Genomic DNA, 141809 nt, shown 5'->3' with positions numbered 1-141809 from the left:
GAACTGGGACTGTACTCAAGACCCCTCAGGGTCCTATCCTATTATCTGGAGACAGGCTATAAAATCACAGAGTTTGATGGGGCCTCTGACATCATCTAGTCCTGTCCTGAACACAGTTCCTGATGGCACTCATACAGAGACACAAAAGTCATCCTCCCTAGAAGGTGGGCCACACTGCTACATCTCTGCATTGGGAGTGACTGTACTACCTAAGGCAGAGATGGGGCCAGAGCAGTGACTCATACAGGGATGCAGCGGAGAGACTTTGTTTGGGGTCTGTTCTTTGGACTCACTGCCACTTTCATTTGTTTCATCCGTTTTTTTCTGGCAGCACAGAAGCGGCCATAGGCCGTCCATTTGGGAATTGCTGCTCTCCATGAAATAAACTCCCTCCTGGCCGTGACGTAGTTTGTAAGCCATCTTGGGGCAGCGAGAGCGTATCACTTGGAGACACACCATTAGCGGTGCAAGATTGTGAGTCTGTGAACAGGTCCCCCCCCTCTTTCTCACTGTGTCTTTTTCTCCCTCTTTTAATCTGTGTTCAGCACTGAGTGGGTGTCTTTTTTTTTAAGCTGAAAAAATAATAAATATTGTTAGTAGTAATAAAAGGCATTTCTGCAGCAGTGTAGAACTCCACATAACAGTAAGCAGATGGCACTTAGTGAAATAAAACAACACAGACGTTGACATGCGTTAATATCTGTTTCGCAGCTCTCTGAAATATAAACTCTGGCAGAAACTCAAGAACGACAAGGGAGGTGTGTTTGCTCAACAACCAAGAACAGGGCTAAGTGTATCAAAGGCTTCTCTTGGACAAAGCGGGTGTTTAATGGAGCTGTCGACGGATTCAATATTTGTGCTGACCCATCGTCTGTTCTTAACCGATGAATCCAATAGACTTTGCATATTGCCAGATACATTGCATTTTTGGAGACATTGATGATCTGAGATAAATTTACAGTTTTATAAGTGGACGCTGCTGCTCATAGTGGAAAGAAAAAGGATTTTTTAAAATATGTTCTCTTTTTGTTTGTTTCCAATTACAGTAACACACTAGACACAAAATAGCTTTTTGACATAAGCAAACGGAATCAACTCCTCTGAATCAAATCTGCCCTCATCTAATCTCACCTGTCCAAGGATTTGAGGGACTCCCAGAGAATTTTATTTATTTATTTATTTATTTATTACATTTCTATACCGCCCAATAGCCGAAGCTCTCTGGGCGGTTCACAAAAATTAAAAGCAACAAAGAGCAAGAACTGGTATAGCTACTCCACGGAGACTGGAAAAGACCAGGAAAGAACCTCAGAGTTACACACACAAATGTTAGTGTGACAGAAATAAATAATTTATAAAACATAGCTAAAAATTCACAACAGGTGGTGCAAGCAAAAGCCATTAAGGTTCAATCCTATGCATGCTTAGCTGGGGAAAAAATCCTACGACTCCTAGTCCTACAAAAGTAGGGCTTCCTTCTTTTTAAACATGCATAGGGTTGCACCCTCAGTGAACAAAAAATGGTTCAACTTCAAAATTCACAGAACTCTACGAAAGGTGTTGAAGGGCTGATGAAACACATCACAGCAACCCCATTACAAATGTCGCTGCCTCAGATTTCAAGGGCAAACTGTTAGAGGAAACGTTGGCAAAGAAGAACCTTCATTTTGAGGTTGGGTAATTTTTTTGTTCACTGGCTGACATTGGCTTGTCCCTTCTGCTGCGAATCTTTAGTTGCGCTCGATCAATTATTTGTAGTTGTTGTTGTTGTTATTAAAGCGCTGATATTTTTCAAGTAAAAGGAGTGCCGTCCTTTCCTGATCTCTTACTTCTCTTTGGCTTCAACTGCTCAAGACAGGATCTCGCTGGCTTGACCACAGATACTCCATCAATCCACTGGCATGCGCCAGGCACATGGGACTCAGCTCCCATAATCTACAGCTACCACGGCCTTGTAATCTGAGGCTGTAATGTTTGTAACAGGGTTGTTGTGGTATCTTTTATCTGTCCCTCAGTACCTTTTGTGAATTTTGCAAATTTTGAAGTTGTTCCTCAATCCCCCCTCAAGTTGGAGAGCAAGCTGACACTCTTCTTGTTTGAAAACTTTTTTGTTTTTAAAAAATGAACGGCAAAGTGAGAGCTTATTATTTCTCCTAGCTTTATCCTCCCCCCCCCAGGTCCCCCCCTTTCATTACCTCTTCCCCTTCTTCTTCTCCTGCGCACATCCTGGCCGAGGCTGACGTGGACGAGCTGCACAGCCCAAACACGGAGTGTGAAAGACACATTTTGTCATGCAATTATACTTTCGGCGTAAGAGATGTCACATCTCCTGGAGTTTGTTGCTCAGTGCATAATTACTTTATGAGGTGATAAAAATATATTGCGTTACAGAGCCATGCTCAAATAATTTACAGCACAAACTATGGTGTGTGTGTGTGTGTGCGTGCGTGTGTGCTGTGGGGGGGGGACGGGAGAGTCGAGGGGGGGATAATAACCCCCCCCCCCCGAGAAAAGCAATGGCTAGATTCAATGCAGTTGTTCGGTGCCTCCGGATAACTATCTTGTAACGTGTGATACTCAAGCCTATGCGGCAGGGTCTTGCTATTTACTGTGTATAATCTGTACAGCACCATGTACATTGATGGTGCTATATAAATAAATAAATAATAATAATAATAATAATAACAGGCGCTGGTTGGCCGAGCTGTGCCCCTTCTGCTCTCCAGCCGCAGGGCGACCCAGAAACAGGCACAGAGCCCCTTATTTTGCACACACCTTCCATGGCACGAAATCCCTGGCCTGAAATAATATGGGAAACAATTACTCTGGCTAAATGTGCATCTACTCCTAAATGACTGCCTGCAAATTTTACGCAAATTGCCTTTTGTATTCTTTCTTGTGTGATGTGTATCCTATTTTGGGTTTTTTTTTTCTTTGTTAGTAGTCATCTATTCAAAACACAAATGAACAGGCCCTTCTCAAGAGGCTCATGATCCAATTTGCACAATGAAGGGTGAGAAAGCCATTGACCACTAAAATGCAGTAAAGAATCAGCAAGCAAGAATGTAAGAACATAAGGAGAGCCGTGCTGGATCAGACCAAGGGTCCGTCTCGTCCACCACCACCACCGCTGTCCCTTCCAACTGCAAACAGGTGAATTGGGTGCCAGAGAGATGCAAGGCCGTAAATCTCTGACCATCTCTTCCCCTCTATCTTGAGCAGCTAAAACAAAACTTGTCTCTTCGGGCGACCCAGGACAGCTCCTTCCTCTCGTCTGATTGACCCCAGTCCTAATGGGCATCCTTGGGTCTGGTCCAAAGGCACTCAGCAGCATTGGGCCCCCACAGATGCATCTTCAACAAAGAGACTCATAAATGCGGCCCGGGACTGAAAATCAATCCTTGGAAGTGGAAATCAATAGCTATAACTAATATTAATAGTGATTATGCTGTCTCTATTGCACTTTGCCGTTGGAAATGAATTGTTTTTAAGGATTTACTGGCCGCTGAACTTTGCAACGCAAGGCACGGCTGGAGATTTACTACGGAGGACGTTCGGCTTAAGGCAGAAAGGACACGCTCGTCACTGCTGCCGGCGGGATCCCGCTTGTGAAGAAGGTTCAGCAACAGCCGGCTACCACGTCCAAGGAGGTTCCCCCGGCAGACGTGGTGGAAGAACGTGGGTGCAGAGGGATGAAACATCAGAAAAGGAACAAGGCAGCAGGCATCCATGCCAGCAAATTGGATGCTGCCGCAGCGCCAGCCTTCCCTGCCCCCAACACCATGTTTCGTGTGGGGCAGCCCCCCATGAACTGGGGAAGGGGGAGAAATTTGCCCAGTCTGGATTTTAAGAGCAACATCCCCAATCTCATACTCTTGTATTAATATTTCTCCTCCCGTGCTTTAGACGCTGCCGGCAGCACTTCCACCTGAAGCCAATGATCGGCGTTCCTAGGGAACCGACTTCTTCGGGTTGCCCCCTCCGCTGAATCTTACTTCAACGGTGGTGTCAGAGCAGCCTCCTCCGCTGCACCGGAAGGTGGCCAGCTGGCTTAGTGGCCACAGGCCATGCTGTGCAGCCATAGCTCGGTTGGCAAAGCTGCTGATTCACAGGCTGCCAGTCAGTGTCAACAATACTGGCCTACCTGTAGCGAGGGCCTGACTTGTGGATGGACTATAATAATCATATAATAATAGTTATAATAATTCTTCTTAAAAGGAGACCTCATCGTTGAAGGGGACCTGAGCCAAGATCCTGCCAGGCGTCACTTTGTGGCTGTGTTGTAAATTCTCTTTTATGGCCCTTTCAGTCTAATTGGTAATGGAGATTTACATCGCGGGGGAGGGAGGCTTTGCGCTCCCCGTCTAATTGGGGCTATTTTTAGCCTCAGTCATTACGGCGGAGTTATTCCTGCACTGCGTCAGGGGCTTCTTCAGCCCGTTGCTGTGCCTTTGCCATTGCGGATGGGCAAACTTATCCAGGGGCAAATCTACACACAGTCTTCGGGGCGCCTGGAGTGCGCCTGCAGTGCGCCCCGAAATCGATGCTGTAGACAGTACCTTAAGCGTTCCAAGAAGAGGCGGAGGAGGAGGAGGAGGAGGAGGCGGCCCCGCATCGCCCCTCGTGGGGACGGGGTGAAGAGTTGCCGGGCCCGGCGGCTTCGCCGGGGAATCGGCTGCGTCCTTGGCACCGCCCACCTGCCCGCCGGCCTCCTGTTGCCGGCGAAAGAGCCACCCGAGCCCACCCGGGTCGGAGAGCTCAGCAGAAGAAGCCGCCGCCGGCTTCTTCCGCCGAGCTCTATGACCCGGGTGGCTCTTTATGCCCTCTCCTGAGGGGCTGCAGGCCAGCTGATGCTCTTCGAAAGGTGTGGGCCCCGGACTCTCCTCCCTGAAACCTTCTCTCCACCTCCAGGAGATCAAGAATTGTCTGGCGATCCAAGAGCAAAGCCGAGCATTCTGTACAAATCATATTACCCAGGCAGCCACGCCGCGGGTTCAAGAGGTGAGGAAGTCAAAAGGTGACGCCGGCGTCCTCTGGGTGACTCAGCCCGGCTGACGGCAAACACGCTTGGCGTGACGGTTTGCCCCGCCGTGTTTCTCGGTCAGCGATGGCGTGGCGGGAGGGCGGCTTTTTGGAGACGTCACCTCTTCTGCACGTTCAGCCGCACTTGGCTATGCAGGACATGTTCAGAGGCGCTTGGGAAGAATGGGCTGGCATCGGATTCGCCAGGTGCCTCCACCACTGACCCCGGCGTGAAACGGCAGCTCAACGCGACACCGACGGCACACTCAACCTGGCCAGGGCCTTCCTCCCACTCACGGTCCATCTCCAAGGACCAGCAGGGGTGGAACGGGACGCGTCCTCCCCTGCAGTGAAGCCTGACCTCACAGTAGCCCATGTGGCACTGGAGGGGGGGGGGGATGAAGTAAGTTTTTTTTTAATAAGTGGCTTTTTATCTTCTGTCCCTTGGGGAGCCTGAGCTCAGGAACCAATGAAATTATATCTGTTGTTTTAAGCGGCAAGGAAAACTTCCCCTGGTCTTTATTGAGATTTATGGCTTCCCTTGAGCTTAATTGTCTTTGGGAGCCTTGGACGTCCTTCACCGTCCGCGTAAGTGGTGCTCAGAGGGATGGAAATGGCTCCAGGAGCCTGGCCTCCTCCCTCCGCCCCCCGCCCCGCTCTTGTTTCCTTCAAGAGCCAGGGCTGAGGCAGGATGAAGCCTCCTTTCCAGGGCTCAGCTCCTCAGAATAAACACAAGGAGGTGGGTTTGTGAACGCCTCTCCGAAACAACGTGGGATTGTTTTCTCTGCATGGCCAGGAGAAGCAGAATGCATGAGCGAGCACAGAGCACCTCTGGCCACGTGCAAAGCACTTTCCCTTAGCCAGCCTTGGTGAGTTGTGTGGAAGGAGGAAGGTGAAGGGAGGGAGGCTGCTTGTGCAACGTTCTGAGGGATGCGCTTCTCGAGCGGATTGTGCCGGAATCTCACTCTGGTTATGAATCCACAGGGGTGGCCCCATGCAAACGCCCACAGCTACAGTAGGGGAGTGGCCATGATAGCGCTGCCTTACCTTACAGGGTTGTTGTCATAAAGATTGCTGGGGGGGGGGCTGTCGATGATGACAAGCCCTTGGACAATGCCAAAGAAATCTACAAATCATCATCATCTGGATTATTCGTTGGGGCTTTAAGCCAGAGGTATGGAGTTTCTTTCAGCCCAAATTCCATCTCCTTGGGGGGAGGGGCATGTCCCATTGGTGGGCGGGGCTGAAGGCAAAAGGAGGCAGGGCCAAAATTAAGCTGCAGTTGGTTCAGCGGTTGCAGCCCCAAATGTCCATTTTTGAGACAGCGTCGGTGCTGGTGGGATCTTCCAGGAGGAGGAGGAGGAGGAGGAGGAGGAGGAGCAAGCAAACGTGGCCTTTCCTTCTAGGAATGAGCAGCAGCTTTTATTGATTAAACGGCCTTCCTTTCACACTTACTTCAAGCTCTCCAAAAGGCACGGAGGTTTTTTGGTAATATGCAAAGTGGTGAAAAGGCTGGCGATGAATCAGCTTTCGCAGCCTGTCATCAGTTCGCAGTCCCAGTCAGAACCAGTATCCTCACACACACACACACACACACACACACACACACACACACACACACACGGCAATCTTTTGGAGAATCCACAGCTAGGAACAACCTGGCCAGGAGTAATTAGCGATGGAATTTTCTGGCAACACTTTTGGCTTTAAATAGCTGCCCGGTCGTGGTGAAAGTAGTGGCGACAGCGCTCTCTCTCCACACACACCATGGTTATAAAAACCAGGCTTAGTCACGTGTAGAGCAGACCCATTGAAATCAATGGGGCATCAGTGGACTTCATTTGGATCTATTGGTTGCAGGTATCTAGCCATACTTGGAGTAGACGCAGCACTCTGTGCATGTTCAAAATCACCACACATTTCACTGCATCACATCTTCAGGGGCTGTGACATCCCTGTGATCTTTCCCTGCTCTAGTTGGGGCTCAGTACGTCTTTTCTGTGGGACTTTTCCAACCCGTCTTTTTTTATTTATTTCCCGCCTTTCTACCAAAAACAGCCCTGACAGCAGCTCACGCTCACCGGGCAAAGACCTTTCTCCTCCCCGCTGGGCGAGCCCTTCCTGCGCTCACCTGGCGCCATGTGGCCTTCAGGCACCGTTTGGGGTTTTGTTTTTTCTCCAAATTGGCGTCTGCAAGAGGCAAGGCGAGAACCCACATCCCCAAACCTGTCGCATCTTAGAACCCGAAGGAAAACGATGCGGCAGCCGGAATCTGCTTCCGTGGGCTGCTGCAAGACGCAGTTAAGAGGCTCGTGGGCGCTAATTCAATTCCGTTTAATGGTGGTGATGAGAAGATGTTTCTCCAGGCTGTTTTGTCCAGCGGACTCTGAGTCATTCAGCCAGGCGTTGAATCAGGTGGAAAGAAAGCTCCAGCCTCTGCTTCCTCTTCAGCACTGTGAGGGCCGAGGCGTTTTGAGCTCTGGAGAACTGGATCGAGGGACACCTACTTTTGTTCTCTCCTGCGAGGTGGGAAACGCGAAATCTAGATGGCAGGAGGAGGAAGCGAAGGCCGCCTGGGGGACGTCCCGTTTGTGAAGCCCACCCTCTGCCCAATGCCCTGCATTGGGAAGTGCCCCAGTAATGCCCCAAACCGAAGCCACCACTGACAGACAGGACAAACAACGTGGTGGCTTCAGAGCAAACAGAAAAGGAGACCACGGGAAAGCGCAGTTTTGAAGGCAAAACCCTGATGAGGCTGCAAGTTGTCGGCTGCATCCTATAAACAACGCAGCGCCATGTAAACAATGCAGTGCCACTTCACAGCCACTGTGGGGTATATGAGGCATATTGTTTTTGGCAATACCTGATTTCTGGATCTGGAGAAACTGAGCAGTTCCTGGGTCTGAATCCTATAAAGACCTGTTGGATGAAATCCAGGGCTCTCTGCGCTTGCTCAGAACAGATGCGGACAGGCACCACATTCCTTGCAAAGGCAGAAGGCCCTTTGGGGTGAAACACTCTGGGCATTTTGAAGCCATGTTGCCGGTGGTCCTGGTGGCCATGGCCATGAAGAGAGACCAAAAATGCAGTCATCATCATCAATCCTTTGTAAAGCAAATGCGTCTTAATTATGCACCCCAAAACAAGCCACACTTTGCATGACAGCAGGGATAGCTCACAAAGGGATATTGTTGCTGGGGAAATCCCCCCACCCCGCCCTCCTGAGATTGCATCTAAGTTCTGAGGGAACAGGGAAGTCTGGGGCAGGGGGAGGTGGCAGATGACGTCAGCGCTCCAGTTACTAACAAAGTCCCTGGGCCTCATGAGCCCTGTGGCTACTACACCACCCCATGCTGCACTCAGATCCTGCTGAATCGGATGCGAGGTGGGAATTTCGCCTGGAGCCTCTGTGATGGCATGAGGGATTGGGAGCACCCTCACTTCCTGTGGCCTCGTTCCTTGAGAGCCTTGTCGGCCATGCTCCCACCCCTGGGACGGCGACAGGGCGCATGGGGTTCAGGATGCCCCAGGTCTCCAAAGCTTGGGGCGCACGCCGGCGCCAGACCCTTCCCTTCCGAGGAACGGTGCTTTTCTCACACCGAGCACTGTCAAGTCTCTGCCACCAGAGCTTGTGGGAATTTCCCCTTTGTGCCAAGTGCGAAGAGTTATCAAGCGAACATGCCGGCGTGAGGCAACATGTCCCCGTAATTAACAAGCCTCCTGCTTTGGCACCGGACCCATCTTGCAGCCGCACCTGGGAGCGTGTTTTCCGAGCCTCCTTCGACAGGACATGTGTGTGTGTGTGTGTGTGTGTGTGTGACCTGCCCTTGGCATCATCCCAAGAGGCCACGGAAGCACTCCTCAAGGACTGAGAGGAGGCCAGGTGTGCCGAGGAAAGGGAAGGCCATGAGGGCTTCGTAATTAAACAGGGGCCCAGGTCTGCCGGCGGCGCCATCTGGAAGTGGCAGTTTTGCCGAGCGAGAGTTTGGCTCCAGTGAGGCAGCGAAGGAATCTTAGACACGGGGGCTTTGTGGTCTTCTGGGGGTGCCTGTTTGACAGCTGGGCTTGTGACACCCTGGACTTCTGAAGCACCCAGCTGACGTTTCTTCCCCCGCCCGCCAGCCCACCCACTCAATGCTGTTCCGTACTGTACAATTGCTTCTACGTTCCTCTAAGTTTGAACGTTTGCGAATCGGGGTGGTGCAGGAATCTCCTTGGGGGACTTTGGGCCAGTCCCTGACTCCCAGCCTAACCCCACCTCACAGGGTTGTTATGAGGACAGAAACAGAGAGCAGGAGCATGTACGCTGCCTCAGGATTCAAGCAAGAGGGAAATAAGACAAGATATGCATGTTATAAACAACCCCCTTTTTTAAAAAAATCAATCAATCAATCACAGCACCACCTTTCCTACAGGAATAAAAGGACACCTGCTTCTGCTGCCTTGCTGCCCTCACCGTCACCTGGCACCCTTGCAGGGGGTATTCCCCCCCCCACTTGGCGGGCCTCTGAAGTCTGGGCCATCTGCACCACTGGAGGGTTTGCATCCAGACAGGGCTGAGCTTCCAGGGGAGAGGGCACAGCTGTAGCACCCGTGAGTAAACCGTCTCCCATTCAGTTTATCACAGATGCCACCCAATCACCAACCGCCCAGAATAACATATCTGTTGGAGGATGGTGCTCAAGGATGGCATCAGTATGTTCAATCTCTCTACCCAAATCCCTCCTCCCCGTAAAGAAAAGTGAGCACCATCTGGCAGCCCAGGAGGTATTTAACCTTAACTCCCGTTTAATGTCACATTGGGGTATCTTGATTCTCCTCCGCCTGCACTCACCTGCCCAGAAGGAAGGCTTTGTTTCTGAGAGTCAACCAACTGATCTGACATTAGACCTTTAAGCAGGCAGGAAAAGAGGGGGAGGAAAACGATTCGATCCAACCCGGAATCTTTATCTCACATATGTACTCTGATGGCACCGTGTTCTGATGCCAGGGTGAAGCATTCTTTTGCTAAAGACCAGGCATCCAACCTCCGTCATAGGGACAGCCGAGTCCTCACCCGTCTTTCCGTTTGGCTGGTTTTACCCCTAGAAGTCCGTGTAAGAGGAGGACACTTTGCACATCAGAGAGGACTGTCCTCAAATTGAAGCCCTCTCAGAGGGCCACCCTCAACTGATGGTGTCCCCTCAATTCATTTTAAAAGATAAACAATGACCAGAACTCCGGTCCAATCCCAGAGAGCACCTGGGTAGCTGACCGAACAGGCAGGCGCACAGGTGGGCGGTCACATTCCGTGGTGGGATTTACTGCATTTCTGTTTACGTTCTAATAATTATTTCTAGATTTGCATCGTGACACAGAAATGAGCGTATGCAAATTTGTGTCGTCTTCTTCTTTTTTGGTCTTGGTGATGCATCGCCTCTTTTGGGGGCAATTCGTATGTGCCCCTCCCCTGCAAAGATACTTTGCACATGCCTACTGCTAAGGGACGGAGGAAAATGCATGGACCAAGGCGTGAGTGTGGGAGTTAAGCCGAACTCTAGTAAGGTGGTTTTTGGGACTGTTTTGCTCTGGGATAATTTCCCGATCATTTTGGAAAGTGTCTTATGCAGTTGTACAGCAGCAACCACAGGGGGAAGGCAAAAGAGGCCACTTTACGGCCCTCATCTGACTGGTTTCTCTCCTCTATTCCCCCCCCATTTCTTTGCCTTCTTTCGGCAATGTTTCCCCTTATATTGAACCTCTGGCTCCCAGGAAGAGAGCTGTCCAACCAAGTTGCGAACCGAAACTCAACTATCCAAAATTCGCATTCCTCCAAATTTTGCAGCAAAGTTCTCCAATAATAGATAGATAGATAGATAGATAGATAGATAGATAGATAGATAGATAGATAGATATTATAAAAGCGTACAAAATGCATACATTAGTGAAAATAACATTAAAAAATTACTTATGTTAGGCAAATTGCTTGCAGAAAAAAAATGTGTATAGCAGGCAAAATTACGTGCAACATTTGTGTGCCTTAGGAGTGTTTCGTGCAAACTTGCAAACAGAGAAAGTTCACATTTGAGAGGGACCAAATTTAGGATTGGAGGGACAGAAAATGGAGAGGAGGCAAAACTGGCACATTTCTCCATCCTTCGTCCTCTGGAGTGAGAGAGAGAAGTCTCCCCTCCTCTCTCTCTCTCTCTCTCTCTCTCTCTCTCTCTCTCTCTCTCTCTCTCTCTCTCTCTCTCCGTCGCACCAGGTACAATTCCGTGCGATGCTTCTCCTCTTAGCGGACCCTTTTCTTCCCCCTTTCTTCCTATGCTCCAACCCGACCTGCCTCCCCTCCCCTCCCCTCCCCTCCCCTTCCCTCCCCTCCCCTCCCCTTCTCTCAGAGTTTCCACCGGTCACGCTGGCTGCCCTTTCCTGCACCTTCCACAGCCCCGCGGTCTCCTCCAGCAGATCTCTGCCAGACCGTCCCCGTGACCCCTGCCCTCCCGCTTTCTCTGCAGGCCGGCGTGTGCCTCTCCCGAGTGCCGTGGGCCACCCGGCCCCGCCTCTAGCTCGAGAAGCCCCACCCTCCCTTACGTCACGACTCTGGCAAAGCAAGGAGGCCTGACATTCACCTAACCTGCTGCCGCTTGCCTTGACGAGGCTGACAGCCGTACAAAGCGTTTCCTTTGTTGATGCTGTTATTGTTGTTGCTGCTACTGTTACGATTATGATTATTCAGTTGGAATGCAGAGGGCCGGCTGCAGACTGTGCAAAGCAGGCGAGGCGGACCAGAGGAAACCAGGGCGCCCTGGGTGGGCGGAGTCTTACCAGTCCCACCTGAGTAGACGGGGTTGGTGCAATAAGCCACAACCCGCCTAGTCAGGTGCGACTGATGAAATCAGGGCTGTAGAACGTCAGCCGCAGGGGCCCCATCCGGCCTGCCTAGGGTCCCGATCTGGCGCTCCAGGATTCCCAGCATGGCCACGCCCCTTTCCCTCAACCACTGATCTCTTGGTGGCTCCCCAGTGTTTGTGCCACTTTCTCCTTTTCTTAGAAAGGTTGAAATGCCTCTCCTGAGTCTGCAGCATCCTGGACAGGGAGCCACCTGGCCCCTGCTAAAATATGAACTCCATAGGCTGGTGCCCCAGGCTACCAGCCTATTTAGCTTAAATCTCTTCCTGCCAGTAAGTGTGTATGTTTTAGAGAAAAAGGAACGGAGAGGTTTTCAGATACCTCCATGTTACAGGCTCTGAATCACGACTGCCAGCCCTTCTGTGGTCCTTGCCATGAGATAAAACATCTCTTGAGAAAGCTGTTAGTCTGGTGCTTTAAGAAAAGAAAAGAAAAGCCAAGTTCCTTCATTTACTTCTTATTACTGCTTCTTTGCAGTTCACCCTGGACACACACACCTCTTCCTTCCTTCCTTCCTTCCTTCCTTCCTTCCTTCCTTCCTTCCTTCCTTCCTTCCATCAACCCCTGACTTTGACGGGCCATCCTCCTGTAGGGCAGCAGAGGAGGGAGACGGTGTCACGTAAACCTTGGGAAAATGGAAGCAGCAGAAGCAGCCGTTCATGTGGGAGGCCTCCGAAGAAAGAAGGAAAGAAAGAGGAGACGAGTTGATGTGGTGAGAACCGGTGGTAGAACCAGAGGTGCCACAAGGCCAGACCACGGGGTGCAGTTCCAGGCTCCTCAGTCTGGGAAGGGCCCCAAATGGAGCTCACGAACGGAGCAGCCGCACAAACGTCCACTCCTGGTTGACCTGAAACATTTCAGCAGTCTAATTCTGCTCTGGCCATTCAGTGGCATTGGGCTCGGTTCAGAAGTCTCCATCCTGATAGCTGCATCCCCCAAAAGAGCCCCCAAATGCAGGCAGCCAGGTTGATCCATATCAAGAAACCAGGTCTAAACTTTTCTTTTCACTTTTGGGGAGGATTTGCACTGATTCGCATTAGCACTGATGCCCCTTGTGCAAACGCGCTAATCTGCAGGAGTCAATGTGCTTTCGGGCATTTGTGTGAGTGATGATGCAAATCAACACGAAGTACAACAAAATTCTGGTAAAGACATTCTGATTCTCCCCATGAGTGGACCATGGCATGAAAGACTGCGACAGACGCTCAGACAGAACGGAGGTCACACAATCGGTGCGTCCCTTGCTGGGAATGGCTCTTCCCCAGGAATGTGCAGCCTCTGGGAATTGCAGCTGGGGAGTGTGGATCGTCCTGCCTTTCGGGGAGTTGCTGGTTCAGCCACGACCCCCCCCCCCGGCTCTGCCTGGCACACAGCAGCCTCCGCGCTCTCCCAAGATGGAGGTGGCACGGTGGGCAAGGGATCGCCAAGGAGCCGGCCCCTGGAAGCTCTCAGCCTCCCTTTCTCCTCTTTCCAGCTTGAGGAGGATCCAATGAGGCAGGAGGAAAGAGGAAGCCCGCCTCCACCGCAGCGCTTGGGAACCTCACGAGGTCCCTGAAGAATTTGCTTTCCTGAGCATCAAGTGCCCAGTTCCTCCCTGGCGGCTGGCGGCTTATGGAACGGCCTCTGCAAAATCCTGCCCATAACATCCTGGCAGGTGTCTGTGCCCTGTCCTGTAGTGCAAACCTTCGCCATTCTGCGCCAGGGAGAGCAGGATGAGGCCGTGCGCCCCAGAAGCACGTCGGCGTAATCCTAGGGATGTGTGAGAATTTGGTTCCCGTTCAAACATCTTGCAAACGAGTCCCACCCACAGCCCAGGATGCGAATGTGAGCAGCAGCGAGATTTTGGGGGGGGGGGGAGATGCCGCTCAAACACTCCCCAACCCATCTTTTCATGCTGTAGCCCATGGGGGGAAGGTGCACGGTTTTCCCCAACAGAAAATGCGCATTTTCCCAATCAGAAAGAGGAGGACGTTTGTGCGAACGAGGCTCCGAGGACGAATTCGGAGTGCCTCAATGAGCTCCGGATGTTGCGTCCTTGACAATCCCTGTGTAAGCCATCACCGTTTATTCGCTTCCTGCTAGTCATGGGACGGAGTGAGACCGGTGAGGATTTACGTTCAGTTTGTTTTTGAGAAGTGCTTTTTAAAATCTACAAATTTCTTCATACTTGAGGGGAAAAACTTCAGTGGTGTTTATTTTATTTTTTTAAAAAAAAATTGATTAAATATAAATATTATTTACTAAGGGAAAACAACCGTGTTTGCAGAGGCTCCTGTTGAGCCGAGACAGAGCCCAGGGGGGCTCCCAAGGCTTTCTTTCCGGAGAGGAGCGCCATCCCTGGGGGTGGGGGGCTGTGGCACAGTGCTCACTCCCCACAAGGGATCTAGGGATCAGGCCTGGCGCTGCCTCTCTCTCTCTATTTTTGGGTTAAATTTTAACTCCTTTCCCATGGCTGCCATGAACTTTGCCTGACATCCTGAGGCAGGCAGCGCTGTGTCATCAGGCTGCACGCCTGATCTCTGCAAACACAATCACTGCATTCGCCGGCGTCTAGCAATCGCCTCGGCTGCAGAGATCTCATGAAGCCGGCATTTTGCGGACTTCGCCGGCTGGCGCTATTTAAATTGAGAGCACCGCCAGTGTGTTCAACACACCCTCAAGGTTTCCTGTAAAGAGTGTATAAGAGTAAGAAGAACGACCCCGGATTCTGTCCCTCCCTGTTGTGTCTCTATACGAGTCAGTGTTCTGGGCATGCCTCCCGCTTGGAAGGAGGTGAGCCCTGAGCAGCGACTCGTGCAGAGTTTCAGCCGCCCTAATGCACTGAGAGCGACGGCATCCGTCCATGGTTGGGGCCTACCAGGTTGTAGCAGGACTACCACCCTCCAGCAGCAGCTGTTTGGACACAGGTCGGAGCAGCGATTCACACCCCAGCAAAACAGGCAGCCTCGCTGTTGGGGGCGGAGACGCTGGGCTCGTGGGAGCCTCACATGCTTGGCTTGATTCATGCATCGGCCACAGTGTTTGTGAGTGGCTGCAGCGAGGGAACATCTGAACTGCAGGGCTGGTGCAGAGGTTAGCAGCTGCCGAGGGGCCCCGCCCCACCCGAGTCCCAAGACAAGCGTCCCCTGGCATTGCCCCTCTTCTCCCCCATGGCCACCTGCTTGCTCGCCTGCCTCCCGCTCTGGCCCAGGCAACGGAAGTGGTGAGGAGGAGGAGGAGCAGGAGACGTCGAGGCCTCCTGGCTCCCTGACTCTCTGGGAGCAGCTGGTGGCCCTTGGGGTGAGAAGAGAGATGCGCTGAAGGAGGAGGCCCATGGGGGCGGTTGCCCAAGCCCCTCCCCCCCCAAAAAACCTGGACCCTGTCCTGCCCCTGAGGCACTGACAGGTCCTTAGACTACAACCCTGCATACGGGCCCTAGCTCTTGCTGGCCACTGGTCCGGAAAGTGTCCTTGAGATCTCCTGGTCTTGGGGATCAGAGTTGCCTTTGTCCCCCAGGACAGTCGCAGCTCCTGCAGTGTCAAGCAGGAACTCTTCCCTGCACATCCAAATGCAGAAAACTTCAGGGGGAGAAGAGAGTGCTCCCCCCTCTTCCCTCCTCATCCCTGTTTCCTTTCATGTCATGTCATTCTAGATTGCAAGCTTCTGGCCAGGGACGGCCTCTAAAGTGCTCAGGGATCTTTCTAGCGGGATAAAAATGCTTTAAACAAATAGACAAGCAGACGGCGATGGATTCCAAAGCACAGGTGTAAAGAGAGACTCTGTTTTCCTAGTCAAAAGCAGAACTCCAGTTTTGATTTCAAGGTGGAAATTAGTTATTCTTAAGAGCTTTCTTCTTCCCTTTCAAAACTCCTAGCTTGCAGTAAATATCTAGGTGACCTAGACTTTTTTTAAAACACACACACACACACAATAAAATGAAAATGGCCTCTCTCTCTCTCTCTCTCTCTCTTTCTTTCTTTCTTTCTTTCTTTCTTTCTTTCTTTCTTTCTTTCTGGTTTGGGATTCTAAGCACCACAGGTCTAATTAGGGAGTTTCAAATAATGCCTGTGAGCCTTTGATGCATTAATCCTGTCAGATGGTGCTTAACACACCAGGCCCTCCGTGATAATTACTCGATGTAATTATCCCTTGGGAATGCAAGAACAATGTTTGCCAACCTCGCGGTGTGTTATTGCAAAAAGACACTTGCGGGGCCCAATCCACCAAGCAGGCTGATGCTGCAGGAGCCCTGCCTTGCAGCGCGCAAGAGCCGAGCAAGACCCTCATGGGCAGACGTTTCCTTATTTCTGTAAGCCGCCGTGAGTGGTGTTCTTTGGTAGAAAGGGAGGGCACAATTAAACATGAACGAATGAATGAGACGTTTCCGCTCTAACGAGTTTCTCCAGAAAACGAGCCCTACAGTTCTGGGACTGCTCCTAGCTGTGCCTCCGGATATGCACGGCTTTGCTGTCCCATCTCGGAGGCTGTGTACTGGGGCTACAGTGGACGGGGAGGAGCCCTTTTTGCTCTATTGGGCTCCACATTGCCTAAGCAGCCCCTTGATTCGGACTAGTGCTGCATTCAATATTCACTCATTTCGAGGTTTTGGGAGGTTCATTTATTTATAGCTTTATAATATGAAATTATATTCTCCCCACCACACACACGCATGCACACCACAGCTCACCCCATTCAGCAGTGTCTCCTGACAGCCTGCGGAGCAGTTTCAGGGGGTTGTGGGGGTCTCAGGGGTGGAGCCCCTGCTTTGCTCTGCAGGCAGAAGGTCCCCGGTTCGACCCCCAGCAGCACCTCCAGGTAGGGTTGCCTGAACCCTTGGAGATGTGTTGCTGCCAGTCAGTGCCAGCCATACTGGGTCAGATGGACTGGGGGTCTGGCGCAGGTGGAGGAGGAGGCGGCTGCTTCCGAGGTTCTTTGGAGGGTGGGCCAGGGGACGGATGGGCGGGGTGGGGGAGTCCACTTCCGGGTCCAAGTCTTGTTGGCCACCGTGGCTTTCTTGGTGGTGGTTTCTACCTCCTTCCTAGGTTGGCCGCGTTCCTCGCTGCCTAAGAGCCGTGTGGGTGGTCCTACCCTATCAGGGATCCCAGAGCAAACGGGGCAATGCCCCTGGGTGACAACTGCCCCAGCCGTACGGCACAGGGCACCAACAAATGAAATTATGCGCAAGGACAGCATTCGACAAGGTCGGGGGTGGGAGCAATTGAGAGCGATAGGAACAGGCCGGGGGTGGGGGGAAGATTACACACCCTGGGGGGTCATCTAGAACCTAGGGACCGTTCACAGTGATCCCTGGCCTGCCACCCTCCTGCTGGGGGGGGGGGAGAGCGGCTGGGGGGAGGGGGCGTGACCGCAGGCTGGCCAGCGGCACCGAAACCCCGGAACAGATGCAACTCATCACACTAACGAGCTTTCCCTTCTCGGAGACGTTGCCCTATTGAGAGCACGGGGGGCTCATTTTGGTCTCATGGCAACCCTGGAATGGTGGAATAGAGGAGAGGGTAGCCGGGGGGGGGGTTGTGTGGGTGGGGTGGGGTGGGATGGGGTGTTGGCAGCACAGCTTTTATTTAATTTTTCTCCCAGTCTTTCACAGGCATCCCAAGCAAACAAAAGCCCCCCGGGAGAAAGGTTGCTCCTTTTTCATCCTCCTCCACTCCCTAACTCCTTTTCTTTCCCATTTTTTTTTAACACGAAGGAGGGGTGGTGGAATGGAATAGGGTTAGAGCAAGATGGATGATCCATCAGGCCAGCGGAAGAAGCGTCTCAGCCGCTCCCTTCATCCCGCGAAGGGGGACCGATGACGGATGATGGTGGCTGTGCACGGCCAGGGCCTGCAGCCGCGCGGCGGTTTTAGGGCTTTTGTCTCACTACCTGCAGCCTGAGGGGACCTCTGGATCTTGGGGTCCCTGGTGCTCCCCGGCCCTGAACCTGGTTCTTCTGATCGGGTTTCTCAAGGGTGACCCTGGTTGTCCTTGGGATGGGGGAGCCTTTCTGACCTTGATGTCAAGCAGCTGAGAGGCCTTTGAAGGTTTGCAGCCTCAGCTCAACATCAAAAGAACGTGGCCACACAGGGACACTCTCGTGCACGCACACCCACACGGACACCCTGAGAAACACATGGAGATAGACACACACACAGAGAGAAACAAAAGGAAACACACAAACAGACACAGAGAAACACACCCACGGAAACACACATACAGATACACACACACACAGAGTTAAAGAAACGTACAGGCACTGGGAAACACACCCACACCCACACTGAACTGGGGTTCATCTTTTCTTTTTTTTTAACTTCATTTTACAACACCTAAGATTGACGTCATGACATCCAGAAGCATGGGGAGGGTCTGGCCAACCCCCCCCTCGCCCAAATCGGCCACCCAAACAGATTCGCCCACGTTGCTCTGGAGCCCGCGAGCGGTCCCTGCTTCGCCGTCTGCCTCCGAGTGTAGCAGGTGACCCCCAGCTCAGGGACTCAAGAGCGCCCCCCCGTTCCAATGAGCTCTCTGATGATGAGCTGGGGAGGGAGGGGAGCGTTGGGACTTGGGTTCCACTGACACCCCCCCCAGCTCCTCAGCCTGCTGACCTGCCTTTGACCTGTGCCTGTCCACGTTGCCACTGAGGCCTCTCCGTGAAATGGCAGCGGTAGTAAGGAAGAAACGTGGCCGGGGGGGAGGGAGGAGTGAAAACTGAAGCTAGGGGAGGGAGCGTCTGAGATGCAGGGTGGGGGGACACACACGCTTGGGCCAGACCCACCACACGACTGCGGTGTGCCGTGGCGGGCGCTCCAACCCTCACCTCCGCGTGGATGGAGGCCCCCTTTCCAGCTCCTACAGGGATGCCTTCCGTCATTTCTTTTCAGCTTCAATCCTTTAAATCCCGTCCATCGTGACGTTCGTTTCAGCGATGATTTCTTTTAAAAAAGGCTGATATGGGATAAGCAGTCTGTCGCCGCAAACATTCTGCACCACGCTGTATGGGGGGTGAGACGCCGAAGGGCCAAGAATCCAAAGGCGGAGAGCGATTTGTAGGGGACCGGTTTGAGGAAAGCCGCCGTCAGTCATTGTGCCGACAATCTTATACCATCCCAGCTTCTGTGTGTAAGAACCACTCGGAATACTTGAGCATCATCACATGGGGGTGGGTGGGTCGTGTTTGCTCACCGTCGCTTCTCCGCCCGCATGTTTGTCCACGTGCACGTGGCCCATTCAGTGGACCATTTTGATCGTGCTGCTTCTCCTGCACACAGCAGGAGAGAGCGGGAACGTCTGTCTTTGAAAATAAGTCAGACTTACTGGGGTGGGTTTTTTTTTTTTTTGTGGCGTGAAGAATGCTAGAAGGGGCGGGAGGCGCGCGGGAGACCCACGGCGTCCTGAGGAGGCCCCATGAAGGTCCGTGAGTGACCAGCAACGTGCGTGCAACAAAATGCATGTCTGACGGAGCTCCTTGTCTTCAGCCCGTTTCACATGGGAGGAAAACCCAGAGAGGCTCGATGTGCGAAGAGGAGAACCAGGGCTGGGGAGAACCAGGGGTGCAAGGAGAACGTGGTCATGAAACGGCCCCTTCCTGACGTTTGATGCTCCAAACCATTTCGGAGATGCTTCTGCAAACATCGACTCGTCCCACTGACCTCTGTGCACCTTCCTTCTGGCGAGGCACCTGCGCAATGGTCTCATCTTGGGTTCTGCCCCGAACGGCATGCTGTTGGAGGTGCTGGAAGAGGTCAATTGTTTATTTACTTGTTCAATTAGTATCCCAGTTCCCCCCCTCTAAGGAACCCAACGCGGTTTATCCATCCCTCCTTCCACCTTCCCATGTCATCTGGGTCTTGGAACTGGGTTTGGGCTGGCGTGCCCATCCCAGGGAGGGCGCCTCCCGATAGAGGCCCGTCCTCTACGAAGGCCGGCACATGGCTGCTTTGGTGGCCCACCTCGCTGGACTGGGATGTGAGGGGCCCTGCATTTGGCTCCCCTGCTGCTCTGTGGACTGGGCACATCTCCCCCCCCCATCCCCGTGACCCCCAACTCCTTGGCTGGCTTTGTGAAACGAGGCCGCGGTTTCAGATGTCTGGTTGCTGAGGCGGCACTTTCACGAGAGGCCTGCGTTGCGTGCGTTTCCAGTGTCAATTTTACAAGGCGATCCAAGATCAACATTACAAAAGGGACGGCGAGGTGTGGGGGCGTTGGAAATGCAGGAAAGAAACACTGAGGGGGCAGGGCGGGGGGCGTTCCTGCTCTCTCTGCCATGGGTGTGCAATGCAGTTAAGCCTGGCCTACACACACACACACACACACTAGTGTTGTAGAAGTAGCCCCATTGAACTCACAGGACTTAGTTCCAAGTAAACATGCACAGGGTGAGGCGGGACCCATGTCCCTGCCTCTCTGCCATGCGCTGCCTGTCTCTACTGCACACGGCAACGCTTCACTGCCAGAACGGCAAGGCAATCTTGGAGCATACTGTAAAGACCGTGTGCCGATTCGGAGTATCGCTTCGTCTGGCTCTGTACAGCCTGCACTGACTGGCAGCCACTTTCCAGGGCTGCAGCGGCTGGTGCCCATTGGGCCAGGTGGGGTGGAGGGCCGGGCAGCTCACGGTAAGGGAAGCCACTGTTGTCCACGGCAGCAGCCCATTGTCCAGGAAAGGGAAACTGAGGCAAACTTGGGAGGGGCACGGAGAGCCATACAGCAACACTCCTCTGGACCCACATTTTTCTGTCCCAGCAGAACCCTCCACTACAGAGAAGAAAAACTATGGGAACATCAGTTGTGCAAAGGAGAGGCCGTGGGACCTCTCTTTGCATGCAGATGCACACGCGCACAATGTTACCCTCTCTCTCGCTCCGTGTTTTACTTCAAGCGCATGGGGCCCAATCCAGGTTGATGCTGCCCCACCTGCACATTGCAATGAGTGTCCGTCCTCCCCCACACACACACTCCAGGGACTCAGGCAGAGATGGGCCCTTCCCAGCTGCACCTGGACATGCCCGGGACCCGTGTTAGTGACGGGGAAGAAATTCGTTCATTTCATCTTTCATGCGAATGTACCTCATTTTGCACTTTCGATCTAATACACAAACCAAAACTCAGTTATCATTCAAAATCCACTTCTCTGGATTTTGCGGTATTCCTCAAACAAAAAATGACCACAAAAAACTGTAAATTAGAGAGAAGTGCGCACAAACTTTTGTATCTTGGTGAAAGTAATGTTCAAAAGTGCATTATATTAGGGAAATTGCTTGCAAAAATGTGTATATTGAGCAAAATGAGAGACAGTGTGGTGTAGTGGTTAGAGGGTTGGATTGTGAGTCAGGAGATTCGGGTTCTAGTCCTCACTTGGCCATGGAAACCCTCTGGGTGACTCTGGGCCAGTTCCTGACTCTGAGCCCAACTTGACCTCGCAGGGTTGTTGTGAGGATGAAATGGAGAGGAGGAGGAGGAGGAGGAGGAGGAGGAGGAGGAGGAGGAGGAGGAGGAGGAGGAGGAGGAGGAGGAGGACCACGGGAGCCGCCTCGGGCCCCTTGCAGGAGGTTAAAAGGTGGGAGATAAATGGAATAACTAAACTTAAATTGCATACAAAACATGCATGTATTAGGAGAACATTTTCATGTGAACTTAAAAGTATATATATATCTCAAAGTTCAGAACAAACTGAAATTAAGATTGGAAAAAGAAATTGGGAGCAGCTAAAATGGTCAGAGTCCGCCATCCCTGGACTGACCCGGGGACCGAACAATTCAGCTGGGCTGAGGGAGGATTTGATCCTGGTTCTTCCTGATTCTAATCCAACACTCCAACCACTCCAACATGGCAACTCTCCAAAATTTATATGATAAAACCAATAAATACGTCTTTTTCAGGCTACAGAAAGGATGCAAGGATGGCGAAAACTTCTATGGAAAGAGGGGAAAACCAAGAGGATCAACTGGGATTGGGCCAGTCTGATCCGAAGGAAAAACAGGGAGCACTGGGACAAGAAACCTTCCTCGGTAGCCTACAAACAATCAGACTAAATGGGTTTCAGGCAAGGACTGTGGGAGGCTGAGAAGCAAGTGTTTTCAGCTCGCCACATAATTCAATTCCGTTTGTACTTATGTGGCAGCTTCCCCTAGGAAGCGTCTCCTGGCTGCTTTGCGAGAGGGCGGGCAGATGGGCGATGCTGTTCCATCAGCAGCCCAGAGGGAGAACGGGGGGGGGGGGGCGCCCAGAGAAGGAAATGGGCCACGGGTGGAACTAGAAACTGCGTGGTGGTGGTGGGAGGGCAGCACGGGACAACGTGAAAGAGCACCTTTGCTATATTTCATGTTGTTCTATTGTTTTGATTCAGCTCCATCAATGGATGGCACTCCTTAGAGATTCCTAAGCAAAAGGAGGGCCTCTGCCCACATTGAGCCTACAATCTACATTTGGATTGTGGGGAAGAATACAGAAGGAAGGTGGAGAAAAGAGGGAGAGAGATGTGAATGAACTGAAATTATATTTTGCATGTGACTGTATTTTTTAAGGGTTTTTCATCTTTTTGAGCCACGCAGAGACCTTTGGCTATTGCGTAGGGCAGAAATGTAAGGGATGAAACAAAATGAAATAGCCAGGGAGGCCCTGAGGGCAGAGCGCAGCGACACGTGCTGACGCTGAAGCCCACTGGGAGTAAGGAAGAAAGGGGTTAAGCACTGGCAGACGGGCTGAGAGGTTGCGCTCATCACCAGACAGGATTGGTGGGAGAAGGAAGTCAGTAAAAAAAACCCAATGTGCATACATGTGCAACCAAAATGAATGAATGCATGACTGCAGCGGGCGTTCCCATTGCTGTGCATGCATGGGACACAGAAAAATAAGCTCGGCTGCTTTCCTTTTTGGGGTGGGCTGGGCTTCAAACCTTGTGGTGCCTGCAGAGGTGTGCCAAGGGGGTTGACGCCCTCCCCACTCCAAAACCGTGATATTATCTGCAAACATCATTGCTGAAGTTGCAATGGGAAGCCTTCCTCGGCAGCAGTTCCATGGGGCCATTCCACCAGCCCTACTTAATTTCCCCCCCCTCTTCCCTCCCCACCCCCTTTTCCTTGTGTGCCGTGCCTTTTTTGATTGCCAGCCTGCAGGGGCAGGGACCGTCTTCTTTTACCAATTTCCTATAAGACACCCAAATAGTGCATGATGGTAAACGCTGTCCTATAACAACCGCCAAATAGTTCTCAAAACGTTTTTCCTCCCGAGGGATTGACATGGCCGGGGACCATTGCTTTTCCTTCCAAGGATGCGCTCCCAAAAGTTGCAAAGGTTCATCTCAAACCCAGGAGAGAGAGTGCGGAGGGGACGGAGGCAGGAGCGGCAGAGCTGCTCTCCGGAATTCCCTCTTTCTTGCAACGCCTTGCAGGGAAGGCCATTAGGCAAAGGAGCAACTCATCCGTCACATTCGTCGGCACAAAACCCGCATGTGCTTTATGAGCGTGATCCATAACGGCGATCATATCTGTAATGCTGCCGTTTGCTCCATCTATAATATTTAAATTGCATTTCCTTCTGGCACCGGCCTCTGTGTTGCTTAAGTCTCCATCAGGGCCATTACGGCTGGTGTCTTGCCTGCCCTATCAAAGTTATGAATCTTTCCTGCTATCTTTATGGGGCCCCTCTGCTGACAGCCTCGGCGATGGGTGCAACGGCTTCCGCCCAATCCATCCTGCTCACTTTTATGTCTATCAATGTCTATTAATAAGCAAGTGCGACGCAGGGAGAGGAGGACGCGCCCCTTGCCAGTTGGGGATCTGCCCCCGATGAAGGGGATCGTCTTCACACTTAATTCACAAGCGGCTCAGTACACCAGGAAGCTGACATGATGCCTCTATAGGAGAACATCCCCAGGCATTGTGCTCAAAGGATTTGGCCTGTGTGTGGAGGGGGGAGTAAGACCACCAGAAGAACCCTGAGACTAGGTCAGACCAAGGGTCCATCTAGTCCAGCACTCTGTTCACACAGGGGCCAACCAGTTGTTGGCCTGGGACCAACAAAGCAGGACATGGGGCAACAGCACCCTCCCACCCATGTTCCCCAGCAACTGGTACACACAGGCTTACTGCCTCTGATACGGGAGGGAGCATATAACCATCCGGCCTAGTAGCCATGGATAGCCTCCTCCTCCTCCTCCTCCTCCTCCTCCTCCTCCAGGGATTTATCCAACACACTTTTAAAGCCACCCACATTCATGGTCGTCACTACAACTTGTGGCAGTGAGTTCCATAATTTAACTCTCTGCTGTGTGAAGAAGTCCTTCCTTCTATCGGTCCTGAATCTCCCACCAATCAGGTTCATGGGATAATGACCCCATTGGGTTGTAGTATTTTGAGAGAGGGAGAAATATGTCTCCCTGTCCACCTTCTCCACATCAGGCATAATTTTGTACACTTCTATCACGTCTCCCCTCAGCCTCATTTTTTCTAAGCGAAACAATCCCAGTTGTTGTAACCTTCCCCTTAATCATTTTAGTTGAAAGGGATATGCCCTAACCATTAGGAAATTCTTCCCCAACCTGCTGTCCATCAGATGTGCTGGTCTGCATCTTCCATGATTTCCAGCCATCACTAGCAGTAAGAGCTTTAGACTAAAAAAGGGTGGTGGTGGTGGTGTCCCCCCCCCCTTCTGTTCATTTCGGCCCCGTCCCTTTTGCCTTCAGCAGATTAATCCAATGATTCATCGATTAAAAGTCATCCTACAGCTGATTGATTCAGGGTGGTTTTTAAGGTGAGGCTTTCCTTGTGCCGCCATGGCATTTTGCCGGGGGTCCAGATATCACTGTCTTCCGGTTTGAAAGCCTCCCGTTCTTCCCTTCCTTATCATTTTTTTTCCTAGAGAAAATCTATGAAGGAAGGAAAGATGGAATCGTTGCACAATGCTTTTTGATGGACCCTGCTAAAGCATGCTGGAAGCATCCTGTTTTTAATCAGACGAAGGCCTCGTCAAAACGTTTTTGGCCTGCCCTGAAAGCAGAAGGGAAGGAAATGCTTCAGTGAAATGGACCAGAATAAATGAACCCAGATTTCTGGCTTCCTTTCTCTGTGTCTTTCATGCCGTGGTAGGGCTGGTCTTTGGGCCCATCTTCTTTTATCCCTGTTGTGTCTAGGGATGACTGAATCGGCCCGTTTCAGGTTCTCTCTGGTTCTTATTTTTCCAAGCTTACATTCAGCTTGTCTCAAACTTTGAGAATTTCTTGGTTCATCCCGAACTCTGAGATTTTTTTATTCCCTTTATCTTCTTAAAGTCTGCAGGAACATGTCATTATCATTTCATTTATTATGGTCACCGACCATCAATGAACATATATTTATCAGTTATGGTCTTGTGATGAACGGTTTTAATTTTTTTTATAAATGTTTTATTTTAACGTATTTTAGGATGCAATCCTATGCATGTTTCAACAGAAAAATGTCCTAAAACTCCCAACGTTCCCCAGCGTAGAGAGTTCTGGGACTTTTTTCTGTCAAAACGTGCATCAGATTGTGCCCTTAATGTATTTTCTTTGTAATCTGCTTAGAGATTTTTAATAATAATAATAATAATAATAATAATAATAATAATAATAAGGTAAGCGATATCTAAATCTATTAAATACACCTAAATAAATAACCCACAAACCTTCTTGTACACATTTCTCCTAATACACCCATTTTTGCACACAGTTTTTGATTTGGAAAAGTGCAAATTCTGAAGGAGAACAGAGTTTCGCCTTTGTGGTTTGAAAGAGCAAAATTAGGTGAGTTTGCAATCAAGCGTGAATAACAACAACAACAACAACAACCCGCAGGTAGCCTGGACCCGAACCATGTAGGGCTTCAAAGGTGATAACCAACACTTTAGACTTTGCCCGGAAACTAACTGGCAGCCAGTGGAGAGATTTTAAGACTGGTGTGAACTGAACAAATCCCTCCCCAGTGCCAAATTGTTCCTCACCTGCCCACTTTCTCGGCCCTGGAAAGCAGGAGGGCAGTTTCCAAGGAGGCACCAGCCACAATTCCTATTACAAAGAGGTCAAGGTCAACCCAAGTTTGCTTTGACAGTTTGCTGAAAACATTCGTGATCAGCAAAACTGTTGATGAGGTCAAGTGGCCTGTTGGGCAGGTAATTTTTAGCAAAAAGAAGAGAAAGTGAGTGGGGGGGGGAGAGAGAGAAAGCTATGTGCACACACATCACCGTTTTGCTAATTTTAGAAAACGTGAATTAAGGAAATTAAGATTTCGGTTCTACATCCTCATCTTGAAATTCCTGCCAAGCGTTTGCCGCTGATATTGTGGCACGGTCCAGAAAATGCAAGCACAACCAGACAAGGCTGGTTTCCACATTCAGATTATCTTCTTGAACATAGGCTCACAGCCAACGCAATCCCACTATCTGTGAGACGGCGGTTCTTTAAGGCTCCATCCAGGTGGAAGGCTTTGTTGTTCCGCCACGTTCCCCGTTGTTCATCTTGCCCCTTCTGCTTAGCTTGCCGACAAAACAGAAGCAGAAACCACGCAAGGCCTCAAGGCTCGGACGCCCTCCCATCAGACCTACATGCCAGGAGTTTCTGTCTTCCTTCTTGACACCTGAGTTCTGGAGGCATCTCTTAACTAGATTGGATGGGAGCCCAATTTCCCCAGACCTGATTTGTTATAGAGTCACACGTTTTGGTGTCCGCAACTTATCTTAATGGCTGATAGCCTTGTTTGGGAGATACGGCATAGCTCAGATTAGCGTGTGGGAGGGCGGAAGGAAATGCGATTAACTGTCATGGCTTCCTGCAAAGAGCTCTTGGAAATCGGAGAACCAGTGGTCGGTTAGAGCATCAAACTAGGGCTAGGAAGACCTGGGTTCAAATCCCCACCTGGCCATGAAACTCTGCCTATGTGCTCTTGACCCAGTCACTCTTTCTCAACCAAATCTACCTCACAGGGTTGTTCTTGCAAAGGTAAAATGGGGGATTTGATTGTGCATGGTGGTGCCACCCTAAGGTCATTTGAGGAGCAGAGGGATTAAAAGGAGAGGCATAACAATGCATCAGGTTCTGCCAGAGGGACACGCTGCCGTGCACTGTGGTCCGGCCACATGCGTGACTAACCTCAAGGTTAGATCACTGCAATGGGCTCTACGTGGGGCTTCCCGAGAGGTCTTCGTAGGCTACCTTAATGGTTCTTTTAATGCATTTTGTGATTTGATAATGAAGGGTGGCATATAAATAGCCAGTGTAGTGTAGCTTAGTGGTTAGAGCATTGGACTAGGACTCGGGAGATCTGGGTTTCAGTCCTCACTCAGCTACGGAGCTCACCGGATGACTTTGGGCCAGTCACTGACTCTCAGCCTAGCCCACCTCACAGGGCTGTTGTGAGGATACAATGGAGAGGAGGACAATGACCAAGTCAGCCACCTGGAGTTCCTTGCAAGAGGAAAGAAGGTGGAATATAAATGTAATAATAATGTAAATACATATCTTAAATAAATTTATGAATAAATATCTGTGCCTTTACCAAACTGAAATGTCCAGGGTTCCTTCAGAGGAAGCCATGAGTTTTAAACCGGATTGAGAACACAGAATCATGGAACCACAAGGATCATCTGGCTCAACCCTCTGCAATGTGCAAGAAAACCAATTCAGCCATCCGTGGGAGGTGGCCGTCCAGCCTCTTCTGAAAGACCTGCAGAAAATGGAGAACCCACAACCTCCGTTGGTAGACTGCCCCACTCTTCCACAGATCATAGAATCATAGAATAGCAGAGTTGGAAGGGGCCTACAAGGCCATCGAGTCCAACCCCCTGCTCAGTGCAGGAATCCACCCTAAAGCATCCCTGACAGATGCTTGTCCAGCTGCCTCTTGAAGGCCTCTAGTGTGGGAGAGACCACAACCTCCCTAGGTCACTGGTTCCATTGTCGCACTGCTCTAACAGTCAGGAAGTTTTTCCTGATGTCCAGCTGGAATCTGGCTTCCTTTAACTTGAGCCCGTTATTCCGTGTCCTGCATTCTGGGAGGATCGAGAAAAGATCCTGGCCTTTACTGTCTTACTGTCAGGAAGTTTTTCCTTATATTTAATCAAAATTCAGGTAAACTGTACCTTAGACCCATTATTTCGGGTCCTAACTTCTGTGGCAATTTGTAGCGTAGATGTAGCCTCGAGGAAAAGGGGTTTTCAGCTCATGTGTGTGTCTACGTGTGTGTGGCTATTTCTAAGTTGTTGTTGTGTTTTGGTTCCCCCCCCTCCCAAATATAGTGATTAAGCGATAGGAAGGTTATCTGAGGAGCCTTGAGTCACAAATCTTTCTGGTGCATGAGTCAGGAAATGTGTGATTTTTAGAGTGGCACCAATCAGTTGCCAACGGTTCCAGGGGAAATTCATCTTCTCTGTTTATTGGAAGGCAGACGGTGCTGGACAACCAGCACAGATGCATGTAGACGGGCTCACAAAGAATGTCCTGGATTCAACCCTCTCAGATCATGGCGAGAAAAGTGTGTGTGTGGGGGTTGATTTTGGAGCTTAAAGGTTTCAAGGGTTCAGGACCCAATTCGAAGTGCCGTCTATGACCTATAAAGCCCCCCCCCCGCATGGCTTGGGAACAGTCTGCCACCTTCTCCCTTATGAGGAGACGCTTAGCCTGACCTACCTCACAGGGTTGTTGTGAGGGTGCAATGGAGAGGAGGAGGAGGGGGCACATAAGCCCCCTGTGGCTCCTTGCAAGAGGAAAAAGGGTGGGAGATAAACAGAATAAGGAGCTTGCAGAGACCCTGTGGTGAATAACGTAAAACAGGGCTGTCGGTGTTTCTGTTGTTCTAGCAGTCTTACCTGGTATTTATAAACTAAAATGCTTGTTACTAAAAAATAAAAATAAATAAAAACTGTTGCTATGATTTACATGAATTTAAAATGCGAAGCGCTCAGAGTAGTTTCTTTTAAAATCAGGGGGTGGAAACTGTGTTGCTGTTGTTGTGACATATCAAGATTGTGGAAGCCGGGAAAATAGCAATTGCCGTGGGGGGTGGGGGGAGAGAAATGCTGGTTGTGGGCTTCAGAACTGAAGAACTGCATGCAGGCATTCCGGGGGGGGGGGGATTTATTTTATTATTACATTTAAAACCCACCATTTTTCCTCTAGGAAAGAGCCCAAGACAGTCCACTGATGCTCCTCCTCCCCATTTTCATCCTCACAACAACAACCCTGTGAGGTAGGCTAGGCTGCAAGTCAGTGACCGGCCCAAAGTCACCCAGAAGGCGGAGTGGGGCCTAGAAGCAGGTGCGCCCCTGTCCCAGTCCGACCCCCCCCCCCCGACCCCTGCCCACTGGCAACTCCCTCTCTGCTGCTCCTTTCATCGGTTCTCTTCAGGCAGGCTGGGAAGGTGAGCTGATCTGCTACTGACACAGGTTCTAATGGGTTAGGCAGGGTGGGTGATGTTGTTGTTGATGTTGTTGTTACATTTCTATCGCCCAAAGGTGTCTTACAGGGTCCTCCTCCTCTTCACCTCGGGAAGCCTGCAGTCTTGGAAAGTATCTACGAAATGCTATGTTGTTGTTAACAGTCATATCCCACCTTTCCCTCAGAGATCACATGGACCTCCTCCTCCTCCTCCTCCCCATTTCATCCTCACAATAACCCTGTGAGGTAGGCTAGGCTGAGAGTCCATGACTGGCCCAGAGCCACCCACTGGGCTTCATGGCGGGGCGGAGGCTGGAACCCGGGTCTCCTGAGTCCCCGTCCAACGCCCCAACCCCCAGACCCCCACTGTCTCTCCTCAGACCATGAAGTCCAGCGTGCAGAACCACCTCGCTGCTCCCGAGGCCCCTGAGAGGCCCCTGCGCCCTTGAAAGAGGGTCGGCTGTCGGGATCCCCCTTGGCTGGCACCCCTTTTGCAATTGCAGCTCCAGTGGCGGAGAGAGAGCGAGAGAGGGAGAGAGAGAGGCGCGCGCGCGCGCACACACACACACGCGAACACGCGCGCGCGTACACACGCACACGCACACACACAAGTACTTTAGTTACATTGTTGGGTGAGTTTGTAACAACTCCCTTCGCCTCGGCCTCCTCGCGCGCACCCCGGGGACTGGATCTGCCTTACCGCGAGCGGCGTTTCGATCCCTTTTCACATCTCTATGCATTTCCCCCCCACGGAGAGGGAGGACCAAGCGGAGGAGGAGGAGTGACGGGGGGGGGGCGGTCTAAGCCCCCCAAACAGCCGACCAAGGCGAAAAAGCAGAGGGAAATCACGTCCGTTCTCCGCCCCCCCCCGCCGCCCCCGGCGCTCCTCTGCTTTTGTCCCCTTCCGCTCCCGGCTTTGGTTTTTATTTTATTTTATTTAAATACTGTGTCCAGCGCGTGTGGATTTTTTTTTCTTTCTCTTTTCTTTTTCCTCCTCCCGGTCTGCTCCCCCCCCTTTCCCCCCCCTTTTTCTTCTTCTTCTTCTTCTTCTTTTTCGCCGCCGATCTCCATCACAAAACCTCTCTGGCATGAGTTAAACAGCAGAAATGGACACCAAACATTTTCTTCCGCTGGGTGAGTTTCTTTGGCGGATTTTCTTTCTTTCCAAGAAAGCGGGAGAGGAGGGGAGGGGAGGGGAGGGGAGGGGGCTTTAAAGAAAGGGGAAAGGGCGACGCGAAGCGAAGCGAGGCGGGTATCTTTCTACGGGATGTCTCTAAATGTGCAGGATATTTATGTATACAGGAGATCACTGAATATATATATATATCTTTATATTTTGGCGAGCGGGGAGGCGGCGGAGGCGAAGAAGGAGCCAGAAGGAGCGATCTGGGAAAGGCGGGCGGGAGGGAGAGAAAGAGAAAATGGGGGTGGGGGTGCGTGGGGTGGGGGGGAGAGTGTCTTAATTACACGGACGGTCTTTTGATCGCAGAGGGAAGAAAGCTGGAGGCGATTGCCCATTTCTTGTCAATTTCACCAGGCTCGGTTGTTTATCTCGTTGTAATTGACGAATCCAGCCGGGCGACGGTGCGGCTGTTTGTTTGTTGTGGTGGGTTTTTTGTTTGTTTTGTTTTAAAAGATGCATTAAAAAAAAAGAGAGAGAGAGAGAGAGAGAGAGAGAGAGAGAGATTATTCTGAATGCATTCGAAGTTTCCAAGGAGAGGTGCCGTCAGTTTGAAGGAGCGAATAATGTAGATTGAGAAAGCACTGTCAAGATGAGAGAGAGAGAGAGAGAGAGGGAAGGGGTTGGGGGATCGGGTCTCTCCCTCCACTTCCTCTGGTGTTTTGGAAGTTGGCATTGGGCTGCGGGGGTGGGCGGGGACCCCGAGGGGCTTCCCAGGCGCCTCTGAAAAGAAATCGATGGAGAAACACACACTCACTCACTCTCACACACAGAGGCCTAAGAGCCTTGCCAAAGTCCAGCGGGGTTCCCGCCGCGTAGGAAAGTGCAAACAAGTGACCCCCAGTTTCCCCCAAGCAGGGTCCAAGTTTCCGCCGACGTTCTTGCTCTGAATGGAGTTTCAAGAGCAGCTCCCAGGAGGGTGTTTTTGGGGGGCGGGGATGCTTCTGGCAAGAGCAGTTTTAGCCCGAGCACCGCGATGGGGCCCCTGACAGAGCCTTGTTTTATCAGAATCCGAATTAGTTTCCTCCTGCCCCATGCTTGGGGAAAGAAAGAGCGCTGTGCCTTGGGCGTTGTGCCTTCGTTCTGGAACTGCATGTTTAAAAAGGGTCGCCTCCCCACTGAGGTTTCCACGCCCCCCTTCAAAGCCTCTCTGAAGACATCTCCGCCACCTCTCCAAAAAAGATCCGCCTAGCAGAAAGACGTGTCACGGCCCTGGTTGAAGGGTCCGGCCATGGTCAAGTCGTGGCCCCCGGAGGCTGTCTCTGCGGCTCTTGTCAGAATACTCCGGGCTGGCTGGAGAGCAGCCCTTCTTTCCCCATGAATTTCCACCTGCGATCCCCCCTCCCCCTCCCCTCCCCTCCCCTCCGTTCTTCCTGCCAGCCTTCTGAGTCATGTTCTGGCTTGCGGGCCATCCATGCCTGCTTCTGTTCTTTTAGTTGTTTGTAATTTTGGGGGTGGGGTTCGGCTGGTGTTCGTGGTTTGAGCTTGACTTTGATTAAAAAAAAAACTTCTGAGACACTCACATGGCTTCTTCTTGCTTGCTTTCCAATCGCAAAGCCCTTCAGATGCTGGTTTTTTGTTGTGGTTCGTTTGGTTTTGTACCCAGTGTTGATTTATTTATTTTTTGGGGCGGGGGGAGGTCACCAGAAATCGTTCTCCCAAAATGGCTGAAAAAAGAGGAAAGGCGTGAGCCAAAAATATATTTGCATAGCTGATATTTGTATGTTTTATTATTATGTTCTATCCATCCCGCCGTGTTTCCCTTTGCAAGGAGCCCACGCCGTCCTCTTCCTCCTCTCCATTTCATCTTTACAACAACCCTGTGAGGTAGGTTACACTGAGTGCCCGTGACTGGTTCACATTCATCCACTGAGCTTCACAGCCAAAGACAGGAACTCGAAACTGGGTCCTGTCCCCCCCAGCCCAGCCCTTTCACCACTGTGCTACTCTGGCTCCCAATAAATGCCAACATACAACGTTAATGCAAATAGATGTGCAAAACATCTCACCCTAAGGCTTAAGGCTGTGGCCGGGCTGGCTGCTCCATTTGCACTGCTGGCCAACTTCATGGGCTCCTGGTCTCTCTTCATAGGATTCTTTTATTTTAAACCAGACGTGGTCAACACATCAATCTCTGGTTTTGCTTGTTTGCTTTTCCTCTTCTGGATTTTATTGAATGTATTTTGATTGATTTTTCTTGTATCTGCTTTGTGGGGTTTTAATTTTGTATGACCCTTCAAGAAGGGGGCAGGCCCCTTAAAGGCAGCCCAGAAATAATTTTAGATAGATAGATAGATCTAACAGAGGACATCTTCGAATACTGAAGACCTGCACTCTGACAGGTCTTCAAATATTTGTTTATTTATTTAAGGTATTTTTATCTTGGATGTTCAGCCAAAAAAGAAAAAGAGCGAGCTCTGTGTGGATAGTATATAGTCAGGAAAACAACAGAATTCCTGCCTGCAGTCTTGCGGTCGGACACCCAAGGAAAAAGGGGCAGGGAGGGAAGAGGAAAATAAGTAAGCCTTTCAGGTGGGCTTGTGGAATGGCCCTGTGCCCTACCCCTCGTCTCCCTCAGCTCAGCCTGCTGCTGGAACGGCTGCTGGTGGTGACAGTTAAAAACAGAGGTGGTGAAATAGAGGACCATCCATGTTAAAGGAGAACACTGGTCCACCCTGTGAAATGCATGACTCAGAGGAGCTGCAATGGTGGCCTTGGGCCCAAACGCCTTGTGTGAATGCTGCAAATCAAACAGAGTGCATCCTCAGAAGTCCATCCATCCATCCACCCACCCACCCCCTGTTTCCTTTAAAGCCCTTTGCCATAACTCCTCCTTCATGGGGGCCCCAGAGTCCCCGTGTCGTTGGTGCAGCCCCCCCCCCTGGCTCAGACCTGACCCTCACAATCCCTGCCTCTCCCTCGTTCCCTTCCTTTCTCCCTCCCTTCGTGTCTGCATGCTCCTTGGGGCAAAGACCTGACTCCTTTTTCTGCTTATGAGCCTCTGTCCAGCACATGGATGGCACTGCATTCATTCAAGGGGCGAGTGCTGGCAATAATTATAATAATAATAAAAACAAAAACAAGAGGTTTCTGCAGAGAGAACACAGAACTCAAAGGCATTCTATTCAGCAGGGTGCTGTTTATTTCTTTTATTGTTGAGTTTTTAACTGTGCTTTTGATCAATTTGTTATCATGATTGTTCGGATCACTTTTGGGTTTTTTTGCCTCTCAGCCGAATCCTTGTCCGTCGCCTCGAGTGCCATGTTTTGTTTTTGGGTGAAAAGGTGGGAAATACATCAAATAGATAAAGCAAATAAATAAACAGCCCGCAGGCAGATCGCCACTGTGATTGGGCAGCTGTGGACCTTCTGAAGGGTCTTCTTAGGATCGCGACCAAAAGGCCTCTCCTTACGAAGGGTTGTGTTGTGTCTGTGTCTGCATGGAAGGCGTGTATGGGGCTCTGCGGAGTCTGTCAGGACCAGGGGCAAGGAGCCCTCCGTCCGTGTGCCTTCGCCTGACTGCTCAAACAGCCTGCTGCAACCATTCACTTCTGTGGGAGAAAGTAAATGCACTGGGCAACACCATAGGAGCAGAGTAAATTGAGACTCTGCACTTGAGAATCCAGCACGGCCGGTTTTCCTAACATTGCAATGAATGCCTCAAAGGTGGAAGCCCATAGCATCCCCACCCACCCCATAGGACTGAATGGCAGCCATTCTCTTCAATGGGAGAAAGTAAACAGTTGCAAAGACACATCTTTTTTATATAGCCTTTTAAATTATGTAGTTTTAATGTTGTGCTGGTTTTAATGGTCTTTTTTTTATTATTGTGTTACAATTTTATTTTAAATTGCTGCATGCCGCCTTGATGGCTTTTGGTATAGAAAAGTTAATCATGAATAAAAGTAACTGAAATAGTTCCTAGTGAGCACAGAATCAAGCCTGCTTCTATCTGCATAGCCCCACCCCTTCCTCTGCATAGCCCCGCCCTTCCTCTGCATAGCCCCACCCTTCCTCTGCATAGCCCCACCCCTTCCTCTGCATAGCCCCACCCTTCCTCTGCATGGCCCCACCCCTTCCTCTGCATAGCCCCGCCCTTCCTCTGCATAGCCCCGCCCTTCCTCTGCATAGCCCCGCCTTGCTTCTTGGTCACACCAGCATGTGAAGAGACGATGGCAACTGTCTTTTTTTATATCTGTCTCGATTATTTTTAGAATGGGTGTAAAATATGATATAACATTCAGAGATACAAACTAAGAGCAGAGGGCAGAGATTGGACTTTCTCCATTGCCGAGGCAATAAAGGAATAATATTCATTCCTAGGTGATATGGGATGAAGCCCCAATTTCGATAGAATGTGGCCACGTAACAACGGGGCCTTCTCAGTGGTGGCAGCCTCTGGAACTCTCTCCTGGGCGTGGTTCGGGGTGGGCGGGCCCCACGGCCCTCTTTTTCCCTTTTCTTTTTTTACTGTTGCTTTTGTGGTCATTTTTTTTTTAAAAAAACTATTATTTTATATTGTTTTATTTATTTATTTATTAAATTTATATACCGCCCCATAGCTGAAGCTCTCTGGGCGGTTTACAAAAGTTAAAAAACAGTGGACATCTCCCTCAAGCTGCCCCACTTGCAGTTCCAGGACAGCGTTTGCCATGAAACCCTCCAATGTAGTTTTAAGTCAGGAGACGTGCCCTTGGGTGAATTTGTCAGAAACAGGCGATTGCTAAGAAAGAAAGGATTGCTCCCCCTCCTTTACAGCTGAACATCTGTGTGGGTTAAGCGTGTTTGTGCGTGTTTGCCTTCCTCTCCGAAACCAGACAGAGCTCACTCCCTGAGAGAGCGGGCCTCCAATATCTCAGTGGCCACCTTTTGTGCCTTTGCACACGTGATATCCCGTTGGCTGCTCCTTCTCTCCTTGCACGCACGCACGCACAATCATATTCAAGGGGTCCAGGATTTGCTGCCCCCTGCCCCAGCTCAAACATTTACGCAATATCCTCTCGGCCCATATCTGCACTTTCTCCCAGGGCACTTTCTCGATTCATCACGGACACAGGTTGGAAGTGGGCACTTTCAGCCCGGTTTCACACAGTGCCCAGGAACACATCTGGGTGGGCCACTGTGGGTACATTCTGCCAGACTTTTGACAATGCGCGACGTGCTCGTCTTCAAACCTCTGTTCATTGCATCCCCATTTGTTGGTGTTAATCTCCAGTTTTCATACCTGTGTGAGGACTAGAAACTTGCTTACTGCAAATGGCAGGCGGGATTTGCAGGGTTCCGTCGGGATCGAACTGGTCAAAAATTCTGTGCATCTCTTGCCACCAGAGCCCAGCATAACCAGGGCTTTATTATTTTGTTAGCTGTCTTTTACTGGGAGGTGAGAGATTCCAGAATGTTAGTTATCCATTACAGATGTTGTTCTTGGCGTTCCAAAGGGAGCAAGAAAACCCGGATCAAGGCAGAATCAGCACATCTTCATGGAGAGGGAGCCCTTGGCTCGGTTACTGCCAAGCTGTAACAGATATTGGACTCCACTTCCCCTCGTACCTTTAAAAAACAACGCTTTTTATCGGAGATTTTTTGGGGAAAGGAAATTCACTGTTCTGGATTTTTCACAGAGAAAAGAAAAATCAAACCAACCAGGAAGCAAATGGCGTCGAGCACTTTTTAGAGCCGGTGTGACGGACGGCAGGACTCTCTCTGTCCAGCACACGGAAGCATAAAACTTGCGCCGTTTCCGTGGCCCCTGACTGCTCGACGCAGGGCTGGGGCGGTATGTGGCCCCGCCAGACGTTGAGTGAAAACTCCCATCCTCCCTTATCCTTGGTCAGGCTGGCTGGGGCTGATGGGACTTGGAGTCTGAGAGAACATCTCGAGGGTTACTGCCTGGCCTTGTTGGAAATGGAAAATTTGCGACATTTGCAACAGAACAGGGCTGCGGGTGGGGTGAATATAACAGACAAATGATCGTTAAACCTTGGAGGAGAGGTCAAATTGCTCGAAACTCTTTCCTTCTTCCATGCGGTCGTGCTCTGCGCTCTCCTCCCCCTGATTACGTTTTGGCAGCCCGTTGCAGCCTGTAGCTGTGGTTGTGCCAGAGGCTTCGTCTTATGCTGCTGCTAGTGGTTTTTCGGGGGAAATAGTTCCTTTTCTTTTTATTATCGCACTGGGTGTTACTGAATGGATTTTCTTGTGGGTCCCACCACCTTGGGAGGGGCAGGAAGATTTTAACTAACACAAACTAATTAATTGATGAAGATAACTCCGTCACGTAGGTTTGGTTTATCGGGGCTTTTTTGTTTCCTTTTGGATTTGCCTGTATAAATAAAAGTTGAGTCATTCTCTCCGGGCCCATCTGCCTTGGCAACTCTTTTTCCAGAGAAGTTGGAGGATCCTTGGAAGTGCATTTGGGGGCGCGGGGGGGGGGGGGGGGCGGAGGAGGAGGAGAAGCGGCTAGCAGTGTAGGGCCTCTCCTTCCTCCTCCTCCTCCTCCTCCCTGGGCTGGACCCTGGGTGGTCTCTCTCAGGGGGTGGCACTGGTAGTGCCGGTGGGGACACTGAGAATCCGCCTTCCCCACAGAGTCAGGGGCAGCTGCAAAACAGGCTCCGCTGACCTTGTGTGTGCAATCCACCCCCAGCTCCTTCTCTCTGCCCTGCAGTGCACTGGGGGTGTTCCCGGCCAGAGGTGGGCTGAAGGGAGACCTCTAGCTGTTCTGGACTTCAGTTCCCAGCAGCCCCTGCCAGCCAGGAATTCTGGGAGGCAGAGTCCCAAACATCTGGGGAATCTGCTTTTCTCCCCCCTCCCTTCTTCTAGGCCACCTGCCTCCCTTCTGATGGTTGGGACAGCATCTCCCGTAAACCCTGGGCATTGGGGGCTCCTGGGGGTTGTAGTCCAAAACATCTAGAGGGCACCAAGTTGCAGAAGGCTAAAGGGGAAGCGTTGCCCATGGGTTAGACATGCGGCTGCTGCTGCTTTAAGTCTGGCCTGCAAGGGAGAGGCGTCCCCTCCTAGTTCATTGGGAGGACAGATTAAACGGCAGAGGATGCAATACCACAAGTCGAATGAATCTCTGCTTTCATTTTTTTAAAACAACAACCGAAAACTAACAATGTTTCTAGTCCTCATGGCTCTGAAGTGGGTTCGGAGCCAGTGAAGATGCTGCAGCCTCATTTGCTCCTTTCGGTGGTCAGCAGAGCTAGGGTTAATGTGCCAAAGAAGAGATTAAGCGAAGTAAGAGGAACCCTATTGTTCATTATTCTAATTAGGGATTTTATTATCTTAAGTGGCATATAAATGTTGCAAATAAATAAATAAAAATAAAGTAAGCATAACATATACAGGTGGCGAAGTTTACTTTTTCTAGCCTGGGTGCCGAATTTTAGCTCTGTTCTCTGGGCGATTGTGCAAAAGCAACGTGTTACTTATTTATTTTTATTTATTTGATTATTTAAAATTCTTCCAGAAGGAGCACAGAGCAGATTAACCGTATCAAGAAAATGAGTTCCAGTTGAACAACAATAACATCCCTACTATCACAATTAAACAATTTAAAAAACAACAATAATAATCTCACCTAAAAAAACCAGCGAGTTGGTTTGTCCGTTGCTGTGAGCCCTATCCCCCCTCTTTTTTAATTTCTTCGTTAAACTGAGATCGCCATTCCTCCGCTCCCCACCCTGCACAGGGTTTTGTTTTCATGTTGTAACTCCAAGAGCCGATGGTAAAATTCTCGATAATTGCTGTGGAAATTCAGATGGCGTGAACTGTTCAGGACGACGAGACCTCCCGGTCAGCTTTTCCCAGCCACGGGAAATCTTGTTTTGCTGAACTGAATGTTCTGGGAAGAGAACCGTGAGTGGCCGCAAGAAACTTAATTTGATCAAATAATTAGCTTCCCAAGAATCCCAAAGCTGTCATGTGGTAGTGATTATTGCTATTTATTTATTTTTAAAAATGTTTTTTTTAAAAAAATTGTTTTGAAAGACTTACAAGTCTTTTACAGTCCAACTGTTCATAATCAACCATACAACAATTAACATTGCCCCACAAATTACTTATCTGTGGTTCCTGGGAAGAGTTCCGAAAGTTTGCTCCTGACTTCTTACGAAACGTTTTGCACATCCTTCTTCTGGTCATGTTCTGTTGGTTCTCTTCCGCCCAGGCGTGGGCCGCTCTAGGCCAAAACCTCAGGAGGGCCACGACTTCCCACCTTTGCTTAAACCCTGCAGATTTTCCCAAAGGTCCCGTGCGTTGTAGGAGGGTGGACGCTGTCTCCGTTTCGCCTTGAGTACTCAATAAATGTATCCCATGTGCTGCAGAACTTATCCTTGCTTTGTGCAAGGAGTTACTCGCCTTTTTCTGAGTCGCTGCATGCCTGGAAATTGCAGCATCATGGAAAGAAGAACAGATCCATCACAGTGAAGCCACGGGAGGTGGTCTTGATGGAGGAGCGGTCCTCTTTTGTGCAAGAGAACGCAGTGCAGTAGTTTGTGTCTCTGCATGAGTCCCTACCCTGGGGCCTGCCTGCTGCTCTGGTGCAGAGAGGCAGAATGAACTGACCTCTCCTCAGCGGAGAGTGTCCCGCCACAACTCTGCTTGAATTACTGATCTGGGTGTGTCCCTTCCTGACTCCACTGCAGACACCAAGCGGTGGTGGGTTCTTCCAACAGCAGGTGAGTCTTGTTCTTCGACATGGAAAGGAAATATATATATATATATATATATATATATATATATATATTTGCATGTGGGTGGGTGTGCAAGCGTGCTTCCATTTTTACTGAGTGCTTCCGCTATCAAATGTTTGGGAACCAAAGGATGAACGCCGCCGTTCACTTGCTGCAGATGTTGGCTGGGGTGAACCCCGACTTTGGGAGGGCTTGAAGACCCCTTTGCTCTCCTGCTGCTACTTTGGGGCAGGCAACGAAGACGGACAACCTCAAGGTTGCTTTGCCAGCTTTATTTTTCCTTCTGGCTCCGAGGTCAGGTTTCCTTTCTGTCCTTGGCTTGGGAGTGTTGAATTTGGGCTTCCTGTGAACCCCCGTGACCCGCAGCCCCGTGTTGGGAGGGCATGTTGGTTGCCTCTGAGATGAAAGGGGCGGCCGTGATCTTCCAGGCCCAATAAAACTGGGAATGGCTTTCCCATCTGTTGATGGCTTTTTATGGGGCTCCCTCCTTCCCTGTGGTGCCTTTTAAGAAGTTTTTATAGGCTTGGGGGGGGGGGAAGCGTGAGGAGAGGATGAGGCAAAGGACCTGGGAAGAAAGCGAAGGCCAACAAAAGCCCGGCAGACTTCAAGGCATCCGAGGCCTGAGACCCTTGACCAAGACGTGGGGCTGGGGTTTGGGCGTGGAAGTCCGGCCTCTCCTCCCTGGAACGGTTGGCAGAGTGGGGTGCAGCCCCCACAGCAGGCTCAAGGCAGAGGCTTGGACATTGTTGTTGGTCAGCCGCTTAGGGATTTCATTATATGAAGCGGCAATATGGGCACATGTAAGTGTTAATACATAAATACATACATAAATAAGGCAGGGCAAAATGGAGTCAACCTGGCCAAGAAATCCAAGTTTTATACCAGCACAGTTGTGTGTTTTTTAACTGAGTCTTCTTGCTTGTATATTTTATATTTCTGTTAATATTTGGCTAGTGTGGCCTCAATGAGAGAAATAGATTTCCTCCGTCAGCCCGAGGGCTTTTCCTGCTCTTTGCAACAGTGGGATAACAGTCCAATTTAGAACTGCCTCCAGAGTCAGATCTACACCAAGCAGGATATAACCCTTTGAAAATGGTATATATCATGTGTTAGGGTGACCCTACAAAAGGGAGGACAGGGCTCCTGTATCTTTAACAGTTGTACTGAAAGGGGAATTTCAGCAGGTGTCCTTTGTACGCATGCAGCACCTGGTGAAATTCCCTCTTCATCACAACAGTTAAAGTTGCAGGAGCCCTGCCCTCTTTTGTATCTGGTCACTCTAGTATAGCTCCTGCAGCTCTAACTGTTGTGATGAAGAGGGAATTTCACCAGGTGCTGCATGTGTACAAAGGACACCTGCAGAAATTCCCTTTTCTATGCAACTGTTGAAGATACAAGATCCCGGTCCTCCTTTCCATAGGGCCACCCTATAACAAGTCCTGGGCCTGAACAGTTGTCAAAACTGTTACAAAGCGTTATAAAACAGTAGTGTAGATGGTGCCCTGGTATCACGGCGATTCCTTTGCCCAATCAGTTAGTCAGGTCTCAGGAACGGGACCTCTTGAAACGGCATAAAGGGGAGGTTGTGGGAAAGGGTTTGTGGCCGCCTGCAGAACCCAGGAGGGTCGATTTTGCCCCCGGGCAGGCCGGGCGCGGCCCTCGGGCGCTTGCTCCCACACCCCTGAACTACGAGGATGTTTCTCTCCGGCGGCTCCTGTGTTGAACGAACTCCCCCGTTCTTCTGTTGTCATTACTGGGACTCCCCCACCCCTTGCTAAACTTGAATAAATTAGATATATTTAAAAGGACACTTTGATTTTCTGAAAAGGGGGGTGAGGGGTAGAAAACGATTCTCGACGCAGCAGCCGTTTGGGCTCTCCTGGCGGGTGCTGCGCTCGGCGTGCGCCTGTGCGCGTCTGCGCTTGGCTCGCTGATGGTCAAATTGTCCCCTAGAGTTATAAAGCAATTGTCTAGCTCTGTAGCAGAATGAGCATGAAATGGTGCAGAAAGGAAGGAGCAGGATGAAATTGAGGGAAAGCCAAGGCAGGGGGATATAATGAGTTGTGCGCTCTCTCGCTCGCTCGCTCTCTTTTTCCTTCTGCTCCGGAGAAACTTTTGGCGCCACGCCAGCTTTTTCCTTTCTCTTGTTTGGATTTTATGTGCTCCTCGCCCGCCGCATTCTTGAACATGTAAATGCACGGAGTCTGTTTTTGACAAAATAGGCCGTGTGGGTGGGTGAGCCACCCTGAGCCGATGGCAACGCTTCCTTTCCGCCCCCCGCACCCCCCCCATCGCTTATATTTCTTTGGTTCCGTTTTCTGGCGGGATGGCTTGCGCCTTTTTGAACATTCAAATGGTAACCTTTACAACAAGTGGCCCAGTGATATGAACTGCGTCTCACAATACTGTGGCCTACCCTGTATGCAGGTGTGGACATTTCCCCCATCACTGAGGGATATTTTTGTTCATTTATTTACAGTATTTCCCCCCTCCTCTTGAGCCAAAAAAATAAAGGCCCCTCAGTCCCTGTCCTCAGGTTTCCAATCTAAAAGACACGACACAAAAGGAAAAAGGACAGGGAGGGAGGAGGGAAAAAGAAAAAGAACAAGTGAAGTTCAGACACCAGATCTTAACTTCCTCCTGCAATTTTCATCGCTTCTGCTGCGTTGGCTGGGGCTCACTTGGCTCCCAAGCCGGGCCCTTCCTACTGTGCGTGGACCAGTGGCCGCTGTCTCCAAAATGCCAGTTCCAAGGAAAGGGCCCGTTGGGGAGGGAGGTGGTGGAACTGTCAGGGCGGGTTATGAAATGCGGCTTCCTGCTGGAGCAGAGAAGTGTAGAAGCCAGGCTTTGGCCAGTAAGCCCTGGCCGTCCCGGGCCCATCTCTGAACCTGAGTGTCTCCTGTGGAGCCAGAGGGCCCTGCGAGGCGCCAGCTGTGCCTCTTGGCATCACGGTGGCATTTATCGGCATCCTCCAAGAGATACAAAGAGAGAGGGGGTTTATGGGCTCGCTGTTCACGATCCTTGGCAAAAGGCAGCTGCAAGCGGCACGGCGGCTCAGAGTATCTCACGAGTCTGAGCTGTAGCTCCCCTTGGAAGACGGCGTTCATTTCTGGTTGCAGGAAAGAAAAACCTGTTGTGAAGAAAACAGATTTCTATTTTAATTCTTAAGGGCTGTTTAATGGTTGTTTGTAAACTGAAGTGCTGCCCCTCCCGGCCGTGTGGGTTCACAAGGGTGGCTTTTGTGTTTGGGGGCTCGGCGGCATCTCCGCCTTGGGCTCTGCTTCTTGGGCCTCAGTCCGCTGATGGCCAGGCGCCCTGCTCACGACTTTGCCGCCCTCTGATCCCATCTCCAAGGTCTGGTGGCTTTTGAACTCAAACAAAACGCCGTGGCATGCGGGCCACGAGGCGGCTGCTTCTCAGGGCAGAATAGTGGATGTTTAAATCTAGCTGCAGAGCAAAGTGGGGGTGGTGGGTGGGTGAAGTAGGCGTGGGACGAGGAGGAGAGGGGGGCGACACGAGACAGTCTGATTTATTCATTTATTTCTCGCAAGGAGCCCAGAGCATTTAACAACCCTTATGAAAACAACATGACACACAAACTCAATTAAAATCATAACTCTAAAATTTCAAATCCATAAAATACAATTAAACCATCGCTACAATGTTAGAAAACCGGTGAAATACTTGTCTACACCCGAAAGGCGTGTACAAATAAAGACATTTTTAATTGGTGCCTGAATGGCGACAGTGTGGGTGGGGGACAGCTGGATATCTTTCCTGGAAGGGACTTCCATAATCAGCGTACCACCACTGAGAAGGCCCTGCCATACGTGGTAGGTCCCTGTTGGGCTACATTCCTGAAGGGTACCACAGGCAAAGCCTCCCCTCCTCCTCCTCCTCCTCCTCCTCCTCCTCCTCCTCCTCCATCATCATGATCTTCATCTTCTTCTGGCTTACATTAGTACTAAGAGTTTTGCATTAATTCTCTTAAAATTGTGCATATGGGGATTTTCCTATTTTATTTGTGTTCTTTTATTTACGTTGCACTGACAACAATTGTTATAGGGTGACTAATGAATCAAACAAATCAATGTTCATAATAAAACTTGGGCCTCTTCTGTTCCCCTCTAGATAAGAAAGCATCTTTTTTTGTGGTGCAAAATGCTAACCTGGAAAGTGTATCAGTGCGTCAATTCTTTGGATTGTGTTGTTGATTTGCATCCTCTGTTTGATTCATCTGCTTTGGAAAGAAGCCCAGATTGTTCTTAATCATACAGATAAGGTTGCTGATTACAAATAACTTTGTCTCGGTGCACGTGGGTGGTTTTTTTTAAGATTGATTGATTAAAAACAGGGGGGTTGTTTCCTCTAACGTGGAACTTCTACAAATGCTTTCTCCATCTCTTTTCGCCACGTTGGATTTGTCTGCTAGGGGCTTTGGGGGCCTGTTCCGTTCGTGGCTTCTCCTGTCCGTGGCTTCTCCCACCGTCCTGTGGGCAAGGAGGGAGCTTCCTAGAACAACGGCCCCAGTCCTCCTCAGGAGTTGGCTGGGCCCGTGCTTGTTCAGCAGAGTTTGTCTGCTATCTTCCTTTTGAGGAAGTCCCCGATAAGCTTTCAAGGAACCTCCCATTTCCTCTGAAGAAGGGCTTGAAACTCTCACCGCTAACCAGTAGTCTGTGATTACTCACCCTGCTCGAAACTTATCCCTTTCACGGGACTGAAAAGGAGCACTCTCTTTTGGCATGCCAGAGGTTGTACGCAGTCTCCGACGGGGACAGCTTTAGTTTTCTGGATGGGGCCAGGTGGTGTCCCCTCCAGGTTTCGGAGGCCCTTTGGGCAAGACACCCTCCGTGGGCTCCCTCCCTCAGGGAGACCACCTTCTCCCTGCCATGGTCCCCAGCTGCTCTTCCTCCTCCTCCTCCTCCTCCTCCTCCTGGCTCCCACTTGCTTGCTTGGCAGGCAGAGAGCCGGGGAGCCAGGAGGCCGCGGCGTCTCCAGCTCCTCCTCCCGACCTCCGTTGCCTGGGCCAGAGCAGGAGGCAGCAGGTGAACAAGCAGGTTGCAATGGGGGAGAGGAGCAGCAGCTCCATGGGTGTGGAGGGCTTTGACAGTGGGCCCTGCTGGGATGTGGGCCCTTGCCAGGGCCCCACCATGCTGACTCGATGCAGGTGCCGGCTACAGAAGCCATCTGGCGTGATGGGGACACGGTGGGGACCGTTGCTCAACCCACACGCACGTGTTTCTGAGATGGGTGTGGTTTTGTCGGGCTGAATGCGCTTCTTCCCTTGAAGATGCCGGGCCCCAGGGCTCCCCCCTCCCTGCGTCTGAGGCTGTGTGGAGCTACTGGGGGGACGAGCCGTTCTGGGCAAGCGTCGCTCAATCCCCTTCTTAGCTTAAGCTCCAGCTGCAGGACTTCTGGAGCACAGCTGTTTATGTTTGTGTGGCAGGGTGGGGGGGAGGGCCCCCTTGAAGGCCCCCTGCCCGGCCTGATCTCCTGCTGCTGCTGCCGCCACCGGGCACTTTAAAAGGTGCACATCTGCACACATGCACCTGGACCGCGCACGATGGCCACGCAGAACGCTGCCTTTGCATTTCACAGGCCAACTCATTTCTCAGTCTAGTCATCTCAAATAAAATGAATTCTGCGGATCATTTGCACCCTGACCAGCCCAGACCAATGGAGAATGCTTTTTGCCACACAGGAAGATTTGAGGCGTGTGCAGTACAGCACGTGGGGAGAGGCGTTCACCTTTCTCTCCCGAGCTGCAAACCCCCCCTTGAAAATTGCCCCCCCTCCCGTGAGACAATTAAGCGGAGGAAAAAACTTTCTATTGGCACCAATGGACGCTTGGGGCTCTGAGGAAGAGATCCAGGACCCTGGGAAACAGGTTTGGGGGCCCACGACCCAGGCCTCGCAATGCCTCTGCAGAAACAGGTAGGCAGGCCTGATCCCTTCTCTGCCATGTGTGGCCGTTCCACAAAAGGAGACGTGTCGGGGCCACGGTTCCGAAGCAAGTGATGAAATTGCAGAAGGGTCCTTTGGGGAAACAATTGCAATTGACGTGGTGGAGGGAGGTCTGGGAGGCGCCCTGTCTTCTTCTTCCTTTGCCCCCCCCCCCCCCCGGCATCCTGGATGGCCGGTCTCCCAGGGGCGCTTGTTCAACTTGTGCTGTTGAACTCGAGTCACTTGGGTTTGCTGCATGTGGAAATCTGGCCTATGGGACGGGTTGTTGTTTTTATCGCTGATTCTCGAGCTCCTGCCCTTAGTTCAGCCAGGACCCCTGCCGGGCCGCAATCCCATCAAAGGGGCCGCTGCTCCGGACCCTGAACCCGGAATCTGCTTGCGCTCCTGAGCAGAGGGGCCCGACATTTGGGAACCATCCCCATTTCTGCCTGGGGCTCTCCGTAGCTCCTCTTGAATGGTGAGCCGCCGTTGCCTGTTTTTGAATTTGTACTGAGTTGAAGCTCCATCCCTGAGTGCTTTGAACGCGTCAGGTTGTCCTTAGAGTTAAGTCTCCAACTATGACTGTGTTTGAGCTTCTTGAGTGCTCCTTAATGTAAGCCTTGGGCCGTGAGCTCTTGAGTTGACTGATTTATGGCTGCGAAGTGCCGTGCCTTCAGAAGTGCGCTCTGAATAAAGCCAAGTCACTGAACCTCATGCCTCCGTCATCCTAGCCAGTGGTGAGGGAGCGAGGGGAGACCCTGACCCTGAGCACGGAAGAGCGATCCACCTGCGCTAAATGGTCCAGCCCATTTCCTGCCGTCTCTGTGCAGTCAAATGACATTTGACAGCACAGAAAAACTTCCTGACTGTTAGAGCAGTGCAACGGTGGAATCAGCTACCTAGGGAGGTTGTGGTCTCCAGGCATCCACCCCAAAGGTGCAACACAGGTTGTCACACAGAGGAGGGCCAGGATCTCTTCTCGATCCTCCCAGAGTGCAGGACACAGAATCACAGGCTCAAGTTACAGGAAGCCAGATTCCGGCTGGACATCAGGAAAAACTTCCTGACTGTTAGAGCAGTACGGGAATGGAATCAGTGACCTAGGGAGGTGGTGGGCTCTCCCACACTAGAGGCCTTCAAGAGGCAGCCGGACAACCATCTGTCAGGGATGCTTTAGGGTGGATTCCTGCGTTGAGCAGGGGGTTGGACTCGATGGCCTTGTAGGCCCCTTCCAACTCTGCTATTCTATGATTCTATGATTTCTTAAGCTTCCTGAGGCAGGACAGTTGTGTGTGTTTTGGGCTTGTCCGGTAAAGTGTCACAGACTTTGGGAGAGTTCTGCAAGCCAATGCAGAGTTTTTGGGTGGTCTTTTTTCTTTTCTTTCCCCCCACAGCGTCTCCCGTTTTTTCTCTGTGCATCGGCACTTGCCAGGTAGGTTGAGGAACTGCCGCTTGGAGACAGTGAGGGGCTGTGACAGGGCTTGAACTAAACCAGTGTCCCTCCAGATGTGATGGACTGCGAATCCCATCATTCCTATCCTGGCTGGGAATGATGAGAGTTGCAGTCCTTCCAAGTTCGGGACTTGGAAGTTTCTCTAGCAAGGTGTGTGTTCGAGGGGTGGGGGTGTATCTCAAGCCCCTTTTTGCTGACCGCCACTCATTTGAGCTTTTCCCAGCTTGTATGCTACTCCCCCACCATTCTAAAAGCCAGAAATGGCCCTCCGAAGGCTGAGTTACTCACAGTCAAACATTTGAGCTAAAATAGGCTGGTGTTCGTTGTATTTTTGCCCCCCCCCATTCTTTATTTGGCCAGACCCACTACTGGAATGTGGTCCCTGAGAGCTTTTCTATAGGGCTGTGCACAGCGCCCCACTTGACTCACCTCAAAGGCTGATTTGGGGGTGACACTGAAGCCAAAGTGAGATTTGAGCCCCCGAAGTGGTTGAGTGTTTATGGGGTTCCTGTTTATGGAGTGTTTATGGAGTGTTTATGGGGAAGTGGCCCAGCACCATCACAAATTGGCCCGAGGTGCCCCAAGGCTTTGGCACTGACCCACTTCAGCCTTGGGGTGGCTCGGGCCGACCCAGTGCCACTTTGGATTCAGGCCAAAGCAGGCTGAATTGCCCTGCCTCGACTTGGATTCAGGGCTTTGGCCTGAGCCGGTGCACAACCCTACTTCTCCAAAACTGAATTCGGCCCTGGGGTGAAAGAAGTTCAATACCCCTTCCAAGAGGGCTAGAAACATCTTTTCATTTTTAAACCACCGCCGTTTTTAACCCTTCGTGGTAAAATCACGACATGCTGGTAACCATGAAGAGAAGGCTGTCTTTTTAAAATAGCACTATGAATGATGCAATAAGCCGGCTTCCCCCGACCTGGGGCTCTCCAGACGGGTTGGATTGCAACTCCCGTCTCATTAACCAGCATGGTGGCTGGTTCATCAGAGGAGCGCAGCCCTTTCCTGGAGCCTGTCGAACGGTGGGCTAGTTTTTGCCCTGGTGAGAACGGCCGGCCGGCTCTTGGTGTAGACACTCCGTTCGCCGAAAGAATGAGCAGCGCTTCTGCTCTGGCAGGGGAGATAACCTTTCCTCCTTTCTCCCAACTCCGTGATCCTTCTCCTACGTTGTACAGACTTATCCGCTCATTAGCAATTATCGTCTCTCTCCCCCTCTCTCCGAAAAGGGATAATGACCGTGCGTACAGTGCAGGGACCTCATTACAGCGGAGCTAATGAAGTACTTACAAACCCAACCGCCACGGGAGGGGGAGGAAGGGGGGCTGGACCAGCCCGGGGCCGGGAAGTGGCATGAGCTGAAAGGCCGAACGCAGAAGACCGGCAAGCGGAAGCGTGCAAACTCTGATCCTCGTTCCGAAAGGGGGAGAGGAGCGCCGGGCAAGGGTGACGCTCAGTTGCGTGGCTGGTGCCATGGGTAGGCAGAGATGGGCGTGCGTCAGGGGCCCACGTTGCAACGGCGGCCCACTGACCAGAGCCCCCTGGCGTTGCTTTCGTCTCCCCCGTAGCAGCCTGCTTGTTCACCAGCCCAGACAACGCTGGTGGGGAGGGGGAGGAAGAGCAGCTGGGGGCCAGAGCAGGGAGGAGGGGGTCTTCCTGAGGGGCCCCACGGAGGGTGTCTTGCCCAGGGGCCCTCCGTAACCTGGACCCAACGCTCCTCAGTTATCTTTCCCACTGCCTTGTGGGGATCTTATTTATCCATTTCCTACATTTTTATCCTGCTTTTCAGCCATTCTTGTCTCCTGAAATGCCTCACCTCAATAAGAGAGAGAGAGAGGTGTGTGTGTGTGTGTGTGTGTGTGTGTGTGTGTCCCCTTCCACAAGACTTATAAACTAAAAAGACAAGATGCACAAAGGAAATGGGGGAGGAGAGAGAAAAGGGAAAGCAGAGGAGAGCGGATTTCCAAGGCCAGAATGAGGCGGTGAGCGCTCCTTGGGCACTGAAGTGCCCCCCCCCAAGCCAGACAGGTCTTCCCTTGCTGGTTCCCCCCACCCCCATCCCCAAAAAGCCATTGGCAGCTCTCGTTCCTTTGGCTGAAAGGAGGGCTCAGGCCCCCCCTCGTTTTGCAGGCGGAAAGGGCCGGCAGCCTCACGCCAGGGCCCTGTGCTTTGCCACCCTGCCAGGGATCAAGACATGAGTTCAGGGCTCTTGCAGAAGGCAGGCGGTGATGCGAGACCTGTCATGAGCGGGACGGAGCAGAGATTCCTTAAGGTGCTCCGTCACTGGGTGGGAAGCGGCAGCCCTGTGGCTTGCCGGGCTGGGAAGTCATACATACGTTCTTCACTGCTGAGGACGTGCGTGCCGGGGGAGTTGTTGGTGGGCGCCAGGGTGGTTCTGCAGCCTGGGCATTGTGTGCTGCGAGAGACCCTTTGTGCACCTATCAATGGGGCTCCGTTCATATCTATCTATCTATCTATCTATCTATCTATCTATCGCTATTGCCCCTTTTGGTGGGACGCTCTGGGATGCCCGCCAAGGGGATCGGTGCCCGCTTGACACTTAATCGGGGCGCTCGAGTTCTGTAATTGATCCACACAGAAAACGTACTCGAAGCCAGGGAGGTGGCGGCCTCTTCCAGCGCACGGGTCGGGTTCCGTGTCGGAGAAGCTGCCAGGGGCTGCATCCCGGTGTCCCGAGTGGGGCCAGGATCACGACCCACGCCAGCCTAGTTGAGCTTCGCGCTCTTCCCGCCCTTTCAGAACAGGGAGGAATTGCACAAATGCTGGGAAGCCACCAAAAGGATCCGTAGTTCTGGGAAAGGAAGGGGCTGGGGAAAGGGGGCACCTCTTGGGGCCTGATTTGCCCCCAGGCCTCAGGCGCTGCCCCCCTGCCTCACATGCGCTGTTAGCCCAGCAGCAGCAGCAACACCATAGGCCAGAAGGCGAGAGGGTCACGCCCAAAGAGCACCGTCCGATCCACAAAGGATTTACGGCAAGGCTGCAGGGGACGTTGGTGGCGTGGGCTGGTGGGCTTCTGCAAAGCCCCCCCCCCCTCTCACACGTAAACCAGCTCTTAGACTCTTAGACTGACCCAGCCTGCAGGTTTTTAGTTCCGCCTGTTTTTCTCCACCTGAGACAAGCCGATGACGTGGTCTAGAGCTGCCGCTTCCCTGCGGTCATCTGCGACCTTTTCTTTCCTGATGTTTCTTTCCTGATCAGTGCAGCTGCCCTGCCCCCCCCGCCCCCACTCTCTTTACGGCTTCTCTTCTTCTTCTTCTTCTTCTTCTTCTTCTTTTTGGGTTGTGCCACAATACGGGGCTGTGCCTCTGGCTGCTTTCTGCCGCTTCTCAGAAGCCCTGGGTGCGGGCGTCATCTCAGAAGGAGGGGTGGGGGCGGGGGAGATTCCTTTCAAAAGGGGGCCTTTGATGAATGCACAAGGTGTTCAGAGAGCAGGGGGGGGGGATTCTGCTCATAACTGAGGTATTATGAGCCATCCCGTCTGCATTTGTGTGTTTTGCTTTGTTTTGCTTAAAGCAGTGGAAGTCCGTGCCAAGGAAATCTGAACTCTGGAAACCTGTATACATTATGCAAACTAATAAGCCAATTAGGTCTGTTCCTTTGACTTTGCATAATTCAAACGCTGCAAGTCCTGCTGGCCGCTGGAATTCTTTCCCAGCGGTTCTGTTCCCTTCGGGGATTTCTGCAGAACTTTGCCTGCCTGCTCGGCCCAAGCCTCTCTTCACAGCCGCTAGGACGAGGGGCTTGGCTGGTGTGGCTCAGATTCCCAGTGAGCCGAACTCTTCACATGACACCATGTTCTGCATTCCTGCAGAAGTACAGCAAGCTGCGCTGTTACTTTTTGCCCGGTTGCGCAGTTCAAGCAGCCCTGTGCAGGGCCAGGGCTGCGAATGCATGTGTGCGAGGTGGGGGCTTGCAGGGTTTTGCTCCAAGGGAGCCTCCTCCTGGCTGCCAAGATAGGCCTGGCGAGTTAAATCACCCCTTGAGGACTCCGCAATGAACTGGATGCTCTTTTACCCGGGGTGTGAACTTAAGGCCTGGGTGGAGCGGAAAGTATTTTAAATGGCCTACAAATAACCACCCCGGACGATGCCGAGCTCCGTCCGAAATAGCTAACGCGTCGCCGAAGGCAGCCAGACGGAATCCGAGTGCAGCTTTAGTGCCGTCGGCCGGGTGTGGCCAGGAAAGCGGGAATCCCTGCAGCAGCCGCTGTTCCTTCAAAGCGGGGCTGTGAAGGCGGAGGGCTGAGAGGCCTCTGTGGGCCTTTGATGGCGAGAAGGGATTCCCCCGACTCCTGTCTTGGGTTTGTCCAAGTCTACTTCACCCACTGCGTGTTGGCTTCGGTACGCAGCCATCTGGAAATGCCAGGCTGCCCACAGCCCCTGTGGATTTGAGCATGTGCCATCCTGAAGAATCCGAGTTCCCTTTAAAGTTTCTAGCACTCATGGCGATACGCTTAGGAATGGGTGACCGGTCGCTGATGAAATAGCACGGACAGACAAGAACGGAGCTCAGTCTTGTTGGCATTGACCGGAAGTTTCCCTCCAGGGCTTCAAACGGGGAGTTCCCGTCCCCCGCTGCCCTGCCCGGAAATGCGACCGGAGATGAGCCAGGAGCCTTCTGCATCTGAAGCCATGCGGGAGTTCCACCGCTGAACTGCAGCTCTTGCTCCGCCTTTCATTTCTGGAGCCTTTGATTCTCCCTGCTTCCCACCCACTGGTCTCCTGAGTTTCAGAGACCCACAGCTAGGGCTTGCTTCTAGTTCAGGACTAAGCAGACTGTTAAAACCACTGGTGAAGTGGGCAGCAGCCAAGAGAGAGAGAGGAGGAATTCGTTTCAGTTCATTTCCGATCAGGACGTCACCCCGTTTGCGCCTGCGTCCTGCGTCACCGGGCTTCTTTGGCGGCCGAGTTCTCTGCTCGGGTGACTCACAGAATGTTGCTTGGTGGCCGCCATCCCCACCCCGGCACATTCCAGCCTCCGTTGCCCAACGAGATGTCCAGATACCTGCGACAGCTCACAGAAGAGTCTCTTGTCTGGGAACTTGTGCCGTCGCATTCCAAGGCGCTGAAGCGCTTACAAGAAACAGGCCGTGCAGAAACCGATAAATCTTTCAGCCTGGCTGATGTCTGTCTCTTGGAGGGGGGCAAGCAAGGGGAGGGCCCGGGGTGCAGGGGGAGGAGCCACAGCCACAGCACAAGTGGCCGAGGCCCCGCCTTGCATGCCAACAGTCTCCGCCTCCATCCCCGGCTGCTTCTCCTGGCAGGGCTGGAAAAACTCCTGCCTGGAACCCTGGAGAGACTCAGCTGCCGGTCAGTGTTGACAGCACTGGGCTGGATGGACCCAGGGTCTGACTCAGTCAAAGGCAGCTTCCTGTGCCCCTGAGGAAGATGGTACTGGACAGAGCAGAACTGGAAATGAAGGAGGATGGGTACACAGCTCTCAGGGTTTCAGACCGTAACTTGGGGGAGGATTGGGCGAAGGGGAAGGAGGAAAGGCGCGCTCCTAAAATAATAGCTAGCCAATTGCTAGATTTGGGAGGCCTCCTTCGCAGGGTCGGCATGGTGGGGCAGCTGCCGAGGGACCACCCCCCAGCAGGGGCCCACCGGCAAGAGCCACTCCAGAGTTGTCCCTCCTCTCCGCCGTTGCCACCTGCTTGTCCACCTGGCGCCTCTCGCTGTGGCCCAGAGGTGACGGAGGTGGCGAGAAGGAGGAGGAGGGGCAGGAGACGCCGCGGCCTCCTGCCCCCCCCCAGCTCTCTGCCTGCCAAGCAAGCAAGTGGGAGCCATGAGGAGGAAGAGGAGGAGGAGGAGGAGTTACGGACCATGCTGGTGAGAGGCTAGAGTCACTGTGGGAGGGAGCCCACGGAGGCACCCTAAAAAAGCTGGAGCCGGCCCTGCTGATTTGGATTTCGCCTGGCACGTTATTTTTGCATCTTTCGCCACGTCCTTACAAAGGGTGTGTGAGTGAGGTCGTGTTTGAACTCCACACAAAGGATTATGTTGTAAACACCAGGCTTTATTGCGATCGCTCATGGCTCAACAATGCTGTCGTTCTACGGCCTGTTTCCTAGCCCGCTTCAAGCTGGACAGAGCTGGCGTTTGAACTTGAAATGGAGAATTGTGTTGCAAGCATGAGCGCTAGCTTTCATTCTGCAACCTGGCCAATTCGACTCAAGGCCGCCTCGGTTCGCCACGGAGAGTTCCTGTTTCACAGACACTGAAATGGTGTGTGTGTGTGTGTGTGTGTGTGTGTGTTCTTTCTCAGGCAAAACATCTCAGGAATTCTGAGGGAAGCCGCAACGAATTTTGACCAGATTAGCTCTTGCAGCTGGTACACATGAGGCTCCCTCGCTTCATTCCCAAAACAGCCCTGCATGGGGGTTAGGCTGAGGGAAGGCAAATCTGCCCTGGAAGTTCTTCGCTCCAGCCCACAAAGCGTCACGTTTGGCCAGAGATTTTAACCCGTCCCTCTCGGTTCTGTGACTCAGGCTCCGTGTGCAGCTCTTAACCCTACAAGGGAGTGCGTCCTGCCTTAAGCGTGTGTGCGTGTGCAGAAGGACCGCCCAGGGTCCTTCGTCCTTGCCTTCCTCGTTTTTTAAATAAAGAAACTGCAATGGAATGATTTCGGATTTGGGGTTTCGGAGACGTTGAATCATTTTCCAGCTTTCTATTGCCTCCTGTTTTGTTGGTTTTTCCCTCTCTCCTCAGTCAGAAAAGCATGTTAGCTGTACGAAGAATTTAAAAATCTGTTGTGACTGCGGGGGTGGGGTGGGGAAGACAACCCAAAAAACAGAGAAACTTCCTTTGGTGTGGATTAGCCAAGAATCCGTTCTGAATTCCTTGGCTGGGAGGATCCTGAGACTGCAGGCGGAATGAGATGGCTGTTCGGGAGAAGCAAAGCAAGCAGTCCCTTGGGATGCCAGCCCTGGGAGCGGAGGGTTCTGGGAGCCCTTGCAGTGTCACGGAGGCAGGCTCCGGCTCTTGGGTCACGTGGAACAGCCTCCCGGGATGCTCCCCTGCTGCCATGGACACGGCCCCGTGGACGTCTTCTTCTCTCTTGCAGTTCTGAATTTTGCTGCAAGTTTGGCTTCGGTGCCATGGCTCAGTCTGTCATTTGTTCAAATGACCTCCACCTCCCTCTGTTCCTAAAAGGTTCTCCCCAGTGGCAAGGCCCTTTGAAAATTGCCCCCTGCGTGGCAATTAAGCTAAGCAAAAATAAAAATGAAATAATAATAATAATGATGATGAAATACTTCCATTAGTAATAACAACAAACCTGCAAGGCTCTGGGGAATAGGTCCGGGGCACTGGGAAATAAGATTTGGGGCCCGAGCCCCGTGCGGCCCACATCTAGCAACGCCCCTGGGTTTCTGCATTCCAGCCCTGGCAACTGGGCCGAAGGGCTTGGATGTAGCTCTGAGGCCACGGCACCAGGTGACGGCCGCTGTCCAGCGCGGCGCCCACACGAAGCAGAGCCTGCGAGCTCAGCTGACTGAACCTTGCGAGGGACTAATGGGTTCATTGGCGAAGCGCTCGGAGGGCAAGCACTAATTAATTGGCATGATTTATGAACGCCTCAGTGAGGCCTTTGACCTTCCGGGCCTGCGCATCGGCGCCGGTTTCCTGCCATTTGCTCGGCAGCCTCCGCTCCACCAGGGACGACATCTCCGCGGGTCAAGCCTGCTGGTGTTTCGCTTTGGCCTCCTCTGCGACCCTGTGAGGTAGGGGAGGCCGGGAGCCAGCGCCTGAGCCTGAGGGGCCACCCAGTGGGCCAGCCCAGGACTCAGAGATCCCTGGCACAATTCTTCACCCAACTCCTACTGGCTCAGACGTCTCACAGTCGATGTCCTTGTGAAGCTCTGGGCCCCTGGGAATGGTGTTTCATTACAGCTAAGGAAGGAGCCTGAGAGGATCTGTTGCAAGAGCATGGCTCGTGGGAGGCCACCGAGGAGTTTAGAATCGTTGAGAGGGGAGGGAGGGCACCAGATCGGTGGCAGATTTGTCTGGGCTGCCTTACTGGGGCCTGCCTTGCAGACGGTCGACCAAACATGCGGGAATGGACTCTTGGCAGGGGGGCGGCCACGGAAGGGGGACAAGCCTGTTTTTGTGAATTTCCCAGAGGGCTTCGGCTATTGGGCGGTATAAAAATGTAATAAATAAATAAATAAATAAATAAGCAAGCCAGGAAACCCCCGGGAATGTTGTGGAGACCCCTTTGGGGAGGAAAGAGCACTATTGATTGATTGAATGATCGATTGCATTCATAACCTGCCCTTTTCCTTCCAAGGAACCCAAGGCAGCTTCCTCCTCCACTGCATTTTATCCCCACAACAACCACCTTGTGAGGTAGGCTGGGCTGAGAGTCTGTGACTGGCCCGACGTCACTGAGCAGGCTTCCTTGGCCAAGTGGGCACTAGAACCCAGAACTCCCGACTCCCAGTCCAACGCTCTAACCACCACGCCACACTGGCATTGCGGCAGCTGTGCCAGGACCCAACAGGGTCAGGGGGCGGGGCCTCTTTCCAGCCTGAGGGCCGGATCCCGGGGCCGTGTTCCAGGGGTGGGCGTGGCCAGAGGCAAAAGTGGGCATGTCTCAATGGCAAAAGGGGGCGAGGCTCTTTTTATATAATGTGGAGGCCATGTTAAGATGCCGTCTTTATCCACTTACATGGGAGTAAGCCCCAGTGAACTCAGTGGACCTCCTTCTGAGTAGACGTGTGTAGAATTGTGCCGTTCGTATAATACACTGGAATAGCTTTCCACGCGACTCGGGTTCTTGCTTTCCTGTTCAGAACTTTAGAAAGTTTCCTCTTGGTCTGCTTTCAACTGGCCTGTTTCTTTTAACTTTCCCCACTCCCAACACGGCATCAGGTGAAGTCGGTTGATGCCCATGGAAGCTTTTATTTATTTATTTGTTGCATTTATATCCCAGGAGCCAAAGGTGGTGTACATGATTCTCCTTCTCTCCATTTTAGCCCCACAACAACCCTGCGAGGGGTGCCATCCTAGAAAGTTAGTTTCCGCGTGTCATTGGGCACATTTCTTCCACCTTTAGAACCGTGGGTCTCAAAATGTGGGCAGGTCTCTCTGTCTGCTTATAAGGGAATGCATCCCTTTACTTAAGCGGTTTCTCTCTTTCCCCAAAAAAGTTAGCTTCTTCTGAGTGTGATCAGGGTGACCGGATCCTGAACTTTTCCCATCTCTGTGCTTTGGGTGTTGTCGATTGAACGTTTGAGGCGTGCCTGTTACAGCCTAACCCTAACCCTCACAATTCCTGCAAAACTTTCTGAAACTGACAAATCTACACACAGTTATGTGTAAGGATAAAAAAAAGGGTTTTTTTGCGGGGTAGATTTACACAGTGAGCTATATCTCTCACCATCTAACACACACGGAAAGTCCCCCCCCACACACACATATAGCTGTGTGTATATATATTTAGTGAAGTTATGGGGTTTTTCTTGGCATTGCTCTGGAGGTTTCAGTCCGCAGAAAAAATCCCAAGCATGTTAATATGGCTGGAAATATTTGTCTACAGGAGAAGCCAGAATAATTTTCCAGTCTTAGACTGAAGGTCAAGGTGGATCTTCTCCTCCTGATTTGGACTGTGCTGTGGTCAACCTTGCTGATGGACCACAGGATGAGTAAGTCAAGATCCCCCCTCCCCAATCTGAGCTTGTGCTGAGGGCATAGCGGAGGGGCGGCGGTCCCTTTGCCCCATCTCAAGGTGCACAGCTTTGTGCCCGAAAGCTGATGCGTCGCTCGGATCCGAGGACCTGCAAGGAGACCTTATAAGACGCTCAAGCTCGAGCCACCTAGCAGCTCCTGTTTAGCGAAGGGATCCTAATTAATTCCTAATGAGCTCCTTAATTAGCTCTTGTGCCAACGAGCCGTACAGGAGAGAGAGCGGATGTGCTAACGGAGTCACATAATCTCATATGCTGACGCGCTGAGGGATTTGCTCCGGGTCCTGAAGCTTTCAGCAGCCGTGGGGTGAGCTGTCCTAATTTCACAGAGCTTCAGGAGGGGCAGAAGGGACGCCTTTCAGGCAGGGTCAAGGGAGGAAGAGCGGAGGGAGCAGGAGGAGGAGCCCAGGGCCTGAGGAAGGCTGAGTTGAGCAGAAGACTTTTGAGTTGCCAAAGAAGAGGAAAGGCAGCACCCCTCCCTCCGAAAAGAGGACAAGTTTGCAAAAATAAAAATAAAACATGCCCGTGCCAATGTTCATGTGAACTGAGACATAATTATTAGAATTTCAGTGGAAATGCAGCCCATTTGACCACAGAGGTGTGGAGCCACGGAAGTCCAGGTGAGAATCCGTACGCATTTTTGTGCCCGTCTCTCCTAGTACATGCACTTGTGTGCGCACGTTGGCCCCATAGAGAACCAGTGTGCCATAGCGGTGAGAGGGTTGGACTGGACTGAGGAGACACGGGTTTGAATCCCCACTCAGCCATGAAGCTCACTGGGTGGTTTTGGGCCAGTCCCTCCCTGACTCTCACCCTGACCCACCTATCAGGGTTGTTGTGAAGATGAAGAGGAGGAGGAGGACTACGTGAGCCACCATCAAGGAAAAAGGCAGGATAGAAATGTAATAAATACATAAATGCGGGAGGCCGCGACCAGGTGCCCTGTGTACCTGCCTGTTCAGTCTGCTGTTCAGGAGCTAAGAGAACAGTTCTGATGGTTCTTTATATTTAAACCGGGCATGGACAGGACAGGACCACAAATGGAGGACACCTTCCAGTTTCCGAGGCACTAATCCTATATACACCAGTTGCTGGGGACCATGGGTGGGAGGGTGCTGTGGCATCTGCGTCCTGCTTGTGGTTTCCTGATTGACATCCGGCCGGCCCCTGTGCGAACAGAGTGCTGGACTAGACGGACCCATGGTCTGATCCAGCATCAGGGCTCTTCTGACATCCTCATGTTCTTAGAAGTCGATGCTCCATACAATGGGACCGCCCCAGAAGAGTTTGCACTGGCAGCCCCAGGTTGGCCATCCTGCTGAGGGTGGCAGAGTTTCCGGCCCCGCTCCTGGGCGCAGCTCCTTGGGAGCCTCCTCCAGGCCTGTCAGCGCTCTCTAATCAGTCATCTCTGTGCTCCTCCTGCAGCACCTTCCTGGCCGAGGTGCTGACGCGCTGTCACAGGCTGCTCGCCGAGGCGATTCGCCGTCTTGCAGCAGGCGCACGCAGGGCCTGCCGGATTCCTGTGCTCTTATCGGAGCCGCCTGACGAAGTTCAGCCCAAACAGGCCCTCGATAGAAGCGAGACTTTTCAACAAAAGTGTTGGGAGGGGGAAAAGGGAATCTCATTGGGCAACGCAGACTTTGCGCCTCTGCGGAAGTCAAGAGGGAGGCGTTCCATGGTTGGCCAGCGGTTTGTGTGGGATTTTGGACAGGGGGGTCCGAGCACTGTGTTCCAAGTGAGCCCTGGACACGCTGGGTGGCCGGGTGCGAGACGGGCCCGTGTGTGTGTGGAATCTCAAGGACGTCCCGATGGGATCTGTGGCACATTATCAAATAATGATCCCTAGCATTGCAGTTTCAGTTCCGCCACTGGTAAAATGCATCGTCTGTGAGTGGGAGAAGTTGAGGGAGCAGTGGAACTGGCACCGGGCTTTGCAGGTGGAAAGGTACTTCGGGACAGTTTTGATTCCTGGCAGCATCTCCGGGAAGGGCCAAGAAAGGAAATCTTGCTTGAAGCCCCGGACAGTCCTGGCTGCCAGTCAGTGGCCCTGTTCGGACGACATGCTAAGCCACGCTGGTTCAGCATCTTGAGTGAAACGTTCTGGCTCAGCATCCCGTATAGCCTTTTGGGGCTGGCGGTTAGACTCCAGCTTTTCGGCCTGCCTTTCCCCAGCCGCCTCGGTCTGGGTGGCTCAGTGGATTTGGCCACAGTCGCTGCGTTTCCCCCTCGTGCAGGGCTGACTGTGCGTTGTGGCACCTCGGACGTTCACGAGAGCCGCTGAGCTCCGCATCGCAAAAGGCGAGCGGCAAGGAAGACATGGTTTCCCTTTTGGTTTTGGTTTCTTGCGCCGTCGGGTTCCGAGGCCTGTCCGGCTTCACGTGCCCGTCTGGCTCCAGCGCTTGTCGCCTTCTGCTTTTGCAACAAAGGCTGCACTGTCTCTGTGTGCCGGTGCGGCGGCCGGATCATGTGGGGTGCTGAGCAGAAGCGAGGAGGGAAGGAGGAGGAAGATGTGCCCTACATTGGGCCGCTTCCTGGTCACGCGAGCGGAGCGTGGAGCCTGCAAACCCTGGGAAATGCTGAAGCGGCGCTCGCCTCGGGCTCCCTCCCTCCACCCCCAGTCACGCGATGACATCATTGGAAACCCGAAGCAGCTTCGGGAGCGGGAGGGGGAGGGAGGGTCCCACCACTTCCCCCTCCTTCCGGCTGAAGCATGTGGCAAGGGCCCATGAGAACTGGGAGGACGCGCCGGGAAACGTTGTGTCCTTGCAGAGTGATTTGGGGAACAGAAGAAGGGCTGTGCGGAAGCAAACCAAGGGTCCGTCTCGTCCAGCATTTTGTTCACACGGCGGCCAACAGCTGCCCCAGAGGAAAGATGTGTGCAACAGCACCCTCCCACCCATATTCCCCAGCAACTAGGTGCTACCTCTGAAACTGGAGGTAGCACGCAGCCATGGCTAGTAGCCATGGATAGCTCTGGTGCTTGCCTTCCAAACTCCCAGCATTCCTGCTTGACCATTGGCCATGGCTGATGGGAATTGTAGTCCAAAATACCTGGAGGATATTGGCCTGAACTCAGGAGTCTGGCCAGGGCCAAGGAAAGCAAGCTCTGCTTTCCAGCTAGGAAACACCAGCATATGGGACATGGATACCAAGGAACGGGAGTGGAGCTTCTTTTCAAAAAAGGGATCCGCCTCACTTCTCTCCATGCGCTGAGGCTGGCTTTCATGGCCCCACGTTGCTTTTAACTTGATCCAACGAGCCGGCCGTGGCTTTGGTTTTCAACCGGCTCGAGCGTCTGGTGTGCGTGCGTCCCCTGCCCCCCACTCCCCGGTTTCTTTCTCGCTAGGACCACATCGCTGTACTTCGGGGAGCGGAGCAGCCGTCTGCCTGACCGAACGTGGAAAGCAGCGCTCACAGGCGGATGAGCAGCCTGCCGCAACGCAAAAGGGGCCAGGGGTGTGTGTGTGTGTGTGTGTGTGTGTGGGTGTGTTTCCCTCCTTCCCCAAAAGCTGGAATTTGCTCCTAAACGATCTTTGTGCCGCAGAGAAAACGGCCCACGCGGACAGTTCCCTGCCAGAAAACTTGGCGGTTTGGACCCCTTGCCCGGTATTTAGTCCGGTCAAGGGGTCTCAGTTGCTTTTGCACCACACCACCAATAACCCTCTGGATTCGTCCAGGAACCCACACAAGGCGGGAACATAGGAAGCTGACTTCGACTGAGTCAGACCCTGGGTCCACCTATCCCAGTATTGTCAGCACTGGCTGGCCACAGCGGCTCTCCAGGGCTTCTGGCAGGATTCTTTCCTCGCCCTCCCTGGAGACGCTGCTGGGACAAAACTGGGGGAACTCCTGCCTGCAGAGCGGGGGCTCTCGGTTGAGCTGCATTGAGAAGCCCAGCGCATGAGGGCCCCTGGGAGTCTCCGCTTCTTAGAATCATAGAATAGTAGAGTTGGAAGGGGCCTGTAAGGCCACGGAGTCCAACCCCCTGCTCAATGCAGGAATCCACCCTAAAGCATCCCTGACAGATGGCTGTCCAGCTGCCTCTTGAAGGCCTCTAGGGTGGGAGAGCCCACAGCCTCCCTAGGTCACTGGTTCCATTGTCGTACTGCTCTAACAGTCAGGAAGAGTCAGGAAGAGTCAGGAAGAGTACTATGGCTCTTCCTGAGCCGCAGTACTGCTGCCATCAGAGGCCACTCCCAAGGGGGCCCTGCTTGCATGACGTCCTTCACACAAGACGTAATTTAACGGTGGGAGACTCCCGCGGGGAGTTGTGGGCACCAACATGCCCGTAGACGCTGCTTTTGGTGCCCACCAGGCTCCCTGGTTTATATTGTATCCTTTAAGTCTTTTTAAAATTATTTTTTCAACCTGGGAGGCTGGCACTCTGCGAAGCGATGGGCCGCCCTCCAGCGCCGTCTTTACTTGGGTTCCGAAGACGTGGTTTTTTGTTTTGCAGCTGAGCCACCCAGCTCTGCTCTGGACATCGGTTCTTGGGCAGGGCAGGGTCTACACTACATTACCAGTGTAGTGCCCGTGTGGTGCAGTGGCTTAAGTGTCGGACTGGGAGCCGGGAGATCCGAGTTCTAGTCCCCACTCAGTCATAGAAACCCACTGGGAGACTTTGGGCCAGTCACAGACTCTCAGCCCAGCCTGCCTCACAGGGTTGTTGTTGTGGGGATAATATGGGGAGGAGGAGGATTATGTATGCTGCCTTGGGTTCCTTGGAGGAAAAAATGCGGGAAATAATAATAATAATAATAACAACAACAACAACACTATAATGGAGCAGAGTGGTTCCCAGGGGAGTCTTTTGCGCCCGTGTAAGGTGCTGCTTGTGTCCTGTCAACTGGTGAATTTGGCAGGGTGGAAAAGAGAAAGCTGAGCTCACGCGTACAGCGGAAACACACCTGGCCTTATTCTCCAGGGAGGAGGTTTTGTTTGGCACCAAGGTTTGGGAGGAAAGTTGGGGGAGCCCCAAATCTTATGATGGCTTGAATTTCACCCCCTGATCCCCGCTCTTTACCAGGGTGTGACTGAAGGCCGGGGGGGTGGGGTGCTGCTGTTCCGCCATGGAAACAGAAATCAATTGTGCTGGTTTTAGATGTGTGCGGCGCTCTCCCTTCGCCCCCCAATCTCTTATTGATGCATAATGCATGATGAGGAGGGGGAAGGAAGGCACGTGGGGGGGGGATAATTAAAGTCGGAACTGTGAGCACTGCATGGTCTCAATCGTGACGAAATCTGGGTCAGCCGCCAGAGAAGGAAAATGTGGGGGAGAGCAAATGGGGGGGGGCAGCCGCAGCAGCAGCAGCAACAACACAAATGGAAAAGGGGGGGGGGAGAAGGGACTTGAGAAATGCTGGAGGCGTTAAAGGAGTTTGTGGAAAGGGAGCCTGGCTTTTGTTTCTTATTTCTTTGCCCCTCCTGCGTTCCGCTCCCCCCCCCCCATTCTGACCAGAAGTGCCTCTGCAAAAGTTTCATGAAGAGGGAGAAGTTTGCTGTGGGCAGTTTCTCCCACCAAAGAAGCTTCATCTAAGTAGGAATGTTGCTCCCTCCCAGGCCACCTGAGCTGAGAATCACTTTCCTTCTGTTTCGCAGTTGGAATTCCATCGTCTTCCTTCCTGAGGAGCTGGAATGAATCCAAATTAACAGCTTTGGGTTGCAGAGCGGGAAGCAGGATTGCTCTCATGCACTGCTTGCCTTTTTAAACAGCCCTCCGTCTTGCAGTACTCTTGCAATTTGCACCTGAAGTGCTCATGGCTTCAGTTGGGTGTCCTTTTTTTTTTTTTTTTTTAAGTTAGCCTTTTAAAAAAACATGCAAGATGAGCTCTGCAAGAGTTCAGCTGCCTGATGAAGTGACAAACTCTGCAGGAGCTCAACTGCCCAATGCCGTTGGAGCTCCCAACGAAAGCTCCTCGACCTCTTCTTCAGAAATCAAGATACGTCCCGCCAATGACTTGCCTCCTTCCCCCCCCCCAATCTCATGAATGCTGAACTCAAGAACAGAATCGCAGCAAATGGAAGCTTCTACTGCCCAAAATGGACAATCTGAACCAGTTCGCAATTTTTTCAACACAGAATTTTAGGTTTCTGGGTTGTAACTTTTGACCTCTCTGGTGGAAGAAGGAAGGGTTATTTTTTCATGGGGACGGGGCAGGATTCCCAGGACAATCTGAGCCGTCCCTTTGGAAAACATGCCGTTGACTTTCCCTCATAAGATACGTTTCCCTCCTAACCGCGCTGCGTCAGCTTGTGTTTTGCTTAGACCATGAATAAATTGATGTTGCATTTGTCGTGTCTGCAGCGAGGAAGGCCTCATCTTGTGTGCAATGGAGAAGACAGAATGGAAAGCGTTGCACGCCTGGGAATTCAGTCTGCCTTTGCAACTGGTAATATCCTTGCTGAGGTCTAAAGAAAGCCCAGCCAAGCTCATGCAAGTGATTTCCTGACTGGAGGTTGACTTGCGGGCCTGTCGGACTGGGGCTGGGTCACTCCGTCGGTACCACGGCCTCTCTGGAAAGGCAGAAGCCCACGGGTCTCGTTTCGTGTCTAGTTCTATCAAGCAGGCACCAGGTTCTCTTTCTCTTTACCCAGAGGGCCTTTGAGCAAGACCCCCTCAGTGGTCCCCCTCCCTCAGTGGGCCTGTCTAGACAACACGCTAAGCCACGGTTACGGCCACTAGCCCTTTTGGCAGTAAGCGGTGAGTGAGCATGGTGAAACCGTGGCTATGCAGCCACCATAGGAAAGCACCATCCACATGACACACTAAGCCGTCATCGATAGCTCAAAACACTTAGCCATCGTGGCTTAGTGAGTTACCTGAACAGGGCCAATGAGTCTACTCTCTTCTTGCCATGGTCCCCAGCTGCTCCTCCTCCTCCTCCTCTTCCTCATCATGGCCACCACTTGCTTGCTTGGCAGGCAGGCAGAAAGCCAGGGAGCATGGAGGCCACGGCGTCTCCTCCTCCTCCTCCTCCTCCTCCTCGCCACCTCCGTTGGCAGAGGCAGCAGGTGAACAAGCAGGTGGCGATGGGGAAGGAGCAGCAGCAGCTCCAGGGGCTCTCGTTGTCCCTGGGCCCCTGCTGGGGTGTCCTCTGTTGAGGAGGGTCAAACCCCTAACTTCAGTGAGCCCAGAATGGGAGGCAGGCAGCAACATCTGGGCGCCTTGCAATTCAGCGGCGCGGATGTCTGGAACGTTCACTGCAAGCCGGCTCAAGGAGTAAATAATCGGTGTGGCTGAGACCCAATTCTGTCGAAAGTAATGAAGAGACAAACCTCAGCCCCCACCCCAATTATTTTTAACGTGCTGCTCAGCGTCTGCTGGGTCTCGTAAATATGAAAGGGAGAAAGGCCAGTGTTGTTTGTGCAAGCGGCTGTGCCTGAGACCAGACCGGGAGTGGGTGTCCTCCACCCCATGTTAAGATCTTCAATGGGGGGCCTTCTGTAGGTGCCCCCACCACCGGAGCCAAGACTGTTGGCTATCAGGGAGAAGGTCTTCACAGTGGTGGCCCCCAACGCTGGATGGCCGTCTCCAGAGAGGTCTACCTAGCACTATCTAGGTTGTCTTTGCAGTGCCTATCTATCATTTCCCCAGGCTTAATCGTTCCTATCTGGCTTTTAAGGTCTTCTCTTGTTTTAGGATTGTTCTGATTTGCAGTATTTGTATTTTAATGGTGTTTTTTTAGTATTGTCTTTTATGTAAACGGCTCTGGGAATTTCTGCTGAAGTGCAGTTTAGTGTAATGTCTGAATCCTAAACTGTGGTTAATCTTAACTATGATGAACGAAAACAAGCCAGCTTAGGAACACAGGAAGCTGCCGTCTACTGAGTTGGGCCCTCAGTCCATCGAGCGTGGCGTTGTTGACACTGACGGGTGGGCAGGGTGATGGGCAGAAAGCTCTGATGGCTTTCTGGCAGGGTCCCGTCCCAGCCCTCCCCGGAGATTCCACAGTGGAACTAGGCGCTGCTCTCTGGATGTTTGGGCCTGCAATTCCCAACAGCCTCAGCCAGTATAGCTCACATTGAGGGGACTAGTAGTCCAAAACCTGTGGAAGGGCTGGACGTGGCCTATACCTGGCTCTAAGCGGACTACCTCCGTTGGCTCCAACAGGGCTCTTCTTGTGTTCTCATGGGCCAGTTTGGGCCCCAGGCCGCCACTTGCAAACCAGGCTTTGCCCCTCTTTCCTTCCCAGTGACTGAGGCCAGATTCGTGGCTTGCTCAGAACATGGACGGGAAGGAGCGTGGTGGGACGTCCACCCCTCCCTCTTTCTGCATGTGTGGAGGGGTGGGGTGGGGGAAGGACACAAACGCCGGAGTGGCTCTGACAAGACCAACACCTTCCGCGTGGGGCTGTCTGGTGCCGGGAATCGCTGAAGCCCTCTTGATTTCGTTTTCCTCCGTCACCCTCTTGCCTCTGGCTGTCATTTTGAGGGAGCCTGGCCCTGTTCCAGGTCAGAGGAGAAACGCCTCGGCGCTGTGGGCCACTTTGCATGCTCAGAGCATTCCTTCGCGGCCTCGTTGGCCACCCATTTCCTCCTCTTCCTTTTGACTTTTTTTAATCTCTTCCTTCCCACCCTCCCTCTTGCCTGCCTGCCTGCCTGCCTTCCCACCCCACCCCCCAGACCATGAGAAAGCCTGGATTGCAAAGGAGCAGACAGCACACGGCTCCTGCCAGATGGCTTGCGAGTTGAGCCGCTGGAATATTTTATCGGAAAGAAGTTACAGCCCCGAGGCAGGGAGGAAAACAGCAACAGCCAGAAGCCTCCCTCCGATGAAGCAGCCAGACCAGATCTTCCGCTGGCCAGCTGGAGAATCTCGGGTTGGCTGGACAGGAAGTGCGTTAAAAGAGTAAAACATAGACTAAAAATGGCATCGTCACACACGGGAGAAAGCCTTTTCACGTATGCCCAACAAATAGCCCTCTTCAGGAAACTGGTCTCTCAGAAGGTCCTTTCTGGAAGATCTTCATAAATGGACAGGTTCATCACAAGACAGATGTTCTCTTAGAGCGGGGGTGGTCAGGAGGTAGATCTCCAGGTAGAGGTAGAACTTTCAGAAGCCTATGCCAGTGTGGCTTCAGTGGCCATGAATCCTGGGGGCATGAAGTCCAAATCATCCGGAGAGCTGCCGTCTGCCCATGACCGAGTCATTTAGGGCTTTAAAGTTTAAACTCAACACCTTGAATTGAGCCTGGAAAGCAACTGGTGCCAAGGGCACCTTGCTCAGGACAGGTGGTGGATGCTGGCCGCATTTTGCACCAATGCCTGGACACTCTTCAAGGGCAGTCCCCTGTAGAGTGCACTGCAGTAATCTAAGCATGCTGTAACAAGCTGCGAAGAAAGCCGCCGAGGGCCGCATTTGGCCGCAAGTTGCCCATATCGGCTTTCCGTGAAGAACCGTCCGGGTAGCTCTTATTACTCCATCAAGAAGCTGTTCTTAAGCCCTCTGCGCTCCGGGCTGTGTTTCTACTTCGGCAAGCCCAAACGCCTCGGAACTGCCAGGATTTCATGCTCACCTCCATATTCCCTGGAGGCTCAGGGCAGACAACACCAGCCCTTTCGAAACAAGTAATAACTAGTGAAATCACCGGGCCCCACTTGAGATGAGATCACATTACACGGTCTTTTTTGCATCTCTCCTCTGCTTAGCTCCTTGAACAAAGACGGGAGATTAGGAGCCTCGTTGAGCAACTAGAAACTAAGACAGACATGTGCTCAGTAGGCATGATGTCTTGAGCAAAGCCACCGCGCAAAATGCCTCCTGTCAAAAAGAGAGAGGGCAGCCCACATGAAGCAATGAGTGAGGTAGTAATGTTCAAAAGTCCGCTCTCTGAGGGAAATGGCTTGCAAAAATGTGAAAGTTGGACAAAATGAGAGCCAGGGTGGTGTAGTGGTTAGGGTTGGCCTGGGAGACGGGGAGACCTGGGTTCTGGCTTTTAAACTTTGTTTAAAAACATGACAGCCAACAGCAATGCAGCCTGCAGTGCAGTGACATTTCTGCTCCTGAGTGGTCCGATGCGTTGTGAAAAGGCCGAGCCCGATGAGGCAGCTGGGGACGGCGGCGCGGGGGATCGCCGCAAACGCGCTGTGACGGCTGACGCTGCAGCCCCCTCTCCCTCCTCTGGCAGGCCTTGTGGCGCTTCCCGGTCGGGGCTCTTGGGACTCGGACCCCTGGCCTGCTTAGTGCCTTGAAGGGGAATGGGTTTGGGCCAAGGGTGTCTTCACTTCCTCCTTTGCAGTTGTCTCCTTGTCTTCATCCCAGGAAATGGCCGTGGTGGAGCCAGAAGGTGATTGGATGACTTTCTAGTAGATAAAACTAATCAATTAATGAAGAAAGAACGGAATGCGTGGCTGCTCTCAGAAACAGCAGCGAACGTTTCCTGTTTTATCAAGGGGCCTGCTTGGCGTCTTTATCTTATAGGAGCCGAACTAGGAAGCGGCCTTAGACTGAAACAGACTCTGGGTCCATCTAGGCTGGTATTGCCTACGTGGCCCAGCAGCAATGGCTGTCCCGGGTTTCAGACAGGATTCCTTCCCAGCATGCAAAGCAAGGGCTATACCACTGAGCTATGGCCGTAGCTTTGTAAATGTGTGGGAGAGCACCTTAGAATTTGCATTGATGTTGTTCACACCAGGGAGAATATAATCTTCTACAAATGGTAGCCATGGTTTGATGTTGGCTTAGGAAGTCTTGCTTGTTATGATGTTTGAACCCAGAACTGTGGTTTATCCCTGGCCTGTTTGCACTGCTGTTTGGCCTGAAACAGAGATGCCCATTCTGAAAACGAAACCACTCAGAAGGCTGGAAAAATGGAGGGGGGGGGAGAGAGAAACAAACTAGAAATAGAGGAAAGAAGCTGTGGATTATTTATGCAACTGAAAGACACTTCATGGCTACAGCAACAAACCATGGTTAACATAAACCATGGCTTCGTGCTATGTGTCAATGCAAAGTGGTTGATTCCTCCATTTTGAAAATGCAGAATCCAGTTGCTACTTGGGTTTGACTCCAACCTGAGGTAAAATACAAAGCTTCCTTGGTGGGCAGAGGACATAAGAAAAGAGAAACATGGTAGTTTATATATCAGCACTATATAATAACATCATCATCATCTGTAAGACAATTAATGGCTAAAGCGACAAACCATGGTTAACGTAAACCATAGCTTAGCATTATGTGCGGACCCAGGCAGGTTATACCTTTAATAGGCCAGATGTACACCTTGTGTCAAATCATTATGAACATGGAATTAAAAAGCAGGATATAACACTATGAAAGTGGTATATGGAAAGCGGATTGTGCCCAAACCGTTACCAGTGCACTTCAATACTGCTATAAAGCAGTTGGCGTAGATCTAGCCTCAGTCTTGGCTCAAATACCACAACATTGTGAGCAAGCAAACCCTTAATGGGGACTGGATGTTAAGCAAAACTGTTGTCCGTGTTCCTTATGCCAAAGAACTGCAGCAGGAGCTGTGCAGACTTAATTAGATTAATTAGATTAGTCTCTGCTAGGTGCTAAACAGATTTTCCGGTTGCACCCAGGGCAGCAGGGTTGAGGGCCATCATGGATGATCCCTTGTTTTTAGGGGGAAATACAAGACAGTACCATCTTCAGCACTAAGTGGAATATGCACCGGTCTCTTGTGGAGCAGGGAACAGAAGGAGAGGAAAAACACGCCAGCTTGTTTATGAGCAATTACTTGGTTTTAGGTGGAAGTTTAGGTGCACAGTCAACAGAATAGTTTTCCCTCTTTGGGTTGATCCCTAAAGGTAGTGTGGGCTTTGGATCCACCCCCCCACCCCGCAGCCCCCTTTGATCAATCTACCTGTGGGTTTTGCATTTCTTGTTCATTGTTATTGCTGCTACTGGAATTGACATAAGTACCACGGAGCCGTCCACCTTGAGAAACATAATCTCTTTTTTCTCTCTCTCAGCCATCAATATTACACGAGCATATTAAACATTTAAACCCAAATGAACCCTGCCGTCGGGGAGGACGCGGAAGGGTGGGGTGGCGACCAGCTTGGTTTCAAGTTCTGTTTAAGTATTTCCCCCACCCTCACCCCTTTTATTATGCAGCTGTGTCAATTAGAAAAATGACACAGCTATTTAAAACGCTGTTCTGTAGCCCTCTTTAATTAAGGCAGCGGCATAATACCAATCTGCTCTCATTAATGAATTTTTAACCGTCAAAATGAGAATGGAATGACACACGCGAGGACGGGGCCCTCTGGGTGGGTGGGTGGGTGTGCGTGCTTGCCGCAGATGAGTGGCTTGCCTTAAAGATGAGGGAGGTGTGGCCCTTTGGAAAACCCATTCCGTCTGGGTTCTGCTGTTTGTCAGGTGTCTTTTGTTCGCTCATGGATGGAATCAGGTGGGGGGGTTTTAGGCATGCACGCGAATTTCGTTCCACTTGCGCAAATGTGCATTAATGTACAAGTGTCCATGGGCGTTAATGTGCATTAGCACAGCACCCTTGCTCCAGTGCACATCAGCCTTCATGCACACATGTGCACATGGAACGAAATTCTCATACATCCTTTAAAAAAAAAATCGTCAGTGAGTGGAATTTGTGCAAATTCCCAGCAAAACGGCAAGAAAACGGAACGGCCCTCAGAATCTGCCAGCATAGATTCCGCTGTGGAATCCTCACGTCCGATTCTTTTTTTCTCTCATGAAATTTTATATTATTTTGAAATGCGGTTAACAAAATAAAGGCAACAAAAAGAAGAACAACGTACATAATAATTAATCATGATCGCTAAAGAAACCACCGGAATTCAGTCATTATAAATCTTAGTCCATGACTGAAATGTTTGTGCAACATTTGCAATTAAATGGCTTCACGTAGGAGCTCAGTTCCTAATGAAAGTAAATGTACTCCAGTCAGAGACATGAAAATCCGGTCATTTGAATCGGAGGCGGACTTTGATGACGGCCCTCCTCGCGATGCCTGCCAGCCAATTTAAGGCTCAGCTTGATGTAAAATCAGGGAGCCGGAAGGACCTCTTTTGCTTTTTTTAAAGTATAATTTTTGTTAACTTTTTGTATTCAGCACTTTGTGAAGCAAGAAAACAACCAAAGCAAAGATCTCAAGCTATAATATCAAGAAAGTCGTCTTAATTACTTAATAGATTGGTTGCCATCTGGAGTGAGCTCATTTCTTTTCTTCTTTTCCCCCTCAATAAGTCAATGCCTTTTCCAAGCCTTCCCCAACTGTGTGCTCCCCAGAAGTGCTGGACTACAAGTCCCAGCATACTGGCTGGAGCATGCTGGGAACTGTAGTCCAACATATCTGGAGGACATCAAGTTGGGTGGGAGGTGGCTGCATGAGCCCCGTTAAATTCTGCCATCATTCCCCAGGAGAACTTGGTGGATGCAACAGAACCAGGCGTTGAGTTGCAGACGTTACAAAATGGCGTCACGTAGAAACCGCCATCTCCTTGTGCTGATTTCCCTGCTTGTAGCCCATTCGTCACTTTTTCCACGAGAGCAATTAATCGCATCCTGGTCCCCAGTGCAAAAGGGAACAGCTTTCGTCCAGTTGGGTGCCATTGACACTCTCGCAGGGCAGGGAGAACGTACCTGGGAGGGAATGATTCTCCCCACCCACCATGGCGGAGCTCTTTCGTTGGACTCTCCCCCCTGCCCGCCCAGCTCCTCATATCTTGGCCAGAAGCAAAGGAAGGAAAGCGCAAGACAGCTAGAAGTGTCTCTTGGCAGAGACAATGTCTGCCATTCTTTCATTGCCTTGGAACACCTTGGTGCAATTGATTAGTGTCCAAGGGGAGGTGGGGGAAACAGCAGAAGGCATCAAGGATAACGAGGATGGGACTGAACTTCATCAAACCTTTCGAGGTAAAGAAAAAAGCAGGTTTTGAAGGAGGAGAGGCGAAGGGGTGAGATCAGGCCGTGCAAAGGAGGGTTTGTGTTTGAGGCCTTGAGACCTGGTGTCCCAGATCCCAATTCAGTGGCCTTCCAGCCTGCCTGGTGGGCTACTGAAAGGTCACACAGCAGGTCCTTGGATGCCCAGTTGTCCTACTTTACAAAAGACAGCTTTCTGCTGTTGATAGCTGGCCAAGGACGGTCCTCTATTTGGAGGTGTCCTCTAATTGATGGGTTTGTCCAATCTACATCTGGTTTAAAAACAACTTGGAGGATCTGCCACAGGGGCTTTGAAGTTGTCCATCCAGAGTTAGGATCTGCACAACTTTCCCTGCTCTGGTGAGACGTCTTGTGTTCCTGTTTCCATTGAAGCAACGTTTTCTAGATTCGCACCGGTACGTGTAGACCTGCATGTGCCTCTCTGGGCGCTGTGAGTCCTCCTACCTGGTGATGCAAGTGTGGGGGGCCCTCTTCGTGAAGCGAGTGGGACTCTGAAACTGGCGATGGCAACCGAGGCCTGATCTGGAGTCGGCACAAGCGTTCTGAGTGAGTGTCGAGCGCTGGAAACCGCTAACTTGGCAACTAAGCCGGAGATAAAATTACTCGAGCTGAAGTAATTATGCCGACGTATCCTGCGGTAACCCTATCTCCTGACTAGGGCTTAGCCACAGAAAAGGGCCTGCGAGAGCCATGCTCCTGAAGGCCTGCTGGAGTGGCGCAGAGCTGCGCCCCCCCCATGGAGTGCAACGGTGCCAAAGTGCAGCGGTCGTTTAAGCACCCCTCTTAGATGCCCTCCCCCCGTTTCAAAGCCAATGCCTGGGTCAGCTCCTGTAGAATTCACATTTCTTCACTGCTTTGTTAAAACTACGAACATGGCAACGCCTCATGGCAACACTGGACCGTACAGCTCTACAGCCACCTGCGCCATCTTGGCAGTCTCTCAACGTGTTCACCTTGGTGGGGCACCCACCGAGGGCCCACAGCCCAGCAGGGGCCCCCTGACCAGAGCCCCCTGGAGTGGCTCCTCCCCCTCTCCCCCGTTGCCACCTGCTTGTCCACCTGCTGCCTCTGGACCAGGTGACAGAAGAGGTGAGAAGGAGGAGGAGCAGCAGACGCCGTGGCCTCCTGCTTCCCTGGATCTCTGCCGGCCATGATGAGGAAGGGGACGTGGAGCAAGAGCGGCTGGGGAAAAGGGGGACTCGTCGAGGGAGGAGGTCCATGGCAGACATCTTGTCCAGGGTCCCCCCAAACCTGGAGCTGGCATTGTTTGGACTGCAGCCTCCACAATTCCCATCTGGCAACCAGTGGCCAATTCCCAGTCAACGGCCATTCTAGTTGGCTGGGGTTATGGCAGTTGCTGTCCAACCCGCGCAGTTTTCTAGTAGAAGAATAAAATAAGGGTGATAATGAAAATCAAGGCCAGTGGGTGGGCCGTCAGTCTTTGACTTCCAAGCCCAGAATAAACAGTGCAAAATGGGGAGACGAAGTCGAATACGAAAAGCGAATGGGACACGCCCCGTTCGTGCCTTTGACAGAGGTTCCCAAACGCAGCTCTTTCCTGAGGTGGCACTGGGAGGTCTTTGTGGCCGGTTTCATCCCAAGGGGCGAGTCCTTTGCTCCCTCCCTTCCCTCTCCGAGGCCTGGGCGCGGGCCTCCTTCCTTTGAACGAACCGGCTGCGTTTGAACTCCAGCCGCCCTTTGAACCTTCCCCCCGGGGCTCCCAGCGCCATTGCGGCCACCAGCGGCCGCTCGACGGCGGAGCAGCTGAAATAGTCAATAAAGAAGGACGCTTTCCCCGCGAAGCGTTCGGGCAAGGCAGAGGCCAAGGACACACACACACACAGACTCCGTGGCCCCACGGGCCGGATGCAGGGGCCTCTGCGGGCCACATGAGGGCCCAAAGGCCACATATCCTGTATCCACGGACTTCTGTGTTTTAACATGAACACTCAGGATCCAGGCCCGTCAATAGCTGAAACTTTCACCGAGTAGCAACCCCAGAACGTGGCCGTGTGGCAGCCTTACACAAACAGACAGGTGTGCAAGAGGCTGACGCTGGGCTTGTGTGCTATTTCTGACATTAGGCAGTGTTTTCTGAGAGGAGTGCTTATCAGTTGGCCTTAAAGTGCTGAAAAGTCAGCTTCTCAAGACCCTGCAGCTTTTCATCCTTTGGAAAAGTCTCTGTGCTGTCTGGAGGCAGATGATGACAAGCTCCATCACGTGTCTGTTGAGTTCTAGGGGCATAATTTGTCTCGAAAGACCCGTCTTGCCTGAGAGGCATCTTCTCGGTCATCACAAAGCTTAGCCTCCTCCATCTGAACGCTTCAGCCCCAGACCACCTTCACATCTTGTGGCAATGAATTCCATAAATCAGCCTAGCCCAAGCTGGGATTGAGAGGCGTTGTCGTTAGGATCGTCGGAGAGCTACCCTAGTTGCAAATGAGGTCAGATCTCTACGATTACGAACTGGGTGCTCCCTTTTTTCATTTTGGGGCAGGGTTAGGGTGCACTAGTGCGCATTCACGCAGCTGTGGATTAGCACCAATGTGCTCTTGGGCTAATGGGCATTAAATGTAATGTGAATGTAGAATGAGACTCTGGTTAAAAATGATCCCATGCTGTCTATGAGCAGACAGCGAAACGAAGGACGTCTGGCACTCCACGAAACACTGACACAACGGGTTTAATGAAATCCATACTTCTCGAGTCGTAGTCCAGCACATCGGGAAGGTACCAGGTCAGGGGAGGGAGCCGCCCACCCATTCTGTGCTGCCCAGCGAAGGAGGAGCATCCTTTGTCTTCCCTGAATCTTCTGTTGTCAGCTTTGTGGGATGACTTCCAATTTCTCGTTGTATGAGAAAGCCTGTCCACCTTCTCCAACCAAACTGCTGTGGGTTTTCTTGCGTTGTCTTTCAGGTGTTTGCGCGTGTGCGTGTGAGAACGGCCAACCGCCCCAAACCAGTCTTTGCACTTGGAAATGCTGCTTGCCATGGCAAGGCCGTGGTTGATCACCTGCTTTCTAGCACACTTTATTTTCGTTGGTGAATATCTTCGTTTACCAAAGAGTGGATTCTGAGCATGGGACAACTCTGCCACCGCCGCCGCCCAGTTCTCACAGCTATTCCTGTCCTTTAAGCTTCTTAGGCACCTCAGAGGCTTGCAGAGCCTCCCGTGTGAGGATAATCGAGATACTTTTAAGCCTCTCTGCTTCTCTCGGCCTCCTTTTGGCAGGGGGAGACGAGCAACCGGCACCCGACTTACGGGACTTGGAGATTTATAGCACAGGAAGAGTGAGGAAACTGCTGCTTCTCTCGGGCTTCTGAGGTTTTGGCTGACGTAGCCCGTTTGCCTGTCTAACTGTATCTCTGTAGCCATAGGGGCTAGAAACTTGCTTTTTGACAAAGGAAGAATCCAGGAAGTGGAATGCCACACTCAATGCCACGTTGGCCGCATTGCACAAAGAAATAAGCCAGAATTACAGAGGTTTTTGGCTTACTGTTCATGCTGCTGTATGCTGCCGGTTTCCTCAGTCCATGGGACCGAGCAGAAACTGCTTCAAGAAGCTCAATCTTAAATGCTGCCTCTGAACTGGAATTCTTGGCTTGTGGTTCCCACCAAGCAATCTGGGTGGGAGCAGTCTTGCCGTGCGATGCTTGTGAACGATAGTGTGCAATTGCAGATAGGCGTCGTGTGTGAAACCACCCTGTGAGTTTTCTGCACTTCTGCGGAATTATGTGGAGCCTCTTTCAGCCCGAGGGCCGGATTCCATGTTAGAGAAATTCTCGGGGGCCACATTCCAGTGGTGGGAGGGGCTGAAGGAAAAAAGAGGCGGGGTCCAAAATACGAGAAGTGCTGGTGCATTTTATCTTAAAGCCCTCACTGCTTTAGGGGAGGCGTTTCAGCCTTTGAAATGGAGGGGAAACTGGGCAAAAGGCAGAAGGCCACCAAGGTTGCGTTGAAAGGGGCGTGGCCATGGAAAAGGGGCGTGGCATTCTAAGGAACCCCAGAGAGCCTGGCTCGGTCCCCGGGTGTAAAGTTTTGCACTTTTTGCTGTACGCACATCCCTGGTGAAGTCCACCAGCTCGCTGGAAGCAGAACAAACCCCCACAGCCCTCGTCCGTCCGTGCACTCGGAGGGGGAGGCCGTGAGACGGATGGCTTTCCCTTTTTCCCATTCCTTTGCCTCTCCTGCCCCCCGCGCCCTCCAGATCCATCAGCCATATTGCAGCGCCTTCGGCGGTTCTCGCCCGAGCGGGGGGCCCATCAAGAAGTGACGCTTCCTGGCCTCGGCCGCCCCCCATCTGCTCACAGTTTTGCCTGGGAATATTAACGCCACAAATCACAGCACGCGCACGAGCGGAGGCAGGGCTCTCTCTGCTTGCACACCGGCCTTTTCCAAGGTAGAAGGAGATCTTGAGGATTCCTTGTTTTTGTTCATAGAATCATAGAGTTGGAAGGGGCCTACAAGGCCATCGAGTCCAACCCCCTGCTCAATGCAGGAATCAATGTACATGGGGTTCCCTGGTAGTCGCCCTTCCAGAAACTGGCCAGGCCTAGACCCGCTTAGCTTCATCAAGCTTGCAGTATCCCATGCCATCACACCAGATAAGCTGTGTGGCTCGTGGTGGAGTTTGGGGCTAGCCGGCTTTGGGGTACGGAGAGGCTCCCACAGAAGAGACCGAAACGTGTGTGTGTGTGTGTGTGTGTGTGTGTGTGTGTGTTTATGAGAACATAAGTAGAGCCCTGATGCTGGATCAGACCAAGGGTCCATCTAGTCCAGCACGCGGTTCATACAGTGGCCACAAGCAGGACTAGTAGCCCTTGCTAGCCTTCTCCTCTTCCTTCAGTTTATCTAACCCCCCTTTTAAAGCCACATCTTGTGGCAGCGAATTCCACAGTTTAACTCTGCACTGCGTGAAGAAGTCCTTCCTTTGATCTGTCCTGAATCTCCCACTAGTTCGCTTCATGGGAGAGGGAGAAAATGTCTCCCTCTCCACATTCTCCACCCCAAGCATGATTTGGGTTCAGACTCCTGCCACTTGAAAGCAGTTTGTGAGTCCGACAATCATTTGCTTAAAGGTACGTTTGCACCAGCTGTCTGTCAGGGCTGTGAGTTACAGTGTTAAATCAGGGTTGAGGGACCTCAGGTGTGGGGGCAAAACCCAGCCTGCCCCATCTCCCCCACCCCGGGATTCCCCAAATGGCCAGACTCCCTTTCCCCTTCACCCCCAAGGGCTGCGTGGTTTCCTGAGTGTTATTCCTACCCCCCCCCATTCTAAAAGATTGAGAAATGCCTCCCTAAGGTGTAGTTACTTGCAATAAATTAAAATATGTTTGTATTCTTGGGCATTTTTTTAACCTTTACCCCACTGGACTGCATCCTGCCAGACAGAGCTCCTCTGAAATGGAATCCGTCCTTTGGGCTGCAGGTGTGTGTGTCCCCCCTCCCCACGTTAGACAGCCCACCCGGAGTGGGCCTTTCCGCTTTGCCGTGAAACGATGGGGTCCGGACCGGGCCTTTTGCCAAGCTGAAATGGGGTCTCCTCCCCGCTTCATTGCAATGGTGATCCCAAGCTGGCTTCTCCTCAGGCCAAACCCTTCTCCTGACCTCTGGCGTTTTATTTCCTTCCAAATTCCTGAGATGTTCTACCCAAACTCTAGGACTCTCCGACTTAAAATCCGTTCTTGAGTTGAAAATCGGCAGCATTATCGGACTACAACTTCTGCCAGCCCTGACTGTGGGGCCAATGCTGGCTGGGGCTGATGGGAGTTGGAGTCCAACTGCATTTGGGAATATCGGAAGCTGCCTTATACCGAGTCAGACCAGCAATCCATTTAGCTGAGTGTCGTCGACACGGGCTGGCAGCAGCTGTGGCTCTTGAGCACTTCAGGCGGGATTCCTTCCCAGCCCTCCCTGGGGATGCTGCCGGGGCCCGATCCTGGTGCCTCCGCCTGCCGCCAAGCTGAGCAATGGCCCCTCCCTTTGGAGGGCCACGGCTTTCTCCCTGCTGCCGGGGCGTTGGGGGTGCCTTTGAGGCGTGCCCGACTGAAAACCCCACAGTATGGGGGGAGTTGGCGAAGCCGACTTCTCCCTGCTTGGAAGAGCATTTGTAACAGCAATGTGCAGGGGAGGGTATCCATGGGAACGGACCATGCGCAGGCTGGCGTCCCAAGGTGAAACACGGACGCATTGTTTTTCAAATGCGATTTCTTTGCTTCTGCATAGCGGCATCTTTCCTGAAACCTGCCTCTTGAGTCCTCCTCCAGAAAGGAGAAGTGTGTGTGTGTGTGTTTGTATAGTCACGGAGCGCATGTGCTGGCACATGTTCCGGGGGTGGGGTGGGGGGGTGGAGGCTGGGAAGGCAGCTGGGCCCAGCCAGCGCTCGGATCCTGCCTCTCCATTGACCTTCAAGCCCATTAGCGTTAGCTCGGCTGCGTTGGGCCTGCAACGTGGGATGCCTCGATCCGAGCAGCCAGGCCTCCAAGCTCCCGGTGGCCTTTCTCCATCTCTCGGCAGCGCAAGAAAAGCCGCGGGACGTGCGTTGGCTACTCTGGCCCTGCCACGGCCTTGTTGCTGGGGGAACAGCCTAGATGAGAGCCCTTCTCTGGATATTGCGTGTGTGTGTTTCGAACAGCTTTCCTAAACCTGGCACCCTCCAGATGTGTTGGATTGCAATTCCTATCATCCCCTGTCAGCATGATGGGAGTTGCAGTCCAACGTATCTGGAGGGCGCCATGTCTTGGATGGCGGTGGGGGGAGGGGCAGCATGAAGTTCAGCAACTGCTGTAGATAAAATCAGAAAACGTGGGACCAGGGCCCTGGGTGGTCTCCAAACTGCAGCCTTCCTAGGAACGTGAGAAAAATTCGTTTCAATTCGCAAATCGTTCAGTAATGCCCCCGTTGGCAACACCCGGACTTGTGTTCCTGTTTGCAAAAGGCACAACTTTTGAAAAATGCGCAACTTTTGAAAGAACCCAAAACTTTAAAAATGCACCTAACATTTGAAAAAGGCTCACTGTTCCTGTTTGAACGAACCAAATAGCAGACCTCAAACCAAAAATGGGAGTCTGCCAAATGCAGTTTTGAAGCAAAGTTCAGAGAATTTCAGCAAACTCCATCCGCCTCCAATTTTGGGTGCTTTTTAGCGCGAATCCTGGTATTTAAACTTTCATTAATTTCATCTTTTACATTTCTCTACCGCCTGATAGGTGGTTTACAAAGACTAAAAAACTGTTTAAGAAACTCAATATTGTGGATAATAGAAAAAAACAGTTTAGCTACAAATATGTTATATTTATATTACAGGTTATGTCATAAAGAAATAAAGTGTAACATGACATAACATATAAACAGACACACACACACACTCTCTCTCACACACACACCCCTAAACAATATCCCGTGTCCTTACTAAAAACCTGTTCACATGCTGTCAAATGCCTGAGAGTAGAGGAAGGACTCAGCCTGCCTCTGGAAAGATAACTGTACTGGTGCCAGGCACAGGCAGGCCTTGCTGGGGAGTTCGTTCCATATCTGGGGGCTGCTACCAAGAAGGTCTTCTCTCTTGTTGCCTCCCTCAGAAGAGGCACCCAGAGGTGGGCCTTAGACAATGGGCGTGGCGGACTTTCTCCCTGGGAGGAGCCTGTGGCAAGTCAGTTGCCCAGTGGGGGGGGGGGGGAGCTGAACACCCACCACCTGCTTGCACACTGCAGAGGCAGGTGTGCAAGCAGGTTGCCATGATGCAGCGGAGGAGCAATTTCCGGTGCCCCTGGCTGGCTGTGGGCCCTTGGCTGATGCCCAATCACGCCTCCCCTTGACGCCTGCCCCATGTCCCAAACTCACTGACGAGGGAATAAAGACGACTTGGGCTCCATTTTGTGCTGCTTGTGTCTTGTGCAGACAACGTGGCCTTCTTCTGTCTCTGTCTCTCTGTCTTGGCCTGGGCAGCCTCAGGACAAAGTGCCTTTGGAGCGAGGGCGTTGCTTGCCGCTGTGCCGCCTTCATGCCAGACGGAGGGCAAAGTCCCCCACGTCCACAACGCTCCAGCAAGAAACAGCACAAGGTTGATGGAAGATGGCACTGTGTTCCCTTTCTCTCTTACAAAGAGAACCCCCACATTCCTTCTCAAAAGCAGAAATCTCTGCGGTCACGGAATGTGATTTTAGATTTCTTTTCCTTTCGTTTCTCAAAAAGAAACACGACTGCGTTTCTCTGGGCTGTCAACTGCAGAAAGGAATTACCTCCCTGTCCGGTGGTGGTGTGACCACACCCTTGTTCCTGGGCATCTGCTCGTTGGCCCTTTGCAAGTGCAGAACTGGCCCTGAGCAACAGACATCTCAAACGGTTTCGTTTAAAAATCCAGTTTCTAGCCCTCATGGCTGGAGGCGGGGAGACTTGGAGACATCTTGGTTCTCCTCCGACTCTTTCTGTTTGCAGGGACGGTTGTGTCGTTCGCCTGTGGCCGGCTGTATCCGCAGCCCTTGCCCTTTTCAGCCTTCCATGTTTATTGGAAAGGCTCCCTGTCTAGATCTTGGCTTTGCAGTCAGGCGCCTTTGCCCTGCCGGGGTCTGGCCAAGGCCTGTTGCACAGAGGGTCCGTGACAACCCTCGGAGGCGGTCACCCCTGAGCCGCTCTTCCTGAAGCCGAGCGAAATCGAACCTGACATCTCGATCACGAAAGCCTCCCTGCCAGCCCCTCGGGCAATCCTGGCTCCACATGGGTTAAAGGCTAATTGCTGAGGTTTAGTCTTCTCTTGGTTCCGCAACCTCTTGGCCAGGCGCTGCACCATTCGACTGCGGCCCGTTGCTAAATTGAGTTAGTAGCTCTGCGTTTTGCTGTGGGCCTGTCACTGACCTGTCTGGCCTATGGGCTTTGCGATCTCACCTTCCGGGGACGATCTGTGATGCAGCGGGGTGTGGGTGTGTCTTGATCCCGCAGCGGCCACACTCCCCTTCGGTGTGTCTCATGCGCCGTTTAGAACTCCGCATGTCAAGGTCAAAACCTACAGGCCAATTGCCAAGAATATTCCTTTTAACTTCGAAAGCAGACATCCAGTCCTTATGGTTTCTGTATGGAGAGGAACTTTGTAATGTGACGTTTTGTGTTTATTTAAATATGGGCCCTTTATGTTTCTACATAGCAGCTTTGAGGCATCAAATGGGTGGGTGGTGGGTGGTGGTGCAGGGGTCCATGGTGTGTGTGCGTGCGTGCATGCGTGCGCCTTGCCCCCAGTGTCCCCATGGTGCCACCGCTGCCCGCTCTGCTCCAGACCTTCATGCTTAATATGCGAATGTCAGGAGCAGAGCAAGCCGCCCGTGCTGGAAGGAAGCTCAGGAGCACAGGGGGTAGCACTGGGAGAAGCCTTTCTCTCCAGCCCAGGGGTGTCAAGCTTCAGGCCCGGGGCCACAGGGGGCCGACGCACCACGGCCCGATCCCTCGGTCCCACTGCCTTTCCCCAGTCGTTGGTTTCTGCCTTTCCTGAGGCTCAGCTACTGGCCACAAGAGCTTTACTCTACAGAGATGCTGGTAAATGCCATTTGCCCCCTTTGCCCCGCCCACTGCCGGAATGCGGCCCTCGGGCTGAAAGAGGTCCACCGCCCCCACCCCTTGCCCCCCGCCTGCAACCTCTGTTCCTTGCCCTCCGCCCTGATGCTATAACGGTGTGCATAATTCCCCCCCTGTCCTGCACTCACAGGTGGCTGGTGGAAGAGAAATGCAAAACACGAAGACGTCACGATACAGGGTAAGTGGACGCGACGCATTGCAGGGGTGGGACTCGGCGAGGTGGGATGCAGATTTAAGCAGGCTCCACTACGCTGGCGGAAGTGGTGTTCCCTGCTCCCCCCACCCCACGGCAGCCCCTCCAGTCCCCTGGAAACGCTTCACAGGGATTCAGCGTGGGGTGAGCTGTGGTGTGGTGTGGGGGAGGGGAGGGGAGGGGGATCCCCCAAATTGGGACGGGCCCTTCATCTTGCACAAGGCAGAACTTGGCTCCAACCCAGTAAGGGGATGCCATTTTAGGCGGCAGCCCTGCGTCCTACGTAACCCGTAGTGATGCCCTGAGTGTCAAGGATAAAACCGCCCCAAGTTGTCTGAATCTCTTGACCTACAAAGTCCACTCTTGCTATCTGAGTTTGTTCCCGCCCCCCCCCCCCGCCCCAACATCATATACAATTCTGAACTCCCTGAAGAGAGCTGGGTTCCCTCCCCACCCCCATCCCTGCCTCGAGTATTTATTTATTTTATTGATTCCATTTCTCATCTCTCCCGTAACTGCTGTTCTCTGTAATTGTCTGTCTGTCCCCTTTGCAAGTCTGCGGACGCCGGCTTTGCCGGCAGCCCCTCGCGATCAGCCGAGCAAACATGGAGAGGGGAACCCTGTGTGCAGCAGAGGAAGGAATTTCATGTTGCCCCGTCCTTGTTGCAGCTGGGGCATCCAAAGGCAGCCACTGGAGTGGGGTTGGGGGGCGGACAGCATGTCCTAATTGGGACCCGTGGCTTTCCCCGGGATGCTGTGTGACTGGCCCGTGGTCGCCCAGGGAGCTTCCTGACTGAGTGGGGACTAGAACCCGGGTCTCCTGACTCACAGTCCCACACTCGGACCTGTACACCACACCGGCTCTCTTCAGCATAATGTTGTATCTTACTTTGGCAAGTTGTATTTAGATTTATGGCGACTGGTCTTCCCAAACCATTGTGGGGGAGGCTGGCTTATTCCTAGAAACAAATCTGAAATGCTTTCCAGAAACTGCTCAGGCTCAGACTTCTCTGCGTCTCCACGTACGCTTCCAAGTTAGGCCACATCCTGCAAGGACCGGCTGTCCTGATTATTATGCCTTCTGCCAAGTGGGACAAAAAGTCAGGATTGTGGAGGAACTTTGTGTAGCTATCCGTGGCCATTCATAGCAGCCTGCCACGTGGCGAGGGGGATTTTACTGCTGCCCAACTTCCCCAGATATCTGGTGTGTGGGAAAATTCACCTCACCGTGCCAGGATGAGGTAGAGAGCAGATGGTCAAAATAACCGCTCAAGTAAACTTTCTCTCGGACTTGTGACAAATGCTAGGGAAGCTATTACCAGTGAAGTAGGGGAAGGACGGGTGAGGAAATGGCATCTCTATGGATCCGGGCCTTACGCATGGTGGCAGGTGACCTCTTGCTCCATGGGCATGGCGGTAACTCCCCATGGTAATTTGCCACTTGGTTAAGTATTTGTCCTGCTTAGAGTAGACCCACTAAAACAAATGGGACTTAAGTTGGTAACCCCCGATCATTTCAATGGGTCTAAACGGAGTAGGATGGACATTTGCACGTACACTTCGGGGAGGCGGCTGCTGCTGCGGCGCGCGCACCCCGAGCCGTTCGCCAAAGCGCAGCGTCGGCTTGTATCGGCCGCGTTCCGTGCGCCTTCCTAGCTGGAGCGAGCGCTTGGCTCCCATTCAGGAATTTCACATTATCTCGAAACCATTTCCAGCTTCCGCAGCAGGGAACAGCTCCGCTTCTGTCTTTCTACGGCCTGCATCTGGAAAACGTTACCTCCGGGTGTCGGCCTTGAGTGCGAGGACGGCTGGCACGCAACTCCCCCCTAATGGGGAGATAAGCGCAGGGGGAGAGAGACCCCCCTCTTTGAGAATACGTGTCGGTGTGCGTGCGCAGGGTGATTCCTGGCTTGTGGATGGCATTTCTACTCCCGTCTGTGAGCACTTTGAGGTTGTCTGTGTTTTTAGGAATTAGCAGACGAATTCAAGGGACAACACCATCGCGTAGAAACACTCAGTCAGAATTTCCCCCTGACAAGCTACACATTTTGTTTCTGCCTTGGAGCCACCGAAGAGAAGAAGGGGGGAAAGAATTTTCTTCTAAGGGCCGCTCCCCAAAGACAAAACAAATGGCACACCTCAACCGCCCCCTCCCCCCTCGAGGGACCCCCGACTCTCCCAGCCTCCGTCACAGCACCTCGAGGGTCAGTGCTGAGCCAGGCAGCCGGGATCGATTTGGTAATTCCTGTGCGCACAGATATGATGGCTCTTATCAGAGGCATCGCAGCCCGGCCCATGTGCTGTGCGTAGGCCAGACTCCCCTTGCTGTGGCCTCCTGGGGCGCGGATGGGAGGGCCGCACGTCATTTGCCAATCGATAGAGGCAGCCGTTAGCCAAGCGTTGGCAAATTCCTTTTTGCATGGCAGCGTCTCCCTCCCTCCCTCCCTCTCTCTCTCTCTCTCTCTCTCTGTCTCTCTCATCAGCAGTGTTGATGAGATCCGTTGCTCATTTCACATTAAGCATATGCAATTGTTGTCCCTATGCTGTTACAGGCAGCTATTTTTATTTGCTTGCACATTCTCCTTTTATTTGCAAAGAAACATCAAGGGTCTGTTGACTAATTTTAAAGCCGCGATCTGTCTGTCTCCGTTCATTAGCTTGTAATGAGAACAGCAAGCTGTAGGAGAAAGGCTGCCTCCTTTTTTAGCAATATTGCCAAGTGTCTTGCTCAGAATATCCAGCCGGCCGTTCCTACCGAGGTCTGGTGAGTTGCAAGCTGGAGGGGTTAAGGGTCAGCGATGTTGCATTGGCTCCTCCGGGCATTTAGCCACCCTCTCCAGTGGGATGGGTTGGCCCTGTGCCCTTTAACTACCACACCGCAAAGAGAAGCCCAGCCAACGAGATTCCGACCCACCGATGCTCCGTGAGAGCAGGACAATTCCCAAGGCGGAATTTCCACTGGTCACAAAAGCATGCAAGGCGTAGGGACCTCGTCAGTAGCCTGTTTTGGACCCTTGTCCCGTGCGGGATTATGATCCCATCTAGGGGCGAGGGCGGCCCTTTGGCCCTCTTGGGTCTCTTTGCACTCAAGTCCCATCGTCCCCTTTGGGAGGCGCCACGAAGACTCTGGATTAGCAAGTCTTGGGGGAAATGTCGCATCTCGTGTGGTCCAAAGGGTGACCCAGATTCCTCCGCCACCCCCAGTCTGATTTCAAGCAACTGACCTCAGGGAAGCCTGGTTTCGAGAACACGCCCTTCAGGTCTCACTTTGGGTGCCCACCGCAGATGCTTATGGGCACTGGGCCGGGGGGTTGGAGTGGACGCCCTCATAGGCCCCTGCCAACTCTACTATGGTTCTATGCTCTGTCTACCCTTAGGGCAGTATCCAGTGGTAACCCCCTTCTAGCTCTAAACACATTGCACTCAGGGGAACGATCCCACGAAAGTAACGCTTCACAGCGCCTTACAAGAAACTGCCCCAAACAGCCCCTTCCAGTGGGAATTACCCCAACTGACCACTTTTCTGGGAGTTACGCTAGCAGGGGCTACTTTTCTGTCGCAGCCGCGCCCATTCCTGCGAGCGCTGCAGGTGTGTTGGATACTGCCTTTTGCGTTTAAAATCAGATTTTAGCGTGAGGCGCTGTACACTTGATTTTCTAATCGATTGCAGCTTCCGTGAATCCTTTGGATTGGGCCGTTGTGCATGGCCAGTCATACAGGCAGCAGATCCGTCTGTGTGGGGAGGGCCAGCACATGCCGTCCTGCCCAGGAGAGCAGAGTCCAACATTCTCATGAGCTTGTTTCCTCTCCTGACGGGCAGAGGAAGTTCAAAGTGTGCCGTCCCGTGGGCCCTCCCTCGCAGGATGCCCAGCGAGCTGGAATGTTCTCCGCCTGTCCGCCGGGGAGGTGGCAACCCCTGCAGCTTCTGTTGGCCGCCTAGAGTTGCCGTCGAGGCCACATTTTGGACCCTTCCTTCCGCAATTGCTGTTGCGAGGGGCAATATTCCACCCTCCTCTCTGAACGTTTAGCGTTCCTTTTTTAAAAAAGCAATCAAACACCCCAAAAGCATTCCTGGTCCTTGTGAGAAGACAAACAAACATGAAGCCAAACTCTACCTAACTGCGTGCAGTCAATCTACACTATGTGCTAACTCTGTGCAGGCAGGGATGTATTTATTTATTTAAGTAGTTTTCATCACACTCCTCAGCGGAATTTTTCATTGTAAGGAGTCTTTGTGGACAATGACGCATCTGCTTCCGTGAAATATCAGAGGAATTTTAGAGGGATGCATCGGAATTGTGCATCCAACTAGCAAAACAGAGAGAAGGGAGTATTTCCATCTATTCCTAAGCTGCAGCGAACGCCAAATCTTACAGGCGAACGTTTGGAACTGTATCCTGCTGGAGGTGGTAAGGGAAACGGCACTTGGGGACCCAGTCACTGTTTGGAGGACACCCTCCCTCCAACCAACAACTCATGCAGAGACACAGAGAGAGGGTGGGTGGGTGAGGGGCACTGAAATTCACCCCATACTTAGCCCCATGGATTAAAGCAAATATCGCTGAATTAGCTGATTGTAAGAGTAAAGGTTTGTGGGTAGGGGAGAGGGGGACAGAAGACGGAAGACAGGGGCTCCCAGTTTTATTTGGAAAATGATGCATCTCAGCTCCTGGAAATGCAACTTCTGCACTTCAGCTGTGGCGGCGCAGTTGTGGAGCTGTGACGGGCGGACTTCGGGGGCAACCAGGGATGGCGGTGTTGAAATGAGACATGGGGGAGTGAAAGCCCAGTGGAAACTTGCAGAGATTTCCTTGTTTCCAAGCGTCAACGCCGTCTCCCTGCCGCATCAAGATTTGGCAGACAGCATAAAGAAAGGCAGCTGACGGGGCTGCTCCGAATACCTCAGACGCGTATATCCGCTAAGCAAGCATGTGCACGTTGACGTAAGGGACTTTGGTAGCTACGGGGAGGTGCAGCAAAGAGCTGTGTGGCGATAAAGGGCCACCTCCAAGAAACCGGACCCCCCTCGCTGGCTCTTGAGGGCCTCCACTTTAAAATCCGCCTTTGCAGTCATGAGGACTAGAAACGTGAAGCCTTCTGCAGAGCCCCTGGGGATCTCGCTCTGGCCCCCTTTCCTCAGACTCGCCACTGCCGGGGGGCCTCCTGCTCCCCGGCAGCTCTCCATTCAGGGAGGCCTCACACGGGATGCTGTTCAGTAGACGCTTGCTTCTTTCTCGAAAGGCGCTGCGCTCAGCCTCTCAGTCATGATTTCCGAGTCGTGACGGTTTGCTTTGGTGGCAGCAAGGCGCAGTTTGCCCCTGGCAGCCGGGCACATCATGAACTGTCAGGCGGGCTTGGCTGTGGGTTTGTTGTGCATGCGCTTGGCGTCCGCCCAGCGTTTGCTGCTGCAGAGAAAACTGCAACGGATTCCGATGAGTTCAGATTTCTAGGAATCCAACTTGTGGTTTCTGCAGCAGACAGGCTGGTTCAGAGTCACGTGGATCGCGGAGGCTTGGTTTTTTCACTTTTTGGCGAGGCGAGATTTGCACTAATTTGCATTAGCACTAATTCACATTAACTAATGTGGGTTGGTGTATTTGCACAAGTGTGCGTTAGTGCTAATGCATAGTAATGTTGGGGAAATCTGCAAGGGAATCAAATGAGGGGGTTTCGGTGTTTTTTTTAGCGTATCTGACCCGTGGATTCCACGGCAGAACGGCTTTCCCCTAGTCGGGTGAATTCCATGGACTTGTGGACCATTCTTCTAATTTCCCCAAAATTTGCACAAATTCAGTAATAGAAAAAATATGGAAAACAAAAACAAAACCAGCTAAAAATGCACATTTCCCCTATAGATAAAAGTGTGAAAATATGCATTTTGGGCGCAGCAGAGTCCTGGAAGTGTGATTCCATCAATGAGCATCGGATGATGGAATGACAATCCGTGAAAAACAGACCGAATGGATTTAACGAACCCCGTAGATGCTCCATTCCGGCGTACGTGGAAACACTGAGAAAGAGGAGCTAAAATTACACCCCTCATCTTACGGCTATCTCAAGTGCTTCTTTTTATGATGGGGATGACTCAGTGTCTCCTTGGTTCCGATGAAGTGGCTCTTGGCATGTGGAGAAAAACACAGCAGCAGCCCTTTCTCCAGTTTGTTTTCCTTCGTCATTGAAACCCGCAGACCTCTCTCTTCACCAGGCCAAGTAGGCCACGGATGTGCGTGGCTCCTGACGCTTCCTCAATTACGTAGAGCCATCCAGGCGTTCGCTGTGGCCGGCGTTTGTGGGCCTGGTACCCACTGGAAAGGAGATGCTTCTGTCGTACCCGGAAGCCGTGGTTGCAATCCAGATTCCTGCTGGGGCCATTGTGTGGGCTCCTCTCTCTTTCTAAGAAGCGGAAATGCCGAAGCTGAGTGAGGGGCAACGAGGGCTTGAAGCTATGAGATGCTAGAAGGTTTGGGCCCTCCTTTGGCCCCGCCCACCACGGGTATGGAGGGGCTCAACACCGGTGTGGTAGAGATCCACACGCGAGCACCCATCTCTCACCTTTCTTACTGCTTTGCGAGGAGGACAGAGATGGTGTAGCTCCACCAGGGGCAAAGGCAGCTGACCTGGGGGCCCGTGGGGTTGCCACGTGGGGGGCTCAGAGGCTCCGTTCCTGGGCAGGCAGCCCTTCGGCCACGCTTCGTGCTGTTTTTGGTTGCTGTGTTGATTTGAGAGAGGCTCCTACAGGAAGGATGCGGCCGGGGCTGCAAAGGAAGCGGCTGCTTCTTGCGGCAAGCGAGGAGGGCTGGAAATTGATTTGTAGTCGCTGATGGGTGAGTTAACTTCGATTGGGGAGAAGCCTGTGGTTGGGAACGGGGACCTTCTGTTTCCTGCCGGCTCTGCTTGCCAGGGCACACGGCGCAGGGCGGGGGACTACCAGCACGGCTTAATGGGATGGCGCTGGAGGAGCACGTGGAGATTGGGGCCGCCTCGCTCTTTCTAGGGGCAACGCTGAAGCCCTAGCTCTCGGTCTGGGCTGCAAAAAGGCCCGCTGCCATGGCCCTGCCCAGGGCAGAACCTGGTGAACCTTTTTCAGGCCAAGGGCCGGGTCCCCTTTCAGAGACCCTCTTGGAGGCCACATTCCAGAGGTGGGCGGAGCTGAAGTTAAAGGGGGCAGGGCCAAACCACCAGCTTATGTTAGCTGAAAGCTCTTGCTGCCAGTGGCAAAGGCTTTGGAGAGCCATGTCGACCGTTCAGAAGGGGAGGGGAAATGCACAAAATCCAGGAAGTCCCCAAATGATTGGTGGCCAGGGAAAGGGGGCGTGGCCTCCTGAGGAAACTCAGAGGGCCAGTGCTGGCCCACGGGCCGAAGGCTCTGCACTGCTGTTCTGACTCCTTAGCCTTATTTATTTATTTATTTATTTATTACATTTCTATACCGCCCAATAGCCGGAGCTCTTTTGCTTGGCTAAAGACATTGCACGTCTAGAGGCTGCCTCGGACCTTGCCTCTCTTGCGTCTGCATGTCCAGAGATTCCCTGCTTTCATTGCCGCTCTTCCAAGCCCAGGCTTCGGTTGCTTTCCACATCCTCCAGCTGCCTTGTGGTTTAGCCGGCAGGTGGATGCCTTTTCCCTGTGAGGCGATTTCCCCCTTCCGGCCCACTCACGACGATTGTTTGCTTGCCCCGACGAGACAGACTGCTATTATTTTTGAACAATCAAAAGATTGGCACTCTTGGGATCTATCCAGGGGCTTAGTGCGTGGGATTGATCACAGCTCACCATCTTGGCTTGAAAGGTGCGCTTTGCAACATCAGCAAGGCCGGCTCGAGGTTTTGGGGGCCCTGGGGGCAGGACCCTCTTCAGTGGCCCCCTCCTTCCATGAGCGCCATGGCCTCCAGCTGCTCCGCCTCCCCCTCCCAATCAAACTCCGTATCTGCCCATCCTGTGCGGTGTGTCCAAAATCCCCCCATCTCTGCTCAGGTTACACCAGCAGCTCATCAGCTGAACGACCGTGGAGATGGGTTTCCCTTTGGGCAGGAAGCCAAACGGAGAGAGGCAGAAAGGTTTTGCAAAGAGGCACCAGGACAAGACGCACTCTGCATGTAGCCACATGTCTCTTGGCCCCGTGCAGAGTGTTGAGCTCGTACACCAACCTTTGCAGTCCGTGCGTCTCTCTCTGGAAACTCTCTGCGTTCAGGAAGGGAGCAAAAGATGCATCTTTTAAACTTGGCTTTTGAAACAGTTGTTAGGGTTGTCGCTGTGGTTTCTAAGGTTGTTTTAAGGTTTTGTTATTATTATTATTTTCTGACGTTTTTTGTAAACTGCCATGGTTGGTTTCAGGAAGTTGGCATAGAAACACAATCAATCAATAGTAATCTGGTGAAGATAGATGCATTCTTCTACAAGGCCTTGTCGATTTTTAATAGAACAAAAGTAGTTTTTCCAGCAGGAAAAATAGGGAAGTAGGAGACATTTGTTCCGGACACAACCTTTGGCTGATGTCTGAACCTTTGGCTGAGCTTGCAGTGTGATTTGAGAACCCACAGAAATGGGTTCGGCCGTATGCGAATGTTTGGAAAATGTGCACGAAAAAAGGTTTGTTTTTGAAAAATGGGAGCAAATATGCTTGGGTCAACGGGAGAAGAATGCAGACATTTCCCAGATGTGCTCCAGTGATGCCCACATTTGGGGGGGAAATAGAACTTAAAGATGCGCAGATTTTCACGTGAGAGTGGAGGAATGACGCTCCCCATCTGATACGGATTTGAGTCGGAATGAACTTCAAGAAGGGATTTTGAGAACTTCACATTTTGCTTATTCATACATCCCTAAGTGGGCGGGGGAAGGGGGGACATTAACTGAAACAATTTTAATAATCTGTGATAGGTTAAATCTGATTCCATTCTTGTTATCACTAAAAACAATAGAAAGAGCTTTTCATTTGCGCCTGTAGCCAGTCGATTTCATTATGAGAAATTTCTCTTTCGGACGCACGAACGTTTCCAAATCTGTATGATGGATGCAGAAGTGCCAAGTCCGGGTTTGGGGTTTTACTTCCTCCGCCAAGACCTCCAGCTCCCCCGGACGCCGTCGATGCCGGGAGGGGCGATGGGCCCCGTTTCGCCCACCTCTGCCGCTCATCTCCCGCCTCCCGCCATGCCTTTCGGAAGCGGCTGGCAGCTGCCGTCTGAGACCTGGAGCGACGCGGCTGGCGCTCCAGCCGGGAAAGGCCGGCTGGACGTCCGCCAGGGCCTGCACTTGATCCAAATGCAGCTGGAGCTGATCTGATCAAGTGAGAGGTTAAGCGGAGAGCATCTGTTATCTGGGGGCGGGGCGGTGCACGGCAGGGGGCCCTGAGCGCTTCAAGCACCCTCCCTCTCTTCCTCTGCCGCTGGGCCTCTGGCTGCAGCTCTACAGCGTTATGTATCCGATTGGGGAAACCGGCTCCCAGGAGCTCTTCCTGTTGCAGCCTGTTGCACTGGGCCTGGATCCCAGAGATGGAGCAACGGTAGCTTTTGCATGCCGTCGGCCGCCTCGATCCCAGCTTGGCTCGCCCAGGAGGCATCTGCGCCCGGTGCAAATGCAGAGGCAGCAGCGCATGTGCTGCCCAGACCGCCTTTGCACGGTGACCCATGCAAGCATGTCTCCGCCTCCTTCACACCTCGTCCCCTTGCGAGGTCCATGGAGGAAGCGCCCAGGAGGCTCGTGACAGGATCCTCCCACGCCACCACGGATTGGCCAGTGCGAATCCTCCTCTCTCCGGGAGCGGCCCAGACCCTGCAGAAATGTCCTGCCTTTGGTTTCGCTGCATCTCCCATGCTGCCCCTCCCCGGTCTTTCTCTTCTGTCCCCTCAGCGATGATGTTGATAAACAGGAAGGGCTTCTCCAGGCCAGGAGGAAATTCATCCCGGCGTTGTCCTGACAGGGCTTTTCGGATCTGGGCTCCCTGCTGCTTTTTGAGCTCATCCTCTTGCAAATTGCTGTCCACCCGCCCGCCTCTGTCTGCCGTCTTCATTAAGGCCGGGGGGCTCTGGCTCAGCTCTCCCCCTGTGCTGCCCTTTCTGCCTTTTCTTCCACTCCTTTGCCACTGCCCAAAAAGCATCCAGCTGCACAAGGCGAAAGACGTGCTCTCTCTCTCTCTCTCTCTCTCTCTCTCTCTGTATTGTCCATACAGCAGCTGCACCAAGGGCCACTCAAACACTTCTGATGACACGACACATGGGCCTCAGGGTTGCACACTCCCCCACTTTTCTTCGCTTGATCCACTTCTCTGCCTCTCTCACGGTTTGGCACAAACCATGGTTTCCTGTTGCATCCCAACCAGCCAGCCATGGTGTGTGGTTGCCCGCCAAACCAGAACTGGAAAATTCCGTCCGAACCAAAGTGCATGAACCACCATAGTGGCGTCCCTCCCCACTGCCTGCCGTGCAAACTCCTTGTCCTGCCCTCTAAAGCCTCCTCCTTTTGGCTTAATTTGCACACAGAATTAGGATTCTGCGGTGTCTGGTGTAGAGGAACGCAGAGTTTGCACTGCAATCCTGTGTATGTCTTCTCGGAAGTAAGCCTGAATCAGTTCACAGGGACTCGCTCCTTGCTGAGTGTGTGCGGGACTGCAGCTGTAGCCATACAACAGAGTTGATTCATCTCCCCAAAGGCCTTCCCCTGCCGCATCACCTAAACAGTGAGCACGCTTTGAAGAAGCCACCCTTTGGCTACGGTTACGACACAAAGGTGGAGCAATCTCTCACGCCGAGCACTGAAAGCGCAGCGGCGGGGTGGGGGTGGGATGGACGGGACTCTTTCCCAAGTGAACGATTCCGCCCCGTGTTATTCGAGTCCTGATGTGTCCAATCCTGCAGAGCTGTCAGAACAGATGGTGCAAAGGCACATACTTGGCTCGTGAAACGCGAGGCATCGCTGTTAAAACTTGCCATCTCGATCGGGGAGGAGAGGGAACAGGGAACAGCCACAAAAATAAAGACATATCCAGACACCCTGGAAAACAGGTCCAGCAACTCAAGGTATATGAGCTGAGATGGATATGTGTACAGGTAGGGTGTGGGCGGGGATGGGAGGGGATGGGATGGGAAGCAAGGCGGTGAAGTCCAGTGGCAGGGCTGGTGTCAAGGGTGGCTGTGGTTGGGCACCAGCCAAGGCCCATGCCCCACTGGCCAAAGCCCCCCCCCATGACTGGCTGCCCCCCTTCCCATTGCGCCCTTCTGGTTCCCCTGCCCGAGTGCCCGCAAAACCCCCAGGGCTGGCACAACGTGAAGGTAGAAAATGATACTGAAGGGCAAATTCTGAAAGCCACGTTTAGCACTCATTTCATTCTGTTTTCTGTTGCGAAAGCAGACCGTTTTGAGTTTCTGTGGTCAGCAATTCACCAATGTTGGAGACCCAACACGTCTCCCTTTTCCGAGTTAAAACTGGAGGGCTGCTTGGCTCTGACTCCCAAGGTGTGCAAGAAGTGTTTAAGAGAAAGGATTCCTTGCCCTTGACGGAGATCACCCATGCGTTTTTCTACTGCATGAGTCACTGTTCTGGGAATGCCTGAGGATCTGAACGAGCCTGGCAAGACAGGACAGGTTTGGAAAAGCAAAGAAAAGAAAAGAGAAAAGAAAAAGGAATTTCATGCGGTCTAGGTAGGCAGGAGTAGCAGGTGAGATCTACACGCTCACCTCAAAGGAAATGGAGATCCATGCATTCAAGATGGCATCAAAAGGAAACAGTTGAGATTTGTGGATATTTTTCTTGGTGTGTCGCATCAGAAATTGAGCTTCAGTTAGGGATGGGAGAGAAATTTGTTGACACTTTTGAACCAAAATGTGGACCAAAGCTCATTTAGCTTTTGAAATTCACACACTCATAAATGCACAGAAAAAATATGTACAGTAGGGCAAAGTGCCCACTGAAATTAACAATCACAAATGCATTTTATTAGGAAAATTGCTTGTTTAAAAGGCGCGTTTTTGGCAAAGCGGCATACAAAAAATGGAAGTAATAGGACAAATGTGCCGAAATAAATACAGAATTCACATGACCTCTCATGCTATAAAAGATAAATCTAAGGTCGAGATGAACTGAACTTAAGACTGGAAGAATGGTAAAAGTTTGGGACAAGTCGAACTTGAGCCTGGGAAAACGAGAAACCGAATTTGATAACGGCTGTTCCGTCCCTAGTTTCTGGCACGTGTCTTTGTACCATGAGAGCCAGCAGTAGGCAGATCACACCTCCATTGGGAGGATTTTAAAAATGGCCGGAGTCTTCTGAGAAGCCCCCTGTCAGAAAGTGAGTCTCCTGCAATAAACCGCCATCCCAACCCCCCGAGGGACCCAGCGAAGAGAGGCTGACGCACAGGCTTGACCTGGAAGAGAGACCTTTCTGCCCCTGAGGAGTGACCTTGAGACCTCTCCTCCAGAAAGCGGCGTGGCGGCTAGGCTCTTCTGGTCCCACTGCATCCAGCTGGCTCCGTCCTTCTCGCCGGCGTGGCGTGGCGCGTCTCCACTCCGCAGCAAGGGACGGGGTCCCCCGTGGCAGGAGGAATTAGAGACCCCAGCCATTCCCCTTCCAGTGGCCACCATGGCGCTGGGTGCTTTGCACAAGGCAGTAGCTGACAGGGATCCTGCCCCGAGCGCGTGCTGGGGTCTGCGGGGATGCAGGGAGTCTGATGGGACGGTGTTCTGAATTGGCCCAATTTGGGGGCAGGAACAGAATGAGAGTACATTCTGCGGCAGGCTGAGCTGGTTCACACCTGGCTGTGAGAAGGTTTGCTTTGCCAGAGCGGACTCGATGGCAAGGTTTGGTCATACGGCCACGATCCCCCATCCCACATGCCCAGGGCCAAGCGTGCATGGAGAGGCGCCGTTTTACTTCAGTGGCATTGCAGAGTCAGCTGCTAGATCTCCTGTGTCCTGGCGTTAAGCCTAGCAGAGGCCCTGGCCTGCGGGGGGAAAGGGAACAGCGTGCTATTTATTGTTACATTTTACTGCTTACTGCTTCGTTACTTATGACTAATTATTTATTGCTGTGTATGATTTATTTCTGGCATTTTTTGGTCGGCCCATAACCGGGGTTCTTTGGCTGACTTGGAAGAAATGCCGCTTTTAAGACTTCGTTGCCGGCAACAAGAGCTTTAAGCAGAAATGTGCGGGTCCCCCCTCCCCCATTTCGGAGACTGATTTGGAGCTCCCAAACCTGCCGGATCCACTTCAACCTGTTTCAGACCTGGTCCGACCCACTTCGGATCCAGATCCAAAGCGAGATCTGGACATCCAAAGTGGGTTGGATGTTGCAGTTCCCCTGGCGCAAGGCCCACAGGGAGTCCATTGGATTCCCCCCCTCAAACCCGGGGACCTGCTGCCCCCCCACCCCGACTGAGCCCTGCCTTTCTTACCTAGCTGAGACTTACACAATCCATCCGCTTGCACCTGGCAGCCTCCCGGTCTACATGCGAGAACCATTTTTAAGGAAGATGGAGTCTCTGTATTTATGGCTGTCATTGTGGGTCTCCAACATGGTGCCCACAGATACTTCCCTTGGCATTCACCAGGTGCCTGATTTTTATTTTTGAGACTATTTCTTAAAAACAAGCAAAAACCCCTGGGAAGTTGGCTTGCTGCAAAGCCAAGGGCCGCCCCCCCTGGGCCGCCATCTTTATTTGGGTCCCAAAGTGCGGCTCTTGCTTGTTTCGGAGCTCTGCCTCCATCTCTGCTGTCGACTTTGGTTCTGGGGCGAGTGCGGCTTTGCCTGTTTTAGCCTCCTCGCTTTGCCTTTTGGGAAATGAGCATTGTGTGACCAGCCGTGACCACCACAGCAGCTGTTTTATGAATGGGCAGGCCCCACCCCATCCATGGCAGCCATTTTGTGAGAGCGCTCTCCCAGAATTCCAGCTCTGGGATTCTGGGACTCATGGGCTGGATGGATGCTTCTCTGGATCCAACGAGGCCATTCTGATGTCTTTTCTGCCCGGTTCCAATTTTGTGTCCGTTGTTGTTTTCCTAACTGCTCCGCCAACCCCTGTTTTCAAGCGTGCCCCTCCCTCGCTTGAGGCTGCCGTCTGGGCGCACGTCCTCACCCACCTCCCTGGCATCTTCGTTGGCATCATTTCCCCCATTGTGGATTGATTGCCCGCTTCTGGCCCGTTGAACGGCCTCCATGAGCCCTGCAGAAGGCCCTCTTTGTACGAGTGAAGAGGACGGGCGCGCTGAAGCCAGCCGCCCCAAAGGAAGGGCTTGGGAAACGGCATGTCCTCTGGAATCCCCCCACGGCCCCACCCCCACCGTGCTCAAAATAGCCACTGCCTTGGCTCCCAGCACGGAGGCTCCCTGGGTCTGTTTGCCCGAGTCGGCTGGGATGTGGCAGCAGGACTTTAAAAAATCATCATCATCGCCATCTTCGTCCATCAATTGTCTGCCTTGACGTTCTGCGCCTCATCATGGAGAATTAATTCTTCCTTGCTGCACGTCAGCCGGTGCCAAGGTTAGGGATGGTCAGGGACTTGCCCGGGGCCCCACCTCCGCAGGGGTCCATTGGCAGCACGCCCTGGGACTTGCTCCACCGCACAACGTGGTCCCTCTGTGGTCCAGGTAGCCTCCGTAAAAGATTCCCCAGGTCCATCGGATACAAACTGGCCTAAAACCTGCACGTCTTCATTTCTATCTATTTATGCAAAGTTAGAAATAATTACTAGGATTTATTTAAATTTCACAGGAGGCAAAACCAGGCAACTGATATCACTTCTAAATCAAGTAAAACAAATTCTTCATTTAATTTGGACCTTGCTGCAAATCATCCCAAACCAATGGGGGAAAAGTCCCCCCCCTCTAAACGTAATTGCCATGCAGGGGAAGATTTGAGGGGTGGGTGTCTTGGTGCTGAGGCATGTGGGAAGGGGAGAGTTGAATCTTTTCTCCCCCATCTGCAAGCCCCCCTGAAAATGGCCCCTTTTGTGACAATTAAACCGATGAAAACGTTTGATTGGCACTCTGATCTCAGGGGAAGAACTGGTGCACACAGGCTTACAGCCTTGGATACTGGAGGCAGCACTTTGATAGCCATGGAGAGCCTCCTCCTCCTCCTCCTCCTCCTCCTCCTCCTCCTCCTCCAGGAATTGATCCACCCACCCTTTTAAGGCCATCCCAATGGGTGGCCTTCACCACATCTTGTGGCAGCAAATTCCATAGTTTCACCCCTGGTCCATCTAGCACAGTAGTGTTGACACTGACTGGCAGCAACAGCTGTGCAGGGTTTCTGGCAGGATTTCTTCCTAGCCCCACCTAGAAATGCTGCCAGGAATCGAACCTGGGACCTTCTCCCTGCAAAGTTCCTCCACTGAGCCACGGCCCACTCATAAGACTTGCCTCGCTGGAGCAGGCCACGGGGCTGCCTATTCCCAGCTGGGGAAGATCCCCAAAGGGGAGGCCTCTGCGTGGCCCTCCCAGTTACAGCACCGTTTGGCACTTCAGCCTGGATTTGTGCGCAAGGCAGCTCCCCGGTGGCAGAAGTCACGCTCCGGCGGTGAGCACCATGAAAGGGCCCTTCTGTGCTGGCTTGGCGAAGAGCAGCTTTTCGGAGTTAAAGAGCTTTGGGGGCAGCCAAGCAGGAGGAGTTACGATGCCCTTCAAAGGGCCAAAGGCGCCCCTCCTCCCCCTCCCTGTCCTTTCCTGTTCCTTTTCCACTTCCTGCTCAGAAGGAAGGAAGGAGACAATGTTGAGGCTTGGGCGTTCCATCAGCGGCCACTACGTGCCCAAGGGGAGAATCCGTGTGGGCGGCTTCTGATGGAGGAGGTCTACTTGGAGGAGAGATTCATAGAATAGTAGAGCTGGAAAGGTCTTCATCCAGTCCAACCTCCTGCTCAACGCATCAATCCACCTTCATGCATCTCTGACAGATGGTTGACCATCTGACTCTTGAATGCCTCCAGTGTGGGAGAGCCCACCACCGCCCTAGGTCACTGGTTCCATTGTCGTACTGCTTTAACTGTCAGGAGGTTTTTCCTGATGTCCATTCTGAATCTGGCTTCCTGTCACTTGAGCCCGTTATTCTGTGTCCTGTACTCTGGGAGGATCGAGAAGAGATCCTGGCCCTCCTCTGTGTGACAGCCTTTTAAGTATTTGAAGAGTGCTATCATGTCTCCCCTCCATCTTCTCTTCTCTAGGCTAAACATGCCCAGTTCTTTGAGTACTTTAATAATACAAGGTGTGATTGGCAGGGCTGCTGGGTTTTGCACTGGATTCTTTAAGCTCCGCTTTGGATATCGAGCAAGCTGGCCCTGTCTGCAGGAATGCTGCAAACATAACAAACAAGAATGAAAGAAAGAACTTTTTCCGCTCCAGCCCTTGGATTTTACTTTGCAGCCGTGGGGTCACTGCCCTCCGTTCTCTCCTGCTTCTGAGCCCCCCCTCCCCGTCCCTGCTCCGAAATAAGCAGCATCAGGGGTAAGAATGTGAAGAAAGCCAACTCTTGAATCTCCCTCTGGGAGGGCTGGGAGGGGGCGGACTTCACAGTGGGTCTGGGGAAAGGAGTTCTCTTTCTTGCGCCTTAGTTTTGGCCCTGAGATGCGGGAAGGACGGTGGGTGGGCGGCTGGGACCACGCAGGGTCTGTGACGCAGCGAGACAATGGCAGATCTTTATCAATGGGCCGTGGTTTGGTGAGGTTCAGGGATTCCAGGAAGCGCAATCTTTTTTTATCATTGTTTTTAGTTAAGTTTGCAGACTTGCATGATTCCATTTGCTGGATTTCTCCACATATCGTTCCCGGTTGCAATGCAAAGTATTTTTGCCTAATATTTTTGGCATGCAATTTAAAAACAAACCCCCCACATCGACATTTATATCCCATCTTTTTTTCCAAGGAGCCCAAAGCGGCATACATGATTCTCCTCCTCTCCATTTTAACTTCACAACAACCCTGTGAGGTAGGTCAGGATGAGAGTCCATGACCAGCCTGAAGTTTCCCATGAGCTTCATGGCTGAGTGGGGATTTGAACCCTGGTCTGCCAAGTCTGAGTCCAACGTCTTCCTCATACAAGGCATTTCTGCATGTTATTTTCCTGAATATACACATTTTTGTACACTTTTTAAAAACATACACACACTGGAGAACTCTGTTGCAAAATTTGGAGAAGTGTGATTTTCAAAGCATAACTTTCATGCACAGTGTTTGAAAGTGTGACATTTTAATGCAAACTGAACAAATTTCTGATCCGTCCTTAGCAGAAAAGCTTCTATGGTACAATTGAATGTATTAGTATTTAAATTCTAAGCGTTTAAAAACGGCTCCGTTTGCAGCTGTATGTCTCAGTTAGCATGTGCTAATGGGGGGCACATTTGTGCTGTTCCTTTCATCCTTCTGGGTGATGCATTTCCCCGTTTCTTGGCCCTTCGCCTGTGGCCTTCTGGCGCCCCGTGCCACCATTGCCGCTCAACCAAAGGCAGGCAGGAAGGTGGCTGCGTTTAAGGGCTGGAGGTGCAGCGCCTGATCAGAACTTCTGCAGTGGGGGAAGAGTGGATCCGGGGTGACTGTGTCAGGCCAGGAATTGAGGGAAACCAGGTCAGGAGCGCGTGTTTGGAGGTGTCCAACTCAACTCCCGAACCCTTTTTTATTTAAAAAAAGAAAAATTCCCATTGTAGGCCCTGGAATGTTGCACCCCCTCCCTCCCCCACCCCCCTCCCCGGACATTGCCTTGAGACCACCAAACGCGTCTCATTGATTAAAGAACTTTGCTCCTTCCCAATTAGGCGGGCGGCCAGCTTCGGAGCACAAGCCGGCCGGGGGCTGCTCAAACAAAACATCCTTCATTTCTGCGAGGTCACAGTCTGACCGGGGCCCGCAATGTTTCCAAACCCGCTTCCTTTCTGCAGAGGATTTGCGTACGTTGCAAGATGGGGGGGAGGGAAGGGAAGCTTAGGGGGCAAAAAGCTCCCGGTCCAGCTGTGGCGCAGAGCGGACAGGGGACGCCTGGATCCCCTGGGTGGGCATCGGTGGGGCTGCGAAGAGAGAAGGCCGGTCCTGCCTCTTTAAGAGGCGCCTCCTGCTCTGTCCGCCCCGGGAGCCGACTCCGCTCCCAGCGATTTGGCCGCCGTGTTTCTTTCCCTTATCAGGCCGGGCCTCTTCCTGCGGCACGTAGACTGTGCCGTTCTCAGGCCGGCTTCCCCCTCCCCTCCCCTCCCTCCCCAGATCGCCAGCTGCGGCACACAGATATCGGGCGGGTGAAGCAACCGGGGGACGCCGGGGAGCAGACCCGCTGGGGCGCTGGCAAAGCCGGCTGGAGCAGGAAGGGGGCAGGTTTGCCTGTCAAGCGCAGGGGCCCCTATGCAGGCCCGGACTCCTCACCTGAGAAGCCGAGAGGTAGCTTCTGATGGCCCCCGGGCTACCCTCTCCCCCTGCGTGCCCCTCCCTACGCGGCCAGAAGCGTAGGTCCAAGCTCTTGGGCGGAAAAGGCCGGGGCGCCATGGTGGAACAGAGGCTTTGCAGGGGAAAGGTCCCAGGTTCAACACCCTCCCACACACGCTCCAAGGTGATCTGGGAATGGGGAACACCCCTGCCTTGGAAATCCTGGCGTGCGGCTGCCGGTCTGTGCCAGAACTGGTCTTGATGGACACAGGAATAGAGGAAGCTGCCTTGGACAGTTGGCCGAGGAATGGGGAAATTCAGGCATATCTGGCTCTCCTGGGGTTCCAATCCTGCCCTCCTGGGTTTTTGATGGCCACACCCCCTTCCATTGGCCACACCCCTTTCTCCCCAGTCACTGACCGTTGGGTGTTTGTATGCAGAAGGTTGAAATGGCTCAGTTACTGGAGGGGAGACACTGAAGAGGAAGGAAGCGGGCCTTCTGCGGCCCCTGGGAGCTACCCCACCCCCAAACTGAACAGAATCCTTGGGCAGAAATAGCCTCAGCAATCCTGAACTAACCCAGGACTGTTGACGCTGGCCAGCAGCGGCTCTCTGGGCTGGCAGGCAAGATCCCTTCCTAGCTGTACCTGGAGATGCTTCTGGGGGATGAACTGGAGATATTCTGCATGCACAGCCAGGGCGCCATACTGGTTAGCTGGGATGCTGGGAGTTCTAGGCCTTTTTTCCTGCCTAAATGTGCATAGGATGGCGCCCTCAGTCTCCAGGTAGAAGCAAAGCCGTACAAAGAGTCTTGTGCTTATCTTCAAAACTAACAAATATGACGTGTTGCATAGCTTAATACCACAATATATTTGTCTTTGAGGTGCTGGTAAGTCTTTTCTTTCAGTGCCGCCCTTTGCAGGCATTTCCAGAAGCGACGCATGCTGTTCAAGAATGAGAAGTCCGATTTCTCAGCAGTTCTGGCTTAACATAACACCTGAATACAGCCTCTACGTTTATTAACGTTGTGAAAGAAACTGGGTGTGTATGTAGGGGGGTCAGTAAAAGCAAAAAATAACAACCAACGACCACATTTATTGTTTTGTCTTCGGAACCAATTGTCAGAATGTGTGTGTGTGTGTGTAAAGATGCCCACATTTTTGTTCTGGTTAGAAGAACCCATTGGGGAAAGTTGGGTTTTTAACTTCTTCCACAACATAATTTCCACTTCGTGAACATGCTGGAGGCATGTAATTGAATCAGAATGAAATCTTGGTCAAAGAAGTCCTTCCTCTCCATCAACCGTCACCCCAAAAGGGGCATGTAAAACCAAACCGAGGCCCATAGAAATCAGCCAGAGAACAATGTATTCATAAATACAATCCGGTCTCCTTGTAAATACCCCAGACACTATATCACAGTGCTGGAAAAACAAAACTAAGCTCAAAAGATCAGTGTCAGGTCTGCGGAGCAAAAGTCAATCAAGCAAATGTGTTTGTCTGTCTCTTAATCACGACGACTTGTCGATCTGTTGGGTCTGGTTTGGATTCCCAAGTGCACAGGCAGACAGACAGAGCTAGTTATGTTTGGTTGTTGAAATGGGTTGATATGGAGAGCCAGCGTAGTGTGGTGGATAAAGTTACTTTGGGTAGCTCTGCTCTCAAAAAGCGGCCTGCAGATATTTTAAATGACTGAGCAAATGGATATATAAGGTGGTGGGTGAGCTCAGACCCACGCCATGCTCTGGTGGGTTTTTGAGATTTCATTAGGTAGCATGGATCTCTGCAGTCTTGAGGACTAGAAACGTATTCTGGATTTTTTAAAAACAGAAATGTCTTTGAATGTTTACAATAGCATGTATGACCCACCCTCGTAGGGTGAGACAGAAATGTAAACCAATGTCAGGAAAGATCCCCCCCCCCCCCGCGCTCCCTTTCCTTCTGCCTGAACAAACAGAGACCTTGTACTTTATCCCAGCTGAGAAGAAAAACACCCCTCTGAATTGCTGGAACCTTTTCTGTTTTCGGTCAAAGCTCAGCACCCCCGCCTGGGCAATTACATCCCTTCCGGTTCGCCTGGAGCCATTAACTGGCAGTTGAGGGCCATTAAAAAGCCATAAGGATCCCAGCCGCCCTGTAGGGTTGCCTCCGTGGCCTGTGTTGCCTCTCGGTTTTGCTCCGAAAGTGGAGGTGATGACTCTGGCATCATCCCGTTGTGAGGGAGCCCTCTCGGAGAAAAGTGGTACAGGCCAGTCAGGAGAGCCATTTCCAGTAGAGCTTTTTGCCCCTGTTGTAGCCATGCTGCTGGAATTTAGCGGTAGCAGTGTTAGCCATGTAAAAGACCGGAAGAGTAAAGGTTGTCCGTGGGCCTTGGGCCAGGTTGCCCAGCTCTGGTCTAATAGAATGCCACACCGGTGCAGGGTGTGACATAATCAGTGTGTTTGTGCTGATCATCAGGGCCACCCTGGAAGAAGGGATAACTTTCTTTTGCATCTGACTGGATGAGATAGCCATTTATCTGCCTCCATAAACAGAAGTCATGCCAATTGTTGGAAGACACTGGCAAAGGCAGGGGCTCCCCAAATTTGTGGGTCATCGGGCGCGTTTGGAATTTTGAGAGAGTTTCATGGGTGCTCTCACAAAATGGCTGTCTTTGGGAGAAGGCTTGTCCATTCATAATATGGGTGCCATGGTGGGCGGGGCCAGCCACAAAGCATCCATTTCCTAGAAGTGGTGAGGTTGAAAGAGAAGCCACTTGCCCAAGAATCAAAGTCTGAGGCTGAGGATGGAGGCGAACTTGGAAACCACGTCTTTGATGTTGGGAGACTGCGGCAAACCAGCCTCCCAGTTAAAACATCATCATCATCATCATCATCATCATCATCATCATCATCATTCTATTTTGAAATCTTAAGAAATTAAATACAAATCCAGAGGCCCCGGGACTCTGCTGGGTATCAAGCACAGGATCTCCAGACACTAAATTGGAGAGCCCAGAGCTAAAGAGAATAGATGACTATTTCTCTTTTCTTTTTTAGAATAACAAGAGGTGTGACATAGCTAATGCCACACGTGATGGATCTTTGCCACTGGTATGCATGGAACATACTTCGGTTAGCATGCAGACTCGATCTTAAAAGTCCTCTCCGTCTTCTTTTCTGTTCGCGATTAACAATGCTTACAAGTGGTGCTGGCCAAAATGCCTTTAGGGTGTGGATGTGGAGTTTGTACCTAAGCGTTGGATTTATGTGCCACGTGGACGTGCTTTGCAGGGTGCAGTAATGTCTGGCGGACTGGTGTGTGTTTGTGCGCGTGGGTTTTTGAAGTTTGGAACCTTTAACTATCCGCAGAGTTAGGGGCTCTGTGACAACGATGGGACTGTACAGGCCACATTGATACGGCCTCAGGAAAATGCCCCACTTTGAAAGTGAATCCCTCAGAGCCATTTTGGCAGGCAATGACACTAGATCTCACAGGTCCGTTTGGCTTGCTCATGGATTTATTATGCACTGCAGGGAGTTTTCCCTGTGATTCGTGTGCCGTAGCTTAACCACCAAAGTTGGAGTTCAAATCGCGGTTGAACTCCGAATGCCCTTGCAGGATCCGTGCTGTTCCAATTTGGCATCTCTCTCCGATCTTTTTCAAAAGAAAGGAGTTGAATTCAGCCCTTGGGCTGAAGAATGCTCAACTCTGCCGTGCTGAGGGCCACCCTTCCTCAGAAGCAGTGCTGGAGTGGTAAATTCTGAAGGGCAGGCGCAGTCCTCAGATTTCTGGAGAGTCCAAAAATGCAGGCGCAGTGAGGTCGATCCATCTCAACAAACCAATCCCAGGAGGTCTTTTGTAAAGTGAATGGGTCTTCACGGCGTTGTTGCTGGGAAAATCCATTTCTCCTCAGCTGTTTTGAAGATTGCAGCTCAGCTCGAAGGAAGCAGGGGACGTGGCAGGTGACATCTAGCGTCCCTGCTAATAAAAAGGTCCTGGAGCCCTGATTCCACTGCACCACTGCTCAGATGAGCCTCTGTAGGAGTTTAAACATGGTTGGCAAAATTGAAAGGAGCCAAGCCCAGAGCATCGTGCAGAGACCCAACAGACAGCCTCCTCTGAGAGGATGGTGGTTCTTCTGCACCTCTGCATGGAGAGCAAGTGAGTGATCCAGTCACCTCTGATTCAGAGCTTCATCAGAATTATTCAGAATTATTATGGTTGGAAGAAGACGAAACCATAGTGGTGACTCGTTCAGAGGTGCACCAGGCACCGCCCTCTGTGGTTGGGTAATTTCAGTTCCCAGGATCCTTTCCTTGTTTCATTTCTTTCTCTTGGCATGCGGATTGAGAATTGTCAGGTGAGAATTCATGGAAAGAGCTCAGCTTTCCCTTCATAATGGCAATGCACAGAGGTTTCGGGAAGGCATCTTGTAGTGCAGAAGAAAATCGGTGCAATTTAAGAGGAGGACGATGCCGTGCTTAATGCGTTTCCGTGGGTTTGACAAACAGGCAACTCGGAATTCATTTCAAAAGTGTTTGGAAGAGCTGCGTTTGCTGGTTCTTGATTTTGTGCCACTCCTGTTGGTGCAAGGAAGCGTGTGCAGACCAGGGCCTGCATTAATTACGGCTTCCAGTGGAATCTTTGTTTTTGCCTCGGGCAGTGGAGTCCTCAGACGCTTTGCCTCTTGGCAGGAAGGTGGAGAAGGCAGGCCTCTGTGGAGCCTCACAGTCCGTCCTCTGCTTTCAGAAGATCGGGATTCTTCCCCAAGGGAAGTTGAATCCTGCACCCTGTATTAATTGTATGAATGAGATGAGGTTTTGGTTCTTTTTAATACCTTCCCTTCTTTGAATATTTTAACATGCAATCCTATGCATGTTTAGACTGAAAAACGTCCTACAGCTCCCCAGCTAGGCTGGCTGGGGAACGCTGCGAGTTGTTGAACAATGAGCCGGCGTGAAGGGTCGCCATGATGGGACCTCCTCCTCCTCCTCCTCCTCCTCCTCCTCCTCCTCCCCTTGCAACCTGCTAGTTCGTCCACCTCTCGCTCTGGCCCAGGCAATGGAGGTGGTGAGAAGCGCAAGCAAGCAGGAGCCATGATGAGGAAGAGGAGGAGGAGGAAGAGTGGGGAAAAGGTGGAGGGAGGAGAACAACTGAGTGGATCCCATCTAAGACTCTCCAAACTCTGGAGTTGACACTGATTTCACAGTTAACTAATTTGATTTTGGAATTCACCTAAGTGCCAAACCTGCTGATGAGGAAAGACTTGTTGCTGTTGTTTTAATGAAGACAAGGCTTTGGTAGGAGTTGATCAATATTTGGTGGGTCAGTTGCCTGAACATTTTGACCAGTCGATTGTCCAGCCTTACCAACACTCTGCCTTTCTTCCGCACCCCTGTGCGACTGTGGCCGGACCAATAACTTGTGTGGCTGTTTCGATGCCAAGAGTTTTGCTCTTCCGTTTTGTACTGAGCCGGGGCCCCTCCCTCCTTCCCCTTTTAAGATTGCTGCTCCAGCAAAACGCGTCCTGGCACTTTGGAACATGCCTGCTCAGAGAGAGCTTCATGTAAACAGGATGAGTAAGAGCAGCTTCGCTTGGCGGGGAAGGGGGTGAATGGAGCGACGGTCTCCCTTCCACTCTTAATTTCAGGGCTGAACGTTTGAGAGAAGCAGGCAAAGTCGTGACCGTTCTGCATTCTCTGTTAGGGTTAAGTCAGCAGCCTTGCCAAGATGGCTGAGGAGCCATTTGACTTATTCCACACATTCCACGCATTGATACTATGTTCTCCAGAGCTGCTAACAAAAACAGGTACAATAAGCAAGAAAACCACAAATAGCAAACACAATTGCAAAGGACAAAACTGAATCCAAGAATAAAACCACGCAGATTTGATTGCAGCATAAAAATAAAATGGGTCAGCAGAGACTGGGAGAATTAAAAAGTAAAATGAAATAAATCTCTGCCAGGTACCAAAGCACCAAAAATGTGGCTCTAGGCACACCTCCCTGGGCAGGATTAAGGATAAGCGAAGAAGCCATAGTTTGAGGTCCGCAGGATTCTCTGAACATTTGTCTCAGGCCTGATTTCCCTTTGCGATCATTGTTGGCTACTCACGAATTGGAAATGTGCAAACTGAGCAGCGATTAAACAGGAGATTTGCATCAGATTGTGCTAATTTCCTAATTTGTGCAGAGATCAGTCGTGCAACTTAACGCCACACCGCCACACCACCAGTTAGCACCAGAGCCGCAAACTCAACAGGCAGGTGCACTGTTCACCCAACCCCTGGCAAACTGGGTGGCATTTCTAAGGGAATTATTTCTAAATGTGCATGTGTCCGTCTAAATTAGCATATGCCCATTTATGCAAATATGTGTCCTTTAGGTGGAGATTATGGTTGTATAATATAATGGCCATGATTCAGAATGAACCACACCAGCAGAGGTCATGAGGAGGTGGCAAAAAAGCTTTCCCTGCGGAAACACCCTATCCTGTGTAACTATGAAACATGCACAGCTGTACACCACTGGCATTGTCCACATTTCCCTTCGCCAATCGGCTAGCCTGCAGAGATTTGCTCCATGGTGCCTCGGCACGCGTACTCAGAAGTAGGGATGTATGAGAATTCCCACCCCGCTTTTGCTGGAGAAGGACCCAAGTGGAGGATGAAATTGAGAAGTTCTTTGACAGTGGAGGGAATGTGGCTGTGCTGAGCTAAAGGATATAGACTGGGCAGACCATGAAACTGACATGGTTATTGACAAGAAAGGAAAATGCCTCTGTGGGGCTACTTAGGGGACACACAGAGTTGCGATCATGTGCACTTGTACAAGACCACCAAATAATAATAATAATAATAATAATAATAATAATAATAATAATAATAATAATAATAATACATTTGCGCAAATTTCAAGATCCCCCAATCCAATTTGCACAAATTAACATTTGCAGAAAACACAGGAACCCCCCCCAATATGCAAAACATTTCTAGACTCTCTGCGTGTGTGTGACTCTCTACCGTTCGCCACCACCACTTAGCGGAATGGCAACACCGCAGAATCCCGTCAGGCTTAAATGGAATGGCATTCCCAACACTGCACACCTTGACTTCAAAGTCAGGTCCACAAACTAGAGCAGCCCACATGAATCGCCAGAAGAGAGGAAGTGCATCACGCCCAGTGAAGGCCAAAAGAGGAATGTGCGTTTGCACATGTGAATGTATACCTGCAGATGCCAGTTCAGAAATCGTTATTGGAATTCAAATGGGAAGACGCTAAATCTTGCTGTCGTGTGGACGTCTGTGGCCGGTTCCTGGGCCCCGTGGGGATTCTGCCCCATAATCCCTCCCTTGCTTCATTGGTTGCAAACATGTCCGGCTGCCGCCTTTGTTCCTGGCCAGGGAGCCGGCGGCGTGCTTTTCCCTAAGTGGTAGACATAACAGGATTACAAGCGTTGAGAAAGAGAGAGAGAGAGAGAGAGAGAGAGAGGTCTCTCTCCTCCTTAAGCCCTCCTTGGCCCTCCTGATGGATCCCCTAGTATTCAATGTGCTCCAGAGTTAGCAGGGATTAGGGTGCCGAAGCGGCTCTCAATTTGCTCTCCTTCCCCTGGGGCTGGCCGGTGGCCCTGGGAGGGCGAACTGAGAAAGGAGAATCAACCGGACCAAGTGGCGAGATCAGCCGTTGGCCCACACAGCAGCTTAGGGCACGCCGGACCGGCTGCTCCTTCTCGGCCCAGGATCATTGTGGGAGGAGCGTGTTCAGAGGAGGGCAACCAGGATGATCAGGGGTCTGGAAACAAAGCCCTATGAAGAGAGACTGAAAGAACTGGGCATGTTTAGCCTGGAGAAGAGGAGATTGAGGGGAGACATGATAGCACTCTTCAAATACTTGAAAGGTTGTCACACAGAGGAGGGCCAGGATCTCTTCTCGATCCTCCCAGAGTGCAGGACACGGAATAACGGGCTGAAGTTAAAGGAAGCCAGATTCCAGTTGGACATCAGGAAAAACTTCCTGATAGAGCAGTACAACAATGGAATCAGTTACCTAGGGAGGTTGTAGGCTCTCCCACACTAGAGGCCTTCAAGAGGCAGCTGGACAACCCTCTGTCAGGGATGCTTTAGGGTGGATTCCTGCAATGAGAAAGGGGTTGGACTCGATGGCCTTGTAGGCCCCTTCCAACTCTGCTATTCTATGATTCTATGAGGAGACACCTTTTGAGCGGGGGCACGCTGGGGGCATGCAACACCCCAAATTCCTCGGGGGAAAGGCAGGATGCAATGGAAATTGCAGCGTGTTAAAAAACATGAGGCAAAGGCAGGTGTAGGGCCTTTCTTAACCTCGTTCTGGCAGCGAGTGCCGGCACTGAGCAGCTTTGCGGGTGTACGGAGCGGCTGCCACTCAGGCGTATTGGGCCATTTCCAGTCCTGGGGCAAAAAACCCTATAGGAGAAGCGCTGGGTGTTGGCGGGGGTGGGGGGGAGGCTGCATTCCAGTGTGGGCGGGGCCAAAGGCAAAAGGGGGCGGGCCCAAAATGGAACAAAATGACAGCATGTTTTATCTTAAAAGTTCTTACTGCCAGTATCCCAGCCTGAGGAGTGCTAGCTTTCTACATCAAGGGAGATGGCATTCCGGTATTTTAGGAGAGGGGGAAACTGCACAAGAGCTGGGAACCTCCCCCAAAGGACTGGTGGTTGGGGAAAGGGGGCGTGGCTAGGGGAAGGGGTGTGGCCTACACAGGGCACCTGAGAGGTCCAAATTGAGCCCCCTGGGTCTGCCATCCTCTTCAGCAGGGAGCGCTTTAAGCTCCCGTTTTCTTCAGCCACTGCTGCTACATACTGAGCTAGCTTGGGGATGATGGGACATGTAATCCCACCCTTCCAGAGGCCACCCAGTGGGCTTTTTTGAAAGGCTCTGAAGTCTTTCGTGCTTTCTCTGCCCTTGCCCTGATTATGCTTTATTTGCCTCAACACAGCTGCAACGAAGAGCCCGTTCACATCTGGACTAGAACTTTGACTCCTGGTGTTGGTGGATGGGTTTGATTTTGGCTACTCAAACAGCCAGAATTAATAAAATCAACCAACACCTGCAATAATAGCGTTTTATTGTATGTGGCTCTATTGTCCTTGGGCGGAGACTTGGCCTGAAAGGTGGAAATGTTTTAAGACAATTAATAATAGCTCCTCCTTGGATCAAATGTAGTAAAGAAATTATAATGGTGCTACTGGCTATCATTTTTTTATAGCCAACCATTCTGTTGCTGTGCGTCTCTGCTTTGAGCATTCTCTCTCTCTCTCTGTCTCTCTCCCCACCCCACATAAAGGTGACTCTGTTTTGTAATAGACTTTGAAAAGACGTCTTTCTTCTTCCAAGATGGCTCCTAGGGGTGGCAGCGGGCGTCATTTCCCTTCTCCAACTCACCATCTTTCTTTCTTTCTTTGGCTCGACAGATTTTTCTGCCCAAGTCAACTCTACCTCCTTAAGTTCTCCGACGAGCCGTGGGCCTATGAACGCACCTTCCCTCCATCCATCTATGGGGCCTGGCATCGGAGGCTCCTTGGGGTCCCCCGGGCAGCTCCACTCGCCCATCAGCACGCTGAGCTCGCCCATCAACGGCATGGGGCCGCCCTTCTCCGTCATCAGCTCCCCAATGGGGACTCACTCGATGTCCGGACCGTCCGCCCCCGGCCTTGGGTTTGGGACTGGCAGCCCACAGGTGAGTGGCCTCGAGATGTGGGGTGGGTGGGGACACTCTGCGGTTGAGCTGGAGAACCTTTCCTCAACTTTGGGGACATCTAAAGAGGATGCTTCGGCAAAGACCAACTAAAATGATCAAGGAGGTGAAACACATCCCTGATGAGGAAAGGTGATGACATCTGGGACTTGTTGGCATAGGGATGAGGCGAGTGAGGGGAGACATGAGATGTGCAGTGTGGAGAACTTTTTCTCCCTGTTCCATAATGCCAGACCCCAATGGTCGTCATGGGTCATCCCATGAAGATTCATGGGAGATTTAGGACAGGTAAAAGGAAGTCTTCCTTTTCACAGCGCATCGCTAAACGATGGAATGTTCTATCACAAGACGTAGTTATGGCCACCACTTTGGAGGCTTTAAAAGGAGGTTGGACCAATTCATGGAGGAAGAGAAGTCCACCAATAGCTGCTAGTCCTGATAGCTCTGGGCCACCTCCAGTAGCAGAGGCAGTCTGCCTCTGGACAGCAGTTGCTGGGGAACATGGGCTGGAGGTGCTGATGGCCTCATGTCCTGCTTGTGGGTTTCCTGTGGGCAGCTGGTTGGCTGGACTACATGGACCCTTGGGCGGATCCTCTCGTGTTCCTCTGGCATTTCAATCCGGAGGGGGGGGGAGAAACAGAACCGGGGAAGGAGACATGAGAGAAGTCTGTGAAACCCCGAATGGCTGGGAAAGAGGGGAGGGTCCCTCCCCTCCCTCCCTTGTTGTACCAGAACTTGGCTGGGCCCAATGCACTTGACAGGTAGAGTCAGAACAAGGTGTTGCGTGAACGGTGTCTCTTCAGATTGCAGGGAGGGGATCACGTCTCTGATTACCCCCTTGCCTTGAAAATTAAAATAAATGAGTCCTTGCTGGTAGAAACTAGGACAACGAAGGGTGAGGTAGATGAGAACGTTTGTGCTTGAGGTGCTAGCTTTCTACATAAAGGGAGATGGCATCCCGCCTGCTGCAGTGGGTTCCCAGATGACAGTTTAGGCAGACCTTTGGCCTGATCCAGCAGGGGCGCAGTGTGGCACCTCCCTTAGTCAGCAGCATGCGCGCCTCGGGGCTGCTGTGCCCCCATGCGCTGGGAGAAACCGTTGCGAGGGGGGCCGGGGCAGCTCCCAGGGGCCGCCTGCCGTGGTTGTTTTCTCCTCATGTGCTTGTGATTTGTTTTCCTTCCTGGGAGGCATGAGGCCATGGGGGGTTGGTGGAAGACTACGTTGGAAGAAAAGAAAAGAAGAGAAGCCCCCCCTCCCATGACGCAGAGATAAGCCTTGGCGATAAAAATAGAAAGAGCTGACGGAGCCTGCCACCTGTTGCCGGCCGGCCTGCCGGCTGGCATGGACGGCGCTTTGGCTCGGAGTTGCACATTTATCCAAGGGAGCGGGAGAGGGGTGGGATGGGGGGAGGCAGATCAAGAACTTGGTCACCGCTGACCAATTGCTGCCACTTTATTCGCTCCGGTTCCTGTGTAGGAGCTGCATACCTACCAAGCCCGGTCTCCCTTTTTTATTATCCTCATTTATGGCGATTGAGGGCAGATTGAGAGCATTTTGGGAAGCCGGCTGAGCCAGCCTGGGAGGGGCTTGCCCCCAAAGGCCGCCGCCTTTCAAATTAGGAAGTGTGCCCGAATTTGGGGAAATTCGTGCTGCTCTGCTGCTTGATTTTCGCAATTTCCCCATTTGCGCAGAGCAAGCAGCGCTCCCCAAGGCGAGCAGGAATCGGGCCCGAGACAGCCAAGGCGATTTGTGGAGGATCCTGGTGGCCCCCAGCACGCCTTGTCCCCCCATCCCTCATTCGAACCCTCGCCCGGCCTTCTCTCTGCTAGACCACGCCGTCGTGTGAGACACTGGGAGGCAGGAAAGGCTTCCTGGCGTTCGCTCCACACCTCCCCGGGGAGAACCGCCTTGCGCTCCGTCTATTTTTAGAACGGGTCACGCGATGCAAAGGACCGGAAATAAACAGTAGAGTGGCAGGGGGGTGGGGGGGGAGGGAGAAAGCGGGAGAAGCGCTTGTCGGCTGACATTGGAAGAGCCAGAGAGGCTGCGGCCGCTCCGATTCCTGACGGCGCACCACGCGTGGCGCTCATTTACTCGTGGCCAGGCTTAAGTGGTTTCCCTGGAGGAGAAGCCGAAGTCACTCATGCCCTGATGAGTTTTGCAAGCTCTCTTTCCGCTCCAAGCATCCCTGTCTTCCTTGTTTCCTTATTTCATGGGGGGGGGATTTCCTGCCCCCAACCAGAGGGAGCACACCTGAGTTTGCACAAAACAGAATCTGGGGCAGGGGGAACCAAGCAGGCAAGCAGCCCACGTCTCTCCAAAGAAGACCGTGTCCTTCCCTTCTGCCCCGCTCCGATGTCCCACCCCCATCATCCCTGCTTAGCCCACAAAACTCTGAGGCTAATGAAGCCTTCTCCCCCCGCTCCTGCCCGTGTGGAGCAGAGGTGGCGTGGATGCAAGGTGTTATGCATCAGATGGCAGGTGCCGCTTGCAATCAGGTTACGGCTTGTTGGCGCTGAGGGCCTAGCGGAGCAGAAGGACACGGGGAAGGGCACGGAAACGCCGGGGAGCGCGAGCCAGGCAGCCGGATCCTCCACCTCCACCTCCTGCTCCCCAACCCCCTTTCCCCCTTCCTCTCCTGGAGAGCCATGGGGGAGTTTTGTTCAGATTTCAGGACAGCATATTTTGGGACGCTCGTGGCCCTGGAGCTGGGGATTTGACCAGGGCGATATTTAAAACAAAGCCACCACTCTTTGCCCAGAGAACTGTCCACATTCCGTGCCAAGGAAAAACGGAATCCTCCAAGCTGGACACGTGATGCAATGTTGAATTCCTTTTGTCATTCGTAGAATTTTGCGCGATGCATTCTAGTTTTGCTAATTGGGGCGAGAGGCCCAAAGAGCTCCGGAAATGCCACCCCCACCCCCCTGTCTACTGAAAATCTGATCCAGGTACTTCCCTGGCTTCCAGGATTTCAACAGACCTTTTCCACACAATGTCAACTATATCTTTGCAGCCATGAGGACTAGAATCATAGAATAGTAGAGTTGAAAGGGTCCTGTAGGGTCATCTAGTCCAACCCCCTGCTCAATGCAGGAATCCACCTTAAAGCATGAACTTGCCTTTCAAGTGCGACCAAGAAACAAAACTCTCGGACTGGCTCACGCACATGGAGCGATTTCAGCAAACAGCAGGCTTGATTCTCAACAACCAGCATCACGGAGGGGACGGAGCGAGTTTACTCCACCCTAAGCGTTACACCCTTTTCTTTCTCACCCATTCCTGAATGGTTTCCATTCACCCCCATGGGGGAAAATCCCTTCCGTGGTGATCCGGTGCTGCCGGTTTCCCCTTGACACTGCACACCCTGACACTCACAGAATGGGATGCTGCGTGGGGTTCAATTTTGGGTGCCCAGTGAACAGAGGCAGCTGAAGGCATTTGCTTAAGGGGAAATACAAGATGGGCCCACCTCCTCCGTTCCCTGTACAAAAGTGCCCAGACTGACTTTTCCTTCAGTACTGATTATTGGACAGCGTCCTCCACAGGGCAGGCCTCCCCTTCGAAACCTTGCTGCTGCCACCTCTCAGAATCTGCCGCCTGAGGTGACTCCCTCACTCTCCGTCATGGTAGGGCCAGCCCTGACAGTAAACAAAGGCACAGCACACACACACACGCACGCACACACACACACTGATGGTGAGCTCTCCCTATGCTAACGCAGACCAACATTCCACACTGGGCATTTTGTCAAGCCTTTGGCCCAAGGGAGCTACTTCCCCTCCCAGCCTTAGCTGGCAGGAATGGGTTCTCCTCGACTTCAGGCGGGATTTGGATTGGGTGGCTTTCCGTTCTTCTTTGATGCTTCACTTCGATGAAAAGGGACGTGTCTCGCTTCCTCATGGAATATTTAACGCCCCCGTCTGTTGCTGTGGCTCCCGCGCCCCAGAGGCCCGGCTGTTCCAGCCATGGCCTGAGGAGATGTCTTGGGTCCCTTTAGGCTTTTCTGACAGCAGCTCTGCAGGCGCTGGAGGGCAATGAGGAGGAGGCTGCAGGTGCTGCCTGCTGACGCTTCGATGCTGTTTACACGGAACATGGCCTTGCTCTCAAGGACGACTTTCCCAGCGATGACGGCAGTGGTGGCATGCTTCACGCTTTCCCAAAAGTGTCCCATGACCATCTTCCAGGGGAGGTCGCTGTGTTAGCCTGGGCAGTTAAAAGGACAAAGAGGCTGGTGGAAGTGTGAGGACAATTTGTTTGGTCCAAGGCTGAAACATCTGCAGGGACCCAAGTGTCCAGCCCTGCGCTGGACAAGGGCGGCATCTTCAGTGGCTCAACTCCGGCTGCAAAGAAGAGAAGCGGAAAGACCTGTTGCACTGGAACTCCGTTGGCCTGGCTGGCTACTGGGAAGGGGGCGGAGCAGGCCCAAAGATCTGACCAGCGTCAGCTGGGAGGGATGAGAGTAGCAGTTGGAACACACCTGGCGGGCACCTGGCTGGGGAAAGTGGCGTGATACTTATAGAGAGAAATCAAATGAATTCAGATTTCTTTGAATCCAACACTGGGATTCTGTGGGCAGAGCGGCGTTTCCCAAGTCACACAGAATCTGCGGACTTTTTAAAAGCTTTCCAGAATTTTATGCAAATTTCTGCCCTAGGCGAACGCAAGGCGAGGCTCATTTTGGAGGGGATTTCTGCTTTTGCACAAGTGAAAATTTGAGCAAATTCATGCAAATGGGAAAATAAATAAATCCGATTCTGCCAAGGGGGGGGGGATGATGGAACAACAGGCAGCTGCCGATCTGTGGAACGTAGACAGAATGGATCGTACAAAATCTGCCCACAACCGTGTACCATCCGAGTGCCTCGAGCACGCCAAGTACCTGTGAGCGCCTGGGAAGCCCCTTACTGCTGGGGAATGCAAATAAATAAAATGAAATGAACGTATTGCAGAGCCAACTCTCCGTGGCTCTGTGTCTTGGCGGGAATCTGAGATTTCTGGCTCCCAAGGCTAGCGTCTGGGGAACAGAGCGAGCCCAGGAGGTTGACTCCCCCGGCGCGGGGCAGCGTGAGCGGTTCCCCCGCCGACGTTCCTGGCCTGCGGCTGATCTAGTGCCATTTGCAGCACGGGAGCTGTAAGAGGAAGGCCCGACAGGCGCCAGGGTGGGGGAGGGAAAGGCCCTTCAGGCGCCGGGGTTCCAAGGCCTGTGGCCGAAAGGGGAACTTCGCGCGTTCTCATCCGTGGGAGCGAAGTTGGCAGCCGCTGGAGACTTCTGCTGACCGACAGACAGCTTCTGGGCTGTGGACGGATGACAGAAGGCAGATGCCCGAGCAATCCTGAGCAAGTCCAACCAATCCCAAGCCTGACTGTGGGGCCTTTTCCTCGCCCTGCCAGGGTTCGAACCTGGGGCCTTCTGCCTGCAAAGCAAGGGCTGCACCACTCTGAGCTGCGGCCCTCCCTCCCTTCAAAGGAGAGCCCTTCAGACTGAGAATACCATCAAAGAGAGGACTGTCCTCTGTCAAAGAGGGCCCATGGCCACCCGGATAGGGATCGTCGTGGGTGTTCCACAAGGAGAAGAACTTGCTCTCTGCCTCCTCCACCCCCACCACCCCTCCTCCACATGCAATTTCATCACACGCAGCATTTTGGGAAAAGCAAATAAATAACCGTTTCCTAAGAAAGAAGAGGCCGCAAGAATCTTTGGCATCGAGCCAAGGAACGCATTTGTGGCTGTTGCATCACCTTCACACACCCACCCCTCTCTCTCTTTTCCACCCCCACCCCCTCAAGCTGGCATTTGGGCAAAGGGGACATTAGTCAAACTTGGGTTTTCCCTCCCCCCCCCCCGTGCAAAAAAACACCCACCCACGTTTTCTGTACCAAAATAAAGAGAGGAAATCAAGCAGCCAGCTCCAGCGGGGGATTTTGCACCAGGCGGCTTCAGTTCTCGAGACAGGAGGTGGGCGGGGCGTTGGCGGCAGAAAGAGCTGAGCTGGGAACTCTGAAAAGGGGAAACCCGGTTACCAGGGATGAGGCAAAGTGACACCCTGCTGGGGCACCGGGGAGGCCCGGAGCCTGTGTGTGTGGTTCCCTGGGCGGGGGGCGGGGGGAGAGGAGCCCAGGCTTTCTTTGCAGGCTGCCATCGAACAGGAGGTCTGAACCTCCTGATGTCAGGAATGGTTGACCTGTGAGCATGAGAGGAAGCGGTGCACTCTTCCAATGACCCCCTCCCCAACTGAGAGTCCACGTTTGCATAGGGAAGACAGTTGAGCAGCATTCAGGTGCGCTGAAGTGCATTGCCCTGAGTATTCCTTTGCGCGTTCTCTCCGCCCTTGACAGTGACGTTTCCTTTCTCCTTCCTCCCCTTGCAGCTCAATTCCCCCATGAACCCCGTGAGCAGCACAGAAGACATTAAACCCCCTTTGGGCATCAACGGGGTCCTTAAAGTGCCAGTGCACCCCTCAGCCGCCATGGCCTCCTTCACGAAGCACATATGCGCCATCTGCGGGGATCGATCTTCAGGTAATGCTCCTTTTGCAGGGAGAATAATATCGCCTTTGGACTGTTTGTTCAGGATGGATCTGATTCACGCTTAATTTGGGATGAATCCAGTCATGCCGGGGCGATGCAGCGCCTTCAGACTGAGGGCCAAAATCCCCTTCAAGGGAGGATCTCTGGGGCTTCTGCCCTAGGCTTGGTATCAACCCATGTTCCTATTTCTTTCTCCCCCCCCCCCCCGCCCCACTTACAGGTAAACATTACGGGGTGTACAGTTGCGAGGGCTGCAAGGGCTTCTTCAAGCGGACGGTGCGGAAGGACTTGACGTACACCTGCCGCGACAACAAGGACTGCTTGATCGACAAGCGCCAGCGGAACCGATGCCAGTACTGCCGGTACCAGAAGTGTCTTGCCATGGGCATGAAGAGGGAAGGTAAGGCGGAGAGGATGGCGTGGCAGCAGACCTGCACTTTGAGCAAAGCGCGGCAGCAGAATTCTGGAGCAAACTCTCCCAGGCTGGAGAGCTGTGTGGAGGCTGGGGCGTGCGCCCTGTTTTTGAAGGCTCTGCCACATTAAAAGCAAACGCACACCCCTTATTGTATCAAAATAGTATATAAGGGGGAATGTTTTAGTATGGCCCTCCCTCTGGTGAGTTTACTACATGGACGACTGTTTTGGCTTCTTCTTCTTCTTTTTTTAATGGGCTTGAGCGTTCAAAAATGACGACGCCTCCTCCATTTCTGTGCATTTGGACTGTTCCAATCAATCGAACAGCCCTTAATTAGTGCATTGTCTTGCTATTCCTTTATGCATGTTCTCTCCTGCCCTTTGATGTCCAGAGTGCTGCCTTTTCATTTTGGGGGGATGTGCAGGTCAGACCTCAAAGCCATAATGGCTGAACAAGGTGCAGTCAGGGGCTGCGGAGGGTGCGTGTGTGTGTGTGTTGTACATACTGATGGTCACTTTGGCAGCACGGATACTAAAAACATGTGTTGTACCTACTGAGCTAATAGAAAGCCAAAAATGACTCGTCAAGGGAAACCAAATTCCATGCCCAGAAAAGTGAGCTTCTGAAACCTGCATAAACCATGCAAATTTGCATCATTTTGCTTTGATCGGCATAATCTGTCCTGCCTTCTCCTTCTCCCCCTCCCCCAGCAGTACTTTACACAATTTATTTTCCACTGACCCACGAACCACCGCAAATCTTATTCTGCCACTTCTCCAGCTGGAAATGTCACCAGGCCTTTGCCCACACACTTCCAAGCAATCGTAACGACGAGAAACGTGTGCTTTATATTTGGGGTGGGGGTGGGAGGGCGGAAAAGAAGTAGCAACAGATGGGATTCTCGGGACATGGAACTTTGCAACCAACACATCTTTTTGTGTGCTGGTGTGTCCCGTCCCGTCCCCCCACCCCCGGCTGCCCTCGCATATAATCAGTAAAACAAGGCAGTCCCTGTTGCCTGCAAGCTTACAGTCTAAAAAGACATGGCACACAAAGAAAACGGAATGAGGAGGGGAGAGGAAAGAAGGCGTTGCGTCTCCCGGCATCCCCTCCCCCCATCACCTCCGTTTGTACACTTAGACTCACTGGGGGAGGAGGCCCACCGAGAGCATCTCCCCAAAGGTCTTCCAGAACCGAAATTGCCATCAACAGCCACACCAGCCATCATGTGAGTTAAACAAGGCCCAGGGAGCATGAATTGCACACAGGCACCTATGGTAACCGCATGGCACAGTGGACAGAGAACTGGATGTGAACGGGGAAAGGATTCCAGTCCCGGCTCCATTGCATGGCCAGAGGCTGCGTCTCCCCTTCCCTTAGCCTGACCTACTTCACAAGGTTGTTCTGTGGGCCTGCTAAGACCACACGCCCGCCTTAGCCCTGGGGAGCGGGACGCCCTACAAACGGGAGAGCTGGGAGCCTGATCTCCCCTCTCCAAAGCCAGTGTGCGCGCACACACACCGGGCCAGTTTCTCTTTGGCATCTCTCTAGCTGCAAGAGGCCGGCTCTCTCCTCTGCGTCAGCCGGCGGATTCGTTAAGCGGGGCGGCGAGGGAGCCCGGTGAGCGCTAAGCAAACCTGACATGCTTGATTTACGGGGTTATTCAAGGACCTGCACGTGCAGCCTCTTGAACTGCGCGGGCATCTGGCTCTTCCCCTGGGAAGCACAGAGGAAGCTCCGAAGGGATGGATGGAACGGCACTGGGGAAGGAGGGCGGGGCCAGGGGAAAGAGGGAGCGTGTTCAGAGGAGAGCAACCAGGATGATCAGGGGTCTGGAGACAAAGCCCTATGAAGAGAGACTGGAAGAACTGGGTAGGCACGTTTAGCCTGTAGAAGAGAAGATGGAGGGGAGACATGAGAGCAGACAATCCTTCAAAGACTTAAAAGGATGTCACACAGAGGAGGGCCAGGAACTCTTCTCGATCCTCCCAGAGTGCAGGGCACGGAAAAATGGGTTGAAGTTACAGGAAGTCAGATTCCGGCTGGACATCAGGAAAAACTTCCTGACTGTTAGAGCAGTACGGGAATGGAACCATTTATTTATTTATTTATTTATTTATTTATTTATTTATTTATAACATTTATATCCTGCCCTATATCAATAAGATCTTAGGGCAGCGTACAGATAAAAGCACACAGTATAAAACAGTAAATATACACAGCTAAAAACAAATTAAACCGTAAACCAAGTAAAAACAATATATAATTTAAAAATAGTAAACTATTAAAACAATGTGCCAACTTACTGAATTCAACCATTAAAAGCTTTGTTAAAAAGCCATGTTTTCACTTAGCGCCGGAATAAAATCAGCGTTGGTACCAGTCGGGCCTCCAAGGGGAGGGCATTCCACAGTCGGGGGGCCACCACAGAGAAAGCCCCTTGTCCCATCATCGCGAATGTGTTGTGCTGGTGGGATGCGGAGAAGGGCTCCTCCAACAGATCTAAGATCTCGGGCAGGCATATATAAGGAGAGGCGCTCCCTCAAGTATTGAGATCCCAAGCCGTTTAGGGCTTTAAATGTCATTACCAGCACCTTGAATTCCAACCGGAAGCGTATAGGCAGCCAGTGCAGTTCCTTTAAGACCGGTGTTATGTGGGCTCTGTAAGATGTACCTGCCAGCAGTCTAGCTGCTGCATTTTGCACTAGCTGCAACTTCCGAGTCGTCTTCAAGGGCAGCCCCACGTAGAATGCATTGCAGTAGTCTACCTAGGGAGGTTGTGGTCTCTCCTACACTAGAGGCCTTCAAGAGGCAGCTGGACAACCCTCTGTCAGGGATGCTTTAGGGTGGATTCCTGCATTGAGCAGGGGGTTGGACTCCATGGCCTTAGAGGCCCCTTCCAACTCTAGGATTCTAGGATTCTAGGGGTGAGGAGGTGAGTTCAAGGGGGGGGACGTCTGGGTCGAAGAGGAACACTGCCTATATCCGGCCAGGTCCTCTCTAGTCCAACGTCCTGTTCTTTGCAGGGTCCAAGCAGTGCAGTCAGGGTCCGGACAATCCCATCGGTCTGCTTCTTGTGATTTTTTTGGTAATCTCCAGTCTGGTTCTTCTTGAACGTTGAGAATTTCTCCTCTCTTCGGTTCGGTTCATCCCAAACGTTCACGTGACACTGCATAAGCATTTTTCTGCACGTTTCCCCAAATGTGTTTGTTCATTACATTTCTAAACAGCCCAAGGCCAAAGCTCTCTGGGTTTAAACGAAGATTAAATCCCTAAAATGCAAGATCAGAGTGTAAAATAAAACCATTTGCATGCAAAAATTCGAAGCAACTTTGCACAATCAAAAATAGAAAGCCTGGAACCTATAAAGAATCTTATCATACATGCTGAATCATTTTTGCTTAACTTGCAAGCAATTTTCCTAATATAATGTCCTCATTCTTCTCCCATTGAATAAGGCATATTTCTGCACATTCTTCAAAAGCACTTATCTTTTCATGCACACTTTTCAAATGCGCGCATGCTGTGGAACGCATTCCTAGCTCGGAAATATACAGTCTTCGACTGCAGATTGCACATTCAGTCCAGAAGGTGTGAACTGAGCAAGTCCTGATCAGAAATGAATTGGAACAAAATTTCTCCTACATCTCTAAGCTGTGTGCAATGCTAGCGGCCTGCTGCAAAGGTGTGGCTGATCATGTCAAATCCGCCTGCAAACATTGCTGCGTTCGTGGCCCTATTGCAAATCCGGCACTCTGTTATCAGTCCCACGGTGGTGGTAAATGCTTGGGCGGGGCGTCATGAAATCATAAGGCCCATTCATTCATTCCATCAATGGTGGGAGGGTCCCACGGGCAGGCGTTCCACGCAACAGCTGTGCGAGGCCGTCTGTCGAATGCGCCTTGATTTAGGTTTGTGCCGTTGAGCACCAAACAAATTTGCTGATGACAGCCAGCCCGTTCCTTTCTTGAAAATTTGACAGGCACCAACTTTGCTAGAAACATTCAATCCTCTCCTTGCAAGAACATCAAAATGGTCATACTGAATCAGACAAAAGGCTATTCTAGTCCAGCTTTCTGTTCCTACAGTGGCCCATTATCTGCTTGCAGATGGGCGGATGTGAAATGGAAAATGCGGGGAGAGTAAAAGTGGAGTTGGGGAGAGGGATACAGTCAGAGGTCAAGAGGACTAGTAACTTGATATTGAATCCCATACATTAGAGGAGTATCAGGAGAGAAGAGAGAGAAAACATAGTCAAGGCAGAGAGATTTAAAACTGAGCAGCAGAACTGTAATAATGTCTTCCACACGTCAGAAGTGTGCAGCGGTTAGGGAGGTGTGAACATTTTGGCTTTGCTCACAAAACATGCAAGCATGCCATGTTTTCAACTTCAAACGCAAGTGCAATCGCGAGTACATGTCCATCAAAGATCTTCAGAAATTCCCAAACACGTCCTCATCTTGATGGCTAGAAACCTGCTTGGTTGTTGTTGTTTAAATTTTTAAAAATTAAAATGAAATAAAGGTCCTGGGGATGCTAAATCCTGGGCCCCGCGGGTTGTGCTGAATGGCAGAGTAACATGCATCTCAGAAGGGTGCCCAACGGGGTGGAATGAACGCAACGTTCATCACCACATGAGACCTGAATGACTTTGCCCTCTGGCTCTGAAACATCCCGGAGTCTGTGGGTTCTTGCAAATCAATTGCACGGTTTATATAGCAGCCGTCTTTCCAGCGCCCCATGCTTGACATTTATCCCATAATGACTTGGCCGGATTGGTAGTCTGGGAAGAAATCAAAGCCTCAGCTGGTGGTCCCGCTGCGTGACCCTCTGCCATGGCTGCTCCCCGGCTTTTCTCAAGGGAGTCACACACAGGTACAGGGAAACCCTGGGCAGCCCCCGGCAGGCTCTGGTTTGGAAGGCCGCCGCTCTAGGAACCAAGATGGCGGAGTTGGGAGAGGGAGGGCAAGACCTGGACGAGATTCGCAGGGCGAAACTGGAGTCGGTGTGCCAGAGAGCTCCGTTCTGTGCCACAAAGACTGGGTTTCTCTAGCCTGCATTATTTAGGCAAATTAAAAACCGGGGTGGGGGGGAGGAGAGATGTCCTCTTTTACAGAGGACCCTCCTCCGCTTGAAGGCTTCCTTTATTTGAAGGGTTGCCCAGTCCAGTTCCCAGTTTAAAGATAAACGGTGGTGGCATGGAAGAGAGAAAGGCATTGTGAGGACCAGAAAGACTCTTCTGGACTCTTCTCTTACGCCCTTTCTTAGAAAATGATTACACAACAACAACAACAACAACAAGTTTATTTCAGTCAATAGACCATTCCAGCAAGATACATACGAAAGGACTGAGCAGATATATATAACTATTAAAAAGACAAGCAATCATAGAGGATCTGATAGAAATGGCCAAGTTCAAAAACTTGGCCACTTGCTCACTGATTGACTTGTCTGAGCTCTGAAGTAATAGGGACATTAGGAATTCAGTTGGGTGACCAGGAAAAGACTGTAAAATGGGGTTCAGAAGATTATTCCTAGCCCCTTGATAAAATCTACAGAACAGTAGCACATGTGATGCAGTTTCCACCTCGATATTTTTACAGGGACAGCATCTGTTGGGGAGTGGGATTTTTTTGTATCTGCCTTCTAAAAGTTTAGAGGGGAGGATGTTAAGTCTGGCTAGTGAGAATGCTCCCCTGTATTTGGGAATTGTTTGCGACATCCCTCTGCTAGAATGCGGCATTAGCGGAACAGAGTGTCCGTAGAAGCTACTCTTTCATCAGACAGCTCACAGAGGACTAGAAAGTTATTTCAGTTTCAAAATCCACCAACAGCTGAGAGTCTTGGCATGGGTTTTATTCAGCATTTTGTTCTGGTTGCACTTCTTCTCATTACTGTTAATGTGCACACTTGCACAATACTTAACGCGCATGTGTGGAAGTGTGCCTTGGTGCTAATGGACACTTGCGTTGACGCTCATTGGTTAATATGAATGAGTGCAAAACTCCCCCTAAAGTGAACAACCGGCCCATGCCTTGTGCAAGTCTGTGTAACTTGGGAAAAGGCACTGGTCCTTGGCAGAATCTTCAGGTCGGAGCCCTAAAAGTCTGAGCTCATTGGAATCTGTTTGGATTTCTCCGACTCCGCTCCCTCCAGCCTGGTTTTGATTTGAGTGAACAAGGTGTAGCGTTGCTTTCCTGTTCCCCGGGTGACTTCTTATTTCAGGCATTCCGATTAAGTCCTTGAACTGGGGGGAGCCAAAACCTTTGATGGAGCAGGGGGAGGGGATGACCTCATGGCAATGGAACAGCCAGAGCCCTCCACCTTGGCCAGGGCCCATCCACTGCCCTCCTTCTTCCCAGCGCAAGAAGATGCCCGTCCCGTCCCTGGCATATTCAGGGGACCACATGTCCTGCTTGGTAGAGGACAGTCATAAGGTGTCCTCTAGTTGAAAGGTTGTCCAAGCTAAATCCAATTTAAAAATGAAGAACAATTGAGAGCGAAGAGGAGACTTCCTGAGGTTGCCTCTTGGCCACGAGGGCTGCAAACTGCAAACTGAGCACCACAAGTCAGGTGCTCACCGTCTTCCCCACTAGAGCGAGATGTATTGAGTTTTGTTGTAAATCATGCCATCTTTCTCCCATCGATGCAGACCAGTTAGCCTGTGCAAATTGCACGAGGACAAACATTTATTTATTTATTTATTACATTTTTATACTGCCCAATAGCCGAAGCTCTCCGGGCAGTTCACAAAACATCCTGTCTTGTCCTGTTTCTCAGTGAGGCACGTATTCTTTTTTTAGCCACCCTGGAGTGTTTGGAAAACAGGTTGTCTGATATAAACAGCTGCCCATCACAAACAGGGACGGGTTGAACCAGAAGGAAAATAATGCAGGCTTGTAAATGGCCACTCGCCTATGCTGAGTTGAGAAATGACTCCAGGTGAGCAAGGTAGGGAAGGAACGTTATGTAGATTGGGTGAAAATCACCACACCCCCAACCCTGTTGTCCTGGAGCATATCATTTTTTTTGGGCTGTTTGCTCAAACGTGCGCCGTGTTATGCTTACGGTGCTATCAAAATTATTAATCATAATTTTAATAATCCTAGTACTAAAACAGTAGTGACATTTTCCTACAGCAATGTTTCATTTCAAAATTTTTACTCTATTACAGGGATGGAGCACCATCCATCCCGGCCCACAAGACTCCCTGGAAGGCAGGAAGAACAAGGTACTCCCATTTCAATATTACTAGACCAGCTGTTAAGCAGCAACACATGTTTATATATCTAGAGATGTAATGGCTGTCCAAATTTAAATTGTTGGGGGAACAACAGCCCTCCCTGCCTAGGCCGTGCCCTGGAATATTCAGGCAAGTCTTCCTCCCTGGTTTCATGGAGACCAGCTTTCCTAAAGCACCTTCTTTTTCTCCTCCCCTTCGTCCTATCCATTTTTGGAAGCCCACCCGGTTCACTTTAGAGGCAGTACCCTAATGAAAAGGAAATATATATTCTGAGTTCGGGATGCATGAGCATTTTGTTTGCACGTGCAAAAGCACCCCTCGTTTGCAACCTCTGAACGTGAGCACAAGCAACGTGTCCTCTGGAAATAGCTGAAAATTCTTGAAAGTTTGCTCCCGTTCTAAAATTTCAGAGGAAAAGCTGTTCGAAATGGCACTTTTTTAAAAAAGTGTCATTTCACACTTTAGTCTATGGGGACACCCAAATGTGTTTGCAATTTCCCCATTCAATCGCCTTCAGTTTGCAGTTTTTTCTGGCTGCAAATTGAACCATGATTGCAGAAATCAGACAGACGAGCTTCAAGTTGATGTGTGGAGAAACTGGATGAATGCAAACACCACTTTGTCTACCCAGCCCTATTTGGGGTAAACTTCCCTAGTACATGGGGGTCATGAATCCACCAGGGGTGACCCCACTTTCCATAGAGTGTCTGAAATGTGAGTGTTTGATGAAGACTAGGAATGAGGAAAAACGGCGGGGTGGTTAGGAACCATTCCGTTGAGAAGGCAGGGCCACCCGTCCCGTTTTGGAGGAAGGGGTGTCCTCTTTGTCGCCTTTACATTCCTCACAGCCATTAATGAACAAAGAGAAACATCAAAGCAATGCTTTTACTGTGTCCCTCATACAATACCTTTCCACCCCATCACCTGGTGGGAGTTCTACACCATTGGACTTTAAACCACACACCTCTAGCTACTACATCCCTCTGCGTAGGGGGTCGCATAGGTCGCTTGGGCCCTGCGCGGGAGATCTTTGCTACACTTCACACTCTGTGCCCCTTCCTTTGCTGAGGCAGATCAAAATGGATTGTGCAAAATGTAATTTTTAAATGTGCAAATTTGCATGACTTACTCAGGCTGGAGATTGATTGTGGCTCAGAACCTGCATTATTTCAGTGCGCGGTGTAGTTTTACCGTTGCTTCTGGACCCGAATTTAGTTTCTGAGAAGCTCTTGGAGGCTGTATAGCAGGGGTGCACAGGGCCAAAGGTAAATGGAGGTCAGGCTGAAAAATGCCAGAAAGACGAGAAGCTTGATGTGGGATTTCAAGTCTATACTTGCGCATTGCTTTCCCAATGTGCCGGCGGCCATTTGAGTGTGAATAAGCTGGCTCTCCCACCATGTTTGATCCATGTGAGCATGTGCATTTGGTAACATGGAAGGGTAAAACAAATGCAAATGAAGAAAAGCAAAGGAGGCAAACTGGAATTCTGGGATTAATATTAGCCATTCTCTGAATCAAATATAATTCTGGAGCAATGGGATGTGGGACACAGCAGACCCACAGAAGGTTAAGGCAGCAGAACGGGGCAATCCGCCCATCCCAAAGCGGAATTTATTTATTTATTATATGCATTTATGTACCACCTTTGCCTGCTAGAAAGTCCTCAAGGCAGTGTACAAGGAGGGATGCAGGAGAATTTCGTTTCCCCTTGCAGAACACTTCAGTGTGTCCCGTTGGACACTCTGAACAGGAGTACACAGCACTTTCGTCTCGTTCCCGATTCCCAGATTAATTTTGGCAAATTTGCTCAATAGACTGAATCAGAGCCTCTTTAATCTATGGAGGAAATTTGAACAAATGAGGAGATCTGCATAAACTCGGGGAGATTTCTACGAATCTCCCGTTTGATCACCACTCCATTTGCGCAACTGCCCATCTGCACAAGGCGAATAGCAGGACCATGTCTGGAGAGTCTGATACCTGCCCCTCTCTATGTACAATGTTTTAAAAACAAGGAGACTGTAAGACCATAAAAACAGGAACATTAAAACTGGTACAAAGATGAATTGCATACGTGTATACGGATATACGACAGAGTGTCTTTTTGAACATTGCTTTGCCATTCTGCCAGGGAAAGAATTCCATATGCTCACATAGCACTGGGTACATTTTGGTGGGTCTGGAGATATATATATATATATATATATATATATATATATATATATATGTCCTTCTCCTTCTTTTTGATCTTCTTCCTATCTGCAAACCCTCCCGTCCCCATTTCTGCACATTTCTGAAGCCATGCGGCAGCCCTAACAGCCGCCCCGCAACGATTCCCCTCCAGCTTGAAGCTGTGACTTCCCCGAGCCGAAAGCAGCCTGAGCGACGTTGTTCGCAGCTGCCGTGTCCAACTTGACAGGAAATGCCTTTTGGGTCAGTAGCCCGGCGTGGGATTCTGAGCTCATTACCCAGCCAGGGAAGCCGCAGCTGTGATTCAGGAGGGCCCCTTCTGATGGGCACCCAGGGCCGAGCGCATGGGATGGCGGCGCGCCCCTCTCCTCCGTGGCACGTGCTGCGTGCATGCGTGCGCCTCCGTATGTCCCCTTGCTTGCTCAAGGCTTTTGGGAGAAGAGCATTTTCGGGATTGTTGCAGAACGTCAGCAATGGTCAGGGGTTTGACTTATATTCATTTATTCTTATTTATTACATTTATATACGGCCCCATAGCCAAACTTCTCTGGGCGGTTTACAACAGTTAAAAACAGTGAACATTAAAAACAAATATACAAAATTTAAAACCTTCAAAAGCATAACGACGACCATAACAAGGGAGGGCTTGTGCAACCTCAAGATTTAGGTGCCAGGTACAGCCTGCCAGAGTCTAGGGTGACCATATTTTGGAAACCAAAAAGGAGGACAACATGGCCGCCCCATGGGGTGTGTGTGCCCACCAACATGTCCAGCCCCCAAGGGGGCGTGCCCACCAGCATGTCCAGCCCCCAAGGGGGCGTGCCCACCCAAACATGGCCTTGGTCACAGGTCTGATTTCCCAGCACACAATTAAGACAAACCTGTTCTACATAACATCTTAATGTTAAAATCACTGGAATAAAGTGTAAGTGAGACATTCAATAAAGCCCTTTTTGCCCTCACGGCCTTTCACCTCATGACACACAGGCTGAGCATAATGGGGCTATGGCGGGCCTCCAGGTGGGGAGGGCTGGGCTGGGCTGGAGCCCCGTCCTTAAACGTTTTCCTTAGCCAGGGCAAGAGGCAGAGGCCGACCCGCTGCTCACTCAGGAGTCAAGCAGTCTCCACTTTCCGGTCGTCTTTCTCATGAGTGCAAATGCACAGGGATAATTGGCAAAGACCCGGCACTTATTTAGACATTGCTTAATTAAATTACTTAATACATTAGCACACCCACACGTTAATTCAGGCAGCAGCTTTCTAGTTCTACTGTCTCATGCTGACTTGTGCTTGGGAAACATCTCTTAATTCCTGCTGGTTTTATTGCCAGTTTTATTGTTTTAATTGCTGTTTTATTGTGATCATGGTTTTATTGCTTTCAATATATTTTTTCCTATTTCATTGCTTTTAATATCTAATGTATTTTAATGTTGTATGCTGCCTTTTGAGAGTCTCTGCCCTGAAAGGTGGCCAAGAAATGTTTTAAATAAACAAATAAATAAATAATTCCCCCACCCTCACCAAATTTAGGAGGGTGGGTGGATGAAGGTGAAGCATTGGGAATACCTTTGCTGCCAGGCCAGTGAAGAGGAAGGAGCACGAAAGAAAACTGGAATCCTTTCATACCTGTACTGTCACCAGTCCTTTCTATGCCAAGGCTACGGTCTTGTGTTATAGAGTCATAGAATAGTAGAGTTGGAAGGGGCCTATAAGGCCATCAAGTCCAACCCCCCACTCAGTGCAGGAATCATGTTTTATTAACTCTGGGAGGAGTTAACCAGAGACTAGGGATGTACGGATTTGTGAAATCCATTCCATCTGTGTTTCATGGATGGTCAGGTGTCTTTCATTCCATTGTCCGCTCATTGACTGAATCAGACTTTTTAAAACCAGAATTTCATTTGATTCGTGCACAAGTGGAAATGAGTGCAAACCCCCCTCCGAAAAGTGTGTGTGGGGAATTCAACAGGTCAGCGGAATCCACATGTCTCAGAAAAAGGTGCTCCACAGTGGAATCCACCAATCAGATCCATAGAAATCCAAACTCATTTGGTTGCATTGTTGATTTCTCTGACATTCCCACCCCTTTGTGGAGGCCTGATAACATCTGGAATAACTCATTTCTCTGATGCTCTCCCTCCCCCCTTCCCCACAGGCAGTGTTCAGTGGATGAATGTGCTGCCCTGTGTTAGGCTGCAGGTGCAGGGCCAATCCCAATCTGCCACAGTCCCAATCTGCCTGGCCTGCTGCCTTCACTAAGCCTCTGAATAAGCTGGGACTGGTTTGTCATCCACCATTCGGATACAGTTTAACAATACTTGAAAAGCTATCAATATATTGCCCTTGCTCTATTCTGGTTTTATTTTATTTTATTTATAAATCAACAGAAATTGACTGTGTAACTGAATAAACTGACGGAATAACTACCCCGGCTCCCTCTCATGTCACCGTCCGCATTTACGCTCCTCTCTCTTGTTCCCTGCCCAGCTGGAGAGTCACCAAGTCCCCCTTCAACCCACGTTGGGCGCCTCCAACTCACCCCTCTCCCCTTTCTCCCTCTGTTGGTGTTTCCAGCTGTGCAAGAGGAGCGGCAGCGAGGCAAAGACCGCAATGAGAACGAGGTGGAGTCCACGAGCAACGCCAACGAGGAGATGCCCGTGGAGAAGATCCTAGAAGCTGAACTCGCCGTGGAGCCAAAGACGGAGACGTACATCGAAGCGAACATGGGCCTCACCCCTAACTCGGTAAGGAGACTATCCTGGCCCCATTTTCAATTGGCCACCAGGCAAGATGGCTTGTAATCTTTTTTTGGGGGGGGGGCAAGTGGATAGGGGCCAAATCCGGACCCTTCCAGGTTCCCCAGATGGCCACGCCCACTTCTCCCAACCACGGATTGTCCCATGGCTTCATGGTACTTTATTCGCCCATCTACATGCTCAGCACCAGACTCACAGATATACTCACACTCACACGGAGGAAAAGAAAGCAGGTGCGGTGCAGCGGAGCAAAGGCTTCTTCTACACCTACGCTTTGCCAAGGCCCAGGCGTTGCCCTGTTTGATTGGAGCACTCCCTGCTCTTTGTGTGCCCCTTTAAATCATCCGCTTGCTTCCAGGAAGTTAATGCCATGTTAGTGTAAATGGATTCTGCACACTGTCTCGACTGGTAAAAGACTGATGTTACAGCACTGGAAGGATAAACCTCACCCAATGCAGAGTTCCCGTGAGCTGCGAGCCAGGCCTTGGGCCCATGGCTCCGGACTCCTTCGGCGGAGTGCCCTGCTGCAAAGCCATGGTTTTGGTCCCCCCCACACCCACCACTTGGTCGTGTTTCAAAGCGGAAGCCTCTCCCCCCTCTCCTCTTCCTCCTGCCTTACGTGGCCGTGGGCTTAGCGAAGGACAGGGATTGGGTGAACGTCCACGGCAGCAGCGCCCCCTGCAGGAGGGATGCGGGAGGGGAGCGTTCCTCAAATGCTGCCAGTCGCTCCGCCAATATCCCTGCTTCCTCGACTTGGAGATCACGCAACATCTTCTCTGGCCAGTGCTGGCACGTTGGACCGCCTTCCAGGGCTTTTCTTATGAACAGGGGCACCTTCCACTTTATCAGTCTAAGCCAGGTGAATTGCAGGTTTGTTTCGACAAGGCCTCAACCTTCCCCAAAAGAAAGATGCTTCAGTACTTGGTTAAAATCTGGACTTCCAAACCCCCTGCATCATCCCCTGTCACATAGCGAGGGGATGTTTTCTAACCTCTCCTCTGTGCTCGAAATCGGGTGGGCCTCGAACGCGGTCCCCCAACCTTTCTGGGCCGGCTGTTTTCACTCCCCTGCCTTCTCTTTTCTTTGCAGCCCAACGACCCGGTTACCAACATCTGCCAAGCGGCAGACAAGCAACTCTTCACGCTGGTGGAGTGGGCGAAAAGGATCCCCCACTTCTCAGAACTGCCGCTGGATGACCAGGTCATCTTGCTCCGGGCCGGTGAGTAGAGTGCACGGCGGAGGAGACAGGGCAGTGCTTCCTTGGGGGGCCACGTTAGGCCAGACAGCCCGTTGGGGGTTTGGCGAGAGCATTCCATCCATCACTTCCAATCCCTGTCGTCGGAGGGAAAGCCCTGACTTGACATGGCTACCTCTGAGTTGGGTTTCCCAGTGTCTTCCTCAGAAGGGGCCTCAGCCAACTCCCCCCCCCCCAAAAGTCTTTTAACCAGTGGCTTCGTGCATTACCGCCCAGAGAGCTCCGGCTATTGGGCGGTATAGAAATGTAATAAATAAATAAATAAATAAATAAATGATTGAGCACGGAGAGCAACCTGTGGAGAGCAGTTGCACATGAACTACTGAGGCATCAAACGTAGCACAGAGTGGCAGCTGGATTCATGCAAGTGTCTCCGTCGTGGTGACACTGAATCTGAACTCGCAGCTTGAGGGGGCAATTGCAGCGTCGCTGGACTGGGGGCATTTGGGGCAGGGGCAAGGGCTCCCGTCTCATTCAATGTTGCGCAAGCGTCTGTAGTGCAGCGGGGAAGAGCATGAGCTGGGAACTTTGTGAGTTGCACATTCCCTGGCCTTGACTCTGAGGAAAAGCTCCCAGGCCTCCAGTATAACCCCCCCCACACACACACACGGTCTCAGGAAGAAACGCTCCACGACGTAGGCCGTTTCCCACACCTGCCGGTCCCTTCGCTTCCTTCATGCCTCTCTCCCACCCTGCCGTGATGTCTGCATTGACACACGAAGCAACCCCGAGGTGGGATTTCCTCACAGTTCTTTCTGTGCAGTGTTCACTCAAGGCACTCCACTGCATGTCAGGACATCGCTGCACATCCACCACGGTGACACAATCTTGAGCTCGTGAGACGATCCCGTTCACAGCGCGCCTCTCTAGTCCAGTGTTCTGGTCAGTGGCCCAGCGGGTGCCTCCGCGAAGCCCCCAAGTAGGACACGAGAGCCACGTCAACCGCTGGGGGGATGGTGGCCATTTGCGAAACCCCCAGAAGACTGGCTTGGGGCCCTTGGGGCGGGCTTTTTTGCAGCCCGGATGTAATGAACCTGAGGTTTTGCAGCCCGGAGGTAATGAACTTGAAGCACTATCAAAACACTCGAAAGCGTCATGGCACGATTTGAAAGGGGCTGCAGGGCATCAGCCACAGCCATCTCTGGAATGACCCAAGTGGATCGCCAGGCCTGGTCCCTGGCAGGAAGCAGAAGGATGTTGCGTTTCACGTTTCGAATGCTCAAAGCCCTTCCGTAGCCACGATTCCATAGCCAAGTAAAGAGAAGCCAGGTTTCTCTGGTCGCCAAAGCTTAGGAGAGATGCCTGAATGCTTTATTGAGTCTTAAAGCCCAGGGAGATGTTGGCGGGGGCATGCCGGAACAGCAGGAGCAGCTTGTCTTGGCAGCAGCGCCCAGAGCCGGAGGGCGGCTGTGCTGGAAACGTCATTGCGAATGGCTTGGCATTCCTCCTCCTCCGTTGGACCTCTTGCGAGACACGCCCCTGGCCCAGGGGGATCTTGGAAGAGCGGCAAGCCAAGGTTGGGTTGACCTGGAAGATCCAACCTGGACCAGGACTGCTTTCTCCAGGATGCATTTGCCTCCCAGCCTTCCACGGGAAGGTGGCAGAATTCCCGAGCGCCTGTTTCCCTTCGCTGGCATCTCTCGCTTGTTCTTTCCTGCGTTACCAAATGTTTACAGAAGCTTCTGCCGGGTTCTTCTCTGCCAGTGGCTGGAGGAATGCGTCATCAGTTGGGCTGGGAACCCACCAGTGGCTGCATGCATGTAGCCAGCATGGCTGGAGCAACAAAATGCGACCAGCTTATAAATTGCGACGTGGCCATTTCTTAAGAGGCCACCTGGACGTGGCCATCTCAAATTGCCCCCAAAGTCCTGGATCCTGTGCAACAGAAGACATTTTCTTTATTAATGGTATTATTTCAGTTTTTTAGTTTAATGTTTATTATGCAGGATCAAATACGTGTTACTCAAGCAAATATAGCATTGCATCCAAATATTAACAGGAGAACTACAGAGCGACCTAATATGTACCTACATTAGACACGGGGATCTATAGGTTCCCACTTAATCCGCTTCCCAAACGTTCCCTACAAATACTCCTCTCCATTTCTTTTACAGCATTGTATCTATTCCCAATGGAACACCCTAATAAACATTGATTGAAATATAATCATAAAAACCCATTCATACATCGACATAAAAAGTCATACGAAGTTCTGTTAATAGTTATTACGAATCATGAATGAGAGCCAGCGTGGTGCAGTGGTTAGAGTGTTGGACTGGGTGGCTTGGGCCAGTCATTGACTCCTGACCTAACCTACCTCACAGGGTTATTGTAAAGATAAAACAGAGGAGGAGGAGGAGGATCATGAAAGCCATCTTGGGTTGCTTGCTCCCACACTAGAGGCATCCAAGAGGCAGCTGGACAACCCTCTGTCAGGGATGCTTTAGGGTGGATTCCTGCATTGAGCAGGGGGTTGGACTCGATGGCCTTGTAGGCCCCTTCCAACTCTGCTATTCTTTGATTCTATGATTGTATGTTTCCAAGCCCTCCCGCTGAAGTGCGAGGCAATAAAGAGGCCTGCCAAGTAATCCACAATGCTTTATTCAGCAAATAAGCATCTCTTTGCACCTCAAGAGAGCTTAAACCCTTAGGAACTTTGCTCTAGGCTAACTCTTGGCTAAACTAAGTGAGATGATTGTCCTTTCAACGAAAGGGAAAGCCTTTTCCCTGAGCCCCCTTTAACTTCAAGGAGGATTCCTCTGAAGAAGCCTTTGGCAAGAAGCGAGCCAATCGCCTCTTGACTTCTTTTAGCTCCGCCTGTTCGAGTCTGTGGCAAACTCTAGGATCAGCCAACTCTGATGTCCTTTTCCTCTCTGAAGATTGATTATTTCCCACAGACTGTGAGTTGTTAACGTTTTCACTGATAAGATCAGGCGAAAGTTCATCCCCAGCTGGTGAAGAGCCTGGGAGAATCACCTCCCGCATTTCCTGTGTCGGTCGGTACGTTTCTGGCCCTGTCTCTTCTGTTTCAGAATCTGATTCCAATGGATAGCCTGACACTCCCTCCCCCCCCCCACCCTAAGGTCCCTTTTCCCTTTGGCTCCGGCCACCATTGGAACATGGCCCCCTGAGAACTTCTCCAGAATGGAATTTGGCCCTCAGGATGAAAGAGTTCGACATGGCTGGGTTAATGAGTTCAGGATACGACGATGACTCTCTTGCAGGGTTTGGCTAGATTTCACAATGGCCCCCTCCCTTCCTCCCTCCCTGTTTTATTTTCTCCAGGGTGGAACGAATTGTTGATCGCCTCTTTCTCTCACCGCTCCATAGCCGTGAAAGACGGAATCCTCCTCGCCACAGGTCTCCACGTCCACCGGAACAGCGCGCACAGCGCCGGGGTCGGCGCCATCTTTGACAGGTGGGGAGGAAATGGGGAGGGAGGTGGGACCTGGCTTGGGGGCACTGCACACCTTTGGAAGTCTCACCTTTGGAAGGGGGTGGGGCAAAAAGAAAGCAGGATTTGCTTTGATTCCTTCGCGTGCGCCCCCATCTCCCCCTTGCTCATCCGGACCCATTGGACATATCTGAAAGCCCCCCCCCCCCACCTTTCACACAAACACGGTATTGCAATCTAGGCTTGTGAAGAATATTGCCACGTTGTTAAAAAAGGAAGCACCATTTCTAGTCCTCATGGTTCCAGGAATGCCGCTGAAACAGGTCAGAGCAACCAGGCAGAGGGAATTAAAACGGGAGAAGGCTGGTTGAGCGAACACATCTTGGGTTGAAATGCCGACATTCCCCCAGTTTCTGGCTGCTGGAAATATTTAACATCTTTAACCACGTGCTCAGCATCTTCCTTTGTTGTTCGTTACGCCCGTGCAGAGTATTGACGGAACTCGTGTCGAAAATGAGAGACATGCAGATGGACAAGACGGAGCTGGGCTGCTTGCGAGCCATCGTGCTCTTCAACCCTGGTACGTGGGGCAGGAGGGGCCGCCATCGTCCATGGTGGTGGAGGCCCTCAGGTGGAGGCCCTCTTCCTATGGGGCACAGGAGACCTCCCTCTCTTTGCCCTCTTCCTCCCAGCTACGTGAGGGGGAGGGTGGGGACCCCAGAGAAGACCTCATCTCTGCCTTTTAGCCCTTTTGCCTTCTGGGCCCCCCACGAGCTCCCCTGGAACGGAAGCCGGCCCGTGGGCTGAGGGAGGCTCTGCACCTGTGCCCTACACAGCTGGGATAAGCGGCCCTTTCAGACAGCCTGGTCCCAAGCCCCACTGGGCTTTATAGGGCACAACTTTGAATTCTGCCTGGAAATGGACCAGTAGCCAGCGAAGCTGTCGTAATGCCGCAGCCACGGGGCTCCTTGTAAGCGGCCCGTCCACAGCCTGGGTGCAGCATTCTGGGCCAGCTGCTGCTTCCAAACAGTCTCCAAGGGCAGCAAAGCAGTTCCTGGGCAGAGGAGAACCACACGTGAGGCAAATCAAAGCACCCTCCCCCAATCTGAATTTATTCAGAGTAATTGGATGTGTCAGGTTATGAAACCCTCTTGAGTGGAGCCGTGCCATGGGGAATGTGCCTTTTGCATTATTTAATCCTGCCAAGAATATTCAATTTTTCTTTCCACGTCCCATGTATGGGCTTTCACCTCAAGTGCCAACGTGTGCCCCCCCCAAAACAGGCAACAAATGGGGGGTGATGGTTGCTCCCCAAAGCCCCCCGTTGTCACGGGCATGAGACGGGCCCGGTCTCATGGCTTCCTCTTTTAAAAATCTCTCTCTTCCTTTAAAACGTTCAAGCCGCTAGTCCTTGAGAGACCTTAAAGCAAGGTTGTCGAATCTCTTTCAGTCCGGCTGGAATTCCATCTTGGAGAAGCTCCCAGGGGCCCTATTACCATGGTGGGTGGAACCAAGGGCCAAAAGGGCCGAGGGCCAAAAATGCCAGAGGAGACTAGCTAAAACCTCGTACTGCTAGTAACTAAGTGTTAGGAGAGGCATTGCAGCCTTTCACAACGAGGGGAAATGGTGCAAACTTTGGGAAACGGCTGAATGGTCGCGGATAAGGACCTGTAAAAGGGGGCGTGGCCATTTGTGGAACCCCCAGGGGCCAGATCTGGACCCCAGGCAGGCCGGGCTTCGAGGAACTCCAGCGTCAAGAGCGTTTCTTCCCTTCCAGACTCAAAAGGGCTGTCCAATCCTGCCGAGGTAGAGGCTCTGCGCGAGAAGGTGTACGCGTCCCTCGAGGCCTACTGCAAACACAAATACCCCGACCAGCCTGGGAGGTGAGTCTCTGGGTTCAGGTCAGGTGGACACCACAAGGAAGGTGCAAGGGAGATGTGGAAACCCGCTCTGTCAAGCTTCATCTCCTTTAAGTCATGGGTGCCAAACATTCCTGTGGGGTCATCTGGACGGCAAAGCCTTCCCTGGTTGACAATCCCACCACCACCGATGAAGCCACAATCGGTTTGAAGAGATCTTGGGGGGTCATGTAGTCCACCCCATGATCATGCATCCCTGACTGATGGCCACCTGGCCTCCTCTTAAATACCTCCAGCAAAGGAGAACCTGCCACTTCCCAAGACAACCTCTTCCCCTGTTAGGAAGTTCCTCCTAATCTTTAGCCGAAATCCCCTGCAATTCCACCCATCGGTTCTAGTCCCGCCCTCGGGAGCAACAGAGAACACGCCTGCTCCATCTTCTCAGAGATGGCCGTTAGGATATTTGAAGACCCCTCTCAGGTCTCTCCTTCATCTTCTCTTCTCCAGGCTAAACACACCCAGCTCTTTCAACTCTCCTCCTTTGATTGGTTCTTTGGGATTGCCGGAGCAGCTTTTGGGCAACCCTGCACTTAAATTTTACACTGCTCTTCTTCTAAACAGGCAGAGAACCGCAAAACTGGAGCTCTTCTGGGTGGCCACCAAATTCATCAGATGTTTTGCCTGAGGGAACGACTCTCCAAGTCAAAACCCTGCTAGGGCCAAAACCTCAGGTCAAGCTAAGGAAATGTCATGAATCTTTCGGAACCGTTTTTGCCTTCCTGGGCTGGCGGGGCCTGCTGAGAAATCCTCCCTCCCAATTTATTCCCAAATGTCGACATTTCAGTGGAAGCCCCATAACACAACATGAACACACACACACAGGGCAGCTTTTGGACAAGGCGCCCACTGTGTGTGTGTGTGTGTGTGTGTGTTTATGTGGGCCTGTTGGCTTTTGGTTTCCAAAGTTTACACATGCTATCAATTACCCTTGTCATGTTCCACTTTGCATGATGTGTTTCTGTATTAGTACCGATTCTAATTGAAGGCCTTTGATGTACTTGATTATGGGGACGCTGGTTTCTTTCTGGATGTTATTTTGGGGTTGGGGTCCCCCTCTTTACCTCTACTGAAGGGCTGAGTAGACTTCAGACTTGTGGAATGTTATTTTTTTTAACTAGAACTTCAAGATCCACTAACCCACTCCTTGAGTAGTATCCGATGTTAATCCTCCTTAGAGTAGACCTATTGAAATTAATGGGACTTGGACTAGTCCCATTCATTTCAATGGGTCTACTAACATTGGATACTACGCCTGATGACCCCCATTTACCTAGTAACACCTGAGGTGGGCGGGATTTATTTTGTTGATGATGTGGAGTCAGAAATCCTTGTTGATCTGCTGCAAAACATGCAGAGATCTACTGGTAGATCAAGACCCACCTTCTGTGATCTCCTTGCTCTACAGAAAAGAATCCCGTCAAACGCGCAGAGGGCTTGACTTCCTGTGCCAGATTAGTTCTTTTTGCGTTGTTTTTTTAGGCAATGAACCCCCCTTCTTTGGCACATTTTGTTCCCTTGGAACAAGATTAGTGGGACCGTCCAACACAGCAGTGCCAGAACTTGGGGGAGAGGAGACACTTTCCCAGCGGCCCGTTCATTTTAACCAGGAGCTGATCCAGCGATCGCATCTCATGGGTGACTGGCTGGCCCAGCGCTCGTCCGCCTTGGTGCCCTGGAGAACGCCCCTCCCTCCACGTAGCCAGGCCAGAGGGGGAAAGTCCCCAGCGAGAGCCGCCCCGGCTCAGCTCCTCCATCCACCCGGCCATAAACTTAACTGTTCCTCCACCGCTCTGCTCCCAGTTGTCTTCCACACTGGTTCTTTCACAGTTAACATGGTTCTGAACTCCCGTCATCTGGTTTTGTTTAAAAGTGAAACTTTCTGGATTGGCGGCAGGGCGGGTGTGAGGGGAGCAGGAAGAGAATGGCAGGGCCTGATTTGTATTTTCCTGGCCTTCCTCCCACTTGACTTGCCAACTCAGCACTTGGGAAAAAGAAATCCGAGCGAGGACACAGGCCCCCTCCCTCGCCCGGCCCCGAGTGGTCGGTTTGATTCCAGGTCTCTAAGGCCCGTTGCACAGTGCACACAGTTTGCATGCAGCGGCAATGCGCATGCATAAATGAGGTCCCCTAACATATTCATTGTTGTTGTTTTTTTAGGGGGGGGGATATATTAGTTACACAAAAGAGCTGCAGGATGTGAATGCGGAAAGGGAGAGAGGGCTCCCCCCCCCAAATATCCTTGTCTTGCAAGAGTAGAAAAGCATTTCCAGCTTGCTGCACTTTTCAGTCACAAGTGGGTTATTTCAAAGTCGTTCTTCAAAACAAGAGGGTATTTGGCAATTCCTGCTCAGAGTTCTTCTTTCCCCTAAATGGCTTTTCCATGATTCTGCAGAGAGGCTGATCCGTTCTGGCTTAGCGGCCGCCTTCCGCGTTTCCACGGTGTGAGTTTTGATCGTATTTCGTGCAATTCCCCGTAATCCCTTCCGCTCGACCCTCAGCTAGGCTGCGCGGCTTCACCCGTCGCCGTGGTCTTGCCTCAGCAGGTCCCAAGGGTCGCGCCAGGCACCTGGAGGCTGGCTTCACGGCCCTCCCCCTGTTTCAGGAGGGCCCTCCTCCCCGGGCTGCCCTTGGACTCTAAGCGCCCTGTTTCCCTTTCTAGGTTCGCCAAGCTTCTGCTTCGCCTCCCGGCCCTGCGGTCCATCGGCCTGAAATGCCTGGAGCACCTCTTCTTCTTCAAGCTAATAGGGGACACGCCCATCGACACCTTCTTGATGGAGATGCTAGAAGCGCCTCACCAAATGACTTAGGGCGCAGCCTCTGGCGAGACTCGCACCCCCGTCTTTTCCCTGCCGCCACCACGACACCTCCTACCCCGCTGCCGCTGCCTCGTCCACCTCGGCGCAAAAAGACGCGCCCTCTGCGCTGCTCCCCGTGACGCCACCCGATGAAACGGCGGACTCGGCCGGCTTGCTGCTTTCACCGTCTCCGTGCATCTGAGGATCAGTGTTCCAAATGCGCAAAGGGGCCGGCCGCCTGCTGACGGGCACATGGGCGCCTCTCTCCCGGCCCAGGCAGATTTCGAAACAGCCCACTCCTCTGCCCCATGTCTGTGGCTTTGGTTGTCCTCCCGACACACACACACACACACACACACACACACACACACCCCTGGGGTACATTAGGGTGGATTTCATTTATTTGCGTCACTGCAGACAGTTGAGACTTTGGGCAGAATGGAAGGGATGCCATTTCTCCACCGCCCCCAGCTCAGAAAGAAAGAAGGCGGCCGGGTTGGGGTGGAAGGAACCGATCTTCAACGTCTCCTGGAACTTAGCGAGATTCTTCTAGAGCCATATTTAAATTAAGAGCAAGGGATTGTGGGAGACAGGGTGTGGTGGGTTCGTATGCAGCAGGTGAGAATTCCACGTGGGCATGAAGGACGTCTCTTCCCTCCTTTCCATTTCTGGTGTCCAAAGATGACCTTCTCTCGGTATCACAATGAGCCCATCCATGCTTTAAACCTGCGACAGTCAAGGCTGCAGGTCCACCTTCGCTTGCGTCATACCCACAATGCACAGCACCTTTGCTGTCCCATGCATACCGGTTGCCTGGGACGGCAATATGGGGGAGAGGCCCGTCATTCCATCTAGCTGAACACCGTTGAAAAGAGTACATTGGATGACCTGGACTTCCAGTCTGATCCAGCAAACTCTTGCCATGGTGATGCTCTCTTCCGCCCCAAACATAAGTCACCCCCTTTTTTGGGGTGTGTGTGCGTCTTCTTCTTCTTCTTTTAAATGGATGCAGCTATGGTAACTCAGGCCTTCAGCCACCTCTGACCTATTCACCAGAAACCCATGTCAGCAAACACCTCTTTTTGCAGCCCCAGCCAGCCAGGCAGAGAAAATCAGCAGGGTGATTGAGTAAAAAAGGAAAAGTAAGTTTCTAGTCCCTCAGGGTTTTGACTGCTGCTTGCTCAAAAACACGCCTTGGGGGGGGGTGTCTCTCTCGGTTGGAGTGTTCCTCTTTTCACAGGTGTTTCCTAAGCCAAGTTGTTGTTTTCTTTTTTTCTTAAAACAAGCAAACAGAATAAATGGTGAAGGAGCTAGTTGATTTGGTCAAAGAAAGTGACTATTCTTAGTAGGCTGGGTCAAGGCCAAGAGTGAGGTGATGGTGGTTGGCCTCAACCCAGGAGGTTCCCCAGGACGTCTGTTTGCTGGTTGTGTGTGTGGACGCCTTGCTCGTTCTATAAATATCATGCCCCCCCCCCTTCTGCCACCGTAGGTCCTGCCATCCATTGCAGCTGGCTCTTTAAATGGAGGCCTTGTGAGTTCACGGTGTTCCGCGTTGGTTTTCTGCTGCTGTCTTTTCTCCCCTCATTCCCTGCTCTCCAGCTCTGCCTTTCCACCCCTTTTCCAGGAGCAAACCTTCCGCACCTCCTTAAGATCTCAGGAGGCGGCTTCTTCCCTGCCTCCCCTCCCCACACGCGGAGGCTCCAAGTGGCCCCTTGCCAGAAGCGAGGGAGGGAAATCTGGCTTGGTTTTGTCACCGTCTTGCACACTGCTGAAAATGTTGCCCTGGAAATTGGGGAAGGGCTGCTTTGCCAAGAAAATGAGGCAAACGCACTTTGCAGGGGGTGCTAACGGGGGCAGGGGGGAGAGAGGCCTTTCTGAGGACGCAGCTCCCTTGCTCCGTGTTGCGGTCCACGTGAGCCCCCAAGGGCACCCTTGAGCCCCCATCCCAGGATTCGCAGCTCCAGGTTTGGCAGATTTGAAGACTCTGACAGGGGAGCATTTTTTTTAAAAAATTAGGATTTTGACGTCCTCAGCACCGAACTCCCATTTAAGATTTTTAGATGGGTTCAGGGTTTGGGCTTTGCCAGAGCGGCATTTGCTCCCTCCAGCCCGTCAGTTGGGCCGTGGCCGTTTGCCAGCCCCAGTTAGCGTTCTCCTGTCCTAACTGCCTGTGCTGACGAACGGGACGTGCCACTGAATGCACCCTTGGAGACGGTTCCCATTAAAAGCAAGCGCTGTGCAGGTGGGGCCATGCCCAATCCACCACGTTTCCTGCCCGGAAGCTTGCTTCAGTGGGCGGACCTCCTTTCCTGGTTCGGGGCAGGCGCGTGTAGATTTTGAACGGCAGGCGCCGGAACCCCCCTTCCCCCGCGGTCAGGCAAACGTCATCGCCAAAGACTTGTGGACTTTGCACCCCTGGCCATGGCAGCCTTAAAGCAAAGGACCTTTGTCTCCTTCATTTCCATTTTCTTCCATGTCGTTGGGCTCTTTATTTTGTGTGTGTTCTTCTTCCATTAAAATGGCGCCATATGGATGCCCAACCTCTCTCTTTCTCTCTCTTCCTCCCTTTCTCTCTCTTTCTCTCTTTCACGCCCTGTCTCTCATCTCCTTCCCAGGATGCTTTGGTGGTCTGTCTCCTCCTGCTGCACAGTCAGTCGCATTTTCACCACGTATTGGGGCCCCCTGAGTCACCTGTAGGGGCTCTTTAACCCTTGCAATTAAGACACTTCTTTGAAGAGGTACAGGTTGGGCGCGTGTTCTTCAAAGGGGGACAAACATGCAGCGAAAGGGAATGACAGAACGCCTTCAAGAGCCGGTTGTGGTTGTAGCTGTTGTGGCTGTGAATGAATCAGGTGTCATCAGTGGCTTCCCTTGTGGAGACGAATGCTGCAGTTTGTGCTCACAGCTGCCACGCCTGGGGTGTGTGTGAGGTTTGACTTGTATAGAGGCCTGAAGAGGCAGACGCTTCATGTGCCCATCATCAGAGCAGCTCAGGCTTCCCCAATCCGGTGGCCTCTACCTGTGCTGGACTACAACTCCCATTATCCCTAGTCAGCACTGCTGGGAGGTGTAGCCCAACCCATGTGGGGATCCTGAGCTTGGGGTGGCTGGAGGAGCTCGTGCCCCCTGGACTCTCCAGTGGAGAGGACAATTCCAAGAGGTGAAAGAAGCCGTTCCGTCAAGCGGGGCGATATCCCCAGGGCCCCATTGCAAGTGATGCTGTTGCAGGAGACGGTGTGAACCGCTCCTTTCTGGAGCACGTGGAAATCGAGACGTATGAGAGTTTCATTGTCGCTCACAAAACGTGGCCGCGCACCCTGCCCAAAGCTCCAGACGGGAGCGCATGTTCACCAAAACTATCAGTCAATGGCTGAACACACGCTTGCTTCAATCTTGTTCCCGATTCCCAGTTCGATTCGCGCACATTTCCAAATTCGTGCATTTTCCCCTTGAAGAGCCTGGATCGGCTCTGCTTTAGTCGATGAAGGAAATTTGCACAAATTTGGGGAGGTTTGCACAAATCTCCTGCTCACTTGCTGCTCGGTTTGTGCGAGTTTTCCAAAGCAATTGCAGAGACGAACGGGAACCGGGCAGAGAGAATGTTCAAAGGATCCCGGAGATCTCCAATATTGCTCGTTTGCCCATCCCTAGACTGGAGAAAATGCAAAGGTGCCTAAAAGCTCAGCATTGTGAGCCATGCAGGGATGATATGACGCTGCTTAATTCAGCCCTTTCCCGTCCTGTACCGACTGGACCCCGTCTTTTTGCCTTTGGAGTGCCGCCCTTGTTAGCCTGGCCTTACTTTGGTGTAGCAGGATGGCGCAAGTTCGGGTCCGCTCCCCCTGCTGCTGCTTGGGCGACATACCCCAAAATGCCCCGCGATCCGGCGTGTCTTGATGGACTGGCGACATCCCTGTCTGGAACAAGATTGCATGACACATTTTAAGTTGAGACATGTGTGTGTGTATACATGTATGTAGTGTAGATATATACGCTGTATAAAATATCTTCATTCACATATACATATATTATACCCACTTTTAGTGTTATTTTTGCATTCTCCATTCTTCTTGTTTATTTTATTTTAATTCTCTTGTTCCTTGTTCTTCTTCATATTTTTATTTGCTTTATGAAAGCAAGTACTTTACATTGGAACCTCCTGATCCGCCCCAGAACCCTTGCTGGTGAGTTGGGGGTCACCAAAACTGGATCTTTGTAAGCCTAGAAGTGGGGGAAATGTTGCATCTATTTTAAGATGCTTTTGTGGGGGGGGGGGGGCTTAGCGGGGGGGGGGGAGGAACAGCAGCTGGATTGAACAATAGCTTTAGCAAATTCCCAACACATAGGAATATGGATGCCTTCACTATGGAGTGCATAGCTTAAAAAAAAAGATTTTTAAAAAGTTAGAAAGCATTACAAAAAAAAATTAAAATAAAATTTTAAAAAGAGAGAAGGTAAGCAAAATATCTAAAACGTCAATAAAGTTAAATATCTATTTTTGTACAAATGTAATTTTATCCCTTACATAGTCTTAGATAATTTGAGGTTTGGTTTTTTTGTTGTTGTTGTGGGGGGGGGGGGCGGGAAAATGCTTTTACAGAATTTGTTCAAAATCTCTCATTGATATGTTCAATGTTTGTATTGTGTTGAAATATCTTCATTCGAAATCTCTCAAGAAAACATTTTCTTTTGAATGAGTGGATTTTTATTTCCTCCCAACCAAGTTACTTTTGGAAACACACACACACACACTCACACACACACACACACACACACAGAGCCTTTTGTTGCATCCCCTCCAACCCCTCTCCCCCCCCCCGCGCCCCCCCTCCCACGCCCTCCGCCCTGCAGTATTATCCTGCAGGTCTACTCTACTGTGAAATCACTACCGTGTATTATTGTTCACTAAAAAAAAAAAAGTAAATGGGGGGGGAATCAAATTTCTGCTGGAAATGCCAGTATTTTGAAGAAATGTATTAGAATTGTTTTAAAAAAGTAAAAGAAAATATATGAGCATTTTAAAATATAATACAGTTCTATTTCTCTTTTATTCTTCGATGGGTACTCTGTGTTTTCTTCATTCACGTGGGTTTTCCTTCTGGTTCCTTGCTGCTGCGGCTCCATTTCAATTACATTTTCCTCTGGAAGCACAAGGCCGGCAGGCATTACTGAACTTGCAGTATGATTTGTGGACTCCCCCCAAATGCCTTCTGCAGCATGCATACATTCGGGGTGGGCGGGCGCGGGGGGAATGTGTATGAAATAAATGCACAGCTCTGAAAAATGAACAAAAAACTTGCTTTAACCAATGGGGAGAGAATGGATACATTTCAAAAGTGCGCAAAATTGATGCTGTCCTTTCAAATAATACACACAAAA

General features: G+C 51.8%; 1 protein-coding gene across 3 annotated transcripts; it reads left to right on the top strand.

Moving 5' to 3' along the window:
* The first annotated feature begins 29924 nt into the window (after nucleotides 1-29924).
* Nucleotides 29925-141459, top strand: RXRA (retinoid X receptor alpha). 3 transcript variants are annotated; one of them, XM_063145000.1, is made up of 12 exons: nucleotides 29925-30408; nucleotides 79828-79875; nucleotides 107649-107914; nucleotides 114304-114454; nucleotides 114684-114863; nucleotides 122053-122109; nucleotides 126886-127055; nucleotides 128157-128286; nucleotides 131608-131740; nucleotides 132205-132296; nucleotides 133494-133599; nucleotides 136295-141459. In XM_063145000.1, the coding sequence occupies exons 1-12, from the start codon at nucleotides 30381-30383 to the stop codon at nucleotides 136440-136442; spliced, it is 1509 nt and encodes a 502-aa protein (XP_063001070.1). In that variant the 5' UTR covers nucleotides 29925-30380; the 3' UTR covers nucleotides 136443-141459. The 3 variants fall into 3 exon arrangements, with proteins under 3 accessions (XP_063001070.1, XP_063001071.1, XP_063001072.1); XM_063145001.1 differs by lacking the exon at nucleotides 79828-79875; XM_063145002.1 differs by lacking the exon at nucleotides 122053-122109.
* Nucleotides 141460-141809: the final 350 nt, after the last annotated feature.

The sequence above is a fragment of the Elgaria multicarinata genome, chromosome 19 (assembly GCF_023053635.1).
Source record: "Elgaria multicarinata webbii isolate HBS135686 ecotype San Diego chromosome 19, rElgMul1.1.pri, whole genome shotgun sequence".
Classification (NCBI taxonomy): Eukaryota; Metazoa; Chordata; class Lepidosauria; order Squamata; family Anguidae; genus Elgaria; species Elgaria multicarinata.
This window is presented reverse-complemented; position numbering and strand designations above follow the sequence as displayed.

Excerpts from the sequence above, each read along its gene's own strand:
- RXRA (XM_063145000.1), top strand. The coding sequence starts at position 30,381 with ATGGACACCAAACATTTTCTTCCGCTGG. Across the intron at positions 30,409-79,827 it reads CAAACATTTTCTTCCGCTGG|GTGGCTGGTGGAAGAGAAAT; the intron begins GTGAGTTTCTTT and ends CTGCACTCACAG. Across the intron at positions 107,915-114,303 it reads TTGGGACTGGCAGCCCACAG|CTCAATTCCCCCATGAACCC; the intron begins GTGAGTGGCCTC and ends CTCCCCTTGCAG.